The 144179-nt window shown below is 38.3% G+C and overlaps 6 protein-coding genes across 12 annotated transcripts in view; 2 read left to right on the top strand and 4 right to left on the bottom strand.

Moving 5' to 3' along the window:
* LOC121316826 (potassium voltage-gated channel subfamily KQT member 5-like) overlaps positions 1 to 5991 on the top strand; it is a 169463-nt gene extending 163472 nt beyond the window's left edge. For both annotated transcript variants that reach the window (XM_041252052.1, XM_041252053.1), the window contains 2 exons: positions 902 to 1028; positions 3388 to 5991. In XM_041252052.1, the coding sequence (XP_041107986.1) occupies positions 902 to 1028; positions 3388 to 4242 (982 nt within the window). In that variant the 3' untranslated portion in view covers positions 4243 to 5991. The remainder of the gene's footprint in view (positions 1 to 901; positions 1029 to 3387) is intronic.
* A 2024-nt stretch (positions 5992 to 8015) lies between these two features.
* ddx43 (DEAD (Asp-Glu-Ala-Asp) box polypeptide 43) lies at positions 8016 to 24660 on the top strand. The gene is made up of 16 exons (XM_041252051.1): positions 8016 to 8404; positions 9070 to 9125; positions 9843 to 9957; positions 10317 to 10457; positions 11135 to 11216; positions 12821 to 12977; positions 16706 to 16824; positions 17337 to 17447; positions 17866 to 18007; positions 18361 to 18461; positions 18559 to 18646; positions 20120 to 20247; positions 22620 to 22729; positions 23097 to 23235; positions 23390 to 23477; positions 23803 to 24660. The coding sequence occupies exons 1-16, from the start codon at positions 8053 to 8055 to the stop codon at positions 23959 to 23961; spliced, it is 2088 nt and encodes a 695-aa protein (XP_041107985.1). The 5' UTR covers positions 8016 to 8052; the 3' UTR covers positions 23962 to 24660.
* Positions 24661 to 43923: 19263 nt separating this feature from the next.
* cgasa (cyclic GMP-AMP synthase a) lies at positions 43924 to 53675 on the bottom strand. The gene is made up of 5 exons (XM_041252049.1): positions 52948 to 53675; positions 46810 to 47029; positions 46129 to 46377; positions 45089 to 45188; positions 43924 to 44691 (listed from the first exon to the last, which is right to left on the bottom strand). The coding sequence occupies exons 1-5, from the start codon at positions 53479 to 53481 to the stop codon at positions 44355 to 44357; spliced, it is 1440 nt and encodes a 479-aa protein (XP_041107983.1). The 5' UTR covers positions 53482 to 53675; the 3' UTR covers positions 43924 to 44354.
* A 2042-nt stretch (positions 53676 to 55717) lies between these two features.
* On the bottom strand, positions 55718 to 61762 carry eef1a1a (eukaryotic translation elongation factor 1 alpha 1a). Of its 2 annotated transcripts, none has more exons than XM_041252047.1 (8): positions 61447 to 61762; positions 59885 to 60060; positions 59323 to 59502; positions 58943 to 59239; positions 58675 to 58825; positions 57742 to 57998; positions 56980 to 57214; positions 55718 to 56514 (listed from the first exon to the last, which is right to left on the bottom strand). In XM_041252047.1, exons 2-8 carry the CDS (start codon positions 60026 to 60028, stop codon positions 56390 to 56392), a joined length of 1389 nt encoding a protein of 462 aa, XP_041107981.1. In that variant the 5' UTR covers positions 60029 to 60060; positions 61447 to 61762; the 3' UTR covers positions 55718 to 56389. The 2 variants fall into 2 exon arrangements, with proteins under 2 accessions (XP_041107981.1, XP_041107982.1); XM_041252048.1 differs by lacking the exon at positions 61447 to 61762 and adding an exon at positions 61366 to 61421.
* A 712-nt stretch (positions 61763 to 62474) lies between these two features.
* Positions 62475 to 76226, bottom strand: slc17a5 (solute carrier family 17 member 5). 3 transcript variants are annotated; one of them, XM_041252044.1, is made up of 11 exons: positions 76102 to 76226; positions 73545 to 73732; positions 70429 to 70662; positions 69724 to 69811; positions 69436 to 69522; positions 69228 to 69346; positions 68447 to 68608; positions 66230 to 66362; positions 65908 to 66055; positions 64501 to 64591; positions 62475 to 64307 (listed from the first exon to the last, which is right to left on the bottom strand). In XM_041252044.1, exons 1-11 carry the CDS (start codon positions 76184 to 76186, stop codon positions 64170 to 64172), a joined length of 1473 nt encoding a protein of 490 aa, XP_041107978.1. In that variant the 5' UTR covers positions 76187 to 76226; the 3' UTR covers positions 62475 to 64169. The 3 variants fall into 3 exon arrangements, with proteins under 3 accessions (XP_041107978.1, XP_041107979.1, XP_041107980.1); XM_041252045.1 differs by lacking the exon at positions 76102 to 76226 and adding an exon at positions 75115 to 75287; XM_041252046.1 differs by lacking the exon at positions 70429 to 70662 and having other exon boundaries at positions 76102 to 76223.
* Positions 76227 to 85248: 9022 nt separating this feature from the next.
* On the bottom strand, positions 85249 to 143545 carry LOC121316820 (ras and Rab interactor 2-like). 3 transcript variants are annotated; one of them, XM_041252043.1, is made up of 12 exons: positions 143021 to 143545; positions 119213 to 119312; positions 111564 to 111649; positions 105206 to 105404; positions 103052 to 103163; positions 101233 to 101305; positions 99920 to 100011; positions 94104 to 95198; positions 90399 to 90704; positions 89895 to 90026; positions 87711 to 87874; positions 85249 to 87383 (listed from the first exon to the last, which is right to left on the bottom strand). In XM_041252043.1, the coding sequence occupies exons 2-12, from the start codon at positions 119267 to 119269 to the stop codon at positions 87063 to 87065; spliced, it is 2637 nt and encodes an 878-aa protein (XP_041107977.1). In that variant the 5' UTR covers positions 119270 to 119312; positions 143021 to 143545; the 3' UTR covers positions 85249 to 87062. The 3 variants fall into 3 exon arrangements, with proteins under 3 accessions (XP_041107977.1, XP_041107975.1, XP_041107976.1); XM_041252041.1 differs by lacking the exon at positions 143021 to 143545 and adding an exon at positions 128792 to 128883; XM_041252042.1 differs by lacking the exon at positions 143021 to 143545 and adding an exon at positions 128792 to 128883 and having other exon boundaries at positions 105206 to 105401.
* Between the last annotated feature and the right edge of the window lie 634 nt (positions 143546 to 144179).

Below are 144179 nucleotides of genomic sequence, written 5' to 3'. Positions count from 1 at the left end.
CTACTCAGCTGTAATCACTTACAAGTAATAAAACATGACCCGTCTGCTTTGGAGGCAGGGGAATTACCTCTTGTGTTATAGCAAATTGAAACAATTTGACCAGACTATTGTAAAGATGATATTTTGAAACTGCAAGGATTTTGACTTCCTGATGTCCTAGTTTCTAAATGTGTTCTAATCATGGGGACCGTTTTCTCTTATGTGATATCTTCTCTCTAACAGCTGTGTGTTACTCTGTAAAGCAAATGTTTTATAAAAACACGTACCATTTAAAAAGGGGAGATTAGGGCTCCCATGTGGCGCATCCGGTAAAGGCACTCCGCCCGGAGTGCAGAGTGAGCCCTATAGCCTGGAGATCGAATCAAAGCTATGCCACTGTCAACAGTGGAAGGGAGTTCCCAGGAGGTGGTGCACAATTGGCCAAGTGCTGCCCAGGTGGGGTAGGGAGTAGGCTGCTGGGGAGTCCTTGGCTCACTGCACACCAGTGGCTACCTGGGAGCCTGCAGGCCAGCCTGAACGCATATAAAGAACTGAATGGTCCTCCGACACTGTAAGTTCTGGATATGGCTGCAAGGTGGGCTTGGAGAGCGAAAAAAGTGAATGGCTGACGGCACTCGTTTCGGAGGACGCGAGTGCTCGTCTTCGTCTCTCCCGACTTAGTTCGGGGGTTGCAGTGGTGAGCAGGTTTGAATAATAATTGGACATTGCAAATTGGGAGATAATTGGAAAATTAATAAAAATAATTGTTCAAAAAAAAGGGGGGGGGGGGGGGGGGGGTGTTAAGATTAGCAGTCGTAAAGCCGAAAATGACCAATTTGAATTCAAGTTTTTAAGTCTCTGTAGTCTTTTTAAATAGCTGTAGGATATTTAACTGGTTTCATTTCTTCATTTCCTTTCACAGAGTCGACCAAATTCTTGGCAAAGGACAAATACCAGGAGATAAGAAATCCAGAGAAAAGATTCTGCCAGAGAGTGAGGCGATCGAAGACCTAAGCATGCTGGGACGAGTGTGTAAAGTGGAAAAACAGGTGAGGTTTTGTAAATTTCTGGAATTTGAATAGATTTGTTTTTTACAGCTCCCTTACTATTTCTGATGTGTGCAATATTTCAGAGTGGTTCTGGGTTATGTGGCTCCAATATTGAATTAGTACATGTTTTCTCTATATCTCTCTTTACCTAGCTTGGAGCTTGCTTATTCCATTCAAGTCATACTGTTAGGATGTGGAAGCAATTATAATATTTTCACTTTTAATTAGTCTATGTTATTAATGATACTTGACAACAGTGAGTAAAGTCAACTTATTTATTAAAGGTTACATTATTCAAGGATTAGCATTCAAAGATTATTTAAAGAAATACTCAGTGATTGCAGTTATACCTCTAGGCACGATACTCTGGTCAGCTAGTTTTAAACAGCATACAGGGTAATTCCGATATTACCTGAAGGTGGAGGTTATTCTTTTAGGAACAGCAGTGAAGGTCATCTCAGATCTCCCAAATAGCCAAATTAATGTATCTAGCTTCAGTGTGTTTATATGCTACGGCTCCAACTCTAGGGTGAAGCCACTAAGTGTAATTGATTACATTTCTATTTGTGTTGAGCATTGATTGGTTATAAACAGGGATCCTTTTCCGCAATAAAAAAAAATCAAATTCTCATAAAAAAAGAAATCTGCATTATTCCACAAGTAAAATAAAAGGTTAAAAAGGAGTTTTCCCTGCCACAATATGACACACACAAACAGTACTATTGGGTAAAAGTTAACACGTACAGTATTTATTGTTGTTCTTGTTACATTTGTTATGTATCTTTATATTGTATTTTAGTTTATAACTAATTATCGCTTTGGATAAATGTGCCTGCTAAATAAATAAATACAATAAAAATGGTTACACTTTCAAATTCTAAGCAAGTTACAAGCTTACCAGCCCCATTAATCAATAAAACAAACAAACATACTTTTTTTTTTTTTTTTACTTCAAATATTACAAATAGTTCCCTGTTGTAAAAAAAATAAATATTCATGTTAGTTAAACTCCAAGTTAGTCATCATCAAAATACAGCTGCAGCATTCCAGCTACAATTGGTCTGACTTTGGAATGGCACCACCTCCCTAATGTGCTTGCTGAAGAATTCTCAAACTGCCGGTTGATCCACTTTGTACAGAGGAATGTCGGCTTTTACACACATTTTGACAAAATCTGAAACAACAATTTCACGCTGCTCTTTGGCAGTTGTAAGATGCTGAAATGATCCAAACACAGTGGTCTGTTTCAGTGTTTTCGATGGCCCTTGTACATGTTTCCTTGCATTCAATTTATGTTTAGCGCTTCTGCCTATGGGTGGTCTGCCTACAAGTATAATCTACAGCCTTGCTGCATGATGTACAAAACAGCAAATTACCATCAACGTGAAATCTGTCCTTGCCAAACTGATCCAATCTTTAGGGGTGATTTTTTTATTGGTTTTCGGCAACTTTATGAACAGCTCTGAATACTAAAGTAAACTGAACTTGAATACCGGAAGCAGTTTTATTAGACAGGTTTATGTAAATTTAAAGCAAAGTTGTCTGTGTTAATATTTATATATTATATGTGTATTGATTTGGTTATTATCAAACAAATAAGAAAAGCCTTGCATGTTTTTTGCCCCTTCCCAAGTGTAAAAATAAAAAATCTTCGAAAAAATTATTTTTCCGTGTTATCATGGAAAATCTGCATTTTTCCATGTTATTCCGCAGCAAACAGATTCCTAAGATCCATGGTTATAAAACAGTCACTATCAACCCATGGTTATGTAACAGATATGATGCCAAGTTATCTCTATCACTCAACCTTGTACTGTTCACTCAGCCATTTAAACAACCGTGATAGAACTGGTTTTAGCAAGACCAGTGGCTTGTTATTGTGAACCTCCATAACCCTATTTCAAACATACAATTAACCCTTCAATATGACAATCTGATCTTTTAATGCTGCCAGCCCCACCGACTCTATATGTACATAAAAGGTAGTAGAGAGGCTTGCAGAGATCAAAGGTTATATAGTAATAGGACTGAAATACAATGAGGAAGGCTGTTCACTCCAGGCACTTTCAGTTGGATCTTCAGTCATGCTCAAAGCAGCCTTCAAACAAAGCAAAAGCAGATTTAGAGAATTCAATATTGGAGCAACAGAACCACAATCTTAAAATAGTAAGAGCAATATAAATCTATTCCAATGATATTTGAAGATACTTGCTCTTTAAGAATGTACCGTACTAGTGGATTAACTCAATTCAATGGGTTTAGGGCTGTACTGTTATGTCATCAGTGTGATAACATCTTCAAGCAAACAAAAAAGCGCCACCTACATCCTAAATCCCTTCAATTATTTTTCACCTTCCAGGTACAGTCCATAGAATCCAAGCTGGACTCCCTCTTGGAAATCTACAAACAGGCTTTACGAAAAGGATCGGCCTCAGCGCTGACCCTCGCCTCGCTGCAGATGCCCCTGTTCGAGTTTGAACCCACCTCTGACTACCAGAGCCCCTTGGACAGCAAAGACGTCTCCAGCTCAGCGCAGTACAGCAGCGGTGTGTCCAGATCTGCCAGTGCCAACATTCCCCGGGGATTGCAAATGATATTGACACCAAACGAGCTGAACAATTCAGCCTACTATTCTTACTCGCCAACTATGCATGGCTTAGCCACGCAGGTGCCAATGAGCCAGAGTGAGGGGACTATACCTGTTGTGACACCCAATAACTTGTCAAGCCAAATGGCTCAACCATTCAAGCCAGCAGCCCCAACAACCTTGCAGATCCCCTCTCTGCCGTCCCTTAAGCATATCAACAGGCCCATAAACATTATTCCAGTCACCACACAGGAGGGTGCCTCTGATGTCACCGCCTGCCTGGTTGCTTCAACAGATAATGGACAGACTACACAGCCCAATGCAAAAGAGAAGGGCTCGTGGAGAAGGCAAATGGGCCTGGAGGGGGAAGCCTCGGTTTCAGTGCCCTCGACAACGGACAGAGTCTTGGAGAAGTCGCTCTCTGTTCAAGACCTGATGCAGTCCACAGAGACACTCCACACAAACCACTCGAGCAGTGACTCAAACGGTTCACGAGGGAGCCAGGAGATCTATCCTGATTGGAAGAACACAAAGCTCTTCATAACAGACAAGGAGTTGGACTCGGGAACCATGACAGAGGGCTTTGATTTCCTCACACGATCCACAGTGGACACAACACCCCACTGACTTTCTGAGCCTGGAACAGGAAGATCTCATCTCAAAGTATTGGAGGATCCAGGGACGACTCCCTCAGCCTGCCTCACATCCGACTAAAAAAGCACCACACAGGAGAGTTTTGTTTGTAAACTAAGTACTTCCTTTAATCATACATATCATTGCATGGACTATTCTAAAACAAAATCTGAAGAAACTTGCAAGAATCTGAACGAATCCAAAAGGCAGTTGTATGAGCCCATAATCTCCTAGCTGCATGACATGTGCATGTTTAAATGAACAGTGCATTTAATTAATAGTAGTATAAATACGTCAAGCCCTTCCATTTAGCAAGAGTACAAAGAGATTTAGCTGTAACCTTTCGAGCTAATGCAGCAGGGATCTGCCAAATCCTAATGATTGGACTTACTAAAATTAGTGCTGCTTCTCAGCTGCGCAGTCATGAGAAAAAGGAGATATCTTAGCGTTTTACATTCTGGTGGGAAAAACTAAAGAAATCCTACTGTTAGTGTGGGTAATACAGTATTTTATGTTTACAATTAAATATCTTAATTACAGCTGCTATCAAAGGTACTGAGGAAAACAGAATAGTATGGCTGCTACTTACAAAATACACATTAGGTTATTACTCTTTGGTTGAATGCTTATTTCTGTATATTTTTGGTTAATCAGTGAGTGGTGTGACAGTGACACTATCAGGGTGTTCTCAAGAACATACTTTTCATACAAAATGTACAAATACTTTTTTCAGAGGCTTTATTATTATACCGTGGTAGAAAGGAAGTCACTTCAGTCTTAATTGAGGCTTTACATGCCTTGAACTGTAAGATAAAGGACTCTGCCAAACAGTTGTAAGTTTCCCTAATTATTATTTTTTTTTTCAAACGTATTCTTGGATGTTACCCACAGCTTTGCGACATGAAAGTTAATGACATACTGTAGAATGTATATATCATTATGTTAATATGTGTATGAGATGTCAGATGGGTAGCAGTGTACTATAGTTTATGCTCTAACAAATGCCAACAGGTAGATCCAGAAGGCTGCCTTGAAGCACAATTTGCTATGAAGTGATCTGCTAAGTAATACAAAGTGCATACCGTTTATAATGTTCTGCTACAAGCTATGTATGAAAGCCATGATAACCCTGAATAAATACACAAGACTGCTTAATGCGGGAGGGCAAAGAACATTTTTCAGCATCTCAGAAACATTAACTTATTTGGCATATGCTGTACATTGCAAATGATAAAGGGTTATGATTTTTAATGAATGTCCACATTTAGCCAAACTCAGTCTCTAAAGCTGAAGTATTGTATATCATACACGCTATACAGATTTAATGGTTTATTTCCCTTCTTTGATCAAATATACTTTAACGGTGCCTTTCTTGCATACTGTTTTTCTTTTTTATTCAGACTGTTACAGGTCTCCAGTGATGGGGGCTTCTGTTCGGAAGATGATATCAATCAGACTGTTATGTATAAGAAAATGCTGTTTCCTGCTGCGCACCTGAAACATCATGGCAGTTAATTATATGTGAATATGTTTTTTTTTTGATTTTTTTAATAAAACTAATTATTTCACTGGTAATTTATTACACAGAACTGGCCTTAACTTACATGCTTGAGAATTTTAAGGTTCTGTTTTGTTTTTATCTAATTTATTTCAAGAAAATATGTGCACATAACAGAGATATTCCATAAACTCTGTAAGAAAAACAAATGCGAAATGATCCTTTTTTCTCACATTTCAATAAACCAGGACAATTTAAAATTATACTTTGTCTTATTTCAATAAAAAATAATAACTATAAATAACTATGCAATTTATATTTCAGGACATTGCATTGCAGTATCATAAAAAAGGAGATTAACATGACCTGAATCCACAGTATGTCTACATACATACATACATAGATACATACATACACCTCCATATATTCCCAGTTGTGATACTCATAATAACTAGTTGTTGTCTAGTGTTACCACAATTAGATAAGCAGGTCTACAGATGAAGTATATGCAAAAATATGTATGTACTGTAAGAATATATGAACAGACTCCTCTGTAAATTCAAAAACGTGTGCAGGAGGTAACCCACCACATTTCAGCACAATTTCATCAGTGCTTCTCCAGATAATAAAAAGTATGATACAAGATCAATTCTAAAATCAAATCAGCGCACGTTTCCATAAACCCTAAACTATAAACTTTACACCTGTCTAAACTATGACAATAATGCAAGCAGATAGATTTGTCACCACTATAAAATTTAAAAAGAAAAACAATCCGATAGACTGCTCCAGCCAGGAAAGACTTTCTTGCACTGGGTGTTTCATTCCTATTTCAGCTTCTGTTTCTGTTTCTTCTGTGTATTTAGCAACTGGCTACCATTAGGAATGCCGCAGTTGGGGGCAGTATAGATGGGCGGACTGGCAGCTACCTCCACTTATCCCCAGTATCTCATATTCCCAATAACTTTTACATTACATTTTACCTGGTAGGTGACGTAATCAGATAAGAAGACATAAGCCCGATATACGCTCCTTGCAAAGGAGCCGGCTCTAATGTACAGCTGTATCGGCGCTACGCTGGAGTGCGAGACGTCCAGAGTTCGCGCCTGCCCTCCACCTCTATGTGGATAACCTTGCCCTGTGTGTTGCGCCTGCCTGCGAACTGAGGTACGCTACATTGGTGTCAGAAGTAGACGCAGGTAGCCTGGTGGGACGGACTTGAGGCTGGCAGGGGAGATTGTAGTGTGCATGGGCAAGGCAATCCACACACAAGCAGGGGGTGGGCGCTAACCCGGGGTCTCTCGCACTCTATTATAGTGCCGTCCGTCCTCCGCCCGTGTGTGGATTGCCTCGCCCTGTGTGATGCGCCAGCATAACCGAGATCGCTACAACATCATCTCTCCAGAAGATTATAAAACAGTTAAGTTGTTATAAAACCTCTTTCCTGCTGCAAAACGAATACATCGTGTCAGTTAATTATAACTGAGTGTTAAAAAATAATAACAAAATACAGGTATAATGAATTAAGATGGCTGCCGGTTTAACGTCAGAAAATGATATGCTGGCAATGCTGTGATTGACTGCTGCACAAGTCACCACGAACAAGACAAACTTTAGTTCACCCACAAAATCGTACGTTTGCAATTTTAGATAACCAAGTGTCTTGCGCATCAGTTAAAGTCACAAACATCTACAGAATTGTGAATATACATATATAAATATATATATATATATATATATATATATATATATATATATATATATATATATAAGAACTTTGAGGGCCAAATTTAGTACAACCTACCCCTTTTCTGATCTAAAATCGTTTGCGCATACCTGGCCAAGCGCAGTACACCTGGTAACACATTTTAACGGGTACCACAAAATAACACCACACGGTACTTCTATAAACCAGGCAAAATTTCACGCTATTTTAGTTCCTCGTGTCGCTTCTCACAAAAAAAAAAAAGATACCATTCATGCAGCTGTGGAACTGCAAACAGTCACGCACTCATAAATAACTGGGTACTGATTCATTTATTGCAGTAATTAAATTAACGACATTGTGGTCATATCATCATTACAACAGTGAAATGGCGGTTGGGTGTGATATTAAAGAATTGCATAAATAAACGCTCTTCAATAGAGAAATACGCTGCCACACCAACAACAGTCGGTAGGGGGCGTAGGAGTCGCTTAGCACTATCCGTAGGAAAAAAAAATGGTAATCACTGCGGTCAGCGCTATTGTCGAACCAGTTTGAGGAGAGTCGGTCCCGTCATTTACTCACCGTTTGTTTGACTGTAATGTCGGATTGGGAAGCAGATAACGACGAGGACCCGCCTCAGACAAATCCCTCAGCGGTGCAGCGGGAGTGGGTGCCAACGGTGTCTTGGAAAAGCAGCCTTTCGGGGGGAGAAAGGAACTGGGGGACAAAACCTCGTGTGACAGCAGATCGAGGAGGCCCTCAGTGGGAGAACTGGAGGGAGACCGACAGGAGGGGCGATAACTGGGGAAGGGCACCAGCGAGGGGTGGCGAACGTGAACGATTTTGCGGGGGAAGAGGAGGCCTAACGTGGAGAAGCGGCGATAGGGATGCGGGATCTACTTCACCCCTCTCGTTTAACGTCGACAGCTCCATGGTTGGAGCTGTAATAGGTATGAGACGCACGTTGTTTAAGCTAACAGAGTGCTTTAGAACTTCTCTCGTCATCTGCAGTTTGTTACCCAGTGAAATATAACCGTAATTTCTCAACTTGTCTAACTCAGGGTTTGTATTTCCTCAGAAATTCCAAGTGATTTATATGCTTGTTGTGCTATACGCTGGGTTCCTTGGTGGTGTTACCAGTGTCAAAGTGTTCAAAGTCTTATTTGTATGTTTCGTTTATTTTGTTTTGTTTTTCAAATTTGATTACGACTAGAGAACCATGAAAACACCATTTTTTTAGGAAGTCGATTTTGGACTGTCTGACCGTGACAGTGGACACCCATGGACAATAATTGTATAATGTTCAAATGTATTTATTTAACCCTGATAAGAGATGCATTTTAAAGCTGGTCCTGGCATTCTGTCTGTAAAGATCGTATTTGCTTTTTTTTTTTTTTTTTTTTTTTTTTGATTAGTTATGCAAGTATGAAGTTGACCTAAATTATTTGTGTGGGCGCTTGTTTGTACTAAATAACGTTGCGTTATTATGCCATCAAATTAGCCAAACTGGTGGAAGTTGAAGTTTATGTACTGTTTAAATAATACACCTGCTTGCAGATACCTTATTAAAACTATTCAAAATATTTTGAAGCTGCTTGGTTTTTATTTGAAACAGGTCGTGGCGGTGCTAAAATCCGCGAACTTGAAGAAAACACAGGAGCGAGAATCAAGGTAACTTTGCACTTCGGATGACATGCTTTTTATTAAGAGGTTTGTTGTGTTTTTTTTTTTTTTTTTTTTTTTCTAGAGCCTAATTCACTAATGCAATCTAATGGGCCAAATGTATAAAGGCGTTTACTCCAAAATGCAATTTGACCATTTGTGTAAAAGTAAAATGAGAACTGTCGATGTTGCAAACCAAGTAATGAAGTATTGGGAAGGTTTATTTCAGGAAGCACAAGTGTGCTGAGTTTGTAACATAAAATGTTACTTTCATAAACAAATGTTGACCACTTCATTTTGGTGTCCAAGATATTTATAAATCGGGCCATAGTTTCCAGAAATACCCCTTTCACCCAGGTTGGGGATTTTTAAAGACTTTTTAAATAAGAACTTGGAGTTTTTTTAAGGAATTTGTGGTGAATTTCATAACCGTACAGTAGGGTACTATTTGACCACAAAGCGGCCATGACTTCTGTTAAAAATCACACTGATCAAAGGATGTTGACTACTAGCAGAATATCAGCCAAGTCTGCTGTGTGCACCATATTCATAAAGTAGGCTACACTTTAATGGCATACCAGCAAGTGTACTGATTATATGAATGTAATACTCCAGGAGACAATAAAAGCAACATGACAAGTGAATTCCCATAGGTGGTGCCAAAAACAAAAAAAAATGGTTTAGTAGAATGTATTCCAGACTGTGTTCTGTTTGTTTTTTGCAAAGATAAAGCGAGGGAACTATGAAGGTGAAGTGAAAATCTTTGGAAGTAGTGAAGCCCAAATCAAAGCCAAAGAGCTGATTGATGAACTCATTGAAAGGAATTCAGAAAGCGGCCGGAGCTACAACAGAAATGAACAAGGTAGAAAACTGACATAGCGGAGAAATTTCTGAAAAGTACCTTTCTTCAGGAATTTGAGTTTTAATATTATTAGTATTTAAGTTATCTGCATGTTTTCTAAATTAATATGGGTTGAGAACATACCAGTTAGTATGTTCACAAAGTCGTGTTCAGATCCAGTAGCTGATTTTGAAATCGGGTTTAGTTATGGCATATTAATCGAATCTGAGGACCTGCACGTGAGAGATCTGAGGTCAGTTTCAGGTCATTATCTTTCAGGAGTTGTTTTAGCAGAAATAGTCAGTTTGCTGAAGCCAGATGGAGCCAGAAGCTTAATATTGCATTTTTCTTTGGGTTAGTCTCTAGGAGCACGTTTGGTGATGGCAAAAGGAATGGATCCTGCTGGGGCGCTCCAGTCCAGAGTACAGAACCACTACTTCCTATTGACTGGGCCGCCATACGAGAGAACCGTACCAAGTATGCCACTATGAAGTGGGAAGGTGAGCATTTAATACTGGCATTGTAGAGATACATTAACAGTTGTATGCTCTATTGCTTATCCTCCAATGTACAGGGGAAATAATGCTCCAGTTGAGCAGTGAAAAGTCACCTCCACTGTGAAACTGTACATGTCCACAGAAACACTGCGCCATGGTAAGTGGAATCAGTATATTTAAGACTGAATACATGAGATGTGCAGTTAATCTCTAGCTTGATATAAATAACGCTACCGCTTCGTACCCGAGGCAGTCAGTCTTGACTTCATGTTTATTACATTTCTGTCATAAATCACTGGCAGCCGAGAAGCATGTTTTTTATATAATGAACGTGCTCATGTAAGATTCGTGGGGTTCGCTATGTCGTGTTGCCATTGCCGGTACTTACCAAGTCTGCTGTGTGGGCACTTTGTGGTAGAATGCAATACTCATTCAAGTTACCTCAAATTGAATAAAAAAAAAAAAAAAAAAAAAAAACTTTTCTAAATAAGCAGTCATAGGTGATTTAGCTTGTTGGGGACCCTCAATGAAATTGGGTCCCTTCATTTGAAATTGGAATGTTTGTTGAATCAAAACACATCTGAGAAATCCTTTTCATTATGAAAAGGGGAAGTAGCAGAAAACTGTAATGTGAACAGAATTGCTGGCAAGTAGTTTGTCTTCCTTCCATTTTTTTAAAGATCTCCCACCAATTAATAAAGAATTGTACACAGAGGTGAAGAGTGTGGCTAATTTGACTCCGGGGGAAGTGGCCACATGGAGGTAATTTTGAGTTTACTTCAGGTTTTGTTTAGAGCACCTAAAAAGGGCCATTGTGTGGACTTTTTCAAAACACACACCAAAAAAAGTCCAGGTTTTAGTTGAAATAAACAAGTATGGACTCCTAAATGTACCTCATTTTATTTCACAATGTGTTGAGTAGCATTTAATATTGTAGCTTAGGTGCAAGTGATGCGAAAGTTTTGCACAGAAGAAAAGCATCTGTGCTCAGTATTGGCCAACAGGTGGCAGTACACTGTCGATGTACAATTTGTTTCTTTTTGTTTGTTTTTTGAGGAATTTACTGAGATTACATTTCAATTACCAATTGAAATAATCTAATTCTATTGTGTAAATGTATGGATTTTCATTTATAATTTAACACAACTGTTTTATAACAGTTAAGGTAAGTTTGTATTGCTGTTTAGCAGAGCATGTGGGGTTGAATCATAATTCAGTCCAGGTTAATAAAACTTGTGTTTAATTTAGGGCATTGATTTGATACATGTGTGGGTGGATGCACATTCTTTTGCTGAAAATCTTCTGATAGTTAGTATACATGGTCTATAGTTCATTTGTTTTAACCAGTGGCAGGAATGGCAGTTATTGCTGCTTTTTTTTTTTTTTTTTTTTAAAAACACACACTAGGTCTTGGCGGGAATTTTAGTTTTGGTGAAAGGCATTGCCGGTAGAGGGGATTTCCAGTGATCTGGGTAAGGGCCACGAGTCACACAGATTAGGCAGTACTAGCAAATTGCATTACAGTACTTTGTAATCATGTAAGCAAAATGTATGGCTGCCATTTTGCAGTACCTGTTTAAATGTGGTTCACTCTTTACATTTTGGTCATTAAGCTGTGGGTGTTTGCTATGTTTTGTTCTTTGTCAATACATACTACTCCTGGTGCAGTAAGCATTATTGGTTGTGAAAAGTAACGCAGCAGTAATACTGTACTGTGAGTAAGAAACAACTTGGGTCAACTATAGTCTTTTAAATTTACCTTGTGAGTTTGTTCTCCCTAGAATAGATTTCCTTCCAAATTAGCAATACACTACTTGTTACTTTTCAGTACACAACATAATATTTCCCTGCATGCATAGAAAGTCACCTCACCAGGCAGGAAGAGATATCCACTAAAAGATGTGCAGAGATTTAGGAACTTAGACACACTGCAAAAGCACACAGTGTGTATTGCATATATTTGGTGGTTTACTTTTAATAAATTCCTTTCTGCATGCTCAAAAAAACTTTCATGTAATCCAAACAGAGTTTAAGAATTTTTTTTTTTGTCAAATGGCATAAAATGCAGTGTTTCCAAACTACATTAAGGAAAACTGCAGTTTACCAACTGTGAAATGAGTCTCATAACCACGCATAAATCGGTATACATATATACATACACAACCATACATTGATATCTTCTACACTTCCACAGTCAGTATTTGTTAAAGTGGTTCATTTAAGAGGGGGACGACATTACAGCATTGTTTAATTGAAGTAATGTATCCTAGGTTTTGCTCTAAAAGCTGGTTGCTGTTATACTTGGTATGAAGTGGCTGTTTGGCTGACACAGAAGATCTTCAGTGTGTTGCCTTATCTCTTAACAGAAAAGAAAACAATAATATTATTGTTGATGACTTGAAGGAAGGTGACAAGAGGCCCATTCCAAACCCAGTGCGTACGTTTGAGGAAGCCTTTCAGCAGTACCCCCGAATCATGGATAACATCATTAGAGTGGGTTTTCAGAGACCAACGCCCATTCAGGTACTGGCAGTCTCTTACTGGTTAAGGTATTTTTGTCATTTCTAGCAAATATGAACATCTGATTTTTGTATCTGAATACATTAAAAATATATATTTGTTTGAATAGTCAGATTTGTCCCAACACTAAGAACGGTAGCATGTTTCTCATTCATTGTGTGAACTTGCTGCATACAGTACTTTGAATCTGAGTCAGAAAATTAATTGGCCAACGGTATGCAGATTTGTAATTTCTTTTTAAAAGCTATGCAAACACACCCCATTCTGTTCCTGTGGAAGCAGATCCCAATAGGACATTTCTCAGCCTTGTAGAGTTTAGCATGTCCAGGCTCCTACAGTGGAGAAGGAAAACATGAAAGGGATTTTTGGGGGATTTCTTTGTTTTGGCTGTTCCCTGCATCAGTTGTATTTTCCCAGGGTTCTACCAGTGGTTGCTCTTAGTGGGACTGTCTTAAAGTTGACAGTGCTCAGTTTTAAAAAAAAAAAAAAAAAAAAATGTAGTGTTGGTGTATATTTTATGTTTCATAGCTATTCTACCATAACACTTCTCCTATCTTGCACACTAGGTATTCAGTGTGTATTTATTTTGAAGCATTACAACCCTTATGGTACCAACTCCCCCCCCCCCCTGTTTTTTGGCATAATACTCTGATCCAGTACATGGCAACGGCACTATGAAGAGGTGCTACATAGAATGATTTGGTAGTGGATTTTAACTAGGGCTGGGACAATGGATCGAATCGTTGGAATAACCGTTGATGATTGGGGGGGAAAAAAAAAATAAAAAACATCTATCAGTTCATTAATGACTTTTTTTATTAGGACCAGCAAAATTTAAATTAACACTTATTCCTTTTGGTTCCTTTTAAATAATAAAAACAACTCCCCGTCCACTACATAGCACGTATGTTTTCAGAGTGAGCGTGACAATAAAAACAAAGCCTAGAGAAGACTAGAGGTAGGCCGCATTTGAGGATCAGATTTTGCTTTTTAAATTGTCGATTTAATTTTAAATAATGCTGTCAGACATTTGGAAGTTTTTTACAAAATGTAAAGGTAAACACTGGAGTTTTAATCAGCTTGTGGCAATACCGCCAACCTGCAGGATCATTTAGTAAGACAACACCCAACAAAACACGACAGCAGGAACACAAGTAAAAAAATTAAAGGAAGCAACCCCTTCAGTGACAGCTTAGTTTGGAAAGAAAGTTGATCCAAAAAACATCAGAGCAAAAGAAATAACAGGCCTGATAGTGGATGCTGTTACACAAGATATCAGACCTGTTAGTATAGTAGAGGGAGCTGCATTTAAAAATCTGACTCTGAATCTTGCTCAGGGCTATGAAATACCCTGTCAAAAGATCATCTCTTAATTCATTACTCTGGATCACAAATGTGTAAAGGAAAAGCTTTGACAGGATTTGTCAAGTCAGGAGTGTAATTCAGTGTCCATCACTACCAACATATGGACAAGCATGGCATAAGAAGCATTTTTAATGCCATTACATTAAGCAAAACGGGGAACTCGAGTAAAAAATATTAGCAACACGAAAATTACACTAGACACACAGCTGTGAATTTATTAGGTAAACACAGTGTTTGAAGTGTCTACGAAAGTAATAGCTTGTGTTCATGACAACGTGTGCAGAGCAATGTCTTTGCTTTCTGCAGGCAAGCGTCCTGTGTTACTTTTTGGTAGCATGGCAAGTGTGAGCTGTGCAGGGCACAATATAAATCTCAGCATTCAGAAAAGCTTGGAGGATGTACGACAAGTCCATACGTTAGTTGCAGCAGCAAGGAGACTGGTTTCTCATTTTAAAGAGAGTGAGATGGCAATAAGTACTTTAAATAGGAAGCAAACAGAAATGCTGAACACAAAGCACAACTCAAGTTAATACAAGACATACAAACAAGGTGGAACCCAGATTTGACCAAAAAGTCTGACAGGTACTTTTAGGTCTCACGACTAAGCAGTGGAAGCTAATGGCTGATACTACCTCTACTACAGCAGTTCTAACTAGCTACAGTACTTTTGAATGCAGATAAATATTACAGCTAGTTCTTTGTACCCACTTGCAACAGGGATAAAACAGACTGACTGAAGTTCTTTATGAAGGGGAGACGCGCTTTTTAAAATTCAACCGATTTGCTTATTCCAGTTGCACAGAGTTTGAGAGCTAAGCTAGTGCTTAATTTGTCTCGGCGATTTTGTTTACATCAGCTCAATGACCCAAGCAATGAGGTTATGCCACTGCTTTTTGCATCATTTCTTGACCCTGTCCGAACAGGCCAAAGCCTTTGTGTCTGAAGCACTGTCTTCCAAACTAGTGAGGCTCAAATGACGGAAATTGTTTCTGTACAAGTGAGTACAGCACAGCGGACTTACCTGTTAAAAAGAAAACGAAGACCGAACAAGCAATGAAATTGTTACCTCGTGGACGGCAACAAACACGCTATTTCCATGGAAACCTTAATCCAACAAGAGATGACAATTTGTGCTTCTGAAACTGCATTAAACATCAGCGAAGATCCACTGATTTGGTGGAAAAATAACTAGACGCTCTTTCCCAACCTAGCTGCCTTGGCAAAGAGCATGTTAAGTATCCCTGCAACATCGGTCCCGAGCGAGCGTGTGTTCAGCATAGCAGGGATGCTTTTGAACAAACTCCATTGTTTGAAACAAGAGAATGTGGATGTCGTCATTTTTCTGAATAAAAACTGAAAATAAGCTCTGGAGAGAGCACAGACTTTGTTACGTTGGACTTGTAAATAATTATTCTTGTGTTCCCGTTGGGAGTTTTTTCTCTAATCCGGTTGCTGTCAATACAGCTAAGATAAGACAGTAATATTTGTTATGTTTTATTCCCTTTTTGTAGGGAACCTCGTTGAGAGTGTGACTAGATGTAAATAAATAGAAGTGTGTAGTTAAGTTCAGCTGGAGAAATGTTTACTTTTCGTGATTAGATTTATAAAATTACACGTTTCTTTTGAGTTCTGAAAAAACTGTGCATCGGGTCTTTATGAAAACAATGCATCGATAGTAAAAAAAAAAAAAAAAAAAAAAAAAAAAAAAAAAAAAAAAAAACAAATACACTATCATCCCATCCCTAATTTTAAAGAACCACTTTTGTCGACTTTATAGGAATTCTACAAATCAAAAGATTGAAATTTACATGCAAATGATTTTATAGTATTCATACATTGTCAAACTTTCTTTTAAGAGAGGAAAAAAAAAGATCAAACATCTGACATTGAGTGAATGCTGCCTGACGAACCTTTGAATTTCGGAAAGCTACCAAGATTTTGAACACAGCCTTAAATGCTGCATCGTAAAATTTGCTTGCAGTTCTCTGTGTAGCCATTTGAATATACTGGTACTGTATGGAGTAATCCTGTAGTAGGCATCACTGTGTACAGTAACTCTCGTTCAAGGGCGCCACAATAATGTTAATTGGTCCCCTTACTGAAAACCTGAATCCAAGTCCCGTCCCGTCCCGTCCCCCAAATTTGAACTTCTGCCAATTACATTTTGTTCTCATTTTGTATTTAATTTTTTTGTGTGTGTGGTCTCCTGTAAAGTAAGTAATGTCCTTTTGTTTTTTCTTAAACCTGGTCTCGGGACCTGAGCGGGTACATTTTTAATTTGAGATGGATTGCAAGTGGACTGTATTCTTGTCCTTGACATCGTTTTGTTTTAAAATATAAGTGTGCCATAGTTGTTTCTGTCTCAGTCACAGGCCTGGCCAATTGTGCTTCAGGGATTTGATCTAATTGGCATAGCCCAGACTGGTACTGGAAAAACCTTGGCCTATCTTTTACCCGGCTTTATTCATTTGGATTCGCAGCCCATGTAAGTAGCATTGTTTCAGAAAAAAAAGAACAAACTGTACACTACATTTGACAAGTGTTCATCTGTTACTAAGGCACAATTCTGCTAAGGGATACATTGTTCTTATAACTATGAAAAAAACTTAGTCAGTGCCTACTATTTCTAAGTGACTGTATTACACATTTTTTGAAGACACTTGTAAGGCCAGTCAAGTTCTGTATGTACTGTAGGTCATCCATTCTACAAATTATTCAAAACCATTACATACGGTAGCAAATGTTTGGTACAAAAAAATTGAGCAGTGACTAGTGACACTTCTGGATGTAACTGATCAGTTATATCGAGTTTCTAAATGTGTACCCGAAAATCAGAAATTTATTTCTGTATAAAGAAAAAAACAATTAGCTAGTAAAAACAATGCTGTCTCTTAGAGATGCTGTTGCAATTGTTTATGAGATTCTAAGTGATCCATTCTGATCCATGCTATAAAAAACATTATACATGCAGCAGTGTGCCATTTTGTTGTATTTAAGTCCAAGGGAAAAACGAGAAGGTCCAGGGATGCTGGTCCTTACTCCAACTAGGGAGCTGGCTCTCCAGATAGAGGCGGAGTGCAGCAAGTACAGTTACAAAGGAATTACAAGGTATGGTTGCTGTATTGGAATGAAGACTTGAACATCTGATGCAATATAAAATTACAGCGTGAATGTATAATTATATGTTCTCTCATCCTTTATTATTTATTATTATTGTTATTATTCACTGCTTTAATACTTAACCTTAAAGTTCTGTTTTAGATTGTTTGCTTGAACATTTGCCATAAAACAGAGGTCACAACAGCATGACCTGTACTTGCATGTGGAGTGACACCTGATTTTAGATGTGGTATTGAAAGCTATTGTCTACTTTTTTGTACCTTTTGGGTTAACTGTTTGCTGTTCATATTCTCAAATGTAAACTTTACAAATCATATTAATCCTCTTTGTTATAGTATGTAAATGCATTTTTTTTATTTCTTTTGCATGTAAATTAAATTGATGTCCCTTTTTAATTATATAACAGCATTTGTATTTATGGAGGAGGAGACCGTCAGTCACAGATAAAAGTGGTTACAAAAGGAGTTGACATTGTTATTGCAACTCCTGGAAGACTCCATGACCTTCAGATGAATGGGTTTGTGAATCTGAGGAGCATCACTTACTTGGTAAGAATTTACCCAAGAGAAATATTTTGTTTCTTAAATATTGAGATTTTTATGTTCCAATTACAGCAGTGTAATAGTTGTCAGTGTTACTGAAGTATTTCAAACATTTATTGTGAAAGAGAAATATTTTTTAGATGTTTGCTGCATTTCCTGCTGAATGTCCATGGCCGTTAACACCAGCTACAGCTGTTTTTATATAGTGGATTAAGTGTTTTAGACATTAAGCTCAATTTAGTTTTAATTTTACTAATGTGGTTTTTATTACAATAAAATTTTAGTATCTGAGGAATTTAGCACGGCCATACCCAACTGTCTCTGAAAACACATTTTCTGATCTTATCTGGTTGCCTTAGGTATTAGATGAGGCAGACAGGATGTTGGACATGGGATTTGAACCTCAGATAATGAAGATAATCCTTGATATACGGCCAGACAGACAGACAGTGATGACCAGGTGAAGATGCATTATACCGAAAGTTTGAATTTCTCTGCTTATGCAGCCTGCAAAACTAAAGAACTAATCTACTTTTTTTTTTTTTCTGTTGTATTAGTGCAACTTGGCCTCCTGGTGTTCGTCGCCTTTCAAAGTCTTACCTCAAGGACCCGATGATGGTGTATGTAGGAACTCTGGATTTAGCGGTGCGTGCAGTTACTTGCATTATTACTGCAGCGGTGGATGACAGAATCGCAGGCATTGCATTGTATGAGCTCTTTCATATCCAAATAGACATCCTCAAGTGTGGTGTCTTGTTACTAAACCATTTGGATTAGTTTTATTATGATCTTAATGGATCATCTCAGCCAATCGGTTTCAGGGTTGACAGCCCTCTAACCAAAGTAACTTTTAAAATCTTGGAACTTCTACTGTTCAAACAAGTGGTTACCTTGGTTAAACATTTTGTTGAAATGTGTCCATCTATAGCTTTGATGTATTGATTATTTGGATAATTAACACATTCAACCTATCTAGTAGGCTTTTTTAAATTAAGTTTTAGAAGTTCTTTTGATTGGTTAAAACCTTACCAAAATTAAACAAATTTCCTAAGCTTGATTACTTATAATGTGGAAAGAAGGAATCCAGCACTGACATTTTCTGAAAAAAAACAGAAACGATCCAGATAAATGTGGAACACAAAATCCAGGTTACTTATTCAGGTTCAAGTTTTCAAAAACCGGCAACTGGAGGTGCCGGTATCAATCTCTGCCTATACAGTAAATTTTTTAAAATAAATAAATATTGTATTCAATGTTTAGACTACATACAACACAAAACTGCGAGGTCTCCATTTTGATTTAAAAAAAAAAAAAAAAAAAAAACAGCGCAAGAAGCAATTCAGCCTATGTATTTGTTGTGTGTAAATATACCCTTCAAGTTTAAAACTTAAGCATGAATAAATAAAATAATTAATCTGTTTTAGGTTTTTAAAAAAAAAAAAAAAAAAAAACCTTTACGGAAAACATTTTTAAAATCTAATTTGTAACAATCGCTCAGATTGAGCTCCGGCCCTCTTCAGTTCCTTAAACCTGGTCTTAAACCACAATCCTCAGTACCATACTAAAGCCCAACTTCTGTTCTGCTTCTTTTTGCGTTGCAATTAGCACAAAGTTAGTATGCAGCTGGGGATCCCGAGATAGTACCGTACTAGCTGGTACGCAGCTTCAGTACGCAGCTCCATACTAACTCTGCAAGCTCACTGCAGTTGACCCCTAGTGACTAATGTAAATGGAAGTTCTGGGTTTTTTTTTTTTTTTTTTAACACAGGGATAAGACATTACTAAATTTATTAGAGCATTATACAGCATCAGGAAATCCTCCTGGGTTGCATCAGCCTTGGAGGTCGAATCCAGAGATTTCCCCAGTGCTGTAAAATGCTCCAATGAAATCCAGCTGTGGTTCATCCCGACGTAGTTTAAGTATATCAAATCAACCCCTAATGAATGTATTTTATTGTACATGTAGTTTTTGAGTGTCTGGGTACTCCAACCCGCCCCTGCTAATTATACTATAGTTGTCCCAAGTGTAATTTTTCCTTGATCAGACTACCAGGGGATTCAGAATAGTCAGATTTTAAATTGTTGTATGACTGTTTCTTTTGTTTGTTTGTTTTATAGGCTGTGAACACAGTTGAACAGGGTGTTTTGGTTATTGCCCAGGAGGAGAAGAAAGCTTTTACACTTGAGTTTGTTCAGAATATGATGCCAGAAGATAAAGTCTTAATTTTTGTTGGGAAAAAGATTGTGTAAGATTTCTGTTTAGTTTACTTTTTTCTGTATTGCGTTATGACAGTGGCGATTACATTTGTTATTGTTTTTTAAAAAATGTACGCAACTTATTCCATGCAGGTAAACAAACAAAATCAAGTATGGACACAAATGAAACTAAACAACTTTTGATCCTTTAGCTATTTTCTGTGGTTTGGACTGGAGCCAGCTTCAACTCGGAATTTCCTGTAAACCAAAGAAAACAAAACCTAAGTATCTCATTTTACATAAATGAAACTTAAGCACTGTGATACTGCATTTTGTTTCTTTTTTAGAGCTCATTAAAAGCTTTTCCATTCACTTTAAATTGGGCCAAATATGTGCTTTGTTTTGTTTGTTCGTTATCTACAGAACATATTATCTATAGAACCGATGGTTATGAAACTTCCTGAGGAGATTTATTTGCACAGTCTCTTAAGTATATGCAGTATATGGAGGCTGTATGCGAATGTAACTAGACATCTGCTAGTGTCTCCTTTTTTTTTTTTTTAAACCATTAATCCTGGCTTTTAGCACTATTTTAAATAATGCACTACTCTCTCTATGTAAAGAAAACGGCTTTCAGAAAACAAAGACATTGCTACTGACCAATCATCCTACTTAATAGAATACCGTTGTTTGTGACTTGTGACTGGGGTGCACTGAAAAACTACAACTCTGTAGTGTGATAGATATGTGGATGGTAATGTGGCGTAAAACAAAGTCTGTTACTTCTCAATTCTCGGATTCAAAATGCAGGGCCTGAATTAGTAATGTGGCTATCCTTACTTCAACACAGTAAGTTAACCTTTGTATACAGCTATGGCCAAAATTGTCCTATAAAATTAACTAATTTTGCTGAATGTTTTGTTGCCGCTTTGTAGGTTTCCATATCCATATAAAAACTGATATTACGGCTTCTCATTTTGTAGTTTATTTGATTTACGTGATGATATAAGATCTGAATGATTTTTTTTTTTTTAAATTGAAGGTGATGCAAAACCTTTGGCCACAGTTGTGTTTTGTTAAATGTTTGTTTCGGTGCTGTTGTCATTTCCCAGAAGGAGGAAGAAAAAAAAAAAGTAGCATTTAAAGCTCTACAGAAATAGAAGTACACTGCAGATAGGTGGATTCCACCCACAAGAAACATGTGCAAGTACAAGCAAAAAAAGTTGTGTGCCACGCATAGAAAAGAAAACAAGTTTAGTTTAAATAACAGATTCATATCTCTGACAAGTTGGAGCATAAGTGTCTGGTACATGTCAATTAAATCACCATGTTGGAAGGAGGAGTTGCCTTGTGACCTACAGCTAAAAAACAAACAGTAACTTTGATAGTTAAATATCAAGGCTATTTACTTGTTATATGTTGTCGTTATACACTGGCTCATTCCAGCTCAAATGGACAAAAGAAGGTTATTGAACCTTTTGTGTTGTAAAGCCATGGAAACTTGGTTTAAAAGCATGAGTTAAGCTGCATCCACACTGGATGCGAGCGAATAATTTAGAATTTAGTCACTGCAGTCAAATGGGAGTATCCAGTCCAGCAGCAAGCGATGTCGCTTTGAGAACAAAAATAGAACCAGTTTATATTTATTTTTCGTCGTTCGACTTGAATGAAACTGACCAATCAGTAGCAAGGTTAACATACTTGAAACATCTCAAACACACGCCTCAAAACAAGTTAATCATGGACGACAGTTAATTTGAAGTGCCGCAGTCTCCATTATTCTAAGATTGCAAATTTGAACGACTACAAAGACATCCAGAAAGACAACTGCTTGCAGGTGGTGCATTGAGCAGCACCTAAAAATTTTCTTTCCGATTTATGCAAGTTGCATAAAAATAGGTTTGTTAATAAGCAAAAATAAACCAGAGCATGCATGCAGACTACTATTGGTACCATGATAAAAAAAAAATACAACTGTACAATTACTACTAATAATAACAATAAAACTGTTGTGTATGTATATATAGGTATGATCAATAATTCTGATTTATAGATTTTACATCCTGTATTTCACAGTGGAGTTGCCGGAGGTCAGGGTGGTAACCTTTTATTAAAACAAGACCTGTTTTGTAATTGGAAAGCCCATCTCTACTGTGTCCAATAGGAATGCATGAGCGGGGTCATGTGTTTGTTTCAAGTCGTGTCTAGTGTGGACTGACATTCATGACTTTGCTTGCTTCCAGTGTAAATGCTGCTTTAGCCAGCTCTTTCTTTCTTATGCACACTACACTGACCCATAGTCATGTGGTTTATTTATTAAAACTCGCAGAAACCCATCCTGTGATTTGTCAACTTGAACTGTCACGACCCTACAGAATTTAGTTTTTTGTAATATTGGTATATTTTACACATTTTATTCCAGTGTCGATGACCTATCTAGTGATTTCTGTCTACAAGGCATCCCAGTACAGTCCCTGCATGGAGACAGGGAGCAGTGTGACCGGGAGCAAGCGCTAGATGACTTTAAAAAAGGTAACTATCAGGCTAAACTCATGAAAAACAATCGCATGTTTCAGTTCTTGGGTTTGTTTATTAGTCTCACACTGCATTAGTACTGTGGCACATTTTAAGGATTTGCTATTATTCTGAGAAGGAATCATGTCAGTAGTTGTCAGTTATTGGAAGAAATCTTTTATACAGACTGCATGTAACAAACTTTGGAGCACCGGTTGGAGCTGACCATTGATGTACTACATTGTAATGTGGTGGATTCTTTCTTTGTTCTTTTTCTGCACAGATCATTGTTACCAGCCGGGTAGTGGTCTGTTTTTAAGATTAGTTATCTATTCTTCAGAAGCCTGTTGTATATATCTCTGCAAGAAGTCCTTTCTTTTTTCAGGTAAGGTGAGAATACTGATAGCTACTGATCTGGCATCCCGAGGACTTGATGTGCACGACATCAGCCATGTTTTCAATTATGATTTCCCAAGAAACATTGAGGAGTATGTCCACAGAGTGGGGCGCACCGGAAGGGCAGGGTAAGAAGTGAAATCTGTCTCTTGCTTTTTCACTGCTACACATGTGCAGTTCTTCACCAGTTTTAAGCAGTTGATTTGGTAATGTGTGCTCTTCAAGAGATGACAACATGTTTTAAAGTCAATTGGAAAATATTTATATGCTTTTTGCTTTCAGTCGCTCGGGTGTTTCACTGACTCTTGTGACCAGAAACGACTGGAAGGTGGCTTCTGAGCTCATTAGTATTCTGGAACGGGCAAATCAGGTACACCTTTTCATGTTCCCAGTTTTTATATGAATGTTAGTTTTGCAGCCTATTGAGTTTGTTCAGTAGTGTCAGTCTGATTCCACCCCTGAACAAAAAAATCATAAAACAAATAAAGGAAGATTTAGGATCCCTTTACATTACATTAAACCATTCCTCCTACTTTAAATTCTATATATTCATCAGTAGCAGTCTTAAAGGAGTGGCTGGAAATCAAACCACATACTGTGCTACTATGCACAGAACTAAATTAGATTCTCATGCATATATAACAGCATGTTGTTCAGAAGCATAATTTGGTGTTACTTCTCTCCTGAACATGCAGGTTGTCCCTGAAGAATTGGTGCTGATGGCAGACCGATATGAGAAGCATCGACTGGAGAAGCAGAGAGAGCGGGAGCTGGTGGAACCTCGTGGGGGAGGCGGTGGCAGGAGGGGGAAAGATGGAGACGGATATGGGGGTCGCTCCAACAGGAGGTTCTGACCTGGTAAGAAAATGAAGGAAAGTTGGCACCCATTTATTGTTATTGTTCAGCTGTAAATGTCATTCAGGGTACTTGACGTTGTTACCATTGTCAAGTGCTTTGAATCTTTTTTTTGTTGTTTTTTCCCCTGTAAAAACAAAGGCCTAAAATGTAATTCAATAACTTTCCGTCAGGGATTTCCCTAAACTTGTTTCTTGAACCAAGTTAAATGAAGTTTTGATTTAAGTTCAACGTGTTATACATCCAGTTCAAGGTTGATTTGAACTTGGCTCTGTATAAAGAAATGAGTTAACAGATGCCCAGTTAAATGGGAATTCCTTTCTAGACCTACATTTGAAAAACACAATGTAAACACTGTTACATGGAATGTCTAAGCATTTACATATTGGACATCAGGACAACATTGTACTGTGGAAAAGTGGTGGGGACCGCTATGGTTTCCATGTTCCTAGTTCTGACAATTTTCAGATGCCGACCTTATTTGTAACTTGAACACGAACCTGATGTACCCTCACCATGTCACCCTAAATTCTCTTTCTCTTTTATTAACCCTCATTCTCTTCTAATTATGGTTGATGGCTTCTTTATATACTTCGTGCCTTTCCTTGTGTAATAGTTACAGGGCTCTCCCCAGGTCTTTTCAGCCAGCAAAGTGACTGAAAAAAACCTCCTGGCTGAAAAAAACCTGATTCGCCCGTCTTGCAGATGCTACTGTGCCTTTAATAATAAGGATTGATTGCGCTTCTAGCAGATTAGATCACTTGAGCATTGCTGAGTGAAAACAAAAATCTTGGAACCACCTGACAGCTGTGTTAAAACGTTAAAAATGACTGCCAAGGGGCTCCTGAGTGGCGTATCCGGTATAGGCACTCTGCATGGAGTGTAGGATGTGCCCTATAGCCTGGAGGTTGCCAGTTCGAGTCCAGGCTATTCCACTGCCGACCATGGACGGGAGCTCCCAGGGGGAGGCGCACAATTGGCCGAGCACCGCACAGGGGGTGGGAGAGCTCAAGTTGGCAAGGGTGTCCTTGACTTGCTGTGCACCAGCGACCCCTGTAGACTGGCCAGGTGCCTGCGGGCTTGCCTGTAAGCTGCCCAGAGCTGTACTCCAAATCTGTAGCCCTGGGTTGGCTGCATGGTGGGCCTGTGGAGTGAAAAATGGTTGTTGGCTGACGGCACAAACTTCATAGGACATTGGGTGCTCATCTTTGTCACTCCCGAGTCAGCAAAGGGGTGGTAGCGGTGAGCTGAGCCTAAAAATACAATTGGACATTTCAAAATTGGGAGAAAAACGGGGTAAAATTAATTGCCGATTTACTAAATAAAAAAATAACCAATTATTTTCTAAGCAAAAAGTGACAATGAATGCAAGGTTTTCAAAATAAGCCTGCGGTCGGCGGAATCCACCACCTAGTGCTGTATTTGCGCCGGCTACTTTATTAAAAAAAATTAAGATTATTTTCGGGTGTTATTGTCCTTTTTTGTCCTGTTGTACTGTAAGGTATAATAGCTGTATATATGCACCAAAAAAATAATCCTTTTGTTGTGATATCATAAAAATATGTACCCAGGTGTTTGGGTGATATTGGGGTTTCATGTACGCATTTTAAGAAGATAGGCGTGATGGGATATCAGCTGATCACTTGTCAGCTGACATACAAATGCTTAAAGGTAGAGATGCTGGATTATTGCACTCTGGTCACCACCATAACTGTTGCATGAAACAAAACATGTGAGTACTGTTGTGTAAAAGACAAAATGCCCTGAAAACTTAACATGAAGAAAACCATTTCAGTGAAGCAATAAGCTGAATAAGTAAGCTAAAAAGGAAGTGAAAAGGCTCCCCTTTTTTATGAACTTTGAATACCTAAATAAGCACAATATTTTACCATAATAAAAATCAGTAATGAAAATGTAGAACAAAGTGCAGCAAGATATAATCAACGAAAGACAACACATTATTCAACTTTGTCGTAGTTATATATTTAAGGTACGGCAAGTTTATTTTTCCATTAAGTGCTGCTGGCTATAATGTTCTGCTGCCCGGCTGTACAGAATTCCTCGGGAGAACCCTGAGTTAGTTACTTTTGGAAATCTCTTGCTAATAGAGGTTGATTCAATATTCTGATATGTTTTCAACATTGCTTAACCTTTATGATTGAAGCATTAAGTAAGGGACTAAATGTTTTGATTTCCTCCCAACAGAACTTGATATCTGCAAACGAGAGGACCAGTGTTTTCTATAAAGAATTTACTACTCTTTTTTTTTTTTTTTTTTTTTTTTAATTTATTTTGTTGTATTTCTATATATATTTAACAAAATGTATAGCTTAGCAGTTCTCTAATGTATTGTGCTTTTTTTTTTTTTTTTTTTTTTTTTTTTTTGTGGGGGGTGTCACTACAACATGTCCTGTCCTGGTTTCATTTGACAAACTTCAGTTTAGCTTTCTTTGTTTTAGCATCACAGAGGCACAGAACCTGATTCTTAAGGTCCTTTGCCAAAGGAAGTTTTGTTTTAATTATTTTATCCTTTCAGTAATTCCTGTGGTGTGTTTGTTTTTTTTAAACATGTCATTTCTACATGGCAAGATTCTTATCAAGCCCAAAGGCACTATATTTCGCACACACATTTTGGGTATTTCAGTTTTGAGACATGTGCATCAATCTGTTGTAGAAGCAGCAGTTTGTTTCAGATAGAGCAATAACGGTTAATTCCTCAGGTAATGTTGGCTTGAAGTATTGAGTACACAGGAATTCGGTAGAGAAGTGCATTATTCGATTGGGGGAGGGGGGTTATGGGAAGTTAATACTGGAATTTATTCCATTGCTAAGGTTGTGAGAAAAGCTGTCAGATGCTTTAGAATTGTACCAAATGCATATATTTGTCATGGTAGAGGTGTACAAAACTGATGGTCGCTGAAAGTTTATAATATGCAATATATGGGTATGTAAATGAATAATGTATGATTAAGTTTGTAAACACAATTGCTTAGTTAAAATTGTAGTTTTTTTTTTTTTTTTTTTTTTTTTTTTTTTTTTTTTTTTAACTTTGTCTATCTGTTTTATTTAGTAGATTTGTTATCGCTGGGTTTATTTTATGGATTCTTCAATATTGTGTATTTCTGTATCATTTATTTAAGGGTTATATTTAGGTTATTGTTATCCAAGTGTGGACTCTGCACTCACTCACTCAGTAAGTTTAATTTCAGAAATCTTTATCGGAGTCCATTTGCCAAATCTCCTATAAAGTGTGTGGTGTTCTTGAATGATCTTTAACTGTAACAAAGTATTTATTTGAAACTGTTCTGACCTAGAGTTCATTAAACCTGCTTCTAAAATCGCATTGTCGTCATTACTTCCGCTTATGAAAAAATGAAAAGCTGTGTGCATTTATTTTGTGCATCGTTATGGTCTTGGGTTGTGGACCTGTGATGATAGAGGTCATGTTTTATCATTCTCATTAGCTGGTATCGTTGCCGATGCTTCTCATATCGGTCTGCCATCAGCACGAACTCTTCAGATATCAGTGTGTGTCGTTTTGTGTTTGTAACCCACAGTATATAGTGTAAATGTATCTGTGGTTCCCAAACGATAAAGGAAGGGTTGGCTGATTTTAAATTAATTTGATTTAAATTATGATTTTAAATCACTAAAGAAAATAAATATTATATTTCATCAAGGAAAAGACATGAAAGGTATGTTTTAAACATTTTATTAACGTAAAACTTACTGTCTGAACTAAAATGTGTCCCGAAGTTTATATTAAGGCCTAATTTAATTTCAGTTATTAAACACTTGTAGTTCTCTTATCAAGTAATTTAAAGTGAATACTTTAGTACAGTTTTGCATGTTACCCCTGTCTGCTAAGGATCTTTCTGGAAACTAACAAATATTGTGGCACTATTCCTATGGACTAGTACCTTTTGAAACTTACTAGTCCTTATGTGAACTTCCTGAGTTGGAATCAACAGCTGTTGGGGTCTCTAAAATATTAGGCTTCAATAATTTTCCTAAAATTTACTTGGTGTTTTTTTTAGAATTTTGTATTTAAAAAAAAAAAAAAAAAAAATGCTGCTTCCCAGATACATTGATTGGGTTTCTGCATCTGCCTTCCCCACATTCCAAACCCCAGTAAAGTCTGTGTTGATAACACCGTTGACAGCGTACTTCATATATCACTGCCTCGGTAATGGAACTATCTGTAGAACCATCAGAGATAACTGACAAATTGCCATTCTGGTTTACAGAGCTGGACGATGGGTCCTGGCAATAGTATGTATACACTCCTGTGCCTGTTTAGAATTTCTATAGGTTTTCCACACCTTTTAATCCTTTTGCCAGGTCACACATCCATTTAAAAATCAGAATACGGTTGTGCATGCTTCACAACTGTGTGAGCTGTTCTGAAAAGCACTTTTAGCTTTAAAATCAGAGGTGTTTATGGTGTGTAGTAATTGTTGCGCTTTGTGCCTTGTTTGGCAGTCTTTGCCTTCATCAGTTTTGCCATTATAATGATTACTTGATTTTTACTTGAAATGGACAGGACTTGAAACTTCATGATGACTAGGATGAGAGGTGGGATTTTTCACTGGCATACTCCATCGCTAAATTTCTCTTCAGAACTTCACGGTCACTTTGTTCCCTGTCAGTTGCTTCAGTTCTTTCCAAATGTGTGCTGCTTCTGCAATCATGCAGAAGCAGTAGACATTGGCTCAAGTCGGAGAAGCAACTCTTCTGCTGGCCTCTTCAAGGCGAGGTTTGACACCTTGTTTGCGACAGTAGCATCAATCTTCTCCCAGTGAACCTCGCATATTTTCATCAGGATGGGCCACTTCGTGATGTACACTTTAAGGCAGTCTGACATGATATTCTATCTTGTGTCCTGTGGCATGACAAGGCACTGTCCACCTTCCTTGCGGTATTGAGCTGAAGCAAAGTGATACTTTCTGAAGTGTTTCACCACATGAAAAACATGCTCCTTCACACTGGCCATTTCCAAGTCTTGGGTGAGAAGGTTTAGGATGTGTGCAGAGCATTGTCACGTCTGCTGCGTTCACAGATTTTTACGTACTCTTTTTATTTACTCTGCACGCACTCTTAACTTCAGGGGAGACGTTAGGAGGACAGAGATGATATAAACTCCTAGTGGTTTATGTTCGAGCACTGGACGAGCTTGTATGTATGTATGTCCATATAACCCCTTTTTAATCAAGAAAAAACACTCAAGACTCATTCATCTGAAGTTTTATGAATCAGAGCAATGCTCCTTCGCTTTAGTAAAATGCTTTTAATATTGGAAAGGCAGTTTGCGAACACAACCACCAAAATCCATAAACATGCAATAACAATTAGCGTTTCTAAGTTAGTTGCAAGTTCAGCATTAATACTTCAATTGGCATGATACATCTCCGTGTATCAGTGTAGCCACCGGGCCAGCTATACACGCGGTCTAAAAGCACCCACTTCTATATTTCGGTTCATTCAATATAACACTCTCAAAAACTAAAACATAGTTTCAATACCTTATAGCAATGCAACCAATACATGCGAGATATAATATTGTAGATAATATGCTTACCTCCTATTATAAGGAAAAGTAGCGTGAACAAAGGAATCAGAATTGTCTTGTGGAGATCTGCAAATGATGGACCACGTCACTCTCCCAAGCTGAGTCTTGATTGTGGTACCTCATTGTAAAAGACATGAGGTTTTATAGGTTTTTGTCTCCATTGAAATACATGGAGAGACTTAGACACTTCTTATCTTTCTTTGGTACGCATCAGCCTAAAAATTTAGAGCCATATGTCAACAACTTTTCAAGATATGACACCTGTTCCAAACACTTGACCATGATCTCATCCGCTCATTTCTCGACCCCTCCTTTATCTAAAAAGTTAGGTGAAATATAGTTCACTATTCCTTTATTCTTTTTGTATACACATATAAAATAATGTTACTTTGAGTATATGAGTGTTGTTTAAAATATATACAACACTATCAGTTATAATTATATTTGATTATGTGTATTTGGTGCCTAAGTACATATTCCTTATGCCATTCTGTTTTTCAAATTAGTTTTCCTTCTCTATTTGCAGGCGTGTGCTTAACAGATATTATAGTATAGAGTTTCTCTTCATGGATAATCTACTTGTTTTTTATTTAAGTGTAAGACGAATGATGTCTCTGTCCTATGAGTTTCTTAACAGCATGAACTCAGCTGAACTGCGGACGACCTCCTATTTTGTTCAGTAGCACACAAACCAGCTAAAACTGGTTCGCTAGTGGTATACCACTCTTCCTAATTTCCAGCGATGAGCAGTGTTCCCCCTTCTTCTAGGGTGAGAAGATAATTTCCTTAGTTAAATTTTAACCTTGATGCTATAATCTTCTTGATAAAAGAATTCTCGCTCTGCGTGCCAACTATGCCCCCCTTCACCAGGCATGGCTTTCTCTAAAAAACAGGCTCACAGAAAATTTGGGAAGAAAGTTCACATGAAGTTTACCTTTTTCAAAACCTATCCTCTACTTTTAAAATTACTTTTTATTATTTGTTTAAGCTTCTTATTTTATATTTCAAACAACATCTCTTTATGTTGCATCATCTTTTAACTGTGTCAAACCAAACAGTTTATTCCCTATGGCACACAATTACTAACTATTTTAAATGTAAACTTATCTTGATGAGAAACAATTTCATGTATATTATTATAACAGGCAGTGGTAAGCATATGGTCTTACACGCACATTGTTTTTTTTTTAATAAAAAGCAAGCATATTAAACCTTATTTCAACATTTAACAACATTTTCTTAGGCTAAAAAGGGTGCTGTAGAAACTAAGCATTCAATTCTGGGAATAAAGCCCATCTTGATAAGGAACTGCCTAAAAACTGGCCACTTGTATCAAACTATACCAGCTTCTACTGCATGATTTTATATAAAGAGAATACATAAGTTTCACAATTACTGATTAAGACAGCATTAAGCGTTGCTTTTAAGCGTTACGAAAGATTATACAAACACTACAAAGGATTATAACACACATTATTGCATTAATACATTTCATTTTAAATCATCCCGCCCATTTCCAGGGTTTCAGCTCGCTCCGAGCAGGACTCCACTTAGGTCTCAGGTTCAGCTCAGGTTGGCTCAGTGAACACATCAATAGGCCCTAAAATCCATCGTCTCGCATCACAGGTGTGAGTCACCATGGCCTTGACTTTGTACCTACAAGACACTTGTACACGCTTAGCAGGGACACCTTCCTCACATTCTAATTTTCCCAGATGCACCCATTTTACTAAGTGACCCTTTCACAACTCATGCATTCAATCCTCTTAATATCTTTTTGGGTTTACATTTAAATGAGAGAAAGAAACTCTTACAGAATCATTGCATTCAAACAAGATTCTACAGTGTTTAGCCAAATGACTGCATGCCAGACAAAGTCTGGGCCCAGTCGCTGATGACTTGCTTTGGCACATATTACATGCACAATTAACAAGAGGATTATGTTTTAATTTATATGTCAGGGTTACTTCTGCACCATGTACAATAGTTCTGGATCTGTACACATTGTTACTATACATTTCTTTCTGTTCACATAGACACTTTAGAAGGGATGCCATTCATCCAGAATACAGTGGGGGGCCAAAACTCGCTGCTTTTCATATCAGCAGGCACCCAACTTGTAGTTTGTTTATCATCATCAGTTGGCAGACATAATAGAACTGAATCTGAATCAGTTGATGAACCATGAGCCTTAGCTACTGAAATTCTCCATACAAAGCAATTCAATGTTTTACTGACCAGCCTAGCTGATTCAGCGTTACTTGCGACAGCATCCATATGTTAAAAGGTTGGAGCTTCTTTTCTCCTCCAGTTTCTCTACATCTTGACCACGTTGGCTCCATTATCCGTCACGATTCTGCTATGGTGGCAGCTGAACTCTTTTTGATTTAAAGATTTAACAAGTTCTTCAAGGTATTCAGCATTGTGTGATTTTCCAGAAGTGTCTACTGTGTAAACCTGGCCGTCATCTGTCATCACAATAACACATATTGAGGCTCCAAAGCAAGGTACACACTTTTCTCCTGCAATTCATCAGCACACTTGCATTATTGTTATATACGGTGGTCAGGAATTTGTGCAACATTCCTCTGATCTTTTGGAAGTGGGGATGATTCACCAAAAATGAAAGGGGAATTGGTAACAAATACCATCGTAGCACCTTGCTCCACCTTTTGCATTGAAGTAGTTTTCACTACAAAAGTCTAAAGCTAACTACTTCTTGGTGCTTGTGGGGTCTGATGGTCTCTTAAAAGATGCAAATGAGGTTGAAAGCCTTGTTGAACCCGATGGACCTGGCAGATCAGATGTGGTTGATGCTGAAGAAGCGCGATTTGTCTCTGAAATGATAAAGATACAGCATCTAATTTGGTGTAGAAAAAAATCGTAAATAGTCCAGCTTTGTTTTCCTTGTCAATTAAGAACTTATGGTAGCACAAAATTTAAGATCTTGAATTCGTACTGTAGTTTATTTCCAAATACTTTACAATTTGTGTGTGTGTATATATAAACAGTAATTCTCAAATAAAAATCAAACATCAAAATGTTTGCCATTATTGACTTGCTCTGTGCCATTTATTGAAATGCTTAATACAACAGAACCCGGGGTTGCCTTTGCAACCACTGCACATTTTTCTTGTGTCCTTTTCATTTTCGTAGCAGACTCTGCACCTTTTTTGCGGTCTCTGCTTCCCTTGTGTTGGAGGGATAGTCACAAATGCATATACAGGGCTACTTTGCACAGACATTGTGATGGATCTGGCTGCTGCAGACACCTGCTTTATTGCCTTGTACCCAGTACTGTGTTTTGATAGTATTTCTTCACAGCACTGCCATTTTAAACCAAACCGCTTCTTGTTTGCAGCTGGCTTACCTGTAAAGTAGCTGCATGCTCTTTTGTTTGTACAGTCACACAGGTAAGTGTTTAGCTTTTCGGGAACAAAAGCCAAAAAGCATTCCAATGGAGAACCTAAACTCTCAAGTTCCACGGCGGGGTGCACATCTGTATAAACAGGAGGACTGGCATCATCACAGGGATCAGTAATAAACACCCAGTCCCCTGCTGTTCTTGGCTCCACATCGTCTATCATCTGAATGATAAGTCAGCATCACTGTCGCTAATATTGAAATCTTCCAAACCAACTTTAAAACCTCCATCACTCCCGTTGTCGCGCTCCACGTACATTGTCATTTTTAGCATTCGCTAAAAACTATATAAACTACAACTAAACAAGTAAAAGTCATAATAAAACAAAAATATATACTATATATACACTTGTAAAAGTTGAATGGCTTCCCACAGTATCAGTCTTCTATGCCCACAGGTGGATTGAAATCGCTACATGACACGCAATTGGATACAAATGTCACCTGACCCTCCCCCGACATTCATTGCACATTCCACTGAACTAGTACTGCCTTAGAGAATGAAACCTGAAACGCTAGACAGAGAAACTTCTCATAGAATAGAATGGGAAACTTGATGTACACAGGTACGGCATAGTACTGTAAGTGGGTTTTCATTTGATGTACGTCATGGTGTTGAAGTGGTTAAATTCAAATACATGCTTGCCTTCCAGTATATGGAAGTGTAGTGTAGGATAGCAGAGCAGAGACTTGACTTTGACCAAACAGCAGTTTCTTTTTTCAAAGATCTTCAGAGCATGGACCACATAACTTGTAGTTAGCAAGTCCAGCGATACTTGACTGGGGTTTTACCTTGTTTTTTTAACCTCAATTGAATACATCAGGAGTCCCAATTAAATCTGATCATCAGTCTGTCTTGACAGTTCTTATCTTTTGAGTTAATGATATATTCTAGAAGGATCCAGGCAATTCCTTTTTTAAAACTAATTGTAGTTAAATAACAACCTTCGAAATGAGTTGTATATAATTCCTTTCCAAAAATATTGGAATGTGATCTTGTAGCATCTCTTTTTTTCAACCCCTCCTTTTTTCTAAAAAGTCAGGTGAATTGGAGTTCACGGGGTCATTGCTACCAAGTACAATACAAGTATATGTGTGTGTATATAGGAGAGATGTTTTTAATATGTAACACCAGATCTATTTAATTTATATTAAGCTGGGTCAAAAAAATCTATGTCCCTCTTAGCAGCATATTATGTTACCTTTTCAGTGTGTTGTTGTTGCAAGCAACGCTGAATCAGCTAGGCTGGTCAGTAAAACATTGAATCCCTTTGCATGGAGGATCTCAGTAGCTAAGGCTCATGGTTCATCAACTGATTCAGATTCAGTTGTATTGTGTCTGCCAACTGATGATGTGAGGCAGAACAGTAATTGGATACCAGAAAATATGAATAAGAGAGAGTTTTGGCCTTCTTCAGTATTCTGGATGGAAGGCATACCTTGCAAAGTGACCTTGTGTGAACAGAAAGACATGTATAGTAACAATGTGTACAGATCCAGAACTATTGTATATGGTGCAGAAGTAACCCTGACACATACATTAAAACATAATCCTCGTGTTAATTGTGCATGTAATATGTGCCAAAGCAAGTCATCAGTGACTGGGCCCAGATTTTGTCCGGCCTGCAGTCATTTGGCTAAACACTGTAGAATCTTGTTTGAATGCAATGATTCTACAGGAGTTTCTTTCTGTCATTTAAATGTGAACCCAAAAGATATTAAGAGGATTGAGTGCATGAGTTGTGAAGGAGGTCACTTAGTGAAATGGGCACATCTAGGTAAATTGGAGTGTGTAGAAGGTGTCCAAGCTAAGCATGTCTGAGTATCTTGTAGGTACGAAGTGAGGAAGATGGCGTCTCACACCTGTGATGCTAAACAGAGCTGAACCCGGCACAGAAGTTGAATCCTGCTGGGAACGTGGGGATATGCTGGACATGAACTAGGCAATTTCAAATATGGAATGAACTTTGATATAAAAATGAAGTGTTAGAGGCTTTTTGGAAGGAGGGATAAAGAGGGAGTATCCTTGTACGACTAGTAGATGGCTCTTTTGTTCCATGAAATAGGTCAGTCTACACGTGTTTTTAATTAAGTACTTAGTAAAATGGGAATCTCTAAGAAAATATATAATGAACGATTTACCACTTGTATATCTTTAGAAAGCATGACGCTTGATAAAAAGCATCATTTCGGCTAAAAAGTGAACGTTAATCTACAAATTTATGTTCCAACAAAATAAGATAAGAAAGGGATTCTTTACCACAATAAATTAATATTAATCCTTGAACAACCAAAGTCTTAAGAAAAAACCTGTCTCGGCTGGATTTTGTATGAACAAAGAACAGGGTCAAGCCTAGTTCAGTCATTATAAAAATATAAGGATCGAATGCAGTTATACTTAGAGGGAATAACCAAAGAAATAAAGTGATATTATAAATTCTAGGAACAACTGTTAAACTGAAGTAAATTAATTGAAAGATTATCTTATAATGAAACAGGTTCAGTGCTAATTGATACTGTTTATAGTTCATAATAGTTAAAGAAAAGTAATTAGACACAAAGGTATTATGAATTAATAAAATAAATGATTAACCTTTTTTAGACAGTATGATATTTGAAACTAAAAATAATTATTTGATTTCATAAGATTAATATGTTTTAAATATTTGCTATAATAGAAAACATATTTAAAATCTGATAAGTATTATTGCTTCTTCATGACTTTAGTGATAAGAAGATTAAAAGCTGGAGCAGTATTTGATTTAATTAAGTGGGAAAATGATACAGTTTTCTTTCTCCTTCTATTGAACAAGACCTCTAGACATTGATATCTGTTGAATTACAGAATAAAAAAGGTGTTTAGTTATGTTTTTGTGTTAAGTTTGTAATGATATACTATAATGTACCTTGTTGTTAATCCACTAAACTATTGTCTAATGAGGGTAAAAGGAGTCCTTATAATGTGGTTCTTTGAAACTGCTGCATTGAAAAAGGGGGCCTCTCTCCTTATCCAAAAAAGGAGGAATGTCCTTGGGTTCCACTTCAGCGAAGCTGCAAGTCTTATAGATTTGGAATTGAGGGTTTATGGAGTTAGTGGTTTAGCACAGATAAGAATATAACTAGAAATAATATGCAAGAATTATGGCTTAACAGACATTCATAGGTCATAAATCTAAAAAGTGTTTGCATAGAGACTGGCTTTGTAAAAAGAAGGAAACTGGAAAACTACTTGGAATAGCAAATTCAAAAGTCATGGAACAGGTCAGAGCCTGGTTAGTACAATTTTTAAGGGATAAATAATTCTAATGAAAACCATTACCACTTAAACTTAGTGAAACTAATTGACTTAAACAATCTTTTGTCAAATACCCTGTTAGACATTGGTATATGGAATTGAGACTGACTCATTAGTAAAATGATGAAACAATATGAGGTTAAAAGAAACACATACCTTTAATTTAGTAAAATATAATCAATTAGAAGATGATGTCACATATTAAGAACATCTCTCATATATAACACATATAAAAATAGTGTTTTGCATGCACATATAACAGTAGTGTTTTTATATTATATTATAAACCAAGATCCTGCGAACATCGGTTCACTTAACTTCTCAGATAAAGGAGGGGCTCGGAGGAAAACAAGAAATGAGATCATAAGAGTTGAAACAAATGTGAAGTTTTAAATTTATTTGAGTACATGACACCTATTAATTCTGAAAAGTTAGTCTGGATCTTTTGAAAAACTATTATTTGTAAAATGGATAAGAACTGTCTCACTGATTAATGATTGGATTTAATTGAGGCGTCCCATGTATTCCAATGGGATGAAAAACCTATATAACTCCTAGGTAAATTACAATAGACTACCACACTTATCACAGACAGGGTAAGGTGGTCCATCTTCTGCAAACCAAAACACAGTTGAACAGAATGAACTCAGTTTAATTTGCCTGGTGAAGACAGTCCTATCCTTTTACGATCTATATTCAAGGGTAAGCATTAATCAATTATTATTTAATCTCACATGTATTGCATGTATTGCTATAAGGGACTCACGCTATGTTTTAGATATTGGAGAGTGATTTGTTGAATGTGCTGAAATAGACCATTGGGTACTTTAAGTGACATGTTCTTGGCCTGCTTGTCGGCCTTGAATACATGCATATATACATGTATTAAAGTGTTAACGTTGATATCTGTTAAGACTCTGGACTGCCCAGTGTGTCTGTCAGCTGGGGATACGAAGTAGCCTGTAACTACTGTTGAAATGAAATGATGCGCCGCCGGTTTAATACAAAATAAAAGGTTTAACAAACACGAAAAACACAGGACACGGCACTCTACGCCAAAATAAAATAGACAAACGAAAACAGACTAAACTTAACGAAACGGTGCACGGACAGACACTGACAAACACGGTGAGCGGATACTTTCTCCTCTTATTATACTACTACTGCTTATTTCCTCCGTCTCCAATCCCGTTCTCCGACCGAACACCCAACCACTGACAACGTGCATCTATATATACTATTGTGCTGGGATTCAATTACCAATTAATTATTCACTTGAATCCCAGCACGTGAATTAATAAAGTGCAATTCCCCGTGCTCACATAAATTTTACTTGCACGTGAAGTGCTGTGCAATCCTCGTGCCTAAATACACATATACATTTTTAAACACTCGTGTTACAGACCCGTTTATATCCCGTGTACCAATGTCTATACACCAACATTTAAACACACCACACGCAACACATAACAGATAATATACACAGGGGCGGGCACTTTGTTACATATACCCCCTCCTGTGCAAAGCACACATGGCCTCAATGGCCACCTCCCCCCTTAAAAGCCCAAAAGTCCCGCCCAAAGTCCTTGGCCAGGACCAGAGGCTTCCAGGGGCCCACCGGTCGTAATGCTGTCAGCGGGGCAGCATTCTCCTGCCAGGGTAGTCCTAGCAGCGGAAAGGCTGCTTGGGGTGTGGTCTCCCGACCTTCCCCCTTCTTCGGCGCCGGCAGCTCCCCTTGGTGGGGCTTCAACCACCGTTCTTCCTGCAGGGAAGAAACTGCAGAGGGAGCAGGTCTCCGGACCTCCCCCACGATCTCCGGCGGAGAAACTGCTGCTGGGGTTGGCGGTCTCCAGACCTCCTCCCCCTCCTCCGGCAGCGAAACTGCTGCTGGGGTTGGCGGTCTCCAGACCTCCTCCCCCTCCTCCGGCAGCGAAACTGCTGCTGGGGTTGGCGGTCTCCAGACCTCCTCCCCCTTCTCCGGCAGCGAAACTGCTGCTGGGGTTGGCTGTCTCCAGACCTCCTCCCCCTTCTCCGGCAGCGAAACTGCTGCTGGGGTTGGCGGTCTCCAGACCTCCTCCCCCTTCTTCAGCGAAACTGCTGCTGGGGTTGGCGGTCTCCAGCCTCCCCCCCTTCTTCGTGGCCGGCAGCTCCCCTTCGTGGGGTTCCGGCCACAGTACTTCCGGCTGTGATGCGGAGCGGCGGGCAACCCCAGGCGATGCAGAGCGGCGGGCAACCCCAGGCGATGCAGAGCGGCGGGCAACCCCAGGCGATGCAGAGCGGCGGGCAACCCCAGGCGATGCAGAGCGGCGGGCAACCCCAGGCGATGCAGAGCGGCGGGCAACCCCAGGCGATGCAGAGCGGCGGGCAACCCCAGGCGATGAAGATCCTTGGGCGAAGCGAGAGGCATCCTTGGGCGATCGAGGCTGGCATCCTTGGGCGAAGCGAGGCTGGCATCCTTGGGCGAAGCGAGGCTGGCATCCTTGGGCGAAGCGAGGCTGGCATCCTTGGGCGAAGCGAGGCTGGCATCCTTGGGCGAAGCGAGGCTGGCAGTCAGGACAAGCTGGGGTGCGGGTGTTGGCCCTCTTTTCGGCCACTGCAGCCGGGAGGTTCTTCCCCGTGCTTCCCTCAGCAGCCTATGCAAGGGCTGCTGAGGACCGCCAGCATCTAGTCCTGGTCCTTCTGGTGCAGGGAGAGGCAGCTCCTGCTCCTCTCCCCCTGATGGAGGTGGAGGCAGAGGAAGCTCCAGCTCCTCTCCTCGTGATGGTGGGGGAAGTGATACCAGCAGGCATTCACCCTCTGCTGGTGGGGGAAGTGATACCAGCAGGCATTCACCCTCTGCTGGTGGGGGAAGTGATACCAGCAGGCATTCACCCTCTGCTGGTGGACAGGGACCCAGCAGGCATTCACCCTCTGCTGGTGGAAGCGAAATGGAAAGAGCAGGCATACCCTCTGCTGGTGGAAGGGGACCCAGCAGGCAACCCTCTGCTGGTGGACAGGGACCCAGCAGGCCCTCAGAGGCAGCTCCTGCTGCTCTCCCCCTGCCGGTGGAGGTGGCGGAGGCAGACTCTGGCGGAGGCAGAGGCAGCTCCTGCTGCTCTGCTCCTGCCGGTGGAGGTGGCGGAGGCAGAGGCAGCTCCTGCTGCTCTCCCCCTGCCGGTGGAGGTGGCAGAGGCTGCTGGAGGGCAGAGGCAGCCCTGCTGCTGCTACTTCCTGCTGCTGCCCGAAGGTGGAGGAGGCAGAGGCAGCTCCTGCTGCTCTGGCCGGTGGAGGTGGCGGAGGCAGGCAGCTCCTGCTGCTCTCCCCTGCCGGTGGAGGTGGCGGAGGCAGAGGCAGCTCTGCTGCTCTGCGCCTGGAGGTAGGAGCGGCGTGTAGTCTCCTGGTGGTGGAGGTGGGAGCGGTGTGTAGTCTCCCCTTGATACAGGGGACTGGTGCGGCTCTCCCTCACTTGCAGGGGACTGACTGGTGCGGCTGTGGAGACAGTGGTGGGACCTCTGCCTTCCTCTTCCCCTTTCCCCTTCTCTGCCACCTCCTCACCTTCCTCTCCTGCGGCAGTTCCTCCTCTCCTTCCTGGTAGGGGCAGCGCACCACCGGGTGCCCAAACTCCCCACAGGCAAGGCACCAGCCCTGGTCCTCCAGACCACCGAGGAACTCCTCCAGGTCCTGGCAGCCATCTCTCCAGTCCCAGCCTTCCATGTTTTATTTTTTTTTTTTTTTTTGCTGTTTTTTTTTGGTTTTTTTTTTTTTTTTTTTTTGACAAAACACCTCTCCTGGTCTGACGCTTGGAGGCGCTGTTAAATCCCACGCAGGACACCACGTGTCACAGAGACGGCCGAAGTGGGCGGCGTCAGAACCAGGAAAGGTAATGAAATACACAAAACACAGGACGGATGAAATGAAGTGATGAAGACGCCTGTTGGCGCCGGTTTAATACAAAATAAAAGGTTTAAACAAACACGAAAAACACAGGACACGGCACTCTACGCCATAAATAGACAAACGAAAACAGACTAAACTTAACAAAACGGTGCACGGACAGACACTGACAAACACGGTGAGCGGATACTTTCTCCTCTTATTATACTACTACTGTAATCCCGTTCTCCGCTCACCGAACACCCAACCCCCAGTATGTGAATCTATATATACTATTGTGCTGGGAAATTACTTAATTATTCACTTGAATCCCAGCACGTGAATTAATAAAGTGCAATTCCCTGTGCTCAATATTACTACATTTTACTTGCACGTGAAGTGCTGTGCAATCCTCGTGCCTAAATACACATATACATTTTTAAACACTCGTGTTACACAGACCCGTTTATATCCCATGTACCAATGTCTATACACCAACATTTAAACACACCACACGCAACACATAACAGATAATATACACAGGGGCGGGCACTTTGTTACACTACTCTATCCAATATTTAACCGTTAATAAACCAAAGGAGTACTGATCATACTCCGATTCGTAAAAAACTTTAAATACATTAGTCTGTCAATTTCTTAAATGCTATATTAGTAATCTGGATATATTGCGGGTCCAGTGCAGAACAATATCCCACTAGGAGTAGTATCAACTCTGTCCTCCTAATGTCTCCCCTGAGATAAGAGTATATGCTGAGCGAAATGGAAAGAGTACGTAAAGAAATCTGAACCCGCGGATTTCGTGACATTGTGAATGTGTCAGTTTAACTTCATATACAAATGGTTGTTAAAGTATTTGACAAAGAGTGTAGAGGGTTATCATAAGCCTTTGAATAAGACCACTAAGCATACAGTGGCAAGTCCAGTTATTTTCATTTAAATTCAGGCTATAGTAAACATGTTAAATATAATAGCCTTGCATTAACTTGTATCATGCTTGGACTAAACCTGACCTCCCTTTCTCTCTCTGTTTCTAAAAATTTGGCTGCACAAGTAGATTTCAGACACCCTGTTTACATGCCAAGACTAGTGTTTTAATTAATATGAAACACCACTGTAAGCACTTTAACAAATGCGCTGCATGAAGTCTCTTGAAATCGGCCAAAAGATAACACCTGGAGAGGAATCTTTTCAGACAATGAAAACAGAAGCTTGCATCCTAATTTTTTAAACTCGGCTCTCATTATTTTCTCAATATGTAAGACAGATTGAACTATGTGACTTACTGATTAGGGGACCGGCGCCTGAACTGGATTAGGCTGATCGGACAGTTGAATTATGTACAGATAATACACGTGCAACAACAATCGTTTTGACGCAAGGAAGACCTAAATTAGCGATGTCCCAGTGGAAAAGGACATTAAAACATCAAAGGACTGAGAGTTAGAGAGGTAAGGTACCCAAATGACCTCATGAAAGTAGCTAGAGTGAAAGACTATAAATATCTAAGTGAAATTGAACGTATTGCGCTCCACATCAAATGCTAAACAAGTTGCTGTCACTGCTATGCAAAGCTGCCACTATGGGACTCTGCATGAAAAAGAAGACCCAAGACGAGGAAGCAAGCTGCAAGCGAGTCAACGACCAACGCCTGGCTGAAGGACTGCCATAAACTTAGACTTCTCAGACTCAGGTTTGCTGTACACCTAAAACCACGCTATCCAAAAGAAACTGCTACCTGTGTAGCTAAAAAATTTGGCAGGGATAGACGGGCGCTGTTGTGGATCCTATGCCGAGGACTGAAGACTTTGTTGCAACTGTTTGATTCTGTCGAGAACTGAAAGCTTTGTTGCCAAGTTTGATTGAAGTATTGAAGACTTCGTTGCAGAGAGGAGAGTTTTGTACATGGCGCCCCCGGGAAAGAGTCGAGCTAGTTTTCAGCACGAATGCAAGGGAAATACAGTCAACTCCAAAGCTTTTTTCTATCAACATGCTCAGCTGAACAAAGAGGTTCTTACCATAATGGTTTGAGAAGGAAAAAGAGAAATGGCTTCCTCACAATGATGGTTTTAATCCCTCGGTGGGCGGGACTGAGTGCTTCAATCCAGGAAGGGGCCTACCAGCAGCTTTGATATAGAGAGCCCAGCGATACCTACCCAATGGGCAGGCATATCCCATACATAATGTCATTGGTGGTCATCTTCGAATTGAAAGGGAACCCTTTCTCATTTGAAAATAATTGTCAAGGCATGAAATCTCATCTTGCAGTGAACATGTACTAAAAAAATTGTTCGAATTTGGCGGCGTCAAACAATTTAAAGGAGAAATTTGGAAATAACAATATTGAGATAAACCTTTAAAGGGGAAATAGGCACCGGGCTATCGTTAATTTCAAGCCCTGTAACAGCTGTTTATTAATTTCAGAATAATTCAGATGTGGTTTAATTATTGCATGACTTTTTAAATGACAAAGAGCATACCGGATTCATCTGACTTGATTTAAGTCAGATTTGTTGGATTGTAAAATGTAAAAGAACATTCTCATTAATCGGAAAATTACCAGTTTTGGTTTGTGCCAGTCATTCACCATCCTGAGCAACACATTTCTCCCTGTGAGTCTTGAGCCGTGCAACTAGACCTTGCAGTTCAAACTGGCATTTTCCCGTATACCCCTATGCCTGCCCATACCATAACCCCACCGCCACCATGGGGCACTCTGTTCACAACATTGACATCAGTGGTCTGGTGTCACACATGGTCTGTGGGTGGGAGGCCGGTTGGACGTACAGCCAAATTCTCTAAAACAACGTTGGAGGCAGTTTTTGGTAGAGAAATGAACATTCAATTCTCTGGCAACAGCTCTGGGGGACATTCCTGCAGTCAGCATGCCAATTGCACGCTCCCTCAAAACTTGAGACATCTGTGGCATTGTGTTGTGTGACAAAACTGCACATTTTAGAGTGGCCTTTTATTGTCCCCAGCACAAGGTGCACCTGTGTAATGATCATGCTGTTTAATCAGCTTCTTGATATGCCACACCTGTCAGGTGCATGGATTATCTTGGCAAAGGAGAAATGCTCACTAACAGGGATGCAAACAAATTTGTACAAAAAGTTTCAGAGAAATAAGCTTTTTGTGCATATGGACAATTTCTGGGATCTTTTATTTCACCTCATGAAAAATGGGACCAACACTTTACAAGTTGCGTTTTATATTTTTGGTGTGTGTGTGTGTGTGTGTGTGTGTATATATATATATATATATATATATATATATATATATATATATATATATATATATATATATATAAAATCCCTGCCACTGAAAAGGCTGTTAAAGGATGTATCTATCATTCTCAGTGTAAATGAAAAGACTGAGCTGATGCAATAACTAGTTTATTGAAAGGCAAAACATTATAGTTCATATTTAGAGGATGCCACAATGATAAATATGTATTCATTTAAGATTGAGTAATTAGGTTTGGTATGTAACTGTTCACAAACCACCATTTGCAACATATAAAAATATTACATTTGCAGTATTTGGAGGTAGAGCTGCAACTACGGTACTAGCTCATCTATTTTTTTTTTTTATTTTATTTAAATAAAACAGATTTTTTTATATTTTTTTAAATAAATAAAAAGTCGCCAACCCTGATCATGTGACTTTGGTCTTGCATGATCCACTTATTGACCAAAAAAATCCTCTGTAGCCATTACATATAGTGGTTTACATCACTACCCCCGGAGTGTCCCAAACCCCACTTTTGAGAATAGTATTATAGCAATGATACAACCACCAATATTTAATCACTGGACATAACTTTTATTAGAATATGTTAATGAAAACAAGGTTAAATCTTAAATCTGCTCAGTTTATCTATAATGGTCTACAGCATAGGGTGTGATTTAGATGCCAGTACTGTGCTGAAAAAAAATCTAAAGGTCCTCGGTATATTAACAACTGACAATGCGTCTATACTTCAATGTTTATTTCACAATAAAAAACTTTTTCTCAAAAAGTTACATGCAAATGAAGACACATTTCTTACACTGATATATAACTGAAAATGTTTTCTATAGTTTGTAAATATAAAATAATGAATCAATAAACTACTCACTTTAACAGTAATACTTTCCAACAAACTTTGTTTAAATGTAGCAATTTTTAATTGTTTTTTTTTTTTATTATTTTTCTTTGAAGTCAGAACCAGACTTAATATAGTCTGGTCATACTTACTTAAAGATTGGAAACATGTTGTTCCTTTCAGAATCAATACAGTTTATTAGGAACTCTTGCTTTTTTGAATCAGAGCAGGACTCTAAAAGATTGTAAGTGGGTACAAAAAAATGAGGAAGGCTCCCTGTTTTTAGATGCTTAATGAAATCATCCAAAAGCTGCTGAAAACAGTCATCAAGATGAGCCAACTCCCACTGGCTGTCCTTCGGTCTCTTGACACAGCCGTGCAGCAAAACTGTCTTTGCTTGATAGGAGAAGAACTTGGACAGTTCCTTGGGGTGCTTCTTTTTCAGCTCGTTTAGTAAGTGCTTCAGAAGTTTGAGACATTGTTTCCTGTGAGAGCAAACAAAAAGATTACAACTAAGAACGAGTAATGCACAATTACACACATGCAGTAACTGTTGCGAGTCTAGATAATCGGACCTCTGAATGGTTTCATTATCAAATACGTGCTTTTCCAGCAGCCTAGTGCTCACTGCAACAAGTCACGCATTCAGCTGTATTACAGAACAGTGTGGCAACTAATAATTATGTTGTTATCAAAAGCAGCCAACTGTGACTTAAAAGCTGTGTCACATATCAGCAATATAAAGGAACACGATTACAATACAGACATATCATGACACTAAAATTCCAATGTTGGAGTGAAATTCAAAAGAACTGCAAAAGGCACAACACGAGTCTATAAAGGATTAAAAAGAGCAGTGCTTCAGGGCACTATGCAATATACCTGCAACACTTTGAACCCCCGGACTCACAGCAGGTCTTTGTACTGCCATGATTCCTCAGAATTGCCTTCTCAATGTGGGAGAATGAAATACGCCATACATCTGAAAACAAAATTATATTAAGGAAAGATTTAATTTTACACATGTTCTGAATAATCGGAAATGCAGGGAGCACTCCAGTCAGAAACTCTCTCTGGTGTCAGTTAACATCAGATGGAAGTAAGATATGTAGGACCCTGTGATTCATTTTTTTTGTTTTTTGCTTATGCGTGACAATGTACTGCATGCCAGTTTCCTATCAAATTTGCTGACAAGCATTATGAAACTTACAGTTCCCCAAAACGTCCACGTGAAAGTACATTTTCTCATTGTTAAGCTGACGTAGGTTATTCATTTCCCCCCCTACTGATGAAAAATAAAGCCAGATATCTTTTTTTTTTTTTTTTTTGTCCTTTAAAAAGAATTATAGTCCCAATTATTTTACCCCGTTTTTCTTCCCAATTTCAGAATGACTAACTATATTCCCTCACCACAGCAGTTCCCCACAACAGCTCTGGAGAACTGAAATGGGTCAGTGGGTGTCTTCTGATTCCACGATGAAGCCAATTGCCTCTACGCCAAGGAAAGTTTGGATTGTTTGGGTAGTGGGGTACATTCTCAAAGCATTGACTGCCATCTTTAATTCCCTTCGAGTTACTATATTTATTCAAATAATGACTTAAAAATAACTTTCAAACTGTTATCCTTTCTAAAACTAGACTACTTAAAGACAACTAATACTTTAAAAATACACACTATTGTAAAATGAGTATCGTGATACATGACTAAAAGCACTACAGTACATACTGCTGCTACAGCAGCATAGTGTCTCCTTTTAACAAAATAGGTCAGCATTAATGCACACAAAGTATGCATATTAGTATCACACCTAATACAAACTGAGGACAAGACTAGTGCTGTGTGGCAGAATTGGGCCAAACACCTGCTTTTCTGATCGAACTCACGGCTGGCATAACTGGTATGAAAAAAAGAGACACGCTACCCCTTGCGTAGATTCCTTCCTTTTCATCCCATCCTTTGCCAACATATTTTGGCACAAGGTAGAAAGGTTTTAACTTAAAGTCCTTTTTCACTTTGGTCCCCAGCCAGTCAACAATGTTGAAGCCATCTTTCGTCATTGGTGGCCAGCTCATTGAATGGACTTCCAGCCCCAGGACGATATCCACTGAGATTTCCTTGACCTGTAAGGTAACAGCAGGGCACCCCTTTCTCTTCCTCTCAACCTGTACATCTTTTATAAAGGAGAGAGAATGGGATGCTGTCGGTGGATGGCACTTTCAGCTAACACATTTCTTTTACATACCCTTTCACCCTCTAATGGTAAATTGTATTTGTACCCATGCATATTACATACTTTTCTTTCAATAACAAGAAGCCTATGGAAACCATGTACACTGTGTTTGAACAATGAACACATCAAGTTTCTCCAAGACAGCAAATGGCACTGGTCTGTCTGTCTGGAGCGTGAAATGAAGGCCCTATCAAACCATTTATTTAGAAATAATAGTTTCTTAATCGTGTAGCAAAGAACAGTTTAATAACCAATTCTGCCACAGGCTGTAAGACTACTGATGTGTTGAATTACAGATACTGATTTGCTGGATTTTTTCAATGTGGAGATCGGATATAGCCTGTTTCTTGTTAACATTATGAAACTACCAACCTTTCTGTGATTTTGTCGCTTCTTTTACATGCTTCCTGAATTCGAAGAGCATGTTGTGTGCAGACAGCGTCCCATCCTTCAATAAGAAGTGCTCCAGAGGACTTCTGGGATTTCTTTTAAACGACACACTGTAGAAAGCGCCCCCTGAATCAAATTGTTCCAATTGCACTCTATGGACAGGTATAGTCAGCATAATGTCAAATTCATCTGGTTCAGAAATCTGTGAAAAAATAATACATACACACACACACACACACACACACACACACACACACATATATATATATATATATATATATATATATATATATATATATATATATATATATATATATATATATATATATATACACACACACACAGCTCTGGAAAAAATTAAGAGACCACTGCAAAATTATCAGTTTCTCTGGTTTTACTATTTATAGGTATGTGTTTGGGTAAAATTAACATTTTTGTTTTATTCTATAAACTACTGACAACATTTCTCCCAAATTCCAAATAAAAATATTGTTATTTAGAGCATTTATTTGCAGAAAATGACAACTGGTCAAAATAACAAAAAAGATGCAGTGTTGTCAGACCTCGAATAATGCAAAGAAAATAAGTTCATATTCATTTTAAAACAACACAATACTAATGTTTTAGGAAGAGTTCAGAAATCAATATTTGGTGGAATAACCCGGATTTTCAATCACAGCTTTCATGCGTCTTGGCATGCTCTCCACCAGTCTTTCACATTGATGTTGGGTGACTTTATGCCACTCCTGGCACACAAATTCAAACAGCTCGGCTTTGTTTGATGGATTGTGACCATCCATCTTCCTCTTGATCACATTCCAGAGGTTTTCAATGGGGTTCAGGTCTGGAGATTGGGCTGGCCATGACAGGGTCTTGATCTGGTGGTCCTCCATCCACACCTTGATTGACCTGGCTGTGTGGCATGGAGCATTGTCCTGCTGGAAAAACCAATCCTCAGAGTTGGGGAACATTGTCAGAGCAGAAGGAAGCAAGTTTTCTTCCAGGACAACCTTGTACTTGGCTTGATTCTTGCGTCCTTCACAAACACAAATCTGCCCGATTCCAGCCTTGCTGAAGCACCCCCAGATCATCACCGATCCTCCACCACATTTCACAGTGGGTGCGAGACACTGTGGCTTGTAGGCCTCTCCAGGTCTCCGTCTAACCATTAGACAACCAGGTGTTGGGCAAAGCTGAAAATTGGACTCATCAGAGAAGATGACCTTACTCCAGTCCTCTACGGTCCAATTCTTATGGTCTTTTGCAAACCTCAGCCTGGCTCTTCTTTGCTTCTCATTGATGAAGGGCTTTTTTCTAGCTTTGCACGACTTCAGCCCTGCCCCTAGGAGCCTGTTTCGAACCGTCCTCGCCGTGCACTTCACCCCAGCTGCCGTTTGCCATTCTTTTTGTAGGTCACTTGATGTCATCCTACGGTTGCTGAGTGACATTCGAATGAGTTGGCGGTCATCCCGGTCAGTGGAGAGTCGTTTTCGCCCTCTGCCGGTCTGTAGCTTTGTTGTCCCCAATGTGTGCTGCTTGACCTTGTTCTTATGAACCGCCGTCTTTGAAATTTTAAGGATGCAAACAACCCGACGCTCACTGTATCCCTCTGCCAGTAAAGCCAGAATTTAACCCTTCTTTTCCTCACTCAAAACTTTCCTTTTCAACTCTTTGGGCATGGTCAATAGTTATTTTTTGATTCCAATTACTTTTGAGGTACTACTAGCACTGTTTTGCCATCCAGCTGGTCCTATTGCAAGAGGATAGTGATGACCACAGGAGTGGTTTTTATACTTTTCCTCATTAAATAAGATTTGGTTCAGGTGATCCCCTAATCAGTACCTCATTCAGTAGAATGAGGTGTGCCTGTGTTGGAATTCAACAGACACTGGAATGGAATGGCTGCCATACATCTAGAGATGCTGATTTAAGAAAAATTTGCAGTGGTGTGTGTGTGTGTGTGTGTGTGTATATGTGTATGTATGTGTGTATATATATATATATATATATATATATATATATATATATATATATATATATATATATATATATATATATAGATAGATAGATAGATAGACACACACACACACACACACACACACACTGCCTATAGTAAGTATTCACCCCCCTTGGACGTTTTCGCAGTTTGTTGTGTTACAACCTGAAATCTTGATGAATTTAAATGTTTTTTTTTCCTTTGACTTACACAACCTACAACACTTTGAAGAGGCAAGAGATTTATTGTGAAACAGTTAATGAAAATTTAAAAAAAAAAAAAACTGAAATGTCTTGGTTAGATAGGTATTCACCCCCCCTGAGTCAATACTTGGTAGAACCACATTTGGCAGCAATCACAGCTGTGAGTCTTTTGGGGTAAGTCTCTACCAGGTTTGCACATCTGGACTGTGCAATATTCACCCATTCTTCTTGGCAAAATTGTTCAAGCTCTGTCAAGTTGATCAGGGATCGTTGGTGGACAGCAATTTTCCAAGTCTTGCCACAGATTCTCAATCGGATTCAAGTCCGGGCTTTGAATGGACCACTCTAGGACATTCACTTTCTTGTTTTTAAGCCACTCCAATGTTGCTTTGGCTGTATGCTTGGGGTCATTGTCCTGCTAAAAGGTGAATCTCCGACCTAGTCTTAGGTCTTTTGCAGACTGAAGCAGGTTTTCCTCAAGGATTTGCCTGTATTTAGCTCCATCCATTTTGCCCTGTACCCTGACAAGCTTCCCAGTCCCCGACGATGAAAAGCATCCCCATAGCATGATGCTGCCACCACCATGCTTCACAGTAGGGATGGTGTTACCTGGGTGATGTGCTGTGTTGGGGTGGGTTGGGTTTGTGCCAGACATAACGCTTTGCATTTAAGCCAAATTGTTCAATTTTTGCCTTTTTTGCAAATTCCAAGCAGGATTTTACATGGGCTTTTTTCAGAAATGGCTTCCTTCTTGCCACTCTTCCATACAGGAATACCTCAGCTACTGTTGACACATGGACAGTTTCTGCCATCTCAGCCGTGGAACGCTGTAGGTCTTTCAGAGTTGTCATTGGCCTCTTGGTGGCTTCTCCGACCAATGCCCTTCTTACCAAGCTACTCAGTTTGGGAGGACGGCCTGCTCTAAGCAGATTCTGGGTGGTGCCATATACCTTCTACTTCTTAATGATTGACTTGACTGTGCTCCAAGGGATATTCAATGTTAAATGATTTAATGAATATGCTTCTTTTTGTTTTATTAAATATATTGCAATGTGTGTATTAAATTAATACAATAAAAGTATTGCATTTTCCTCAACATGTATTACTGTATTTTTTTGCAAAACTATATAACGAGATAGTGGCGCACATGTATGTAGTTGGGGGTACTGTATGATCTGGATATTCATAATCTGTCCTTCTATTAAGCACCCATATTTAATAGCTTATAAACAAAATAATGTATCAATTAGAATCCAAAAATTAACCACAAAATATATACCTTAACTTCACTTTACACAAAATACAGTATATTATGTAATTTACTGTTTAATTGTAATAACCTAACATATGTGGATATATATATATATATATATATATATATATATATATATATATATATATATATATATATATATAAAATTTAAAAGATTGTTAAACACGGTTTTAACTTAATTCCAATGTTAAGAATAATAAATACACTCACCACCCTCTCTTTCCTACACACAGATGGACTTGCATCGTTTCTTTAGAGCGATGTTTCTGCTCATGCGCCGCGGAACCGGACCGTGCTCAGAAAATAGCATTTTTCATAATAATGATATATTCTCATAATTTGCTAATGCTGCTGTTTTCTTTGAAAGGCCTTGGTCAAATGTGAAATCTACTTCAAAAGTTGTACGCATTTTTAAACATGGCGAAAACCAGCACAAACCAGTAAAATTTTTTATGCCTCCATTGACTCTCCATGGAAAAAAGCTCTCTACTTGTGTTAGGGAAAACACTACACTTTATGTAGCGGGTTACACTTACGTTCTTATGAAGCGTAAACACCCCAGTGCAGCTTCAAATCGAATTGGCAACCTCTAAACAAAGGTGCCCATAATATTAAACGTACTGTTTTATAACGTATCAGTGCATTTCATTATCTGATTTATCTGTAACGCTTTACAGTGAAGTTTTAACATGTTCACTGCGTTTAAGAATGTAATGTCAAAATATAAGTAACGTAATTCATTTGCAGAGTGAGTGTGATACCTCGAAAAAAATTAAGAACCGTATAAAACACAAGTGTGGTTGTACAGGAGTTCAAAAGGAACATTGCAGTTAAATGTGTAATCATTTGTATTTATTATAGTACGTTTGTCTGTCCGGATTTGAACCGCCGATCCTCTACAATACACTGAAGGCCGACACGATATACAGTTTCGGTAAAGGTGAAATCCTCCAGGGCTCGTTCATTACAAATGGAAGTCTATTTTGTAATGCCTACCCCATTACCATTAAAGATTGTACAGCGTTTATCGAGAGAACTCAGAGTGACTTCAAGGTAATGTTGCATTTTACCCCGTGAAAATACATTTTATTCTCTCAATATTAAAATTAGAGGGTACCTTTACTACCAGACTCAAAATCTTACCTGGAGCTAGGGTTGCCACCTGGCCCCATAATTCCAGAACACTTTGGGACGGGACATGGTTTTTAAGTTGCCCTTAAACTGAAAGCAATAAACACGTAAATTGAACACTAAGCACTTGCTTAATTTATGCTGCTTCTTAATTATCCGAATCATTGTGATAATACAAATCTTACAAAATAAAAAAAGCATCTTGAATAAACATGTGTAGGTTTATTCAAGATATTTATTTGTATTTTGTACAAAATGATATTTCAGTTCTCAATATTTAAAAGATGCTATTTATATCCTATTATTTGTAATATATAGCCCTAATTTACATTGACTCTCCCAATTAAATAGCAACACTGATCCAGTGTTCACGCTGTCTGGTGTCAGGAATAGTGAACAGCTGCTCAGTATTAATGATTTCAGTGGGAGAAGGTGATATACTATTAGAAACTATAAAGAAACTTTAAAATATATATTTTTAAAACTATTAATAAAATAAATAAATATTGATGATGTTCTTATTTATTTATTTCATTTGTTAAAAGCTATTATTGTATTGTCATGCTGCCTCAAGATAATTAATCACCAGAATCAATTTAGAAAAGGTTTAGGACTCAGTTCACATGTTGATTTCCTTCCGTTTAAAGGCAACTTCAAAATCCTGTTCTGTCTCGCAGTGTTCCGGAATTATGGGGCCAGGTGGCAACCGCACCTGGAGCGCTAGGTACACGTATTTATTTTGTCTGTTCAGTTCTAGGCTATTGTGTTGTGTGTGTGTGTATATATATATATATATATATATATATATATATATATATATATATATATATATATATATATATAAACACCTGTCTGAAGTCTATTGGTAGTTATTATAAGAAGGTTTTGTAAACCATTCACATCTTAAATGTAACTGCTTTATTGAAAACAGCATTGTTTATTGTATAATGATTTCTTGGAAGATTCAACTATCACGTACAGACATGCACAAAATCCTTTAATAATAATAATAATAACCACTTTAACCACACTGCCACTCATGAACACAACTAGCATTATACATGAAAAAAACAATTGGGACATTAAATCTATACAATAAAATTTACAGTGTTATTCCTAACTCGATAATTAAGCAACACGAAGTAGTTTTAATGTTTGACTGATGTGTCTGGGGTATGGAGAGGAGGTTATAACAATGGGCTAGAACGCCTTGAGTAAATAAATCCTTCCCGCTTTAATCAGCTCCTCAGTTCTAAAAATACGCTCCAGCTAAATGGACATCGCAGACAGCTTTCGATGATTAGTAGTAGACCTACTTAAAATACTACAGTGAACTGCAATTGAACGGCGTGGACCCAGAGACTTCTTTTTTTTTTTTTTTTTAATCGATGTAGTAGGATAGGGATAACATGTCCAGTGAGAGCGAGGAAAACGTAAACTTGAATTATTGCAATCGCAGCAGGCAGATGTCCTTTACTGATATGTTACCAAATAATTGTTATTTTTGATTAACTTACCTTGACATTCTCATAGTAACTACCAGTAGGAAGTTTTGCGATGTCTTGGAAGTATTCGCTGGATGTTTTAACGTGTTTAACAATGGAGTCAATCACATCATTAACTTTATCTGTCGCCTTAGACCTCGATTGCTTGCTGATCTTCAAGCTTTCCAAGACTCCCAACAGATCTTTGTTTCCAGAAGTGACTTTCTTAAATCCGGCACCACCCTTCTTCACGGGACCACTCGGGCTGTCGGTTGCTAATGCTCGGCAGGCCCTCTTTTCAGGACCCTCTGATCTCTTGTCCGGTCTGGTTTTCGGAGCTGGGTGACGGGTAGACTTTGGAGAAGTTCCAGTCTGTTTAGCAGTCGGCTCTTTTGGGTGCGGACGGGTTTTAGTTTCGAGACTTGCAGTCGGTTTGTGTGTGGACGGAGCAGGGTCTTTTGTTAGTGGGGTGGATGCAATCGGGCTTTTCACTCTCGGAAGAGTTCGGGGTTTTGCGCTGCTAGGAGGTGGATTTTTAGCTCGTCCGCCGTTAGACTTCGGCATCATCTTAAAATTAAATGGAACCCTATAAAGAGAAATTTGTCGGCAGCGTTTCTCCTAGTTGACTGACGAGAAGAAATGTGCCGAAAGCAAGGGACTATGCCTGTTAAATATTAACCTACGTAATTGGTCCTGTGCCAAGTGCGTTAAATTCTGAGTAAATCTGCCCCCTCCTTAGAGTTAAAAACGTGTGGCGCACAATCTTTTAGTAACCCATCGCTATGATTATTATACATTTATAATGGTAGTCGTTTGGCTCCATGGCAGATTGTGCTGCATATATCTCACTACTATAGTGTAGTACACATGATAACATTCGCTTTATTCTGATTTGGACTACCATATTAAAAATCATATCTCTCATTAAAAAAAAAAAATCCACTTTACTGCAAAATGTATTGTAGTATTGCTCACAAAACATTGAGGAACTGGCCAGTGAGAACGAAAGCAAAGAATTTTAACCTTTCATGAATACGTTTTGTATATACTGCACATTATCAGCTTTGTTTATTGCCATTTAGGGTCTATTTTCTTTCTTTTTTCTTTAATGGGGACACTATAGCCTTAAAGTATCAGAAAGGTACAATCTCCTTTAATATCGCCATGTTTTGTGTAACTTTGCTCGCAAGCTTTAGTTAGCACTGCATCACGAAAATTGTGAAATATAACACTGCAATGAAAAGTTGGACACACTGAACTCATTTACGGTAAATCCTTTTAGCGGGATTGGAATTTCCATACAGTACTTAAACTAGGTACATTTCGAAGTATGTCAGATAGTATTCATGTTTTAAATCGGCTGCTTACACTGTGTAGTCTTGAGTACTGTGATGATGTGATTTACGTTGCTGTTTCATTTGTTTAAAATGTGACGTTTTGTATTAATTACTGGAATTGTACTTTGGGCACACCCTTTGGTTTATTATTACTATTAGTTGTAGTAGTCATAGTGGTAGTATTTGTGTTTAGCCTTTTTCCTTTCACCTTGCTACAGCTACAACATTTCCCCACTAGAGAGTGCTGTGTACCCAAGTAAATAAAATGCCATGGCGGGTAGGTACTGTGAAAAGAAGTGTACTCTGTGAAGTGAAATAAAGGGTTAGTGAGAATAATACAAGACATAATATTTCACTTTGATTTGATTAGCCACATGATTGTGGCACTTACAGTATAAGACTACAATCTGCTTCTATTTTCTACAGTTTGGTTCATCAGCCCAGATAACACTATGCAACACAATTTTTGTTCCTGGGTAGTAAGTATTATTTCCTAATTGCTTATGCCTCAAAAGTATAGAAAATGGCTATTATTTCCCACAAACTTTGCTTTTGTGACCAGGACAGTGATATTTTGAAATATCATTATTTCCAATGGGAAAACGGGCAAATGTGTGTCTTTTAGTTCACATAAAGTCAGAAAAAAACAACATATGAATCCAAATTAACATGTATTTATACTAAAGTAATACAAAAATGACTACAAAAGATTTAGAAGCGAGTTTTTCAAGATTTACCATTATATTGTATTTACAGTATAATCGTAAATCTCGAAAAACTACTCACTTCTAAATCTTTTTTGTAGTCAAAAGCACCCGTTTTCCCATTGGAAATAGTGATATTTTGAAATATCACTGTCCTGGTCACAAAAGCAAAGTTTGTGGGGAATAATAGCCATTTTCTATACTTTTGAGGCATAAGCAATTAGGAAATAACACTTACTACCCAGGAACAAAAAAAAAATAAAATTGTTACACGGTGTAATAGATTTTGTGTGCGTGTGTGTAACAGGAAAAGCTTCTGAAGAGGTGAACTGTGTTTCGGGCTTATCGAAAATGAATAGCTCTCACTGTCAGATCAGTAGATAGGCAGGTTTAAATATGCAAATATTGTAGGTAGGTAATGGTTTCTAATCTAAGACAGAAACCCACCAAATTAACATATCAGAGAAGCCTGTGATGCATCGTCAATGTTCTTGTCATTTGAGAGTGGAATCATTGCTATTTATCTGGAGTAGGTATATGCACTAGAAGTTAGATTAGTGGCATAAGGCATGAGGGAACAATTTAGTCTGCATGCTCACCCATTCCATAGGATAGCCTTGCCCAGTGCTAAATAGTGTCTTCCTTTTGTGGTGTGAACTACTGACCACTGGTGGCATAGTTGGAACTAACAAAATTCTTTTAATTGCACAACTGACCAACTACAAGTTAAAAGTGCATTTAAAAAATACATGAAAACTGATATAATTTGAAACATTTTAATGTGGATTGTTGAAAGGCTCTTGTTCACAGAAATTGAATAAGGTGCACATAGTAGATGCCAATCAAATTTTAAGTGCAAAAGTGCCAGATAGCTTATTTCAACAAAATACAGAGCACATTATGGGATGTTTACATGCCCTCTCAATTATACAAGTGAAACATAACTTAACAATATTATTTCAACAAAATACAGAGCACATTATGGGATGTTTACATGCCCTCTCAATTATACAAGGGAAACATAACTTAACAATGTAGAAACATCCAATTTGTACTTAAAAAAATGTACTGCAAAATCAGGAGAATTAGTACCTGCTACTTGCAAAAACACTAAAGCACAATCTTGGGACAACTAATTGTCAACACACGTAGGTTTACGTTTTATGTTTTTAAATGGTCTCAACTTTCACTACAGACTTACTGGTCATTGTGCTGTTCCCACTGAAAAGTACAATTAAAACTAGTAACTTCAAAAATTAACTGCCACTATACAAATGTCCACAAAACATTTTTTTTTTTCCTTCTGATACTTTTACGATGCATTATAACAATTAACCAGTCTTTGACTATTGAACTTAAATTGCCAATTGAATGAAACAGTTCAGAGACCATTCTGCCATTGATTACTGAGGTGGCAGGTAATGAACACAGAATTCATTTTGCCTTTTGAGCCTTCTGGGCAGACTTTGTGATCTTCCCCGAGGTGGGAGCCTTCTTCTCCACAGCCTTGATGACTCCAACAGCCACAGTCTGCCTCATGTCACGCACAGCGAAGCGCCCTGGAAACAGTGGAAGAGAGAGAAGACAAAACAGTTAAAATTTGAAATAATACTATGAGCACAAGCCAGGCATTTACATTTTTAAAACAGGGCCATTCCTGTCATACAGTACGCTCATTGACACAACATAAAGGTACACTGTTAGAGATGTTCAAAGTATTGCCACCGTACACCTAGGTTTTAAATTAGTTCACCTTTATAACTAGAACATTTTCTCAACACCAGATCATTTTTGACAAACTATGGGATCCAAATATGGAACTCGAGATATAAAATCTGAAGTTGTCACATTTCCAGATGTGTATCAGTTAAACAACTGCTTATAACTCACCCACACATGAAGCAAGCACAGCTGACAATGCGCTCTGAGAACAGTGTAAACAAAGTGCTGTATAACACAGCAACACCCCAAAAGCTATTCTTCTAATTTCAACTAATCAGATTCCAAATGGCAGATTTGCTCACCCAGAGGAGGATAGTCAGAGAAGCTCTCAACACACATAGGTTTGCCTGGGACCATGTCAACGATGGCAGCATCACCAGATTTCAGGGACTTGGGGTTGTCTTCCAGTTTCTTGCCAGAACGACGATCAATCTTCTCCTTCAGCTCAGCGAATTTGCAGGCAATGTGAGCAGTGTGGCAATCCAGCACAGGAGCATAGCCAGCACTGATCTGACCTGGGTGGTTCAGGATGATGACCTAAAGGTTATAGAAGCGTTTACATTTTACTGAGGTCCCTGGTAGTTACATCATTTAGACATTGGATGTGAATGACCTTCATTTTTTTAATAATAAAAAATTTGAGTATTGACTCGGAAGTGATAGGTCTTTATCTGTAAACCAAAAAGTCCACAACTGGGCAGCTTTTTTAGTTCAGAAGTCAAGTTAAGGGTACTGGTGGGTTTTGACAGGAGTTTCTACAACACTGAAAATATCAACTTGGCATCTCAAATGGTTTATGAGATATTTGAATTTGAAGATCCTGCGTATTTACAAAAACATAAGCCCATCATTATAAACATTTGGACTAATTTTGAGTGATTCACAATGTAACCACTGTCACACTGCAACTGCAAAATTGCAGCACCTTGTTAAAATTTACAGGAGTAAATGACTATTGAGTATTTCTTTATGTCAAATATCTTCAGTCCATTTACTGTAAATAAAATACTTTACTGTAAACCATTTAGGCAGCCAATGTTGCACCTGTTTGAAGACAACCCCACCTGTGCAGTGAAGTTAGCAGCCTCCTGTGGAGGGTCGTTCTTGCTGTCTCCGGCAACGTTTCCACGGCGGATGTCTTTCACTGACACATTCTTGACATTGAAGCCAACATTGTCTCCAGGATTTGCCTCTGACAGAGCCTCATGGTGCATTTCAACAGATTTGACTTCAGTGGTGATGTTGACAGGAGCGAAGGTAACCACCACACCAGGTTTCAGGACACCAGTTTCAACACGGCCTACTGGCACAGTACCGATACCTTTCAAAAGGATGCAGACTTTTATTGGATCAGCAAACCACTACAAAGCGATGGAAGACTCATGAAACCAATACACTGCCATTTTTAAAAAAAGTGTGACAATATGTTTAGCAAATAGGGATGTGCTTGTGGTACATTTTTATGAACGTTTCAATGCTATGCAGTGTCAGCGTTGAAACCATATCCACACACACTCTTTTTATATGACACTAATGTATCCTGACAGCCCTGGTTAGTATTTTCCAAGCAAAGAACCCCTAAATAAGTAAATAACATTTTAACATCGCAAATACTTAACTACAAAGTAAAAAAACAAAACAAACAACAAAAAAAAACACACTCGATTTACATTTTTGATGACTTAACTTATGGGCATTAGTTGATTAAATCGGTAGATTCACCCATGCACATCTTTACTAAAGGTAACGATCTTATAGCGGCTGCCCTTATTATTTTTATCTTAGTAAATGCCTCTGTATTTGTAATGCACTATTGAGATGTACCTGCGCTGGCCCTGTGGGCACAAAGTGAAGAAACTAAACTTTTCTCGTACATTATATTATATTCAAAGAAATTTGTCACGTGACCGACAATCGTCTAGCATATGAGTCAACGTTTAACCACTTCTTTAGAGTTTATATGTTTAAAATTCCCATCTCTACCAAACAAGCCTTACCTCCAATTTTGTAGACATCCTGAAGAGGAAGACGCAGGGGTTTATCAGTGGGACGAGATGGTGGCTGGATTGCATCCAATGCTTCCAGAAGGGTAGTACCAGCAGCACTGCCATCTTTGCGGGTGACCTTCCAGCCCTTGAACCAGGTCATCTTAAATTGAAGAGGTGAGGTGAGAAATCACTTTAGATATTTCATACACAATGCCTTTATGTCACATAGAACTTACATCACTCCAGTCCTGCAACCTGTTGAGTTCAGATTACTTACGTTAGTGCTGGGCTCCAACATATTGTCACCGTTCCAGCCAGAGATTGGCACGAAAGCCACGGTGTCTGGGTTGTAGCCGATCTTCTTGATGTAAGTGCTGACTTCCTTGACAATTTCTTCGTATCTCTTCTGGTTGTAAGGTGGCTCAGTGGAGTCCATCTTGTTAACGCCGACAATCAGCTGCTTGACCCCCAGGGTGTAGGCCAGCAGTGCATGCTCGCGAGTCTGCCCGTTCTTGGAGATGCCAGCTTCAAACTCTCCAACGCCCGCGGCGACAATCAGGACGGCACAGTCAGCCTACATGTACACCAAACACGGTCACCTCCTGGGCTTTGTTTCTTTTCTGGGTTTTAGATTAAAATGCAAGTTATTACACATACCTGGGAGGTACCAGTGATCATGTTCTTGATGAAATCCCTGTGCCCCGGGGCATCAATGATGGTAACATAGTACTTGCTGGTTTCAAACTTCCACAGGGAGATGTCAATGGTGATACCACGCTCACGTTCAGCTTTCAGTTTGTCCAACACCCAGGCGTATTTAAAGGAGCCCTTGCCCATCTATACATACAGGAAGTCAGTGAAACAGACAAGCAAATTAACAGATGTCCTGCTACAAGAAGGATCTTGTCCAACGCTGCCAGAAGCAGATGGGAGTTTTAAATGCCACATATCATACTGTCATTATAACAACTTGGCACAAAATCCTTACATCTAGTATCATTATGTGCCTATTCCAAAACACAGCAGCTTCCTAATCACCAAGCAGGTGATTAACTACCTTATTATATAACCTTGCAGGCAACATTTCACGTATAATTTAAAGTTCAACTGTATTAAGCTTCCTGTGTTAAGCCCTCATTTATATGCTTGCCGATTGCTGATCCGAATGTATTTCAATACAGCCTATGTATTCTATAAATCTTTTAATGCGATACTATACCTCAGCAGCTTCCTTCTCAAATTTCTCAATAGTTCTCTTGTCAATGCCTCCGCATTTGTAGATTAGATGACCTGTAGTGGTGGACTTGCCAGAATCCACATGTCCAATAACTACAATGTTGATGTGAATCTTTTCCTTGCCCATTATGGATGTTTTAATATACTGCACAATCAAACCTAAAATAGAAAAATAAAACAAAAAAAAAAACAACTTGTTATATAAATTAGGAATATATGTCGCTCTTTTTTAAAAGAAACCTTCCAAATCAGCACTGTGACTGTAAGAACTGCGTACTGTAAAAAAATGATCTGCCAGTAATTGAATATCATAAAAACACAGGCAACAAGTTGGTTGGCATTATATTGCATCAGACAGAACTCCACCCAATCAGCAATCCATGTGGACTTCTATGCCAACCTTAATCACAATACCAGTTACACAGGCCTAAGCAGGACCAGGGAGTAAAATGTGTTTATTTGAATTACATGATCTATTTTTACACTTTAATGGCGTTAACAGCCATGAATCCTATTCTAAATTCACTATAATCTCACTCAAAGTGACATTATGACCTTGGCATCTGTGTAAGTAAAAGAAAACGTAATTGTTTTACTTATTTACTTTATTTTCTGTGTAAGAAGGATCATACTATGAACATGTTAATTAGCCCTCCATTTTGTAGAACATATCCACCACCACACATCAGCCATTACAGCAAAACATACAGATAACTTAATGAATTAGATAAAATACACATTACAACACAACACAAACATAAAATATAATTACATGGTACCGTTCTTATGCATTTTTTAAAAGGTACTTTTAAGGTTTCACGTTTTAATAAATAATTTGCTCTGTAAAAAGGAGGCGTTTCTTTAAGAAATTGCACTGAATTAAAAAAAAAAAAAAAAAAAAAGCTACGCATTATTGCGCTGACCCTTTCTTTAAACATGACCTATATGATATGTTGCTTTAACTATAAATCATCTGTTGTTATTTTTGCTTATTATCTCGGTTAATACCAAAAACCTGTGCAATTTTTTTGTTAAATGTATTTGTATTCTACAAAAAATAACCTTAGTAAACTTCAGGAGCCCCAGATACATTCAATTTTATAAATGTGCAAAGTTTATATTAAAGCTACACTAAAGCTGACAATCGACTAAGTAAAGCAAAAATACACCTTCAGGTTAAGAAATACTGTCGCTATTGATGATATAGCCGATTAGATAATAGTCACACACAAACTAAATGGTTATCCTCGGCTCCGTGAAGGACAGACGTCTGTTTCAATAGAGATGTCTCTGGGATTACACCCTCCCCCATACCCTTGCTCGTATTCCGCTCTTAACCACAGTGCAATTCACAATAACAGAATTCAGTTTTTTACAAATTGTTTAAATAAGGAAACAAACTTCCGCCAGTCTTGTAAACACCACAGCCCCATTGCTACGCCAGCTTCATTCCGCCGCACTTACCAACAGCAGACGGATGCAAAATCTCAATAATGTTAGAAAACAGATGTAGATGTTGCTAAAAATAGATCAGTTATCTCCTACCTGGCTCCGTCTCAGACTTCGTTGCAGAAAAGACACACAACGCCGCCGCTGATGCGTTTATAGCTGTTGTTGGGAGGGGGTACCGTTATTGTCGTCAGGCGACATTACGAGTCCCCGCTCTAGGCGGTTTAGGGATATTAGAGAAAGCACGACAGGCACATGAAAGGTGGCCAGTGCAAACGAGCTCACGCAACACTTTCTAAAGCTCTAAAGTGCGCTGTCCTTGCTTGGTGGTTCTGAAAGCTTTCAGACTTGAACCGACTCTAAAATTATCTCGAAATGCTATGCTACCTTATTGTAATGGTTTAATATAGATTTAACTTGAGTTTTCAAGTTAAAACAAAATTATTTATACTGGTAAAATATCTATTCATAGTACAGAAAATAAATGTAAAAAAATAAGATGTAATATTAATATAACTGATAAGGCCTTTCTGAACGACTCCTGTCTTCATCTGACTTTCGGGTCTGTAATACTAGTCAGCTAGTACAGGAACAGCTAGCTCAAATGAAAAGAAAATAGGTGTTGCTGTACATTTTTTTTGTCTTATTAAACGCTTCCCCACCAAAATATTTGAGCAATTGTTTGTTTGTGCCACTGCAATTTAGCACGTTATTAGGCTAGCCTTTCTGCTAGAAAGGACCCGTTGATTTAAGTACACATATACATTATATCAAACACGTTTATGTGGAATTGCGAAAAAGGAATGTTAATTAAAAGGCAGTCATAGTTGCCATTGCTAAGTGCTGTACAGCAGGTTACAAGTAGTTTATTCTAACAACCTGTCCTCCATCTTCACGTTCTGAAACAACTGCCCCCTCGTTCGATCTGATTCATGAAAATGCCGATCAAGGAGTAAGAAAATGAATGTTGTGGACACACAGTAGTCAGTATAATACAGACCGTGTCTTTCAGTTTTTAGCATTTATCTTATGCCAGGCCAGACACAACGATATTATAAAAGCGCTCGGCAGGGACACCGGGCTGCCACTTCAGTACATGCAAATCAATAAAGTCAAAACAAGGATCACAATTATTAAACCACATTTATTTTTGCAGGTTACAAAGCACATATAAATACTTCCCATAATTAAATTACAACCATAACATACAGAAGAGACATTGACACGAAAAAAAAAAAAAATAGAGATGGGCTTGGCAAACAAAGACCCCCCCCATCTCCTATTCTTGTGTATATTTTTCCTGTAATTCATACAACCGTGTGTTTTTTGCAGTATCACACATTTTTGCCAGAATATATCAAACCAATGCAGTGAAACCTGTATTAAAATATCAGCTGTAATTATAGAATGACCAGGTATCTGCAGTGCCCAATACAATGGACCTTCATGAACATACAATATATAACCTGGTAATAAAAGACCAGGTCTAGACAGACTGGACGGCATTCATTTACAAAGAATAAGAGCTTCATCCCCTTATTCTATCAATAGCAAATGTAAACACAAGTCAACTTGATTGTTCAACACTTTCTAGTTGACTATAGACATATGGTCTGTTTGTGCAAGGCTTGAAGACCCCTTTTGTAATGCCTTCAACTTTGGGTGTTTATTTTTTAATGATATGTGTTTTTTGTTTGTTTGTTTTTTAAACCAAAAGTTTCCAAGGCTTTAGCTACATTTGTTTTAACTTGTGGAACTCAGAGAAAAGGCACAGATTAAATCAATTTAGAAACATACATGTATTTATTTTTAATTCAAAGCTGTATTTATATATTCTCCTATTCTTATGTATATATTTACCTCTAATTCATACAACCATGTGCTTTTTTTCTGTATTCATTTAAACTAAATTGGATTTAATCCCACACAGAGAATAAAGGAAGATCTCTGACACGCTGGAGACCCTGTGGTTTATTTCGGTCACAGTCATTCATTTCATTAACATGGTGTATTTGGCATAGAAGGTGCTGTATTAATGTTCACTGTTCTTATTGTTTAGATACAAAACAGTTGTACTGACCCGTTTAATTCCTAAATTCTGCATACAAACATGGTTGTAAACCTTGATCTAAACCAACTGAAAAAAGTTCTAACCAAGGCTTTACTATTACACTTTCTTACCGCTTATTGGCACTACCAGTCTCATCACTGGCCCCATTTATCTTAGATCACTGATTGTTTATTTCCATGATTGTTTGTGCCCATTATTAAATAAAAAAAACAAAAAACAATGGATTATAAATTGCTATTGCTTCTTGCTACTCTGACATTTCCTGTGCTGTAGGTTAGATTTACTCTTTTTAATATAGTTTTATGTAAGGATGCCTTTACAGACAGAGGGGTGTTTCTTTAAGCAAGCACAAAGCAATAGCAAAACTAAGAACTAAGTAAGTTTCAAAATTTACCAGATTGCTTCAACAAAAAAATTACTTGGTACACAATCATTTAAAGATTTTAAAAATCAAAAGCTACCTTACCTTTATTCTAAATGTTTTTATAATTTAAATATTTGGAAAATAGTTTGCTTTATTTAAAAATATGTAAATTTCTTGACTAATTAAGAACTCATACAGACCTGTTTAGGCTGTACACTGAAAAACAACATCTGGCCAATTGCACCTGGAAAAAGAAAATAAAGCAGCCTGAAAGGACACAGTAGGCTGCAACAGAATTACAGCACACATATTTTGCAGCCAGGTCTCATGAGCCAAGTACAAAATACATCAGTCTGCAGATACAGTGTAGGGCTCTGAGAACTCTCAGTTTCCATGAGAGTGAAAGCCTGGGACTGCCCAGTCCTGAACAACTCCTTTACCAAATATTGTGAATATCACAGTACCAAACACATCAATAGCAGCAGAAATGTAAAAGACAGTTTGCCATTCTTCAATAGTGTTCTGCAAAAACAAAGGACATAAAAGTAAATTCGGTGCAGTAGGTATATAGGAAATGTTCATGTTCCTTTGTAATAATGGGAGTCCTTCATTTAAATATAGACTTGGTTCCATTATTACCTCGTTACACACCACTGCAATGCCATTATCAATTATGTATAAAAACACATAGCTGCATCCAACAAATGATACTTACAGAACGAGTTAGGGTTTTAGCAATAACTGGTCCCACCATTCCAGGAATAGTAGCAGCAGAGTTGGTAATTCCAAGTAAAATTCCAGCATAACTAAGAAAAAAAAATATATAAAAAAAAATATATATATATTTTCTTGTGGTTTTCTTAAATACTAAATAAACACTATATTTCAGTTATAAGGATCTTTAAAAGAAAAAAGCCTGAATTCGTTTTTCAATAATGTTGTAAACAGTAATATGTAACAATATACTAATATGCTGATGAATGTGCTGACCTAAGTTCTTTTTTTAGTGTCATAGCACATGTACAATAGTTTTTTTTTTTTGAACCACAAAATGTATCTGTTGAACAGTATTTAACAACCATCATGTTTTTAAATGCACACTTCAGCATTCTTCTGAACAATGCATGCCACTAACGAATGACAATCTGGCAATGCACTGAAAAAAAGAACTATCAAGCAGCCATTCATTCACTCAAGAGCTTGTCTGCAGCAGATCATGCACCATGAGCCATTAAAAACAGATTTTTGCTATGTTTTTGTTACTTAAGTGTTCTGCAAGTATTACCTCCAAAAACCAGTGCTGGGACGAACACAGGATTTATGTTCGGATATTCGCTCATAATTTAAATATTCGTTTGTTTTCAAAAAGTAATAAAAGCCATTATATTGCTCTGAGCGCAGGCAGAGACAGCATAGCAGCAGGGGCAGGGGGGCACTGTATTTAATGTGTTAAAGTAGAAAAGTATCAGGAGTAAAGAATATGTTGTGTAGCCCTTGTATTACCACAGTGAATTTTAAACACTTCAAATAAAACGAAAATGTGATAAATGATGTAAAATTAAGGGGGGAAAAAAATCACCGTTTTGGTTCTCGTTTATTACATTCCACATAACACAGTCGCAACAAAAAATATATATTATATAAAATCTATATAAAAATCACTACACAACATTTCCAGCAAGTTGTGTACTGTTTAAGTAAGGCATTTCTCAATGATGTGCTTGCCTTTTTTCTGTCCCATAATATTCTGACTCACAGCTTTCCACAGAGATCAGAGATATGCGTGCATGCGCATAATCTGGTTTGTTTACTTTTTGCTGTCAAAAACTTTTAAATAGAGGCTCAAGAGCTGCTGTGCTGATCCTGTTTAGCAAAAATTCCAAATTTTTAAATTCCAATTCCTTTTTAAAATCAATTCCAAGTCAAACTTGGAATTGCAATTGGAATTGATTAAAATGGAATTGGATTTGGGAACTGGTTTTAAAAAGGAACTGGAATTTAAAAAAGGGAATTGACCCCAACCTTGATTATACCAAAATAGAGTTACTGGAGATAAATTAACAATTGAAAGATTCCCCAACCCCGGCTTGCAAAACTGAAAAAGTCAAAGCGATTTGCTTACGATGGGGCGATATCCAAGTGATTGATGTTAAAGCCGGACATAGAGAACCCTCCCAGTGCAGAGGAGATGGTCAGAAAAGCTATAGCTAGGCTGTAATTACAGCCTGTATAGCCTGCAGCTACCAGAAACACAGCAGGACCAACCATTCCTGTAAAAAAAAAAAAAAGCATCTGGAAAATAAATGGCAAGAAAAATATTTGCAAATCAAATGCATCAGTCATGCGAGAGCACAGGCGATTTAAACATAAGTATGTGTGACATATTGTAGGTGTTTTTTTGTTTTTTTTTGTCGAACTGCACTTTATACTGCTGTATAACTTACCTATTGCTGTGCACAACTTACGCACTGCAACTGTGCTGTACAACCAAGTCTCCCTCATGTAATCCGCTATCTGACCACCTAAGAGCATCACCATCCAACAGCCCAAATACGGCAGTGCAGACAAAAAGCCATTCTGAAAAAAAGAAAACAACACATTGTAACTAGGCCAGCGTTTACCCACCAGTTTAAAGTAATTATAGCTACCAATCCCTCGCCTTTAAGATGTTAGCAATCATATCATTCTGAATGATTACAGGTTCTTCTGTGCTACTGTACTAGATTATTATCATTGTTCTCCACTTCTTTCTTGGACTGGAGAGATAATGTGATATTGTGACATTGATTCTATGTTGACCACTTGTTTCATGGTAAATAATGAAGCAGGCCAACAAGTTGAATAGTCACAACACCGTATGATTACTCAAATCCAGAAATAAAACAAGCCAACACGAGAAAAACCAGACAGGCTTGCAAGCAAGATGGCAGACAGATAAGATACAATGTATAATAAATCATGTATAAAATAATCAAAGCAATATTAGAACAGAACCTGGTACCATTCAGAAACTGGATGAATACACAGACACACACATACACACATACATACATACATAGTAGTATTGCAGAAGTATTCACCCCTACCAATAATGTCACATGCTGAATTACAAATAATTTATGCACAGTTCTTCAAACAAACTTTTTTTATTCAAAGCTGTACTGGTTAAACTGAACACTGTTATATGAGGTGGAGGTTAAATGTCAACAAAACTTGCAAAGAAAATGTACAAAATGAAATTTACTGGTTTCATAAGTATTCAGCCCCTTAAGTCTTTTTGGATCAGCCTCTACTAGCTTTGCACAGTAAGATAGTGAAATTTTTGCCCATTCAACACAGGGAAAATTGCTCCAGCTCCAATAAGTTTGTTGAGGATCATTGATGGACTGCAATCTTCAAGTCTCGCTATATATTTTTGATTGGATTCAAGTCAGGACTTTGACTGGGCCACTCAACATTAATTCTCTTCTTGATCAACCACTCCAGTGTGGTTCTGGCTTTGTGCTTCAGGTCGATGTCCTTCTGAAATGTGAATTTCCTCCCAATTTCAAAGGCTTGGCTGACTCAAACAGGTTTTCCTCAAGGATTCGCCTGTACTTTGCACTATCCATTCTCCCCTCTACCCTGACAAGCGTCCCAGTCCTTGCTGAAGAGAAGCAGCCCCATAACATGAAGCTGCCACCACCATGCTTGACAGCTGGGATGGTGTTAACTGGGTGATGTGCAGTGTTGGGCTTGCGCCAGACATAACGCTTGGAATTTTAATTTTTGTTTCGTCTGACCACAAAACCTTTTTCCACATGTCTGCAGTATCATCTACATGCCTTTTCACAAACTCCATATGTGCTTTAAGGTGAGGCTTTTTGAGTAATGGCTTCTTTCTCGCCACCGTCCATACAGGCCAGCTTTGTGTAGGGACAGGCTTATTGTTGATGTGTGAACACTGACTCCCATCTCAGACACAGAACTTTGCAGATCACTCAAGATCATTGTTGGTTTCAGAGTGGCATCCCAAGCCAGTTTCCTGCTTGCCCGGCTGAACTGGGTAGTGTCTGGGCGGAATGATTCATCTTCCAATTCTTAATGATGGACTTCACTGTGCTGAGAGGGATAATCAGCACCTTTGAAAGACTCTCCTGCTCTGTGCCTCTCTACCACTTTATCCCTGACTTGTTTCAAAAGCTCCTTGGTGTTCATGGTTGCTTTGTTGGATCGCTATGTGAGTTGCAGCTTGGAAGTCTTTATATATCTGAGGGAAATTATCTATAAGTTAAACCACTTTGAGTACTCACAGGCTGACACCGCTTCACAAATTTTGTGACCTTTCAAATAAATCATTTGCACCTGAGCTGACTTAGGGCTGCAGTAGCAAAGGGGTTGAATACTTATGCAACTGAGATTAATCTGTTTTTCTCTGTAAATCTTACTTATTTATATTATATATGCATTTTTTTACTTTATCAATGTGGAGTAGTTTGTGTAGATTCTACACTTTATATCCAAAACTTACTATAGAAGTCATAAAACACTGTCTACTTTTAACACAAACTCACTGTATTAAACAATTGATTGTAAGTAAGTTTCTCATTTTTAAATCCACTTTTATGTATTTTTCTCAAGCCGCAGTAAACATGTAAAATGTTCTACTTATTTGAGAATACCTGTTGTATGTTGAATCCTAGAACGGTGTCCATAAAGGTGGGTAATAAGGTAAGCAAAGTGTAAAAAGTCCAATTGTATGAAAAATGGGCCACCACAATAGCCCAAACTGGAAAAGATTTCAGCATAGACCCCCAGGGAATGTTTTTGTTTGAAGAATTTAGCTGTGGATTAAAAAAAATAGAGACATTACAGGGTCCAGGGATTGCACTGCCTTATACAGTGCTAGAATAAACATTGGAGGAAGTGGCTAATTATGCCATATCTATATCCTAATCTATATTACACAGAACTTTACTTTCCAGTGAAGTTAATCCAAGTACATTTCCATTGGGTCACTACTGCTCTTCTGCCATATATTCCTTATTAGGACTTGTCTTTTGTAATGGCTGGAAGTTGCCCTGTCCTGCTCCGTGTCTCTTCCTTTACTCTTACAGTGTATCTTCATTAGTCTCAATGATTCCACTTTGAAGACAGGCAAACTTCTGGCATGCATTCCCACACCAGGTCTAGATTACTGCAGGGATTCCCAAAAGTTCCTACACCTCCAATCCACCCCACCCCACCCCATGATAGATTAAGCACCTCGACTAAGGACCCCTGCTCCACCCAATGAATTCATGTGAAACTTTGTTATTTTTACAAAAACAAATTTGCTGCTGTATTCACCTACTTTATCTCATATCCTTGACTGCTCCGTTTTATTTTTTATTTTTTTTATTTCTCAGCCAAAGATGCATATGGTAAAGTAAAATGTTGAAATTATTATTAATAAATGCCTACCTGATCTTTCAAAGACGACACTATGTACTCCTTTTCTTGAATAGATATATTTCTGTGGGTTTCTGGCGTGTCGCTAACTAGAAATGCCCACAGAATGAACCACCCCACTCCAACTGCACCTAAAGAAGTAAAGCAAACAAAAGTGAATAACCTGCTATAGTGCAGGCACAGCCTCCAGAAGAGTAACCTGATGTCAGACTCCACTTACCGAATATGTAGAACACATACGTCCAGTCCATATAAAAGCAAATTAAACCAGATGCCGGGAGAGCAACTACCGTACCCAGTTGTGCACCTGGATTAGAGATGAGGAAAATCAAAGAGAACTGAGCTCAGTCCATCATAGTTGAGAAACGTTTGTATAAAAAAAAAAAAAAAAAAAAAGAAAAAAAAAGTGTGCATTTATCTAAATTTAGAATTGCTTTTAGATTTTTAAATGTGACAGGGATGAAAACTTGGCCTGCATGTTTAACGTTTTAGTTGAAGTAGAACTCACCTGCATATGAAATAGAAAGCAGCTTACTGCGTTCCATTGGAGGGGCCCATGCGGACCACATTGTATGCATGGCAGGAAATGTTACTCCCTAGTTGGTACAACAAAACAAACATACATTATCATGTTGTATACATTGTCGATAAACATATAGACTTACAGTATTCCTTTTCTAATGGACTAGCAAACTATTTCTTTCTCTGTGCTGTTTACACAGTAAAACCTTAACAGAAGTACAATTCCAGATCTGTGAATCTGCATCACTATCTGGCAGAAGGTTAGAACGGGTTCTTCCAACTTTATAATTAGCACAACTCGCCACTAACACTTGTAGCCACTTATTCAAGACGCTTGTCTCGTTCACTCGTATTACATCTCTTCTGGGTTTTACATCTTGGTAAAAACAGATTCATGTCTGAAGGATTTTTTTTTTGTTTTTGTAACACTGCAATAGGATCAGGAGTCTACAGTATTGTCAAAATGAGAAGCAGGTTTCAATAGAGCTTTATTTGTGTCGTTCTGGGTGTAACTACTTTTAGAGAAGGTAAAACAAGGAAGCATGCCTACTCACAGCTGCACAGGAGGAGTATGAACTGTACCAAACTGACATCAGTTAATCCCAGTTTAGTATAAACTTAAAACAACTGATGGACATTACAGCCTTACCATTCTCATTTAAACTAATATAAACAGACATTTGTAGCACACCTCTCCAATGCCTATCAAAACTCGAATTCCAATGACGTATCCAGGTCCCAGTTCTGCAGCAACTGGTGTAAGCAGTGTCAGTGTTGCTGTCCCCAGAATCCCGAGACCTAGGAACCACTTTCCTCCAAACTTTCTGGCCAGATATGCACCAGGAATCTGAGTGAATAGGTATCCATAGAAGAAAGAGCCGAGGATCCAACCTTGAGTGTCCGAATCCCAGTTATACACACTGGCCTGCCATGAAATTACAAAGACTATTTTCAAGAGTTTGATCTACACATTACGTATTATATAACAATATATTTTAATGATCAGAGCACCAGTGAATCTAAAACCAATCACCTTTATTTTTTATTTATTTATTGCTGAACAGATATACAGTATTACAGAACAAGTGAAATCTGGCATTCACTTTCATTGGGATTCCAAGTCCTGTTATCCTACAACAACATAACACTGTGCAGTTTGGTAAACTAACATCATAGACGGTCCCATTTACAGCACAGCATTATGGAGAATTACTTACTTCATTAACGTCAGACTTGGATAGGAAGCAAAACTCACAGAAGCTGACTGACCATAAATAAAGAAATGTTCACAGCACTTGTAATATGACAGCTACCAAATGTACCGGGAAACAACCATATACTGTACCAAGGATGTGCAATTCATATCGCATGGGGCAACAAGTTTTACCGTTACACTTTGCCCGTTGGACAAGTACTTCTTATTTACTTATTTTTCCTATATGTGTTCTGTTGCTAGGAAAAACATTCTGCTTATATATTTCTAGAAAGCCACACAAGTTTCTGAAAACTAAATTGTGGAAGTCTAGCACCAGCTGTACACACAGACATTTTAAGGCAAGTTTATATCTATCACTTCTGATTGGCTAGCTGTGGAACAAGCTGATCATCTCTTGGTTACAAAGAAATAGAGAGAGCCTGACAACACACAGACTAATCTTTTAAGGTATTATGTATGTATTCTGTAAATTAACAAAAGGGTAATACTGCTTCCTTAATACACAAACCTGACATTTAAAAGCAGCAATCTAGTAAACTTACAAAAAAAAAAAAAAAAAAAAACACCATATTTGCTAGGCTTGTAACAATAATAATCAAATTATTTACAGATTGAGGACCCCACAATAACAAATCGATAATATTTTAATGCAATTGAATATTCCATGAAACGTGTATAATTTACTGTCAAGAAAGTAATCTGTGTTGTTGCTTCTAAAAGTTACTGAGAATATGCGTCTGTGAACAAACAGGGTGACGATGCAGAGATCAAAAGTAACAGCTTCGCTAATGTATTTTACACATATTTTGATTTAAAACAGTCCTAACTGTAGCCATCTGTCTTGAGTGAAACTAATAATATTTAACATTACGACACTGTCACACGCCGCTGTTTCAGAAGTTTTTTTTTTTTTTTTTTTTTTTTTAACCTTTTCGTTATGAAGCAATGCACTATACGCAACCTTTTTCATTTTTGATTGTCATCTATCTAAATGCCGCTGGATCGACATATGTGATCCAATAAAACATTGCAGGGTGTACAAAATAGTTTGCCACCAGTAGGATGCAAAATTATTGTACGTGATCCGCTACAGTAATTACTGTATTTTATTTTTTTCCCCATTTTGGGCAAAATGTTCACTAGCTTAACAATATCAGTTGAGATCTCCTAGGATACTAAACCCTCCCCATATGCCCATATTTACCCATCAGTGAGGTGAGCCCAGGGTGGTTATCTGTTGCTGTTAAGTGTCAATCAATAAATCCTGTTCAGTTTTCTTTTTGAAATTGAAACAAGCTTGCAAGCAGGAACCTGGACAATACACATAACTTAAATGGATTTAAAAAGTTTAAGTGCAGGTTGAAAGTACACAAAATATACAGTTTCCATTGCAAGAAAGGGTAGGCTACCTCTAATGAACTGTTTGAAAAAATTACGATACAGTTGTATTCACTGAAGATAACGCAAATCTAAGTGGCTATGCAAATTCATGGAAAGTTTTGATTAAAATATGACAGCCAAATGTGAACTGCATCTCTGCAGCCATCGCACACTGGATACATGAATTGTAACCAACAACAAATAAAAAAAAAAAAAATTAGAGATTGAATTATTTCCATGTGAATAAGCCATAATGTTAATGTAGTTTTCAAATCTTGTTTTTTTATCTCCTTTGGACAGTGGGGTTGTTTTTTTTTTTTACATTTACCATTATGTTTACACTGGCAAAAAGCTAGTGACAGCAGGAATATGAAAATTGGAGAGTGCTATATTTAAATATTTATCAAAACGTGTCTTAAAACATTGGGATTTGTTTGAATGAGTTTTTTTTTTTTAAACCATGCTCTATAAAGTGGTCTTATTGTTACTTTAAACTGTTACTGTGAGAAGGGGTTTTTTTGTTTGTTTTTTTTTAAGCATTTTAACTCAGTGATCGATAATCGCCGTTAGAATTTGCACGATAATCTATGTCAACGTCAGGGTTCGCTTTACAAGACTAATAGTTGCGAAGGTATTAGCGGATTAGAAAAAATTGTGTTGTGTAAATTACACAATTATTTATGAGCCCCTAATTTATGGTCAAGCATGTACCTGTTGGGATGTTTAAAAAAATAAAAACCTAAAGTTTACTGTTTAGAAGCATTTCAGACTAACTTTCCCTGTAAAGAAATCTTCTGTATCTTGAAGAATTTAGTGAACCAGTTACTCTTCAAGGCTAGATCTGCCCGTGTTAATTACTGATTGATTTTGTTCACTGTTAAATAAAAGCAAAATCCTACAAGTTATATTCTTCTTTTTTGTGTGTGTTTTGTGCAACGAGGAAGGGGCAAGTACATTTATAAGAAGGGCAAGCAGATTTTTCTAGCTTTTTGTCCTTTGGACAACATGTTTTCCTGTAATATATCAAATGTATAAAATCACCTATTGGACGTGTGATTTTTTACAAGAAGACTATCTTACCTCTTCATACTTTTGACGTGACCTGTAACTATCATCTCAACTGGAGTTTTTCTTCCTGGTTGCCATAACCCTCCCCTGCCCCTGGAAGTATTAAATCAGTTTGAGATGCAAAAAAAAGTGAAATCTCTTACAGTCGTGTTGTGCTGCACACCAGGGGAATCTGAATGTGGGCACACGGAGGAACTTGAATTGCTGCTCACTTTGGTCTTCACCATCTCCACCAGGGCAACACTCAGGTTCACGCGCAATGCGTACACCATGAAGAATCCAAAAAAAGACAGTGTGGCCAGACCGTAGCGAGCTGAGCAGCATGCTGGTGCTGAAAAGACAGAACTGAAATCATCTACTGCAAGGAATTAAGAAAAACAGTACAGCAAATTGGTTCTCAAAATGTTCTGGAAATAAATGCTCTACAAATAAAACAGAAATCAGGTGTATCGTCTTTTTATGCCCCAAACTGTGTTTTTGTTACATCAACAACATTCTCCAGGAAATACCTACAGTGCTAATAATTGGAACTACAGTGAGGCCACTGCGATTCACATTATGTAAAACATAACTTAAAAAATATATATATTTATTTAAACCATATAGTACACTAAATTAAAAATTAAACTATTCTTCCAGTGACTGACACAGACATGGTGTAGAACCCCATTATTTAAGGCGGATGTTTTTCTAAATTTTATAATTGAAGCTGACACGTGTACAATTACAATTGTTGTCTGTCACGGTACTTATCTCAATCGGAATGCTTTGCCATTACTGCATCACTGTTATTAACTTTTTTTTCATATGAAAGGGCAGAACAATGGTTTCCTTCATGCAGCTTAAGTCAAATAACACACTTTTCAATCCAGGAACAGCTTAGTCACTTCCATGGAAATGCCACAGCCGCATCATTATCTATGATGGTCATGCTCCTAGATCTGATAATGATCACATGACACAGGACAAGCAGGACACAACGATATGCTCCAGTCACTCTGGGCTGCGATGTTTAAAGGCATAATATAATGTTTGGTACTTTGACATTTTGGACAGGTTGGTTTCGAATTTTTTTTTTTTTTTTTTTTTAAAAAAGCCCTTTATGCAGTTTCACCCGCTTTAAAACAAAGTTTATTGGAAACTTCTTGGTGTGAACATTTTGTGAACCAAGGTATACTATTGTCTAGGAAAGCTTGTGTATTTGAGCTGTACAGTCTTTTACTGTAAAACGGCGGTTCAAATGCATTCCTGCTGTTGTGGTTAGAAACTCACACCATTCCTGCATCCAGTCCTGTATTTCAGAGCTCCTTTTGTTTAGGCACATTACAAACTTAACCCGGTTTATAATCTGTAGGAGATATTTGGACAGCTAGTATAAGTGAAGCACACTTTATTTTAAAAGGGGTTCATTGCTCAAGCTTGTGTATCCTGGTAACGATAATTTAAATCATTTACTACTAAACTGCAGCGGTAGTAGTTCTGAAACCCAGGACAAAGACGGAAAAATAAAAACCGCGATCAAAAACACGATTTTCTGGACTTAAGAAAACAAAACAAAAAAAACACTCTGTGTAATATGCAATTTGATTTAGAATTGTTTTTAGCCTTTGGCCTGAAAATACTTCCAGAAAAACTGCAAACAGTGATGTACAACAATTTAACCAGTCCTGAAACTTGAAAAATTACTCGGAACATAAAATAATATTCTCTCACCTTTATTAACTTTAGCAAACGACCTGCTGTGCAACAATGGGTACTCATTGTCGTCGGTTTCACTGTCCGATCCAGAATACATGCTGACTGTTGACTGCAACTGTAATTCAGCTGAACCACAGGACGAGAAAACAACAACTCATTTCCTCTGACTGGAAGACACTCCAGTACCAGGAAGTGAAAACAGACACGCTGCACTTCACAAATTCACCAGTCGCGAGCACGCAACGCAGCGTTTGTGAGTGGATTTCAAAAAAAAAAAAAAAACAGGACACGCACTTGTAATGTTTGTAAATTGAGTGAACCGTATTGGGATAGTATATACACATAAAGACGTGTAACATAAACAAGTATAATCGTGGGATTGGTTTGAAACACGGCTCCAGACTCGGAATCTTACTAAAAACCGTGTTTTTAAAATACTTTTCTGTGTTTTTTTAATATTATTTTCACCAGCCCTGTCTTGCTAATCTGAAACATGTTCAATGTCATGATCCTTCACGTAAGGACCATGTATATTTATAGTAGTTAGTTTTGACAATTGAGTGGCCAAAAGGTATTTGTTACACTTAATTGTTTTGCACTCAAATTTCAGTTACCCTAAAACAAATGTTTGGTGTTCATGAAAAGAGAAAGAAAATGGAATGGAATTATCTGAAGCTGCACATTAGTTCTGCAGCCAACCGCCCGTTCAACCTTGAACCTGCCAAATTGGATTTAATTGAATGAATGTCTCTCTGACACAGACAGCCAAACTAATTTACTTGCTACCAAATGTAAACTTAGGACTTCACATGTGAAATGCATGAGAAACCAAGTAATTGGCGAGTGGAAATTAGAATAACACTTAAACAAAGTTCAGCAGTAATAAAATGCAACAGTTAAGTAGACACTATGTGCATTTTAGCAAGTAAAAGTACTTCACTTGCCACACACAATTTGATCACATGACGAATACAGAGAAATATGCACAAAAAAAAAACTCACCTTCTTTTAGTTTTGGAATAATAAAGTGTTTTTCACAAACAGAACTGTAACAGTCTTCACACAATTCAGTCATATTCTTTTTCATTTTTTTATTTGGGGGATCTCATCCAAAAACACCTGTGCTGTATTCTTTGTATCTGAGGACAGGGCAATGATCTCAAAGTTATTATAACCAGTAATACACCACTCCCTTTAAAGAAGCAGTACTTATAAGAAGTTACATGCCCTGTGAGAATCCTTTGTAAAACCACATCAAAACGTAATAAAACAGTAAAAACATAAATACTATATTACAAGCTTGGTAGGGGGGCCTACAGTATTTTGATGTAAAGGGTGCAATATAAAACATGGGAAAGTTATTCCAAGCTGACTGCACTGTAAACTCAGAAAAATAAGAATTTTATGGTACAGTGACATCAAAACCAAAATCAATTTTGCCATCAGTTTTTTTTTTTTTTTCTGTGTGTATTTGTGTGAGTATTAAAAAAAAAAAAAAAAACAAACAAAAAAAACCATTACAATTTATTCAACCACCGCCCCATTTCACTGGATATATAATTGGCCATTAGGGGGCAATCTGATCCTACTGCTGTGTTTGACTGTGTGTGTCTGAGTCTAGTGCTCATAGGCGTAATTTACACGGGCGACATGCCCCCCTCACATTGCAGGAGTACTAAAACTAGTAAGTATAGAAGTCAATGGGAAGAAAAATGGGACCGGATCCGGGATCACGAGCCGGATCATGAGATTGTGTTTTCTAAGAGGCCCTGGATCAGGAGCTGGAGCTGCATACACCTCAACTAGGAAACAACAGAAGCGTACTAGTGCCGAGTACAAAACAGAAAGAAAAAAAAAAGTAGGAGAGATATAAAGATATAGAGTTCTATATAAAGTCCCACGTGTGTGTGTGTGTGTATATATATATATATATATATATATATATATATATATATATATATATATATATATATATATATATATATAATTGACACTTGGACGCTTCTGTATGAAACTGACCAATGAGAAGTGAACATACGTGGCACCTAAAAGACATCGGCTGACAACAAGAGTGAGATCACAATAACGTTGCAGAAAAATGGCAAAGGGGTGGAGAAAGACACGTTGATGTATCCAAAACACTGGAACATTGTGTTTGCAATAATCCATATGTTAAGTACTGATGTCATCACACTGAGGTTTCTGTGTACTTGAGGCTGTGTGTTCCTGTGGTTAAAAAACGGGCTTGTAACCAGTAACAAGTAGTTCATACACCCTAATCTCGTATCTTGTAAAGCGCTTTGTGATGGTGGACCACTATGAAAGATTACTTACAGTTTGACTTTTCATTTTAAATTGAAACTGTAAACTCAAAACAGCAAAATGGCCTTTGTCCAAATAAATATAGATATCAATAAAAACTTAATACATTACCAAGAACTTGTTACACAATTATTATACCAAATTAATCAAAATACATTACGATCCAGTGACTTGCCCGATTGAGACGATATTAACCTTCTTACACCTGTTTGACGCAGGAATCAGCGTCCACTTTGAAGGGATATCTGGCAGCAATATCAGTGTGCCATGACAAAACTGACTTGGTGCTCCCTGGGGCACATTTCCTGGCAGTGCAATTTCTTAAAAGGGGGTCGGAGGCTTTGTCCACCCATGAAAAGTATGGTCCCCAAGTGAGATCTAGAACTGGTACTGTGGGCCCTTATGGGTTCCACATTTGAGCCCATGGTGTAAGCAGAACTGCGCCCTGTTTCATTAAAAGTGGCATTTTTAATAGCCATTACGTCTGCCAGACGAGTAAGTGTGTCCATCAATGACACATGTATGGCTTTCATTGGAAGTGACTGGCGGGTAACATTAAGAACAAATCTATCCTTTTTGCCAAAGGTGGTATCCTCATTCCATATTAACCAATAAGTGGTTTTGGAATCTTTCAGACCTCCCCCACACGAGTCAGAGGAGGACCGTAGACCGCACACGCTATTCCCAGTTCGGGCTCTGCGCTGTTATTTGGATAGGACGGTGTCCTGGAGACTGTCCAACCAGCTGTTTGTCTGCTACAGGTCCATCTCTAAAGGTCAGGCCCTACCGAAGCAATGTCTAGCGTACTGGGTGACAGATGCGATACGCTTCGAGTATGAACAGACGGACTCCCCGTTACCAGGGGACATTACAGCCCATTGTACCAGGGGCCAGGAAACTTCGTGGGCTTTCCTTCATGGCGCCTCTTTAGATGAGTTATGCAATGCTGCTACATGGACAAGTAGTCAGACATTTGTGCGTTTTTACCGCCTTGATGTGACAAACTGAACGAGACCCTCTCTGGGCTCTAGAGTTTTGCAGGCGGCATGCCCTTAGGTGTCACATGGGCTCTGTTGCTATCGCCGTGGGGCTGTACTGTCGGTAATCTGGAGCTGCGACAGCTTTGGTACAGCTTTCCCATTCGGTAATGGTTGTCATTCGAATTGAAAGGGAACACTGGGTTATTACCATAACCCTGGTTCCCTGAAAAGAGAATGACAACCATTACCCTTTGAGGTCGTGTTCCCAGCTGACCTCTGTTTTCGAAAGAAAATGGCGATGTGCTACTGTGAGGACGTCCCTCTTCAGCAGAAGGTGGGCGGGACTTCCCCCTCACAGCAGGGCTCTTATAGGACAGCTTTTGTATATTTGCTCAGAGATTTACGGTCAGAGAGGCTCTTCCTATTCGTTAATGGTTGTAATAACCTAACGTTCTCTGTCTGTCCGTGTCAGTCGTGCTGCGGGTGGTCTGTGTCTTCCCTGTGGTTGATCCCGTCTGTCAGTCACTGTGTGTTCCGTATGTTCCCATTGCTCCGAAGTGTGTGGCTGAGGACCAATGGGATGTGTGAGATTGGAATAAAGGGGCGGAGCTAGGGTTATAAGAGGCACTGTGACGCCTTTTTGTTTTTTGGGGTGTTCTGATTGAGATGAGAAAACCGTCGTAAGAGGTTCGATTAATTCTAAAAAGAAAAGTATTAATCTTCTTCAGCTAAAGTCAATCAGAAATAGATTATTCAGGAATCAAAATGCAAGCAGGAACAAAGCAAATCAAAGGTGATAAATCAGTGATCTCAAGTCTCAGTTGATGGTGTTCTGAGCTGGCATCAGTGAAGATGTTATTTTCTTCTGAGCTGAGCTGAGCTTGGATGGCATCGCACAGAGATGTTAATTTCTGAGCTGGCATCAGTGTAGATGATAGTTTCTGAGCTGAGCCAAGAAGTGACTTTGTACAGCACAGATATACAGCTAGAGAACCTGACCAAATTTGGTCTTATTTTCCTAGCATGATGCATGGTGTGAGACAAAGCACATTAAAAGTTACATTGGCATTTCTTCACTTTAACAATGTCTGCAGAAACAAGAAGTTACATTTAAGAACAATGAGTTTTGCTCAGTTCTGTCAGGCAGCAGAGCGCTTTACCCACGCATCACAAGGTCGAACGACAGGGCTGGTGATTGCAAACTACTGATGTGCCCCAGCTATGCACAGCTTGATTTTAAGAATTTATTAACTCCGAGTTGATTCAGAGCTCACATTAAACACAGGAAAATCACACAACGTTTACAGACAGTTTCAATGATTTCTTTACCATTTAGATGAGAAGCATAATGAAAAGGAACAACGGCTGAAAAAACAGTAAGAGCTTGTGCCATTTAACTGCAACAGTGTGTACACTGCCCCACACAAGGTGCGTCTTTACAAGCAAAAGCCTACGTGTTCCAATTGTGTGTTACTATGCGTTCTGTGACACTTAACTAAAGTTATAGCATGTCACTTTTAACAAAAGCAAATTAGAACCAGTTTTAATTGGTTTAGTTATGGTTTGTACGTAGGCTCAAAAAAGCTTATTAAGCACAAAGGTTTTATCATCCCTCCGAGGTCACAGCTGCACTCTGAGTTATGAAAAGCCAGTTACTGGGTGTATTTTGGGCCAAGTGCCATGTACCAAGCTACAAAGTCAATTCCTTAAACCCGGGGATGGCAACCTTACGTAACCAGGGGCCTCTGTTGTGGCCCACAAAACGGCTTGTGGGCCGCCACCAACAAAATTTAAATATTTTTAACTCAACTGTCAGGTTGTAATACCTACACAATACCAACGTACTTACAGAAACACACTGGGCAAAGCACAGAGTACAATTATACTGTATTTATTTTAATAAATGAAAATCTTTGAACAAAGACATTACCGCTATAACTCTGCTATTGTCTCTCCAGTCAACAATCTTAAACCACCCAGAATTCACAATGTAAAACCACACAGAATTCACAATGTAAAACCACCCAGAATTCACAATGTAAAACCACACAGAATTCACAATGTAAAACCACACAGAATTCACAATGTAAAACCACACAGAATTCAAACAGTGCTTATCTGTGCAACAGCAAAGATAAATAACTGTTTAAATGGGTTTCATTTACATTTACTAGCTGCCCGTTGTTTTTAGTGTTTCTCAAAGAAAAAAAAAAAAAAAACTCCAATGAAAAATAAGTGCGCAAATAGTATTTTGAAGGTACTTGAATTTCACCAAAAGCAGCCATAACACACAAATGCAGGTTTAATCTATTCCCATTTAACATTACATGTGGTTATTAAATTGAACATTTTGCTCCCAGCAAAAGAAAAAAAATATCTAAATTAAAACAAACAATTTATTTAATTTGGCCAGCTTCACCTCTGTGTTACTGTATAAGCATTGATTACGTACTTCCACGTGATGTTGACTGTGTGCCTTGGAACTGTTGCCTAGCAACCACTGACATCCTGCGTGCAGTGTGAGAAAATCACTTCAGCAACAACAACATAGAAGCTGGCTGTGCAAGTGCCAAGGCAGCGGATCTAATTAATGTTTTTTTAAAATGTAATACATTGATAAAGAAACACAGAGGGGCCACCACCAAACCTCAAATGGGCTGCCACTTGCCAATCTCTGCCTTACACAGTGTCTCTCCTGTTTGTTTTCTGACTGCTCCGGCTGAAATTCTACAATGTAGCTGTTTGCCACATTCATCACTCATGACAATGTATTGTTTTGAATGTTTTGTTATACTTGTCTGCAACATATTTTATTATTTCAGATAAAATAATCTTCATGTAGCCCCAGCTACAGAAACTGCCCCAGAAATTGTAATATTAAGGTGTCACAAGTTCAAACAGTCAGTATGGCTGGGGTTAAAGTCATGTCAGGACAGGAAGAGAATCACAGTGGAACATGAAGAAATCCCTTTGACCGATGCAGCAGTCTGGGGCTAGAAACAACATTCAGTCTAAGGGCAAACTGCAACCATTTCTGTCACGCTGTAAAGCACCTGACTTTGTGGTTTCCTTTGAAATTGGAATAGATTTCAACGAATGACAACCACTTTCCCCGGTGATATTCAGAAATAGTGGTGCTTTAAGCAAATGGTATATAGGCCTACTATAGTAAGTAAGCATTTTTTTCTGCTTTTACTGCTGGCAAAAGAGAGACCAGCACGTCATTATTTGACTCATTTTACATTGTGCCTCCGGCCTGTTACATCTGCAATGGACAAACTTACAAAAATAACACTATCAACGTGGTTGAAAAGTAAATGTTTCTTACAAAGATAATTAAGACGGCACAACCGCATAAAAAGCTTGACATGTGAATATAGTAAGCGATGTGAAGTGGTCTGACAGCAGAAAGCAACGGCTAGTTTAACACTAGATTTGGAATATGATGGCTGCGAAGTGTCAAGTTAAACACACACAGAAACTACCAAGAATTTGAAACAAATTACAGAGAATTTGAAACAGGTCTTAAATCGCCTTACTGGTGCACACCAGATATTTTCTCACATTACAGCTGAATATACACTGTAAGCCTATATTTGAGAAAGTACCCTGGATAGTGTCACAGTGTTATTTGCCCCATAGTTGGCAGGGTGTAGTGCTGGGGGGTCGCCAGGGAGTGCCTCCCCCCCACTTCTCTTGGGCAGGGAAAGCAACGCTTCACGTGTATAATATTGAACTGTTTTTCTCGTGTTGTTAATATATGGAGATATTCATGTGTATACAATCCATACAAATAAGCAAAGAATACCCTTGAGAAACAAATAATGAAACAAGTTTGAATATAGCATGCCTGGTCTGGAACAACAGGTGTGAATAACGTGTAGGGAGAGGTGAAGGGAACCTGTGTTGACGCTGAGCTGAGGTGTCAGCATTTTACAATTGGGTGTAATAATTGGAGCAGTTCTTATTTTTCGACCCATATTTCAGAAATCAAGTAGATAAAATAAGCTAAACATTTATTTAAAAGATAAAACTCAATCGCAACAAACAAATAAAGGGTACTGTACTTGTGGCTTTAGACATCTTTTTTTTTTTTTTTTTTTTGCAAACAGATGCTCTTCTGATTCAAAACCTCACTCTCATTATTCGCTCTTAAGCGGCTGCAATAAGACAGTGAGACGAGCTGATTCTGGATCAAACCGTTCAATATACGAGAAGGGGGGGTGGGTGTTATGCATATTGTAGCGTGCACGGGGGAAGGCAGCAGCAGGGCTGATAGGTGACGTAATCACATATAAAGACATAAGCCCTATATACGCTCCTTGTAAAGGAGCTGGCTCTTTTGTACAGCGGTATCGGCACTATGCTTCAGTGCGAGAGGTCTTAGGTTCGCGCCCGCCCTCCCCCTGTGTGTGGATTGCCTCGCCCTGTGTGAGGCGCCTGCCTGCAGGAACCGGGATCGCTACTTTGGTGTCATCAGTGGGATGCAGGTACCCTGCGACGCACTCGTCGGATTGTAGCTTGGTAAGCAAGTCCAGGGCGGACTTGAGGCTGGCAGGAGAGACTGTAGCGTGTACGGGGGAAGGCAGCAGCAGGGCTGGTAGGTGACATAATCACATACAAAGACATAAGCCTGATATACGCTTCTTTCAAAGGAGCCAGCTCTTTTGTACAGTGGTATCGGTGCTGTGCTGGAGTGCAGGAGGTCTCAGGTTCGCGCCCGCCCTCTGCCTTAGTGTGGATTGCCTCGCTCTGTGTGAGGTGCCTGCCTGCGGGAACTGAGATCGCTACAATATGATTAATAAGAATAATGACAGCGTTTTAATAATCATGTATGTATTAGTATATGAAACTGGTTGTGAAAATATGCACAGTATTTATTTATATTGTAGAGAAATAGGTTAACACAGGCAGGCGCATCACAGAGGCATAGGCGCAGATGGGGTGGGCTGGGTGGGACAGGATAGGGGGGGTCAAGTCCCACCCACGCTTTCCGTCACAAACACACTTTTACGACCCCTTAAAAATATTTTTAAACGGTTTTATGATTCAGAATTGTTAACTTGTTTTGTTGTGAATGTAACGCACCAGATTCTCCACATCCTCCTTATTTTACACAATGAACTAATCTGAGCCTGTCAACTTGACACGCCTCGTTGCTTGCACACGTGTCATTGATGAAGCTGATGCGTACAATAATGTTTTTTATTTAGAAATGGAAATTCGATTTTGTTTTAGGAATCTACCTGCAAAACAAACAAACAAACATATCAATAGCGTGCAACAACTCGATGGTAGCAGTGAAAAACTGACAGAAGTTAGTGAGGTAGGATATATATATATATATATATATATATATATATATATATATATATATATATATATATATATATATATATATAAAAGGGCTAAAAAGGGCTAATCTTACACACAAATGATTTTGGGAAACTTAATGCAGCTTCTGTTATTTACCGAAAACGCTTTGATATGAGTATGTTTAATTAAGGGGACAGGTGAAAAAACGCGAAGTAAAAACAAAATTGAGATAGAAAAATGTCGGGCTTATGTCTTTGTATGTGATTACGTCACCTACCAGCCCTGCTGCTGCCTTCCCCATGCATGCTACAATAAGTTTAAAGGGACATCACGTGAACAAAAATACAACCCGAAAAGTAGTCCTATTTCTATTTTATTTCCACTGAATTTTAAAGGTCTTGGAATTAATTTTGCAGTGCACTCATACTGAAATACAAGAAATATTCTGCATTAGATACAATTTTACTATCAATACATTTCGTGCCAGTGTAAAAGGATTTAATATACAGTAGTTTCTAAAGCATTAAAGTAAAATGCTCTGCTATGTTGTTCTACGCTCTGTGTGAAAGCTGCCTTGGACAGGTATTTTATAAACCAGTTTATAGGAAATAAAAAAATGGACTGAATCTCCATTAGTGTGGGAACAAGGAAAACAGCACCACAAACTTATGGAAAAAAATACTGTAGTACTGGACCCATGCCATGGTGGCCAACGCCTTTGAAACACTTTCTTTGTTGATGGCTGAGATGACTTTCTCAGGCTGCATTACCTAAACAGAACTTGAAGCCTGATATGTTGTGATCCTGGGCTGGGGGGTGGGGTGGGGGGGATCAGTATAGTGTAAATAGTATGTGTGCATGCTAGCGGGGGTTGCATTGTGTGTGTGCATGCGTGCAGGGGTTGCATTGTGTGTGTGTGTGTGTGTGTGTGTGTGTGTGTGTGTGTGTGTGTGTGTGTGTGTGTGTGTGTGTGTGTGTGTGTGTGTGTGTGTGCGTGCGTGCAGGGGTTGCATGGTGTGTGTGTGTGCATGCGTGCAGGGGTTGCATGGTGTGTGTGTGTGCATGCGTGCAGGGGTTGCATGGTGTGTGTGTGTGTGTGTGTGTGTGCAGGGGTTGCATAGTTTATTTATGGTATCTGATTTTGACAATTTCTGGAATGTTTTTAGCATCAGGAATATTCTTGACCATGACAAAAGCTGGGGGGAACCTCATGGTCCCCAACCATGTATCTTTATAACTGCTGTACAAAGCAGTCTGAGTAGTTTTCTCAGTTATTAATAGCACATACAGTACATCCTATTACCTTTTCTTACCAGCAGGGGCCAACATTGTCCATAATGGGAGTGCATCACCTAACAGGACACAACATGTTGCACAAGCTCACAGCTGAAATGCTTAGTCTCATTGGTTTTGGTGCAAGAAAAGATAGCAATAGAATTACAGTAAAAGTCATAAAAAGTGTGGTGTAACATTTTGTCAGTATTCATTCACAAGCAATGCATGGAAATTGAAATGGTCAGTTTCTCTCCTGTAATTTAATTTAGCTTTATTACTTACAAGATTTGGAATAACACAACATTGTTTTCACTGAAAATCCCTTCCTAAGACATTGCCTTCTCAGTTTAATTACAATGCACCTTTTTGAGTATAAGGAAGAACAGATTTAAAATGGTGACAAAAGAAAGTGGGCTTTTTGGGTCGTGGTCAAGGTGTTATCCACCATCAAAGCCAAAAAACTTGTCCTTCCAAGTTGAACTTCCACAGATGCAGAACGAATTTGCAAATAAGCTATTTTGTCAGAGTTGGGTTGAAAGACAGTTTGTAATATAGTACTGCTTTAATGATAGTAATTAGGCCCACAGAACTATGGCTACTCACTGTTACTGCCACAGTGTTCAAATGCTGAGGCAAAACCACAAGGAGCTAATACCTTCATCTCTGATACTTTAGCATTTGCGATCAAGTGTTTAAAACAATGGATTATGGACCCTGCTGATAATCACCTGGTGACCAGCAAGAACTGGTACAATTCCAGGAACATCTAAGAGGCCAGTGTCTTATACAAGAGGATATATAGGTTCTGCACAGTGAAGATACAGTTCCTTCAAGAACCCTGTACCTGGAAACTCTCAATCCCAATGCACTGAGGTGTACAATACTACATATGTATGCTCTAAGACCAGCAAGAGATTTCTGCTTAACCCTATAAAAACCAGATTTTAGTTTGATTAAGTCTACACTCATGGTATAACTACAGTACGTGATTACTGGTTGACTTGTATATGCTTTAGACTGGGGGGGTGCTTCACATGCTCTGCAGAGCACACTTATGTGGATTTCCTTATGCTACTTTTGTTACAATATTCACTGTATTAGATTTTTCAAAATACTGTTTGTGAGAGACGAATAATAAAAACCATGATCTGTAGTAAACATTAATCTGCATTTTGTGCCTGGTCTTTAAGGGGTTACAGATTTGAGAAATGTTACAAGTTACATGCAAATTATTATTCAATACTTAATATTTAAAAATAACTTTTAACATTAAAAGTCTATAACCAAGGCAGTTTACCAGCAACTGCAATCATTTCTAAAAACTTTACAATAATAAAAACTTGGTATTTCCTATAAAAAAAATTTAAAAATGTCATCGTATTTACAGTCTTGAAGAATGGAACCCATCCAGAAATGCAAATGGCCTGACACACTGCATCAGGAATTTCTTCCACTTGTGGAAAATGTGGGCTACAAGCAAATAGGATATATCAGATAGTAGCAGTATAAGGCATAATATTTCATGGAGCTTGAACAGTGCTATTATTGTTCTTCTCTTAAGATACACAATCCTGTTTCCCACCACATCAGAACAGTACAACTAAACCTAATGTCGAGGGTTCTTGTTCTAGAAACAGAAAATAAAGCAATGCTTTGGTGTCCTGATACAGAATGCTTCACTCAATCCAATGTCTGTATCCCGCCAGCAAGTCACACAAACATTTAGGCAAGAAGCAAAATTAAGGCACATCTCTTAACACCTTCTACAGCCACGTTCTAAGGTCTAGTTTGTGATCCTGACACTCTGTAGCAGCCCAGGCTTTCTCATCCTAGAACCAGAATTATCCATTTTAAAGAAACGCTCTCTGGGTGCCACCAAGTGCAAAAAATCAGTTCCTAAATTAAAAAGAATTACAAAAAAAAAAAAAAAACAGCCCAAAGATATTCTCTGGCTTGCCAATACACCACCCCAATTCCTCTGCCTGCAGAAAATTGAGAATTATTTTGTGTTACGGAACAAAAGATGTAGCTTGTGCAATGCTGGCTGTGCTTGAACAGTTTGGCTCCTTGTTAGCGGAAAGTGTTGAAGTTCTCTTTATCAGGGGGGATGCATATTTTAAGGTCTGTGGGACGTCTGTAGACAAAATGGAAGGGGAGTGGTTGGGGTCTGCTGTGTATCTCGGCTTTGATTTTCTGAGGGTATGTGTCCGGAGCTAGCTGCTGGCTGGTCTCCTCCATGACAAGGAAAAGGGCGTAGGTACTGGGTTCCTGAACTTCGAACTTGTCAGCACACAGCTCGCACAGCTCCTCGGTGGTCATATACGGTTTCACCACCAGGGTCTTGGCTGTACAGCCGTTGTTTACTTCTTGGTAGGCCACCCGCAAGTAGTTCTGTGGACAGCGAAAAGAAAATGTGTGTAAGCAGAGCAGAACAGTCAACACCATTGTACTGCACACTGCATTATCTGTCTCCCGATGAGTACAAGAGTGATCTCAAAACCCAAAAATCCAGATTCATCGGGCCATGTAAAATAATACATCTTAAGAAAAAAAGGCAAAACACATGCAGCTGAAAAACAAAAATTAGATAAGAATAAATGTATCCTTAAGGCTTTGCATATCCACTTCCCACTAGGAACTGGAAGACCTGCAGCTCAATGCAAAATGCACAGCTGACTGCTTAAAAAAAAGCCTTTGTCATGGAAATCAGGGAGATACCTGGAAGTCGTCCACAGTAGGGATGCTCCGGTTGGTGGTCCTCCTGCGGTGCCACTGGTGCAGGGTGTTCCTGGTCTCAGAGCTCAGCAGCCTGGCTGCCTGCTCCTCCTGGAAGTTTTTGATCAGTGACATGGCTCCAAAGGCACTGGTCAGGTAATATCCACCTGGAAGAGAAATCACAATGGATGGGTATACAGTATATCCTTTAGAATTTTTAATAGCCACATGCAAATTCAATAGATTTCATAGCTCAAAACTTTAACTCACCCTTTATTGTTTGTAAACTTTCTCCAAAGTTTAGTGTTAACACGAAATGCACTTACAAAGGCTTCTCGTTGAAACATCTGTCCAATTTCATAACAAATACCTTTTTCATTCTATGTAAATCTTAGAACTGAGTCTTTTGAGAATTTTAAAACACAAGAATAAACTTTGTGCAATGACAGATTGGGGACAAATTGAGGGTAAAAGTTCTTGTGAATAAGGCACATGTTGGTTCCAAATGATGAACAGAAGGTAACATTGTTCCACTCGCTATTTTAGGCTATGATCGTTGTTCTGCTCTCCTCTATATTTAGGACAGCAAACTTTTCTTTATAATTCCAACAGCTGGACTGGTATTGTTACTTTATTTATTTTCTGCATTACCACTTTGCATTGTGCAACTTGTTTGGAATGTTTCTAGGAGGTTTCTGCTAAACACAAAGCAATATTGAATTTAAAATGGTGCTAAACTATTAAAAACAGGAACTGCAATCTATTTGTTTTCACATTGCTGCAGCAGGGAAGACAACAAAAAAACTTTTTTAAAATCACTATTTCTAATACTAAGGTCAGCATTCGACATCTTTCCTTCATCTTTTTCTATCAGCACCCTTTGATTCACTCCCCATCAGGAACAGACATTAAAAAAAAAAAATACTGTTTGTATTCTAGTTATAATAGAACTTTTTTCACCTACTTCTGCTTGGGAAACTAACAGAACAGTGCATACAATAGAAACACCCTACTTTTGTGGCATTGCTCTCATGGTCTGCTCAGTGACAAATCAGGTAACTAAATACCTATTAATCACCAAAAGCCATGGCTGGGCAACCTCTTTAACGAACCACAGAACAATCTACAGACAGTGCTTTTAAATAGTGCACAGTGAGGTGCATGGATTTGTATTGGGCAAGCATGAGTGTCAAATACCAATGGCTGCTATTATCAGTGTGACAACTATGGTACTTCTACAGAGAAGTCAGCTTCCTGTAACCCAGGGAGTGTTTTTTGTGACACTCATTGGAACATCCCCCAGCAGCAAAGTGGCAAATATTTCAAGAAGTCGAGCCATACTCCCAGCACCACTATGCCGTTTTTCAAGACCAATGAGTAACACGATGGGTACATTGACAGGAATAAAGTGACTTGTTATTAAGCCTGAGCTGTGATATACATCTCGTTATCTTGGTTATTGCTGCAGGGGACTCTATTGTTCTCAAGTCCCAAGTACAGTACATATTGTTCCTCGAGGAAACCTTTGATAAATGAGAGATAAAGCCCAGGAAGGTAAGGGGTTTAAATTCTGCTTAAACAATCTTCCAAGTTCCAAACATTCACAAAATGTAATAACATCTGTTCTGTCTGAAAAGACTTCCCTCAAAATCATTAAAATATGTCAATCTTCCCATGGAAAAAACAATGTCATTTCCCTTTAAGTTTGGTTGCCTGCCACTGAATAACTCACGGAGCAGTGCCATGTTACTTCATTGCAAGTTGAATGATTTAATTCAGTTTAACCATATCCCTGCTGATCCTACTTCCACTACTTACAATCAGTCTTGATATTGGTAATAACACCACAACAGTTTATAAACCACTGGAGTGCCTCAAAATGGAAGTTTACTCCATTGTTCAAGCTGACATGTCTTTGAAATGTAACTTTAAAACAAAAAAACTTTAACGTTAGTTCCTTTTGTTAATCCGACTCCCTTTTCTGGAATTATTATAATTTTTAAACAAAGAAAATATTTTTTGCATATCTACAGTATCAGTTGTAGCTTTTTACTTTTGCAGATCATGACCATGTACTTATCATACCTGGCTTTAAAAAGTAATTCATCTTTTAACCAGAACAAAGGAAGTCTGTCCCCGTTTTGATAGATAAACACTCCCAAAACTCAATGCAATTCTTTCCCATACCTTCCCCATGCAGCAGTGAGGGGTCCAGGAGCTCCATCATGTACTCAATCTCAGTGTCTAGCTCAGGCATGTCACACTGAGCCAGCACATAGGTCAACATGGGAAGGAAGTCGTCAGCTCCATACATCCTCCCTGTGAACACAAACACAATCAATGGCCCCATCCCAAACCCATTTGCACACCACCCTGTTTCTGAGAAATACACTAAAAAACACTATCGTCAAATTACCACCTTTACGGCTAAGGCTGTGTGTTTTAATTATTTCAAATTAATTATGCTGGAAAGTCAGATGCACCATCTCTGTGGTTGACTTTAATATAGTTTTACAGCTGAGTAGTTCACAGTACATAAGTATACATTTCCATAAGTGGCAAATCAATGTGTTTGCCCAGCTCCCCATCTTCCTATACTGTAAGACTGGCATCCAAGCGTGTTTTCATGACTAGCAGAGTGTTAACCCCATGTACACCTCCTTCATGCAGAAAAGAGGCAGTGGCTCCTACCTGAGTTGTTCTCCATGACTGTGTAGATGAGCTTACAGACCCCCAGCAGCAGGGTCACCTTCTTCTCAGGTGAGTACATCTTCTGCATGGTGACAAACTTCTGGCGGATCTTCTCGATGGTGCTTGAGTCCGGAGCACTCGCATCCACCCCAAGCTCCTGGGGCTTTTTCTGCTTGGCCAGCTCCAGGTTCTCCTCCAGTTGCTTCCAGGAGCCACTGGCTTTTTGGAAGTCCTTCAAGCTGGCTTCGATGTGGCTCTTCAGGGGCTTCAGGATGCACTTATGCATGGCCTTCTCCAGGACCACGTCTGCATAAAGAGGAGAAGGACATGGAATGAGGTTTACTTTCAAAGGACCAGGCATTTTATGGGCTATCACTTTTATTAATAATGCATGGTAGACTGCTGAAGTTTGAAAGCCCTACTGTTCTCCTACCTCAAATCAATCCATTCATTAATGTGTTGGAGTAGCAATCAATGGCAATTCGTTGAGTTTTTTAAAAGCACACTTTCCTCTCACCCGGAGTGCTGGCATTTTTACTGCCGTACCGAGGATGTAAACTATACCTTCTGGTATCTGGAGTCAGCAGCATTAAAGAGCAGAAGTGCTGTGACTCTCTAAAGGGGACGGAGATTGTAAACACAATATAATAATATGTCACATACATAATCCACAAAACCCATTTTCACATGCCTATGGGAGGTTTTAATGTCGAGGTCTTCACACCAAAGGGCTACTTGCAGCATGTTTTGTGAGAGGAAAATACAATGTTGCAAATTAGTAACAAAGGCATATTTTAGCTTGTTACTAGTTTTGCATCACTGGCAGTTTTATTTGTCTTGCACATTCAGTTGTGTAAATTGTTTTGTAATGACCTTGATAAATCTGTCTTCTTCTCGGTTTTCATTCTTTCTGCCACTCTTTCCAGTCCTTCCTGGCTGATTTCCAGCTGTCTGGACAAGTCTAAAGGATTTAACTAATTGAAGCATTTTTTTTTGGTTTTTCTTAAGTTTACTTAAGTGAAAGCAGCCATTGTGTCTGCCATCTGGTGCGTGTGCTGAGATCAGCGTTATTTTTATTTATGGCAGCTCCCTGTGGTATTCTGAGGGCTCAATAAGTGGTAATGTAAAATGACTATTCTGCTTTCCCTTTTGGACAATTATTTGAGGGTATGAAGAAAATAGTGTATGTGACTTCATAAACAGATAGTGGTTCTTAAAGTCAGATAACATATCTAAAAGCCGTAGTAGTGGAAACTAGACTGATACTGCTGGGAAATTAAGGAACGACAAACATCCCAGAATTACGGATCAGCGGATCGTGCTGCACGTCCTGTGTTTACCTGCTCTTATGAAACATATTTTTAAACTTACAGTAACTCAGCATTCATTATTCAAAATGTAAGTCTTTACACGATGCACTCTGTACCGCCAACAGCCCCAACATCGCACTACAAGTATTAATGACACACCCTTGAGAGCTTGTGCTTCTTTTAATGCTGAATAAACCAAACAAAATCCAATCCAATCAACAAACATACAGCATTAGAACAATCACTGTGTGTGTCTGTGTGTCTATATGTATATATATATATAAATAATTTTTTTTCTAAGTATACAGAAAGTTGGGTGACTCAGTATACTGCCAAAGGTGTCCAATGCTTTATTAGTGTTGAGGTGTAAATTTCTTTGCCATGTCTTGTACTTGCACTCATCCTCAGCCAAAGGGCAGCTAACTGTAAATCAGCAAAGTATACTTACATTATACCCTGATCAATGAAATACATTATAACCTGACCAATCAAATACGTTATACCCTGACCAATCAAATGCGTTATACCCTGACCAATCAAATGCGTTATACCCTGACCAATCAAATACATTATACCCTGACCAATCAAATACATTATACCCTGACCAATCAAATACATTATACCCTGACCAATCAAATACATTATACCCTGACCAATCAAATGTATTATACCCTGACCAATCAAATACATTATACCCTGACCAATCAAATATGTTATACCCTGACCAATCAAATATGAGACACTAAAAGGAGTATGTGCAGCTCACTGAAAACTGCTGAATGTAGACCATGCTACAATTTCCACATTTACACAATACTGTGCTCACAATGTACAAGGGAGGTCCAAAGACAAGTTACAGTACTCATCACAAACAAATGTAAGGATAAATATAATATAAACTTTACCGAAACTCAGCAATGAAAAAGCTGATATTGTTTCACTAGTGAAAGCATTTGCTAGTATTCCAGTTGTCTAGATGACCTGCAGTCTTGTTTAAAATGTCTAGGTCCACGCTCTCAGTTAAAGTGATGTGACGTAATAATCTTTTGTCTGGGATTACAAAAAGGCAAATGTTGTTGGGGTTTGGGAGAAGAGGGTTACACAATGCTGATTTACTACAGTACACTGCACAAAGACTATTTCTTTGCCTGCTCTCCTACAACACTGTTTAACTTGCTGGTTGTGGAAGAATAATGTATTACTGTGCTGAACTTGGCAGAAAGAATTCAAATTTCTTGACCCAGGATTTTCCATCCCATGAATAAATATTATGTAGGCGCACTCTGTCTAAGCAGTGGAAACTGGCAAGAACATAACTAATAAGAGACTGAAATCAAGACTTTGAAAATAAAAGTCTACTCCGAGTTTTTAATTTCTCATCAGGGAGACTGTTTAAATTTAAAATCTGTTAATATACGATTTGCGTGCATGAAACTATTCCAATTTAATAGTGTACTCTGTTGGATTCTATACGTAATGGAAGTTTATGTATGATAAGATCTGATAGGATATGATATGACAGGAGTTCAGTCCAGTGCCAATTGAGGCTGTGTCATTCTAGTGTTACAGTATGAACAACCAAGATGAAATTCAATATTACATTTACTAAAAAAAAAAAAAAAGTGATTATACTGTATAATGTAAAACAGTCAGGTACAGTTTGATACAAGTATAAACTAAACAGACCTCAGAGCATTACTTTAAAATTGCATATATATAACAGCATCCCATCTGCCTTGTTTTGTGCAAATAAACCTTGAACTGTTTTGCAACTTCTAATGCTCCAACATTAAATATTTTAGGAAAAGCTGCAGTAAGAGTTTCAAAACAATGACCTCATACCTTCATACTGTACACGAATCCCCATACATCGAAGAATAAACTAGTAACAAAACTGTATTAGCAGCTAAGGAGGGTGAAGGTCACAGAACAAAAAAAAATAAAAAAAATAAGAACCAACATAAAAGTCCTGGTTAGAAAAACATTAATAAAAATCCACCAACAAAAGTACAGGAATGGTAATCACTACAGAAGCCAGGGGCTGCAAGGTCATGAAGACCAGGTGAGGTGCAGTGTGGGAATCCAGCTTGGGCACTGCACCTGCTTGGTGCTTAGAGAACTCTGGTATCCGATTCCATCAAAATGTTTTGAAAGCTATGCTTATGCCTTTATATAGTACCAATATAGTTCATCTTTAATTTCTTTATTCTCCACTGTATTAATCGTTTTCAGAGGAAATCTAACAAATTAAGATTTAAAATTTGAAACAATTTCACACAGATCCAGCAAGAAAGGACAAGGCATATAAAACAAACATAAAAACCATTCTGCATTGTTAAGTTTTCAGTACAATTAGAAAACCATTGCTAAGCAATTGATTAAATAACTGACTTACCGATTTTTTCTTCTGGGATGAGTGACTCAATGGGTGGGTCAAGCTCCGAGCTCTGTGCCAGGTAGTTCTTCACCTGCGTCATGAACTGGCGGATGGTCTGCAGCATATCTGCTCCAGAGATGTGGCAGCCCTTGTTCTCCTGCAGAAAGCTGATGTAATCCTGCACCAGGCAGCCGAAGTAGGTGCGCTTGTCCTGCGAGATCTCGGTTATCTTCTTCACCATCCTCTTCTCGGGGGTCATGAAGGAGTTAAACACCTCGCTGACTTTCTGGAACTGGGTCTTTACGATGCGGGGCATGAAGAAGGAGCTTCTGTGCTTTTCCTTGGGCTTCAGTGGCGGGGCCATGCTCTCCGGGTCACTATCGGCCCTGTAATCGTAGCTGTTGTCATAATCCAGCGAGTCTGAGGAGGACGTTGAAAGGCTCATGTCGCTCAGTCTCTCCTGTAAGCAGGGGGCCAGACAGTTCACGCTCGCATTGTGGCTGCTTGTCAGAACTGGCTCCACACCAGGACCTCTGCCAAGGTTCCTGGCTACCACAGCCCAGAGTTTTTCAGATGAGATATCAGAGTCTCCCATTTCAGATTTTTTGTTGCCCTCGACCTCCGAGAAGCTCATGTATTTCTTAAGACGGGGTGGAGGGATTGGGGTGGCATTTTTGATGGGACCAACACCCAAGTTGTCCACCTCTATTTGTTGCTGCTTGATCCAGCTGACGGTTTCTGGCATGCTAACTTGCTTGCTGTCTTTACTGAGGGGGTGGGCTTTCCTAGGTGGCGTGGGTCTCGGTGGTCTCGAGCGGAACCAATCCGGGGAAATGGGGTCTCGGTTCTTGAGTCGTTTAAGCGAGCTGCCACTGCTGTTGCCTGCGTCCTGATGGTGCACTTCTAGGAACAGGGGGTTAACGAAGCACAAAGCCCCTTTGGTCTGGCTGCAGTCCAGCTCCGAAGGCGCACGTGTCCACAGGGAATGCAAGCCCTTGGTAGGGGGGACCTGCTGCTGCCTCTGTAGCCTGCAAACACTGTCTGAAGGCAGGGGATGAGCAGGACGAACGGGGGGTCTCTGCTGTTTGTTGTAAAGAGGAGAGTCCCAGAATTCTGTTAAAGAAAAGGAAAAGCCAGGAGAAAAATAATAATAATAATAAAAATTTAAATCAAACAGTATAAACTCTCCCAGCTCCTGACAAGTGCACACTCTCAATAGACTGTCTGAACAAGATAAGCAGCTCTGCTCTGGAGTCTCTGCACTAAACTGAAGCACAAGTGCATCTCACACCCTTACTTCTAGGGTGACTCAGGCTAGAAACAGCAGTGGGCGGACCACAAATGTCTGTGTGTGTGTGTGTGTCTGTGTGTGTCTGTGTGTGTGTGTGTGTGTGTGTGTGTGTGTGTGTGTGTGTTTTCTCTCTGGTCTCTCCTCAGCATTTTCCTGTTATGTAGAAGCAGTGAAAACTATTGAAAAAAATATTTTGAACAGCTCTTACCATGTTTTTTTCTAAACTTTTAAAAATGTTTTTAGTCATAGTGATCATCACCTATACAATAGGTCTGTATGTCGCCTGGGTTAGATATTTCCATAAAGAAAAAAAAAAAAACACATCTGCTACAGTACAAAAACATTTGTTGCAGAATTCAAATAAAAAAAAATATGTCCTGTTATATAACTTGATCTGGTAAGAAAACAAAACAGGAACCAAGATATCAGGCAACCAGAAATGTGTGCATTACAATAGCATGAAAATTCCATTCAGGAGATAAGTGGGCTTCCACTAAAATGTCTGTGTTATTCTGGGGGCAAGAAGTCACTGGGCGACAAATATTGGGTTTGCACAAAACATATGTAACACAGACATTACACTACAAGAGTAAGCATTACATAACCCTGACAATGAAGAAGGGAATACAGAATTAAAACCGAATTACTACAGGCAGTACTGCCCTTGAAGTACGAATCCATCCCTTTTCTATTTATAGCTGTATTCGCTACCAAAAATATGTATGGACTGTGAAGGTCTTGCCAGAGTCATGAAATCTGACTTGTACAGTTAACACTTCAAGTGCCACAGCTGGTCTTTATCTGTGTTCTTGGGATCACTTGTGACTGCATATCTAATTGGAAAAATGTTATAATTTGACGCCCATTGTCTTTATGGACAGCAGAGTGGGTGAAAGTTCCCAGTGTGCGGGAACAGTCACTCCTTTACAGTGCCAGTCCACATAATTAAATTAACAGCATTGTTGGACACTGTGGGATAATGCACTGGCATGTATACTGTATATGCCCTGATCCTGGCCAGGACACAACCTCATTTATGCTATTTTATCTGACATAATTGCATTGTTTGATCATAAATATATTTCCCTCAGATAACATCCTCAACAATGTAATATCCATATGACATGTGTGTCTCATAATTCCAGTAATATTGTCCTGCTCACACACATAACTGAATAGGACAACCTGCACAATGTATAGTTTATACACAATGTTTAGACAGTGATATCAAATCATATCCACTTTTGTTAAAAGCCTATATCCTTCCTGTAGCCCGCCTCCCCTAAACAATGTGTATTTATTACATTAGTAATTACCATCACCCTTTCGCTATATTAATTTTGACCAAAATCAAATGTATGACCCTGTGTGCACTGACAAGAGTCTTGAATGATTAGGATACCTCAGCAAGTGGCTCAGTACCTAATAAGGGTCATCTTTCATTTTAGGAAAGTATAGAACTATATGGGTTGACACTATAGCAATCCAGTGAGTAGTGTATATTAACTTTTAGAGAGAGAAAAAATAAATAAAAAATAAAAGGTAAAAACTGTAATAGACAGAACATAAATAAATACATAACTTAGATCAATAAATACACACAACAAAATGGTACCAAACTGTAAATTAAAAAAGCCACGTGTGTTCTCATGCCTGTACATGCCAGTACAGTCACTGCCTTCAATTATTAATGTAATAGTTAATCAATTCAGTTGCAAGTAGAAATAGTTACTATGCAATCATATATATATATATATATATATATATATATATATATAGAATCACTAGTAACACATTTGCCTGCCTGAACAAGTGTTTCAGTTGTGAACTATCCCAACAATTAAGGTAAATCCTTTTATAATTATGAACTTTCAAAGCTTTTCATTTCAGTATGGAAAGCATAGATATGTATTTAGAGTTGTCACATACGGATACATGTAAAATAAAAGTTTCACCCATAGCTAAAAACCACAAAAGTTTTTACCCAAAGTATTTCTCAAAAACACATGAAAGATTTCTTGTAATATATTTTTATACGTTTTTTTTTTCAAATAGAATTTTATGGTTTGATTTCTCACAGTAAGATACTGTATTTTTTTTTCTGCCATGTAAGCAGCTGTACCAATAAAAAAAAAAGTAACACATGTTTCGGATTTTTCAAACTATTGGCTTCAAATCATGCAACCTGATTTCACTGATTTGAATGTATTGTGTGGTTACACACCCGCCCAAAACACTCGTTTCAGGATTTAGTGATGATCTAATCCAGCAAAATGGTCCAAGGTGTTAATTTCTGCAGACATTGACTTTGGCTTCACTGCACCCCAGGAGTGCAATTAAGAAATAATTTATGAGATCCCTCACTGCTCATGATGAACTATAAAGAAAAGTGTAGCACCTCTTAGTGAGTCACTAAACTCTTAATTAACCCCATTTATACAGTGGCTTGCGAAAGTATTGACCTCCCCCCTTGGCATTTTTCCTATTTTGTTGCCTTAAAACCTGGAATTAAAATTGATTTTTATTTGGATTTCATGTAATGGACAAACACAAAATAGTCCAAATTGGTGAAGTGAAATGAAAAAAATAACTTGTTTAAAAAAATTCTAAAAAATAAATAACGGAAAAGTGGTGCGTGCATATGTATTCACCCCCTTTGCTATTAAGCCTCTAAATAAGATCTGGTGCAACCAATTACCTTCAGAAGTCACATAATTAGTTAAATAAAGTCCACCTGTGTACAATCTAAGTGTCACATGATCTGTCACATGATCTCAGTATATATACACCTGTTCTGAAATGCCCCAGAGTCTGCAACACCACTAAGCAAGGGGCACCACAAAGCAAGCGGCACCATGAAGACCAAGGAGCTCTCCAAACAGGTCAGGGACAAAGTTATGGAGAAGTACAGATCAGGATTGGGTTATAAAAAAATATCCGAAACTTTGAACATCCCACGGAGCACCATTAAAGCCATTATTAAAAAATGGAAAGAATATGGCACCACAACAAACCTGGCAAGAGAGGGCCGCCCACTAAAACTCACAGACCAGGCAAGGAGGGCATTAATCAGAGAGGCAACAAAGAGACCAAAGTTAACCCTGAAGGAGCTGCAAAGCTCCACAGCGGAGATTGGAGTATCTGTCCATAGGACCACTTTAAGCCGTACACTCCACAGAGCTGGGCTTTACGGAAGAGTGGCCAGAAAAAAGCCATTGCTTAAAGAAAAAAATAAGCAAACACGTTTGGTGTTCGCAAAAAGGCATGTGGGAGACTCCCCAAACATATGGAAGAAGGTACTCTGGTCAGATGAGACTAAAATTGAGCTTTTTGGCCATCAAGGAAAACGCTATGTCTGGCGCAAACCCAACACCTCTCATCACCCCGAGAACACCATCCCCACAGTGAAGCATGGTGTTGGCAGCATCATGCTGTGGGGATGTTTTTCATCAGCAGGGACTGGGAAACTGGTCAGAATTGAAGGAATGATTGAGGGCGCTAAATACCGGGAAATTCTTGAGGGAAACCTGTTTCAGTCTTCCAGAGATTTGAGACTGGGACGGAGGTTCACCTTCCAGCAGGACAATGACCCTAAGCGTACTGCTAAAGCAACACTCGAGTGGTTTAAGGGGAAACATTTAAATGTCTTGGAATGGCCTAGTCAAAGCCCAGACCTCAATCCAATTGAGAATCTGTGGTATGACTTAAAGATTGCTGTACACCAGCGGAACCCATCCAACTTGAAGGAGCTGGAGCAGTTTTGCCTTGAAGAATGGGCAAAAATCCCAGTGGCTAGATGTGTCAAGCTTATAGATACATACCCCAAGAGACTTGCAGCTATAATTGCTGCAAAAGGTGGCTCTGCAAAGTATTGACTTTGGGGGGGTGAATACTTATGCACGCTCAAGTTTTCTGTTTTTTTGTTTTATTTCTTGTTTGTTTCACAATAAAAAATATTGTGCATCTTCAAAGTGGTAGGCATGTTGTGTAAACCAAATGATACAAACCCCCAAAAAATCCATTTTAATTCCAGGTTGTAAGGCAACAATAGGAAAAATGCCAAGGGGGGTCAATACTTTCGCAAGCCACTGTAGATAACTGCTAATTAATGTGACTGAATCATGTAGAAATAAATCACCATTACCTGCACGTAAGATTCCTACATGCCTCCATATACCACTACCCAGAGATTCAGATGCTCTCATTAAGATAAAGCTAAAGAATGTTCCATTACAACTGGCCGAGTAGTTATCTAGATATGTAAGACTCTAAAACAACAAACTGTAGGTGCGTATGTATGAGACTGTAATTAGATTTATTTACAAAAAAAACAATCCTTAAATATATCTAGACAGTTAGTTCCTATTCGTTATATCTTAATATGAGTATTAGTTTTGCCTTTATAATTCAAGATGTTAAAACGCAGATTATACATACTTCAACACAGTACAACACTAACAAACAGATTAATTTGAATGTATACAGCTTGAAAGGTCTGAAATCTATTTTCCATTCTACAGCAAAGCAAGAAAGGTGTGCTTACCAACTCCCAGCTGAGCAATCTCTTCGAGGTCTGCCTGTGTCATCGCTGCTGCGATCGCCTCTGGTAACCTCAAGGTGAAGGGTAGGACGTCCCTTCCAAAAGAAGGAGTGGCAGTTAGTATGGTTGTCTCAGAAAGGGAAGAGCTATACATTGCCTGGCAGGATGCCATTTACTCAAAGTTGCACTGAAATGAAAAACAGCTTAGGGGAAGGGTTTTAAACTTGAGGTTTGATTGCTTTTGACTGCTTTCTGAAGATCCATGTCCAGGCAATGTGTGCCTTTTTTTTTGTTTGGTGTGTGTAAAGAGAAGAGATATAAATCAAATAGATAAAACTCTTTGTGTCTGTTTTACTTTTCTTTTTTAGTTTCCAACACAGTTAAGCTAAAAATGCATACACTTTTCCCCTCAAGCAATATAGGTCATATTTTACTTATACAGAATTATGGCAAGGGAACAAAGTTGTTGGGGTGTTCTTTTTCAGAAGGGGAATTAGTTGAATGTACAAGACCCATGGGAGGGATTGTATAATACAGTATTTGTAACACACTGGGGGTAAAAGTTTCTTTCCATTTTAGCCTTGCTTTCTAGCTGCCAGTGATGCATCAATACATTTTAGTTCAAAAGCGTTTGGAGCTGAGCTGATTAGAAAAAAAAAAATGACAAAGAGCACAACTGTGCGTGCAGTTCTGCATTCGAACAATAGCGAGCAAAAAAGATTTCATGCCTGCTTCCAGGCAGAACCTTGCTCCAAGAAAACCACAACAATTTTGCTTCCTAAGTTCTAGTCTCCTTACATCAGTGCATGTGCAGAGATAGAAACAGCTGTTTAAAACATGATTAATTGCTGTAGTAATAGTAGCGTGAATCCTATGTTAACCCACAATAGCTTTCTCAAATCTGTACCATTATCAAACAATTGGATGAAACCAAACTTGCCAATCATCATAGCCAGGCAGTGTGGGGACAGTGCTAGAATTAATGTGAAATGTTCCATAACGGATTTAAAAATAAAGCACTTATACACTTTGAATTATGTACCTCGGATTCATAATGCTTACTGTACCACTAAACCACACTGCTGAAAAAAATAAAGTAGTACTTGAAAGTATCCCTTTGCACTTGGAATGCATGGGGTTGATACCATGCTGTGGTACATTGAGAGCTAATATAAACACAAAGTGCATCTTGGGCTGGCTGACTTCATTCACATAGTTTTGTAGTTCTAATACAGGTAAATGCATAAGATCCACGTATATCACAATTCTGCATTTATATTTAAATTTTCATCACCAACTTTGTTTCTCTGTCTTACCTGCTGATGCAGTAGAAAGCAATGAGTCTAAACAAATCCGCAAAACTGATACCAGATCCTTCCAGAGAAAAGGCTACAGAAAGAAAAGCAACAAAAGAAAAAGTCAACATAAATAAATACAATTGGTATTGCAAAAGTCCAATGGAGCTCTTGCTGCAATGGAACTGACCTATTTCAGTGGAAACGAAAAGCTTGTTTTTGTAACATACAAGAAGTAAAAGGCTCCTTCATAATGAAAAACATCTGGGCAGACTGCATGTTGAGAGCAAAAATAGCACAGGTAGAGGAATTGGTAATCTGTTAGCAATGCCTGCTGGAATAAAATTAATGTTTTAAACAAAAAGTAAAACATTAACTCACACCCAAAAATAAAACACTGCTCGGCTGACAAAAAAAAAAATTAAAAAAATTAAAGAGAGCAAATTCAGTTCTAGGAGACAAGCATTGATTCTGCTAAGCTCATGTATCACAAGTACTGTACCGTACTGCTGTGGCAATGTATGCATCCCCATACCTCAAGCTTCACCTGAATGGAAAACCCTCTTAATGAGTTTAAAGTGTCAATTTTGTTTCCAGTCTGCATCCAAGTTTTGCCACACACATAGAACAATGGGGGACCGTATCACTCAGTCAACTGGAGTGTTGTGGTTTCTTTGCTGCTTTAGATTTGAAGGATTCCTGCTAATATGGTCAGTAGTAACCGCTACTAACCCTTTTATCTCATCATTCATAAAAAAAAAATTTAAAAAAACTCTTAGGTAAGCTTCTCTCTGGACATTCTGCAGGCAGAAGTTCTAAAAGAGACCAAGGCATGTGTGTTGACAATAGTCTAGCACGTCAAAGACTAGAATAATGAGCCACTCAGAATGTCCAGAAAATGGAAGTGAATGTTGTTTACAACTGGCAGTACAAGGTTAGTATCCGATATATTTTGCTATTCAGGATATGAGGTGCATAGCTATTGAATGTAAAGGATATTTAATAGCTGACAGGTCCTAAAACATGAATATTCTTTGTAATCAAGTGTTTCCCACTGCAGGATATATTGATTTATGAATCCAGTTGGGTTTTATTGCAAAACACAGTGCTGGTTGTAAGCCAAAACACAGTGTACAGACTGTGACATACTGTGTCCCAATAAAACATGTTTTAAAAAATGTGCGATCCTTGGATCAATAACTTTCCAGACAGGGGGAGGGAATAAATCTGTTATCAACTACTGGGGGCCTTTTCCTATGTCATAAGAAACAGGGTCAACTTTTACTAATCACCTGCTGAAGCTTTAATTTTGTTAACAATTTTTCAATTTCTGAAGGATATTATTTATGACAGAACATGCCTTGCAATTTTTCAGTTGCTACTTTCCTTTTGGCGAAGTACGACTATACAGTAGAGAAAGGTTTTTGGTAAGGAATTCAACAGTTTGACCACACTAGACTACAGCCACAAGTCTTGATGCACCAGCTGTGTGGTGTTAAAATACTGTAAAGGTGAGGTGTTGTTAACAAATCAATTCAGGTATGGATAGTTGAATAGATGGAGTTGTATCCAGTACGTGTTCAGTTGAGGGGGTAATATAAAGATTGGATTATTTTAAATGTTAAATGGTATCTGTAAGTTCATTCTATGGTTTCATCTACAATCTGTAGGTATCTTGTATACATGTTTAATTCCTAAACACAATCACTTTAAAACTGTTACAACAGTTGTAACAGTTCCAATTGAATACCAAACCACTAATACATTTTAAAAGTGCCATCAATACACACAACATAAGTGAATGTGCGTATGTAGCTAGTGTACTAGAGGGCATACTCACTGCACTGACTCTCCTTTATTGGGAAGTCTCTGATGGAGGGTCCGAATTCCGTGCCAAGGCACAGGGATATAACCTTCTTTTGCAGATTAGCTGATTTCCTCACCAGGAAGATCTAACAGGAGAAGGACAATGAGGTGCAACAGCTCCATCAGAACTACTGCCTGCCCATTCGTTTAGCAGAAGCTTCTGCAGGATATAATAGATCTCACTGAGTTTCCTCCACTTAAAAGTCTACACTTACTAGGTGGTACTGTGGTTATTCCACATTTTTCTGATCTTGATTACTTCAGAAGGTATACGGAACAGAAATAGTCTAAGGTGGCCCACTATGGAATGTTTACTTTAACTATCCCTTGCCTAAAGCTATGGATGACACAATCTGTCTCTGTGCTAGAGGTATGCCCAGTTGTCTTTTTTCATATCCTGTGCCAGAGGCAAGAATAGGATTTATGACAGGTAGGGGTGGAGTGATACAGGACAGGCCCTGATGATACTGCATAAAAAATCCCCTTTGTGTCTAAAAATAAATAAGAAAATTCCCTTAAAACAAGAGACGAAAACTGACAATTAGAATTGCCACCAATTCTGCAGTAAATACCAATTAATGATTTGATAATCTTCGCCTTTTACATATTTCAAATGTTTGTACATAATAAGCATATCCTGTTTTCACAGATTTTGTGTCTTTGATCCACCTGTGTATATCTGTAACACCCCTTCCTTATTTAATTTTATTTTATTTTTTTACATATTCCTGTCCTTTTATCTTAGTTTCCAAGTTATTTCTTTTCTTGTTAATTATTGTGGTTAACAGTTTACATATTTTTGGTTTCTTAAACATCCTGGGCTGGTATTTTTCCCTTGTTTAATAGCCTCTGTTAGACCTTTATATGATAATATTGTATTATAATTAACATTTTCTTCTCCTTGACTTTATGAAACTCCTTTATTTGTGCCAAAAATTCTAAAGCATAATTTTTATTAATTTTTTCAAATTCCACTAAATCTGCTTTGCATGGTCCAGTGGTTAAAGAAAAGGGCTTGTAACAAGGAAGTCCACAGTTCAAATCTCAGCTCACTCACTGACTCATTGTGTGACCCTGAGAAAGTCACTTAACCTCCTTGTGCTCTGTCTTTCGGGTGAGACGTTGTTGTAAGTGACTCTGCAGTGTATGCATTGTTCACACCCCCTAGTCTCGGTAAATCATCTTGGATAAAGGTGTCTGCTAAATAAACAAATAATATCTTCATTCTTAAGACATTATATAACTAACAGCTTGGGGTCAAGATGACCACTTTTACACAGCCACACGTTAGTGTTTAATTGATAAATTGCTTTATTAGTTCATTGGAAAAGTGTGGAATGTGGTCAGGTGGAAATTGAATTAATGAAGTCAATTTTCCCTGGCCACACCCTATAAAAGAACAAAGGACATGTTTGCTTAGAGAGGTGGTTCACTAAAGGCAGTAGGCCTAGCCTGAGTGGGAGAGCATGTAGGAGAGGTTGTTTTATAATAGTAGACACTGCCAGGAAACGGATTATGGTGTGGGTTTTGAAGAACATAAACTTAAGACAAAAGAAAGGTATTTTCAAGATATGTGTTTGGTTTTACCTGCCTTACGTTTGTTTAAAGACAAATTGTGTTAGTTAGTGCTCCAAAAAGGAGCTGGGATTTTGTTTTGGTTTTGTTGTATATAAGTGCGTAAACTACGGTAAAATATATACACTGACGCTGAGACTTTCTTGACCCACACACACAAAAGAGGCAATACAGCCCCGTGCCATATCATCTCTAAGCAAACATGTCCTTTGTTCTTTTATAGAGTGTGGCCAGGGCAAATTGACTTCAATAATTCAATTCCCACCTGACCACATTCCACACTTTTCTAATGAACAAATAAATAATAAAATGTTTAAAAATAAATAGAAATACACCAATCTCACTGATGCAAGAAGCAGGGGTGGAAACAAGACTCCTATTTAATCACAGTTTCATCCATTCCAGGTTTTACTACAAGCTTAATTAGTCACAGTGTATAGGCAACAAGCTCAGGTGTGTCTTAAACTCATAATAAAACCAGGAATAGATCAACCCGCTAAGCAATGGGATTCTTCTTTCCATCCCTGTGAAGTGTGTTAAATACTTGTCTCACCCCAGGCTGCTGTTGCTGCAGGATTCGGTGTGCCTCGTCGTCACTCAAAGTGAGCAGCAACCACACTGGATGGGCCTGGATGAGCCGATCCAGGATGCTGAGTTTCCTCTTCAGAGAGTCGTAGCCTGAGTCTCGGGCACTGTTCACAGTGTCCTTCTCCTGCTGGTACAGGCTGCTGACATGTTTTACGCTGCTGCTGCTATGAGAGATCAAGCAGAGCGTATTATAATCAGGGCTGTCTATTAGAAAAGGCAAGATCGGCATAGATTCATAACAAGCTGTAGTCCGCTCTGTCAACAAACTTGCTGTATTATTTGTTTAACGTTTGCATAACCAAAATAAAAGTTACACATAAATCAAAATGCAATATTTCAATATTGCCATGTTTTACTTTCTTGTCTGTGCTTAACTAGATAAAAGCAAGAGTCAATTCAAGATTCTGTGGAACACAACCTATATAAATATCTAAGCTTTTGGTAAAGTAGTGGAAATGACTCGGTACTATTAAAAAAACAATGCAATCATTTTATAATAAAGGAGGGAAACAGTTAGTGCCATAATTTAAAGTCAAGCACTTTTGTACACGTGTTATTTATTTAATACAAACAAGATATTAATACAATAAGTTCTGGTAAAAGCATGTGTCAAAGCAAAAGAGTTGCCTCAGGACTGTTGTTTGTAGCATTTTTACTCAAACCAGCCATGTTTATGCTAATCTGAATGTTCATAGCAAACACTTTGGAGAAAAATAACAATTTAGTCATTTCTGTCTTCCCCCTCATGTATTTCATGTAAACGCTGTTTTTATAGCTGACTCTCTGTTGATCAAGAAACACCCATTGCTCTTTCTCTTTGTGTTTTTTTTTTCCTGCTGGGCAAATATGATGCAATTTTCTGTATTGTGCAAGTCAAGCTCAGTTACCAATCCAGATAGTTCCTCTTGGGGGGGGGGGGTGGGAGTACTACAAATCATTTTCTGCGTATGTTTATGTGAGTGTGTAAGTGGGAAGCACACGCAAAAAAATGGCTGTACTGACGTATCTCCCTTTAAGTTTGTTTACTTGCAGCTTCCTTTTAATAACCTGCCATGTAGTGAACTGAAGAAATCTTAACCACATTTATGCCGCTTTTCATATGAACTGTGGCATGTGAAACCAAGAGGAGGAAATTAGTTTTTATAAATGTTAAATAGTGTATGGGAAAGGAAACAAAATGAGAATGACATGCCTTGGCAATGCTGTTTTGGAATTGACATTTAACTGAAAGCTGTACGTCACATTAACCACCTTCTGACTCAACCTTTAGACTTCAGTTTTTTTCAGGTGGAACGAGTTATTGTTTCAAGGTTTAATGATATAAAGTTTATTGCTATGCACTCAGCTATGTTTGTTTGTCTGCAACGTTTATATTTCATCATTCCCCACCCACTCCTTTTATTATTTATGTTTAACATACAGTCACGTCAGCAATAAGTTACGCTCCTTCAATGGTTTAGTGTTAGCAGAACTGAAGAATTCAACAGCAGACAAATGAAACTTGACATGCACAGAGAAACATCTGAACGCAGTAGGGATTCAAATGCATGCACATAAATTAAGGAGTGGGTAACATGTAGAAAACAGTATTAGGTCCTCTGCTATTCCTAATCTACATTAATGCTTAGATTCTGGTATAGTAAGCAAACTTGTTAAAATTGCAGACGACACAAAAATAGGTGTGGCAAACACCGTTGCAGCAGCAAAGGTCATTCAAAATTATCTAGACAAGATTCAGAACTGGGCAGACACACGGCAAATGACATTTAATACAGAAAAATGTAAGGTACTGCCCGCAAATAAAAATGTGCATTATAAATACCATATGGGAGATACTTAAATTGTAGAAGGAATCTATGAAAAAGATCTAGGAGTTTATGCTGACTCAGAAATGTCTTCATCTAGACAATGTGGAGAAGCTATAAAAAGGGCCAACAAGATGCTCGGATATATAGTGAAAAGTGTTGAATTTAAATCAAAGGATGTAATGTTAAAACTTTACAATGCATTAGTAAGACCTCATCTAGAATATTGTGTTCAGTTCTGGTCACCTTGCTACAAAAAGGATATTGCTGCTCTAGAAAGAGTGCAAAGAAGAGTGACCAGAATTATTCCGGGTTTAAAAGGCATGTCATATGCAGACAGGCTAAAATAATTGAATCTATTCAGTCTTGAACAAAGAAGACTACGCAGCGATCTGATTCAAGCATTCAAAATTCTAAAAGAATTGACAATGTCGATCCAAGGGACTTTTTCGACCTATAAAAAGAAACAAGGACCAGGAGACACAAATGGAGATTTGATAAAGGGGCATTCAGAACAGAAAATAGGAGGCACTTTTTTACACAGATAATTGTGAGGGTCTGGAATCAACTCCCCAGTAGTGTTGTTGAAACTGACACACTGGGGTCCTTCAAGAAGCTGCTTGATGAGATTCTGGGATCAACCAACTGCACCAACTGCATGCAAGTAATTCATAGACTGCTCTAAATGTACATTGTAATCTTCCTTCAAGTCCAAAGGTATCTAATCTACACTATCCCTACCTCATACTCTGGGCTCTGAATCATACAGCACATTGACGAGTGTAAGTAAAGGGAATTATTTATTTATTTATTTATTTATTTTTTACCAGTCAGTGAGATTATGATATTTAAGGTCTACATTTTAGGGTTCTCTAGATCATGGAAATGTTTTATTCCAAAACTATGGTGTATAATGTTATCCCAAATCTATCCTTTTAACACTGCTTTGATAGTACAGAAAAAGCACCATCAACTTCTGGAATATGCAACTTGAAGGAGAAGCAACAGCAACATTTTCTTTTGTACCCAAATTACAGTAGCTTTCAGGATGCAGACAGCATTCACTGTATTTTCTTAGAAAAAAGGGCGAGGTAAATAAACTGTAATGAGTTTGTATACATTGCATTGTTTTATAATTTTCAAAAGACAAAAATAAATAAATAAAAACAGCAAGTCTATTCACTTAGATTATTTAAAGATGGAGAAGCAGTGTTTGTAGGCTACTTTCAATTTGGAATTATGAAATACAGAAAGAATGTTTATTTACACCTTTCAAACCTGGCGTGATGTCTTTATCTTCTGCCCTTATTTTGGCACTGTCTGAAACACACTGTAGAAGTTATTACAGCGGGCATTTCCCCTGCAAGACTTTCTGATTAAATTTGTACGCGCAATTAGTCTGTGTCGGCATGTTTCCAGAAAGTTACATTGTCTGGAGTTCTGGGATGACTTGATAAGCAACATTCCCAGACAAGAACGGGGAAGGACCTCATTATTCTGGCAGTCTGTCCACATTCTCCAAGATCAAAGCAGAGCATGTCACTGAGGTCAGGGAACTCACAAATTGAGAGAGAAACATCTGGTTAATTACTTCAAAAGGTATACTGAACAAGAAATAGTCTATGAGGAGGCCCACTTCATTTATCCTTTACCTAAAGCTATGGATGATAAATTATGCCACGTACAAAGCAATGCTGCCCTCTATCAAACCAAAAATATATGTCCTTCGTTGTTTCTCAAAAGCATACTGTACTTTGTCTGACCACTTTGCCTTTTTGCTTCAGGTAACAGAATGTACACATTGTTTTGTTTTGCCTTGTAAGCTTATCAATCTTATCTTACCAATATTTTAAAAAGACTACCCTCTTATGAGAAATATTTGCATTTCCTGAATTAACAAACAAAAAAAAACAACACGTGTAAGATCAAAGATATACAGAATATTAAAAGATGGAGCGCTCCTAGCCAAACATAAGATCATTTACGTATAAATGGAGCAAACACTTAGATAAACAATACATGCATTATAAAATTTAAAGTCGTAAATAAAACACAAAAACAAATCCTTAAATGATAACCAGCAAGGCATTAGAATCATAACAAGCAATGAAATACCAGCTGTGATTCTTGGCAAGCCTGTAATGCTACAAAATGCTGCAAGGCTAGGCACTAACAGGACAAAACATGCAACACATTCCACAGGCTGCAGGCAACACCAAGGAAGGATTTGGGGATTATTTAACTAAGAAAGAAGCCAAAGATGCCCTCATCTCCACTGTAGCCAGATAAGTATTGTGGTAATCACACTGAAATATACTGAATCAAAAAGGAGGGGCAAGGTGTGGGGGGGTTAAACCCATGATCTTAGTCCTACTCATTCCTATCTATCTATCTCATACATAAACATACTGTAGCTGCATCTCCCTGTTCAGTCACAATAAATAAGAGAACAAAGCCAACAGCACTTGGCTTGTAGGTGCAAACACTGCTAACACCATTGAAGAAATTGTCAAGGATGGTCAAGGATCAAACAACGGCAGTTAGGAAACTACAGCAAAATCACCTGACTGCATTCACAGGCAGTTTTAAATCCAACTCGCCAACATTAAATACGGTTCAGAGTATGGAAACAGGGTTGATGTTGTCAAGAATTTTATCTCCTCTTAGTTTCCTCTTTCACCTCCTCCCCTCCTCCTGGTTGTTTGTGCGAAACCGCAGGATTTCAGAAGATTTTTTTTTTTCACTCAAAGTAATATGATTACTTCTACTCAGCAAATATTTTGCTCTTATTAAAGAAATGCTATTTTGGGCTTGAGATCATGTGCACATTTTCAGTAGCTCATATGGGAGTAAGAAAAACAAAAAGAAATAAACATGCATTTAAATTCTGCAATCTCCTCACTAGTGCATATAAAAAGCCCATGCTACCCAAGTCTACACTATTGGGGATAAGCAGTATTTAGAAATGCTACGTATTTAAGAGAAGTACAACTGCAACCATCCACAATATTCATATATAGCATTTATATTTGGAAAACAGGCCAATTGCTACAAAACAGACTCATAATTTGTGTCTCGTGTGAGTGTTGGATAATGTACGAATGTTCAGTTCATTTCTGCTGAGGCTGCCCAGAGGTTTCCTTTTCCTTAATTCACAAGTTTCATTTTGTGGTCAACAAATGCACACTTCAGCATGAAGTAGTTTCTTTCAGCACATAATCGTGCAAATGTAAAGAAATAAGGATCTACAGCACTTAATCAGGGTACTTCACTAACTGAAACCTGACTGGGGTTGACCAGGATGACTTCTCAGTAACATTCAGACATTAAGACATTCCAGCTTCAATTGACCTTGTCATAGAGCAGACAGCTGCTTATTCAGAATACGTTATTCATGGCATGTATGACATGGAATCCTCTTTTTTCTTTTAAAATCAACAGCCTGATTAGAAACTGTAATTAAACTTTTGTCATGCTCGCAAAATATCAGTATCAAATATCAATTAAACATGCTCGCAAAATATCAGTGTAAAATGACAGCTGATAACAGTTCCGGACCCGTCCCATTCAAGAACACAGTTAATAATACGTAAGTGAATTAAGTAAAGGTCTATTCAAGCCACAGGAATCCCAAGTACTGTACTGGTATTATTCTGTATAAATATGGATTTAATAACAGGGCTACCAGAGATGTATTTCAATTTAGCAGACCATTCAAACCATAGTAAAACCTTTAGCCTTGATCTTGTTTATTTATTTACTTGTGCCACGCTGGGAGGGTAAATAGCACGTCATTCTCACAGGTCAACAAATGAACCATTTTCTCAAAGCATTTTCTGCTTTTTAATTACCAAGCAAAAAGAAAAGCCTTTTGGTGACTGTTGGTGAGGGGAAAGAGCAAGGTCCGGAGTCGTCAGATTCAGCACTTATCAAATACACAGTTAAACTTTGTTGTTAATTGATACGAAAAAAAAGCTTTTATTTTACTAAGCCCATGACTTGTGCAACATCCAGCTTATCCACGGTTGTTTATTCATGTACATTTTATGCAAGGTCTAGTAGTGTATGGGGCTCTGTTTAAATTTAACCCAAATCATTATAAGCAAGCATTAACCAAAGGACTGTTTGATAATGTATATCTTAGACAGATAATTAAAATAAATATTTAATTTGTATTATTTTATTTAAGGAAGTCAGCCATTCAAGATGGACATCGTTTTTGGTACATGCCTAAAAACAGATCCATGCTGACTATCTAGAGCTGTAGCTAGCTTATAACGGCTAACACTCTTGTCTGCAGTAGCAAGAACTGCTCTAGACCTGTAGACACTGCAAAGCTCAAGTCAATAAAACCACGGGAACCAACCTGTTAGCATGTAAAAATCTTTCACGTAAATAACACGCTCCGCACCCCACAGCACACCAGCCTGTTTCCCATGCGGATGGGAAGCTGATTCTGCGTGGGTTAGGTGTCCTGCTGTTTGCCTGCAGAGATGAAATGGAAGAAATGTGACCTACCTCTGCATGTCGGCATTTTCAGGGGGCCCTGTCTGCACCATCTCCTGCTGCAGCTCTCCAATCTCCGAGGCAAAGGTATTGATCAGCTGCTTGAACACAAAGCACACAGCAATGTAATGAGCAAGGGTGCACTGGAATCAGAAGTTAGGACATTTCTAGGAACTTAGCGATTGCAAACATCCTGAGATAGTCGTCAGCAAGGACTTCCCGTTTGTTTGAAAAAAAGGGGGAAAAAAAAAACTGCAAGGCCCAGGGCTCTAATTTAAACCCTGGTATAAAAGTGGTGTGCTGCTCACCGGCTGGCTTTTATCTCCCACTGTATACAGGCATTGTAAACACTGGTTAATCACTCTAAATAATATTCAAGAAACACAAAACACTTACACTAACATGCTTCAAGCAACACAAAAGCTCCTTAACTCTAAAATGTATCCATACCACTTGAATATAACCTTAATAGCTTAGCAAGGAGTTGAATGTGTTTTTTTTTATTAATTTGCAAAGTGTAAGTGTTGACTCGTGTGGTTCTAAGATGCTAGGTAAATGTGAATGTGTATAAATGATAACACATAGAAGCCACCCTCTTAAACTGTAATTGATGTGTAATGTTAAGCCAGAAAAGCTTTCCAGCTGTTGTTCTCCATCAGTCCAAACAGAAAGCTGTTTTCTGTTTATTTTATTCACCGGTATGAATTTACTGTTAAACATTTCCTTGACAAACAGTCCTGGTTATAGCAGCAGATGCAAAGTAAACCTTATTCATATACAGTATCATCACTGCATGCCCCATGGAACACTGAACCGACATAGAAAAGAGGAAAAAAAACTTTAGCACTATGTTTACTACACTTTATCAATGCCAGAAATAAACTTTTGTTGGTTCAACATACTGGAACTGGTAAATCTAGCTTTCCTTTATGTATTTTCAAACAATCTTTATAAATATGAATCTGGATTATTAATGTTAGTTCTTTGTCAGTAAGCACCAAAGCTTCCAGGTCTCGTTCCATTGTTGAGTTAAGGTCATTACACCCACAAAAATGTACACTTTGAACAACTCAGACAATCTGCCAGCCAGTTATTTATTTAAACAGGTGGTCCCATTTAAAATCTGACAGAAAAAAGGTCTAGACAGGTTTTCTTTTTTTTTTTTTTTAGCACTGTATTTCTAAGGACTTTTCTCTGATTAATCACCTTCCTCATTATACAGTTCTGAGAACAAGGTATAAAAGATTTCTAACAATAATAATAATTAGTCATGTGTTTTGCGGGACCCATCTTTGGTTCTTTATAAATAGGGTTCTTAACATTCAAAGTACTGGTGCAGTTAACTATCACAAAGGGGTTTTCCATCAGACAATTCACACCCTGGAGCCCACCATTGCTCTGCCTACAGCCTACTTTAGACAGTGTCAGACAAACTGCACACTTCTATATACAGCTCCAAACTGATTAGGTCATATTTCAGCTTGTGTTCCTCATACATGTATGTTAAACAGTAATTGACATTGTAAGCAGTTAATTACATGACTATACCCTTGTACAGTTATGTAATTAAACCACTGTATTCATGCAGCCTTCAAAGTGATTTTGCTGCTACATTCCTGTGTTATATGTCTACTCTCAGTGTTTTACAATGTTGTTGTAGTACTGGCAGCACATCGTAGGTGGCAGCGGTTATCTGTAATTTTGGGGAGAAACAGTTTCACAATGAGAACTCCACAGCTTATCCTTAACAAATGTTTCCCATAGTAAAATCATAGCAGAGTGTAACAAGAAGAAAGCGTCTAATGGTTCTTTTTTTAACCATCATACTACATTGTCAGAATTATTATTATTATTATTATTATTATTATTATTATTATTATTATTATTCAGGTCAATTTTTATTTTATTTTATGTATTCATGTTGTACCCAGTGTTTGTTGGAAAGAAGAGCAAAGCATTTTGGCATATTTGCTACCTGTACATCCCAATGGTGTACATGTTTATATCTGAACCCTCAAATGAGAACATCTTATGTCTGTGGCTAGATGAAGGACTTCAGCTTGATACAGTACTATACACAAGCTGCCTTTGCCAATACACGTGACAGCCCAAAACACCCGATCTGCGATCGAAGTTTGTAAACTACATGGTGTCACATGCTTCTATCATTACTTCAGTGAAGCTGGAGTCATAACACGTACGTGCACAGGTATTTATTATGAAGATATGTCATCAGAGATCAATGCACATAGGTAGGGTGCTTGCCAGTAAAGGCTTAGGTGGATTACGCTAATTAGGCAATCACTGTAATCTGGGAAAAAAATACATTTGCATTAATACTTGACATTTCCTGGAACCAGAGGGCAGTTCTGTGTTATCTAATATTGTGGTCCTGATTAGGAGATCTTATTTCTATCATGATATTCGGGATATTTTTACAGCTACTACCCTGTGTTTAATGAATATGTGGATGGGATAGTTAGAGTGTGGAGGGATAATTAGAGCAGCTCTATATATTACAGCTGCGGAAAACTAAGGGGAGAGAGTGTTATAAAACCACATTGCAAGACAAGTTTCAGTTAGCAGAGCATGCTACAAGCAGCCAAAAGCTGATTTCCTCTGGGTTAATAATAATGATGATTATAATATAAAGTGTGTATAGTTTTTCAAAAGTTATTAAACTAGAAAAAAAAAACAAATCTAATTTTTTTTATACTTGAATGTTTTCTTGAGGAACTGTGACAAAGTGCCCGTCCCTGTGTATATTATCTGTTATATGTTGCGTGTGGTGTGTTAAATGTTGGTGTATAGGCATTGGTACACGGGATATAAACGGGTCTGTGTTTCACAAGTGTTTAAAATGTATATTTGTATTTAGGTAATATTTAAGTAATAATATGTGAGCACGGGGAATTGTACTTTATTAATTCACGTGCAGTTGTACCGAGACTCCAATTGAAGGACTGATTAGCAATCGAGTCTTGCACAGCTGTATAAAAGCAGCATGTTTTCACTGACTCGGGGTTGGGTGTTTGGTGAGTGGAGAACGGGATTGGAGACAGGTAAAGAGAATAATAATAATAATAATAATCGTAAAATATCTGCTCACTGTGTTTTGTTTAGTCCGTTTTGTTTGTCCGTTTATTTTGGCAACTGTGCCGTGTCCTTGTGTTTCTGTTTGTTACCACCGTTTATTTTCTGTTCTATTTATTTATTAAATGCTGAGCGAAAGCATTCGCTCAGCTCCACCAAACTCCACCTCTCTCTCTGTTTATTTTCCTGTTTCTGGTCTGACGCCACCCACTGTGGCCGTCTTTGTGACAGGAACACTAAGTGATCTCCGGTTAGCTGCTGGCACGTTTCACAGAAACACCCTGAACAAAATGATTGGCTGGTGAGGCTGCTGGAGTACATGCTAATAAATACTTCTCTAATTATTCATGTAGACATGATTAAATGTATTCTTACTGTATGTTAACAGATCAATTTACTTTAATAAAAACATTGTATCAATACAGGGGTCACTATCGATAATCGTATCGCCAAGAAAAATATCACGGTACCATTATATTTTGGAGAGCATTGAAACAAATGGGTTGAAGTGAAGAAATAATGCATAGTGGTAGACAGCCTTTTAATGTTGTTTTGCATTTCGCATGATGAATATTTTGAATGCCATTTTTGCAATACTTGTTACTCATGCAATATTGCATAATAGCCCTTAAATAGTACAGATTTTAGAGGCCTTGGAATCACTTAGGGACAGCTGGAGTGAGCTGTCATGCCTGGGGGTTGAAGGTGTGGCTGGTTTATGTTTCTCTTCTGAACGTTAAAAGGTACAAATCAGATTTAATATCTTTTTTTTTTTACCAATTTTTTTTTTCCACCAGACCACATCTTTACAATTGGCATGGAACAGAAACACAAAATATGTTTACTAATGTTTGTTCATCTTTTATACAGTAATATTAATACAGTTTGGGTTTATGAATCAATTCACACATTTGGTGCCACTATCAAATTAGGCCATGTGTACTTTTTTTGTTAGGTGCAAATGAGCATGCTGTTTAGTATTATAAAATGTGTTGGGTTAGCACAGATTTCTGATTGGCTGAACAAGATTCCAGGCAGTGCAACAGTGTACAGTGTCTTCTGGAATGGGCCATTTTATAAAGAAACATGATGGGCTTCATTCTGAAATTATCCCACAGCTTTGTCTTGTGTGTGACGTATTGTATAAATAATTTTTAGTGCTAATGTCATGACATGTACTATAATATTCAATAAGTAAGCTTTTTTATATGCGTTTGTTTGTTGACTATTTCTTATCTCTTTCAAAATCATTCAATGCAACTTTAACATTATTTGAGACACAAACTGTATATTTGAAAGCATGGTCTGACAAAGAAGTATAGGATAAAAAAAAAGTCTTACAAGAGCCCCAGTATAATACTCTACTGTTACTGTAACTCTGTATATTTCTTGGAAGTTGCTGAGAAGCAAGAATTACAAAGCACCATTGTCTTATAAGGACCTCTTAGATCTGCAGGAAATAATCTGAATGAAACAGTCATGTGAAAGTTTACAAACATTACAAATTCAAAACTGAGTCGCCTGCCCATGGCACTTATCAAATAATCTCCCCTCGTCTGAGAGGTAACAGCTGTCCCTGAAGTATAAATCAGACTGGTTTGTTTGGTTATTTTCTTTTTTGTAGACCTTAAAGTTAAAATTGTATAAAGATCACAGTTAACCGCTTATCCAATATCTCCATTCTCCACCCCTCACAGAAGATTCTCAAACACCAACAATGTAGTGACATGAAACTACCACGTGCAGAGTGTTATCTTCGATAAATTTCACTGTTATGCTACACTAGTTGCGAGGACATGCATTTAACAAAAGAAAAGAAATTAAGAAATAGACTTTCTTTAATTTGTATTCATTGCTTTTTGCTATTTTAAAAAAGTCACTGGTTTGTAGATTATTAAAATAAACCCAATAATGAACGTTTTTCTACCGTGGTGTGATCTACTCAAACAAGACAGGCCTCATGAATAACAAGTTACTGTAAGTACCATGACATAGATATATATATATATAAGAACTCAAAACTCCTGTTGTGTCTCCAGAACAAAGGGATTAACTGGCTTCCACAAGCAAAGCACATTCCAGTCTGCTTACTAAAATTGTGGCAGAAAAAAAAAAAAAAAACTCTTTGCAATGAAGAGTGTAACAAAGCAAAGCCCTGTTTAAAAGTTGTTAGAAATAAAACAAAATAAAAAAATAAATGAACACTCTTATAAGAAAAGATTCAGAACCGCTCCAGGTTTGTTGCCCAGGTTTAGTCTGCAGGTGGCAGAACAAAAATAAATAAATACAAAAATATAAATCTGAAAAGTGAACCAAAGATTCACATCCGGAGGTCAGGGAGTCTCTAAATGGGGTCGACTAAGTCAGGTCTAATACAGCTATGGCTAAAAGTTTAGCATCATCCTATAGAATTAACTAATTATGCTTCATAAAGTAGAATAAAACCTGCTGAATAATGTTACCTTAACATATTTAATTACATACCGCTTTGTAGTTTTCCATATACTTAATGAAAAACTGACAATTGAAAAATGTGACATTTCAAAATCTAACACAAAAATACTGTACTACTATTATGGCTTCCGGTAGACATTTGCAATATCATTTTGTAGTTTCTTTCATTACATGATGTTAAATAAAAGATCTAAAATTATGTTCATATAGTTTTTTTTTTTTTTTTTGATGTCTCAATCCTAGAATTCTAGGTGATGAAAAACTTTTGGCCATATCTGTAGAAGGTCCCTTAGACATGCCGGGAGTTTAGTAAAATTATCCATGGTTAGAAAAAAAATCACATTATGACCAATCCCATTGCACCTGTTGGGATAAAGATTGGCCCAGCCAGCTGTATAGACTTAGCATGCAATATGTGATCCCACCAGTTATTGTGAAAACAGGCAGAGTGAAACAAGGCACGGGATCTGGTATTAACACCTCTGTATAGACCACTGTTTAACCTAAACAAACTCTCAGCAAACCCTCAGTTATGTCTAGCTGTTTAAAATAAATTAAATATGTATTTTTATATTGCAGGACAGCTAAAACAGCTGTGCATTAAGTTGTTTTAACAAAACAAACAAAAAAAAACACCATCCTCACTAAGGCATGTAGAGTATTTTACCTCGCAGAAATCCACACCACAAAAATCAAACTATAATATGTGTTATTTCTGGACAATTAATTTCTAAAGGTGCAAATGTTTGCATATTAGTACCAGTAATACCCTCTCATTAGCAACCCCCTCTTTAGGGTCCCCTTTTCTCGCAATATGTGACATTTTCTAATCTGCGCATTTCAAGGGCGGAATCATATTGGTCGCAAATTATTTGACTTGGGTGACCTTGTGCCACCCAAAACAACTTGGTTACCCCTGCAGCGCACACTGTCGCTGGGCCTGTGCTATGCTATCCACACACTTTTATCATGGTGATGCATTTTAAAACTACCAGGACGATAGTTTTAAGTGTGTAGTCTACACTTTGGTTCAGCCCAGTCTCTAAATCCAACGGACGTGAAGCTTCAAAGGGTGTCAATTGAACTTTAATGCACGCTTTTTATTCTAGTTATTTACTTCGAATTAGAGAAGGGTGTGGGATGGAGCAAAAAAGATCCCTAGTTTGTCTTTGTTTGCAGCTGAAAATCTAATCATTGGCAACACTAGTCACAGTAGGAAAGCCACACACCAGCAATAGTAGCCGAAGTGGAAAGCAGTATTACACAATCCTAGCTTCAATTAGCAAGGACAGACCCGGTAGGAACAAGGTCTGGACTGGAACGGGTTGAAGCTGGTATAGAGGGTTTCATGTTTCAGAAAGATCAATCTCTCACAGTTAGAAGCTGTGGTGGAGCAGCTTACAGTACATCGGGATCAGTTGTGGTTTGCCCAGCAAGTATTGCTTTATATGTTATTCATATTTCACGTGTTTGTTTTACAAAAAAGGCGGCAATGGTATAACTATATTCTAACCTATTATTGTGGTCCTGCCAATAGTTTTAAACCAAAAACAAGCCAAGCCACATATCCAGTAACCAACCCGTGCACAGTAGTTAAATGCTCTATTTTGGGAAAATTAAAAAAAAATGACAAATAATAAATAAAAAAACACAAATACATGGTATTTAAACACTTATACCATTATATTAAAAACATTTTAAACTTAACATTCCTGTTAAAAAAACCCAAACAAACAGGAGAATGCTTTTATTAAAAAAAAAAAACTAAACAACAACAATCTTTAACTTAAAATAATTATAATGACACCAAGTACAACTTTCCCCTGTACTACTCATATATATCCAATACCAAAACAGAACTAAAAAGCTCCAGGATGCTATCCTTTCAGAACTTCCATCGCTTGCTGTTTGTTTTTTTTTCTGTGTTGGCTGAGACCCCAGCAACTTCTCAGCAGCTGGCATTGTACTGAATTAGTTTCTGATAAGCACTGTTTGCTAGGAAGTGAGGAGTGAGAGAGAAAGGCTATCAGTGAGAGAAAGGAAAACAGTTATCAGCCAGTTCAGGAAAAAAAAAAAAAAAACTGAAACATCCCCCCCAAAGAAAGTCACAATACCTTGAAGAAGCTGCCTGTCCTGTCTAGCTGGCAGGGCTCGATCAGTGTGCTCGACATCCACCCAGTCTGTGTTTGTAAAGGCCGCCTAGCCCCTGAAGTCCTGAAAGTAGAGACATTTAATCGTTAGTCCAGGCTGTAGGAAATTCCATTGTGAGCCACAAGAAGAGTCACAACATCAGCTCTGCCAAAGTTTTGTCCTTTTCCGTCAACAGCAGCCTTGTGCTTAATCCCCCACCGCCAAGACATCGGCTCCTGCTTGCGTGCTCTGGAAACAGTTATGGTTAAGCCTACGGGGTTCACTTTGTTTAGGTTTGCCCATAACCTCCTATCCACCTCCCAACCCCACCCCACTCCACTCTCTTGACCTGTTAATGCAAGCCTTACAAAATGCTATCTCAGACAGTCTACTATGCACTCCCGTGGGTATAGGGGTGCTGTCATGGATTAAAAGTGCCGGCTTCTCCAGACCATGTTGAAGTGATTAAAAGCCCTCTAGTGTTGGCAGGTGACAAAGCAAGGGTGCACTTCAGCCAAACTCAAGGGGGAGAAAAAACAAAACTCAATAATGCCAACAGTCCGGTTTCCATAGTGCAGAACAACATTTCAATCTCATTGCTTCCTTTCAGTGGGAGTAAACAGATCACTGTACTGTAGATTCTGCTCTCCTTGGATCTCAGTAACTAAACAAGGTGAGGGCATTACCAGGAACAGAGACTTAGAAGACAAGCAGCTGGTTTCAGACACTCTTCTCCATTGTCCCAGCCTGGTGTTAGGAAAAACAGTGGTGTTGAAAGTGTCTTTTTGGATAAGGTGTCAAAGGCCAGTCTATAGGATCCCACAGCTTTTGAAGAGCAATCAAAACGTGTTAATCCTGGAATCCTAGCTATATTCCAATAACCATGTCTAAATTCCCCCCCCCCGGTATAGTGCTCCTATTACTTTGAAGATCTACACCAACAAAGTAAATGTGGCGCAATTTTAATTTTTAATTTTTAATTTTTAATTCATTTGAATGTGCAGGTGTTCATCTATGTGTATATATAAATGAGAACTGCAGTTGTTAACTTGTTCGACAGTAATTAACTAAACTAGTATGTTGGTAACATGCATCCCCACTGTGCATGTAAAAAAGCGTGACATACTGTAAACAATCTGCCAGAATGATCATTCTCTTTCCCAGTATGCAGCATTCCCTGTATACTGTACCACAGAGAGACAGACAGCCTCAACTACCCACTCAGATTCATGTCTTAGTTGAACTCTCACCAAAAGCTGAGCCCACAATTTCTCAATGCAAAGGCGCCAAAGCTAACCACCGAATCTCTGAACTTGTATGACTAAAACAGCTGTGTCCCTGTCTAATCCTGGTGCCCCTGTACCATGAGACATCCAAGACTGCATGATAATGCACACAGTATGACTAGCACTGGAGTCACTGTAATTAAAAAGCCAGATAACCAGCGGCTGCATAAAGCAAGTACAGTAGATCTCGCACAAACACACACTTCCCAAAACAATGCAGACTCACCAGTCCTGACTGCAAGCAGCTTTGAAAATCGCAATGAAGCAGTATCCGTGGCTGGGTAGCTACAAGAAGCTCGGCAATTCAATTAAAAGAAACTGTGCAGTGTTATTCTGTATATTCTGTGTGGTTGCTTTCTCCCTAAGCGATGCAGGCTTTTCATTTGGTGTCTTGGAGACAAGCACACTAGATAAGATAGCATGGTGCACAAAGAACAGTTCTGAAAACCCCCTGCCGCTAATAAAACAAATTAGATCACTGTGACCTACAGTACTGTGCAACAGCCACTGCATGCACACGTTAATGTACGTTTGTCATACAGACACACGTCTCAGTGGTGAAAATAAGACTTTCAATCCATATCAGTTTGATCCATTCTGTTTTACTATGCATTTAATAAGACACACATTAACTTGTTATCTATACACTGGGGCTTATAAGGCTCATTTTAAATCCTGGAATGGGGGAAACTGCTATGCCATAGGAGTCTTATTTCCATCTGTGTATCTCCATATATCCAGAGATATATCTGATACTATCACCACTGCCCTAACCACATTTTAGAATGGAAGACTCCCAGACAGTCTCCACATCTGGTACTCCAGATTACTATGAACAAAAATGTGTAAAACAGTACTAACTAAATTTATAGACATGTCTACATTGTGCAATTTACATTAGTTCTTAACAACTAATTGCAATTGCACAATGTAGACATGTCTGTAAATTACTAAATGACTTGAGTATAATTGAATTATATAATTGAATTGGTATGTGTATATAACTACAGCTGTAATTGAAATTACTGTGAACCTGACAAAGACCTGTTGTGTCGAATCGTGTAGTTCTACTACCTTTTTGTTTGTTTGCTCGGTTTATTAAAAAAATGTTTTAACTAATGAAGACAATCTTTAAAAGACTACAGTAAATCTTGCCCTGATTTTGAATATTCGACCAATTGGTCTTTTAGACTTCAATCTATAAACTAAGGTTAGTGGATTGATTTGAGAAGTGAGCGTAAGCCCAAACAGACTTGTTGTTTTAATATACAATTACCTTATATGGTCGGCACCTCAATGGGGTTAAGAATTGCAGTGCACACATGTCCTTTTTTTAAATATATATAACATTTATTCAACACGACTTTAGTCTTCTTCGGGTTCATTTTCAAACCCACTTTGATGCTAGCCTCGTGTAGTCTTTTAATTCTTCTGTTTGTAATTCTTCTGGGCATGTTGTAAATATGAGGATGTTGTCAGCAAATCGTAGGTGATTCAAGTAGGCTCCATTGATCTTCAGCTCCTTATTTTCCCAATCAAGTGTTTTGAAAATTTCTTCTAGGGTGGCCGTGAAGAGCTTCGGGGAAATAGTATCTCCTTGACAAACTCCTTTTTTAATCTTGATTTTTTAAAAAATGTTTTTATGGAGTCTTACTGTGGATGTTATGGCAGTGGGCCAGACATGCAGTAAGAACACACCATCGCTGGACCATGGAGCCACTAGACTGGATCCCAAGAGATATAAAGCGACCAAGAAGAAGACTTGCAGGAAGATGGCAAGATGAAATTAGGAAACACGCCAGAGTAATGTGGATGAGGGACGCAGGAGAAATGCTTTTGTGAAAGAATCTCAGGGAGGCCTTCATTCAACAGTGGATTGAAAAAGGCTGAAGACGATATATATATATATAAACAACCATCTTCATTATCATGCCTTTAAATTTTAGCTGATAAATCGGTCGCCAAAGAGATAAGACTTTTTGCTACTTTGGTGACTTGGGAAGGAAATAATTGGTTTATATCCAGGCCCTCTGTTGATACAAATACTTATAACAAAAGGCTGGAGGTGGCGCCTGCCAGGAGTATGGATCATCATGCAAGACAAATTACTCAGCTGCTTAGCTACTTACTACAGGTCACTGCTTAGTTAAATATGCCTCTCTTTCACTTGTTTTGAGAAAAGAAAATGTGTTCTGGTTAACACAGGTATTACTATAGTTTTCTGAGCTCTTGAATGGCTAACAGCAGGCCATTACATCATTACAGTACGAACATTTTGTGGGGAGAAAAAGATACCCAACTGTCACAAAGACGGCTGGAGTGGGTGGCGTCGGACCAGAGCCAGGAAATAAACAACAAGAGAGGTGGAGCTTGGTGGAACTGAGCGAATGGTATCGCTCAGCATTTAATACATGAACAGACAGCCAGAAAAACGGTTGTAAGACAAACAAAAACACAGGACAGGGCACTGGTAGCCAAAATAAACAGACAAACAAAACGGACTATACAGACAAAACATGGTGAGCTTCTTTTTAGCAATTATTATTCTTCTCTTTACCTCCGTCTCCAATCCCGTTCTCCACTCACCGAACACACAACCCCGAGTGGGTGAAAACATGCAGCTGTACCGAGACTCGACTTCTAACACCGTGTAACAATTTTTTTTTTTTTTTTTTTTTTTTTTTGTTCCTGGGTAGTAAGTGTTATTTCCTAATTGCCTATGCCTCAAAATTATACTGTAAATACAGTGTAATCGTAAATCTTGAAAAACTACTCGGTTCTAAATCTTTTGTAGTCATTTTTGTATTACACTACTACATAGTATAAATACATGTTAATTTGGATTCAAATGTTGTTTTTTTCTGACTTTATGTGAACGAAAAGACACACTTTTGCCCGTTTTCCCATTGGAAATAGTGATATTTTGAAATATCACTGTCCTGGTCACAAAAGCAAAGTTTGTAGGGAATAATAGCCATTTTCTATACTTTTGAGGCATAAGCAATTAGGAAATAACACTTACTACCCAGGAACAAAAATTGTGTTACACGATGTAATCAATCATTCAATTGGAGTCTCGGTACAACTGCACGTGAATTAATAAAGTGCAATTCCCCGTGCTCACATATTACATTTTACTTGCACGTGAAGTGCTGTGCAATCCTCTTGCCTAAATATAAATATACATTTTAAACACTCATGTTACACAGACCCGTTTATATCCCGTGTACCAATGACTATACACCAACATTAACACGCAACACAAAATACACACGGGGCGGGCACTTTGCCACACCAATTCAAAACACTGAATACAGAGACAGCTAGTAGATTACTGTGCAAACACCTTTTAGTGTCAGAAATGAGTGTATTTTCAGCTGGGTGCTGAACCAGGGGTCTCAACATCAGGAAAACAATGAAATAAAAATTAAGGCTAGCTGGAGTTTTTTTTCAGTAAATAACTGTTGGGTAGGATCAAAAACATCTAGACTTGCAACAGGAATTTCATGAAAGTAAGCCATCAGCATTAATGTTTTTTATGGTGTGCGTTTTTTTTTTTTTGGCTCCTTTCAATGGATGAATACCCCTAAGCACAAAGAGACCTTTTGTCCTTACACCACTGATGTCTAAGTTAAAGCACTGGTGTTGTGTTATTCTTTGTTTTTAACAGTGTGGAGCTTTATCATCGTCCCAAATGACCTCCGAAAGGGAGGAGCAGTAGGGAGAACACGTCCGAGCCTGTAGTCTCTGTGTTGGTGAAAAAACAGCAAGCAGCACGCATGGGCACATAGAACTGGATTATCTTTCACGGTTCATTTCCTATTTTCTGTATTTTATTTTGTTGCAATACAACCTTGAACACAGTGTACAGCAGGGTAATACATGTATAGGTTAAGGGGTACATCAGTAACACAACTGCATTTGATAACGACTCCAAAAATCACACATTGTGTGTGCATTATAAATCTTAGACAAACTTCAAACACATGGGCAATTAGAAAAGTACTTGAACTGATGGTCTAAAAACAGATTTGAGGATGACATGAAATAGAGACAAGTGAAGAAGACTTTTTTAGGTCCCATTAGAATCAACCCTGCCCCTACGATGTCATTACCTATGGGCTGTATCAAACCCACAGTCATAAGTCAGCCACATATTGAATGATTTTCCTTAGCATAGGAAGTAGAGATCTGTCCAAACACAGTCAGACACGCTGTAGTGAGACTATGAAGAAACTGGGACAAGTGGTTCCTATTATCCACAGCTTTTATTAATAACAGGATTTGCTGGACTCTATTGGGAATTAGATGGGGGTGATTTAGATTGAGGCTGCTCAACACAAGCTGGAAGACAAAATAAAACCCTTTAAAGGGAAATAACTGCATTCAAAGCACTAGTGATTTAACTGGAATGATGTAAATCACTTTGAACCCTGATCTTACATCAATTGAGACCTACCTCCCTTTAAATCACATATCGAAATGCAAAAACAGGAAAATCTGCAGTATTATCACTCTGAAGGAGTGCTGAAATAACATTAGAGCAGTTTTCAAAAACCCTATTAAAATGAAAATATAAGAGGCACTGCATCCTAAATTAAAGACTTGTTATATTTAAAGGATTCGTAATACACTTTTCTGGCTAGAAAAGATAATTCCATAAGAAAATGAAGAACATATACAAGGATTCAGTTAGTAATGCTTGGAAGTTTTGTTTAGTGTCTGCTGTTGCTCTGATCCATTTTGTAACATTCTGTCTCCAGGTAATACTTGTTTATTAAAGTCAGCCATGCAATCTAGTCTTTATTTCAAAGCTAGAACTTAACGCACACTTGCATCCTGCACATAGTTATACTCTGGGGACATTTTAGGTTCTAATGTATGTACCTTCTGCACAAGAAGAGCACTGGAATTAAAAAAAGTGAATGTAAAGTCTGTAAAATGAAGAGACAATATTAAGGGACTTGTAGTATGTGGAAATGTTCTTTTGCTATGGTAAGAGGTCAAGCTAAGAAGCTGTTTTTAAAACCGTTGGCTGTTTCATCTTAGCTCCAGCACAGGACGGTACACTTAACTACGCTGTCAGTTTTGTCCTTGAAAGAGAAGTGGATTGCAAGATGAGGGGAGGGGGTTTTCCACTTCGCACGCTGAGAAAGAAATGGCTTCACCAAAGCTGGAAATCCTGAACAAGAGAATTAGACAACCTCACAGTACAGTACTGTATGTATCTCACATTACCTCTTTTGAGGATGGGCCATTTTCCAAATATTTATCCAAGGGACTAACATTTGCTTAATGGGTGTTGCCTGTCAAAATAAAGAAATCACTTGTCACACAAAACAATTACTTAGCAGACATGATGCATGTTGCTTACTGAAAACTGGAAGCTCAGAGGTTAAAGGTCAGGTCATTTAAAAGAAAAAGAACACTTGCCAAAATAGTAAACGACAAAATAAGACCTCTAAGAAGAAATCAAATCCAATTCTGCAAGGGTAGCGTGTTTATCTCTGTAGAATCAATTGCACTTGAACACCGTCTGCAGACACTCACATGAGATGCATCTCTAGTCAAGCACTGTGTTTGACATTACGTATCATTTCAAGTGTCTGGAAGTTCACAAGTTTGTCTGTTTGAGAACAAATAATAGAAAGATACTTTCTCTTTTTGGCAAAAGACTTGTAAATATCAGTAAAAAAAAAACAAAACAAACAAAAAAAAAAAAACAGTTGTCCCTATGAATAGAAAATAATAGGCTAACACCAGTGGGAAATTGCACCCAGTGTTCAACATTTTTTTAGTTTGTATTCACATGACATTCTGACTGAGCTCAGTTGCAGTGTCAGGGGAAGTTCAAGTTATTTTTGAAGTGCACACATAAAACACATTAGCCTGTAGGGAATTCTGATTTATTTTATAAGAAATGTCGTTGTAAGAGGGCAAGCAAGGATAGGGAAAGAGACAGGTTGAGATACATAACTGGCGACCTATCCTGCATTTGATTTTATTCCAGGGGGAAGTCTGTACTAAGCAGTTTATGTGGTGTTTTTAGGGTCTATATGAAATCAATTCTGGTCTCAGAGTAGTTTATTGTGGATAAGCATCCACATCAAAAACAGAGACAAGCCCAGAACCAAGTGGACCCCTACAGCAGGGTAAAAGCATATTGGTGGGACAGGCTGGGGAAGATCATGCTTGCTGTACTTAAAAAAGAAAGACTTCATGCTACCGTCAATTTCCCATTACTCATCAGCAGAAAATGAATCACAATTTTAAAATATACCACTTGGATCAGTGTATCTATGTGTGCAAACAAGCAAACAGGACAGCTTAAAAGTTAGTTAAGAAAATTATACAGTATATTTGTGCATAGGACAATATCAGTTCCGTGCCAACTACAGTATAGAATCAGTAAGTGATGAGTTATTGTTTTCACATTTGTATCTGATGAGTTGAACACTGTAATTGGATCAATGCAAGACATGTGATATTGACGTTAGTTTCAAGGGTACAGATTAGATATATGGGGGGTGGGGGGTGAGGCCTGTTACAATGGTAATACGATGCTCCTCATGTTTCTATATATGTGCATGCAGTGTTTCTCCACCTTTATTATGGGAAGCAAACAATCCCTCACTATTACTGTACTTTGAACCCCTAAGGATTGTGGATATCTATATGAAACTGAACATATATATTTTTTTAAATATTGTGTTTCACTGAAAAGTTATTTAAAAGGTAAGTGAGCCAAACGGTTATATGAGAACTAGTATGGAGTCGGACACAAAAAAAGAAAACATTTGAAAGTATAGTCAAGTACTCAATTAAACTGCCTGGGAATGCACTCAATAGTGACATATGTTAAAATCTCCCCTACTCGCCAACCTCCAATAATGTACCTGGCTGAGCAAGCCAAAGGCAACTTGTGATTAATATTTAATTTTTTCGTAAAGACAGCCTTTACACACACACTGTCAAACTGAACAACTCCTACCCTAAGTACCTGCTAGTGGAATTTACTGCAGATGGAATGTTCTAGGGATTGGCTTTCTACTAAAATAAACTCTGCGTGCCCTATTTACAAAAGGGAAGGGTATTTTCTTTCTGAGAGGAATAAAATAATTGTCTTCCACTAAAAAAAAATTCCTTGCACATTTTTACAGCAGAATAAATCATTTAAGTTTAGGAAGAAACTACTCAAAACAACCATTTAACTATACAGAAAGCATATATGAAGAACTAAAGGGAGGGGGTTTTAAAAAATAGAAGAATTTGAGTCAGCTAACCAGCAAAAAACAATACAGTAATTTTAAATGTAGGATGAAACAAACAAATGGCGTATGTCTGCAAGATTAACAAGAAGCAACTACTGAATGTGCAAGTCGACTTGCATACCTGTACCTAATCAAACTGTGTTATCCTTTCTACAGTATACCACAGTAGCATGTTAATCGGGGTCAAAAATATGGTTTCAAAGTCTGTTTTTCATGTTTTCTTTACTCCAGTCTTCAACTGTTTTTTTTTCTTTAAAACGGGCAAAAGGGAAATGAACTTGTTCTCGTTTTGCAAACACTGAAAAAGACTTTGAATCGAAATGCCTGTAATTGAATTTTAGTTTCTTTTAATGTGGTCAATATTCTGTACCTCACAATAACCCTTCTTTAAAACAGACTGATTTTTAAAATTTGTTAATAGCCGGACCTTGTACTACATTCATTCAGAACCTAAACATTTAGAATAAAAAGCAGTGCTGTACTGTTCGTCACTAAAATACTTCAGACTGAATAAACACAGGAGTAGGACAATGTTCACAGCAGATGCAGAAATCCCACACTTCTCTGTATACAGAGATTACAAATCAAAAAGGGCTAAAATAAATACATTTTTAAAATACAGCACACTTTAGCCGACACTTCACATCATTAATTAGCACACCACTAGATTAATTAATTGCTGTCACCTTTTATGTGTAATCAATGGTTAAAATGATTTTTATACACACTGAATATGGTAAATAATTGTGATTTAAGGTGCATAATCCCACACTGAAGGTCATTAAAAAATTTTTTAAAAAAGACAGACAAACCACATTGGCTCTAGATTGACCAATTGACATTTTGAAAATAGGCAGCGTTTAAACATTTTTCCAGATGTCTTATCAGTACTACTCCACTACATGAATCTACCGTATTTGGCAAAGTAACTACTATACAAGGAATCCAGAATCCCAGACTGACATTTGCAGAACACACATTCTCTGATATATCATGTCCTACTCACCTCAATATTTGATGCATGAGATATTCCTCCCTTGTGCTTTACTGTATGTCTATTGAACTATTGAGAAATCTAGCTTCCAGTCTAAAGCAGTTTCATAACTTGTGCCTGCCTCTGGATTGGTCAAATGAGGTGATTATTTTCTTTTCAGGCCCATAAACTTAACCTTAGAAAATGCTTATGTAAATCAACGGGAGGGGACTAAATTCACTACTAGCTAGGGTAAAGTTCAACCTCTTAAGCTCATTTACAGTAGTTTAACCAGAGATTTTGTAAAGACACGCAAGACATGCCTGGCCAGTTGTGAAGGTATGCACTGTCCAAACCTCAGTTGCTAGAATGTAACTATCAACATTCACAACACATAAACATTGGCTGGGCTTCCATGGAGAAAGAAAAATAAGTCTCACCTTTTCTCTCATGCGGGTAGTATGGGTTTCCACGTAAAACGTGGTTATATATACTGTACATATTGTGAACTGGGTTCACTCTCGGCAGCTCATTGCCCCTTCAAAGTAGACCCAGGACACAGGAACTTATTTTCAAAAGAGCAGATATACTGTTTTTAATAAAATCAAAACTAAAATAAATAAAAACAAACACCTCGCCCTACTCGAGCAATAACTAAAACACAGGAACCTAAACTATAAAACAGGGCAGCTAAGATGTTTATCTGTTAAACAAAACAAACAAACAAACAAAAACACAGTTTTTTAACAAACCAAAAGGTTTGTAATTCTCAGTTTTTGGTTCAGTCCCCTTAAATCCTATGGTTATACCACATTAAAGAAGTCACAGCAAAAGATAATAAAAATAGCCTACTTTACAGTATACCACTGTGACAGGGTGAAGGGCCTTGTCCCTCTAAAACACTTCTTCCGGGATTCCACTTACTGGATGTATGAGAGCTGAGTGTGGATAAATTCCTTGCTCTGTACATTTCCTTCTAGCAAGCTTGTTATGCTGATTGATTGATCAGTGCTGGAATGCAAGCTCAAGTGAGTCATGCAGAGCTACAGTAAGTGATCTTGGATTCGTTCGGGGGACAGTTGGTTTTTCACTGACAAACTGAGAAGTACTGGGTAAGTCACAGATCCTTTGCCTGTGGAGACTAAAACCTTGTTGTTCGGGCTGTTCTCCCTTTTTTGAACCGTCTAAATAACCTGCTTGTGGATTTGATTTCCTGTAACTGTGCACCCCATTAATCAGCATTATTCAGGCTCACAAGTCCTAGCACCTGTAAGTATTGCCACAATGTTTCTTGTTTGCTACCAAGTCCCAGTTGGCAGGATTTCTTTTCTGTTGGCCTCCTTCAATATGACATGATTGGACACAACATTAATTACTCTGAATCAGAGTGAGAGACTTGGACCAAAGCCCCTTTTGAGGACTTTAAAAGGCACAGTTGCTCTCAGTTTCTATTCACTTTTTTTTTTTTTGTCCCAGCAAGTGAAATATGACATGCTTAAAGACAGTTTGAGAACAAAATACTGATGTGTGATTGTGTGGGATAAGTTGGTTGGTTAGCCAATGGTCTGTACAGTTTGCAGAATCACTTAACCATGAAGAAAAGTTGAAACAACTACAATAATAACTCTAACTAAGTTTGAGAAAAGTACTAGATTAGCAAAGTTCCATTTTCTGAGAACAGCCTAGTGTTATACAATGTGAATCAGCAGTTAAATCACTGTAATGAGGAGAGCTTAGAAACTAACATTTAGGAATTAAATTAAAACAAAAAAATTAAAACTGCCTGGGGTGGTTAGGTGCTGCCATAACAGGGTTCCAAATATAGCCAACATCACAGAGTGCTGACAGCTTTATTAGGTGTCTACTGATTCCAACTGCAGTCAAACAAGTTACAGTAGACTCTACAGAAAGCATGCAACATGCATATAACATTACAGCAAATAAATAAATACACAGTAAATGCATGCAGGGAAAAATATATTATATATGGCTGCATGACCAAACGGTAATACCGAGTCTGACCTCATCCTATGATTTCAATTCTGGCCTGAAGATTGAGGGCGTTACCCTGGAAACCAAGTCTCCTGGCACTGCCGAGATATGTCTATGCCAAAATCAATCCTAGAACAGAAAACAAATGTCCCATGCATCCGGGGCATTCAGAACAGAAAATAGGAGGCACTTTTTTACACAGAGAATCGTGAGGGTCTGGAATCAACTCACCGGTAATGTTGTTGAAGCTGACACCCTGGGATCCTTCAAGAAGCTGCCTGATGAGATTCTGGGATCAATAAGCTACTAACAACCAAACGAGCAAGATGGGCCGAATGGCCTCCTCTCATTTGAGAGCTTTCTTATGTCTTTATGTTCTAAATCTGTTTGTTTTGTTGTTTTTGTTTTTTACATATGCATATATTTTTAACCTTCTTAATAGATTTTATTCACAAATAAATATTTTAAAATAATACAAAATAATATAACAATAGATGTTCTGTGAAGCCACAAGTTTAACTGATATATTCCTTATTGTTTTGTTTGTTTTAAGACAGCACAGAACAGTATATTTACCATATGTGATTTGATGTGGATTATCTGCATCATTGTGTTCATAATTCCTTTATTCAGAAACTCTGACTTACAGAAGAACAGTCACCCAGGTATGACACAAAATATTTGGGAATATGGTTCGATATGAATTTGAATTTTACAACGCATATTGATATGCTCTCAAAACAACTAAAATTAAAATTAGATTACTTTTATCGATACAAATCCTGTTTTTCAGATCAAACTAGAAAACCTAATCTTGAGTACATTTTTACCTTTGACTATAGTGACATTATAGAGTAACTATTACCATAGTCTTAAGAAAATGTTTCTGTTGTACCACTCTGCATTAAAGTTTATAACCAAGCTGGGTTAATTTGTTTATTCACACAAAAAAATGACATTTACAGAGCAGGGACATACTTTTGTATTGGCCGCTGCTCCTAAATTGTTTCTTGCAATTTAATTAACTTGTTTGAATTGGCTGTGCTCATTTGAATTTGTGTGTGTGGGGGACGGGGGGGATTCTGTATTAAAAGCCACTTTCTTGACAAGGTGTCACTTGAAAAAGATTTAAATCTCACTGAGACTTTCCTGATTAAATAAAGGTTAAATAAATCAATAAATAAATGCAGGTGTGATACCAGTTTGAGCGCACTAATTCCCCCCAAAGAAATGTAATTCTCAGTTTTTGGTTCAGTCCCCTTAAATCCTATGGTTATACCACATTAAAGAAGTCACAGCAAAAGATAATAAAAATAGCCTACTTTACAGTATACCACTGTGACAGGGTGAAGGGCCTTGTCCCTCTAAAACACTTCTTCCGGGATTCCACTTACTGGATGTATGAGAGCTGAGTGTGGATAAATTCTTTGCTCTGTACATTTCCTTCTAGCAAGCTTGTTATGCTGATTGATTGATCAGTGCTGGAATGCAAGCTCAAGTGAGTCATGCAGAGCTACAGTAAGTGATCTTGGATTCGTTCGGGGGACAGTTGGTTTTTCACTGACAAACTGAGAAGTACTGGGTAAGTCACAGATCCTTTGCCTGTGGAGACTAATACCTTGTTGTTCGGGCTGTTCTCCCTTTTGCAAAACCAGTTTTCAGCCCAAACTTTTGCAGGTATTTTCTGTTTAAAATGTTTGGTTTTTTGAACCGTGTAAATAACCTGCTTGTGGATTTGATTTCCTGTAACTGTGCACCCCATTAATCAGCACAGTGAATTATTCAGGCTCACAAGTCCTAGCACCTGTAAGTATTGCCACAATGTTTCTTGTTTGCTACCAAGTCCCAGTTGGCAGGATTTCTTTTCTGTTGGCCTCCTTTAATATGGCATGATTGGACACACCATTAACTGCTCTGAACCAGAGTGAGAGACTTGGACCAAAAAAGGCACAGTTGCTCTCAGTTTCTATTCCCTTTTTTTACATTTTTTTTTTGTCCCAGCAAGCAAAATATGAAATGCTTAAAGACAGTTTGAGAACAAAATACTGATGTGTGGTTGTGTGGGATAAGTTAGTTGGTTAGTCAATGGTCTGTACAGTTTGCAGAATCACTTATCCATCAAGAAAAGTTGAAACAACAGATTAAAACTCAGAACACATGTTAGCTTGCTCTGCAGTTGTGGTTTTATGCTGTGAAGAAAAAACACAGTTCAAGTGGAAGGCTCTGAGAAGGAAATACAGAATTAGAATAAAGACTTCAAACACGGTGGGAGGAGTGCTGGAGACAAGAATTTCCCTTTTAATGAGTAAGTAGTGTCTGGGTACTTTTTGAGATTTATTTTGATTTAATCTACATACAATAAGCAATATTTATAAATACTGTAATTCAAAACCAACCCAAGGTTCAGCAATGGTAAACCTCCTGCTGATTTCTACCACTGTTCTGTAGGCTTAATCCTTTTTGTCTCTTATCATCAGCCTTTTAAACAAAGACATTTCCACTTTCCTCTTTGAACTCCCACACACTTTATTTCATGGGTAGCTAATTCGTCTGTCTCCAAATGGATCATTATTATGATGACTGCCAATGCTCCAACTGCCTGAGCCATCCTTTAGCTTGTGTTGAAAGTGCCTTACTGTAATTAACTTTTTGACAGACGGAAAGACAACTTTAATGTTTAAAAATAAAAAATAAACTTCCTCAGGGGTCTTATAATCCCTTCTTGGGAGTGTGAATATACTCCAAGATGTTGGTACTAGGGGTGTGCCAATACTATATAAAATTGGCATGTATTAAATAAGTCTATTCATTAACCCATTGCGGTCCTGTCAGACCATGTCCGACATTACAATTCTCCCTTTCCTGTCCGACATCATCAATAAGACGTAAAGCACAGGTCTCTAGTCATTTTTTCTCAAGAAAAAGCCGAGAAAACCTTTCAATGTCCGAGTGAGACCGATAGAAGCTGAATAAAGCCGGAAAAAAAGGGTGTATCTGATAGCCCCATGCACTAAAGAGATAACACGGACATAAACAAAGGAGATAGCTGCTTCTGCATCCAGCGCTCAAAGAATATCACAGACATTTGCAGAGCTTTTTGAGAGTTTATAGTAACAAAATAATGACTTGGACCGCATTATTGAGGAGTTTGGTGATAAAACGAGTGATCAGGAGAGGATTTATCAGTATGCACGTCTATAAAGAGTTATGTGAAAAATACAGCGAACAAGGGGTGGGGCTTGGCTGGAGATACAGTATTGAGTGTCCTTTTGCGATTCAGTGTCTTTTAAACCTGTTTTACTCTGAAAAAATATATAAACAGCGCTTGTGAAAATAAATTGGACCTGATGCGCCTGACATGTGCTGAATAAATGGACTGCAAAGGGTTAATGTGCTGATTTTTTAAAAAAAAAGAAGCTCTCCTTCCCTCACCTTTTCAATTGAGTGCCAATCAATGGAAATTCACTTTTCCTCTTATCCAGGGTGCTGACGCTTTCACCTGCGTATCAAGGAAACTGCAGAATGCGGAAGTTAGCTGCCACTGTTTGAAAAGGTGAGGGAAGGACAGCTTTTGAAATCAACACAATGAATGGATTTATTTAATATCTGCAGAAAATACTTCTTAAAGACAATTACGAGTATGGATAGTAGCATACCCCTATTGGGTACCAGCAGACCTTTGCTCTGCACACTAATTATTAAATGCAGCAGATCACACCCATTAAATCAGCTAGGGTATGTGCTACAAAACCAAGAAACAAAGAACCCTTTTCCATATCACATTTAAACACAGATTGCCAGGTGAGGTTAGCTGGAGCGTTTTATTCGATAATGGGACTTGCTGAAGCATCTTCTAGAGCTACGACCTCGAGGCTCACAGGCCCTCTGCTTTCCCTTAAAGCCATTTACTCCAGATCTTCATCAGCATGATTTTTTCACAAAGGAAAAAACTCAAACAGTGAAATTACCAAACCATAAACAAACAACAATTGATCCATAAAACTGTTACTTATTTGTTTTAGAACTGCATCAGTATGGAGAAAAAAGCTTAGAAAATCTGTCCTGAAATCCCTTTTATTCCAGTGTCAAAAACATGTTACAAAATAGAAATAAACAACTTAGAGTCCTAGACTCAAAGTCATTTTAATGCCAACTACTGTATGTACATTACAGCAAACTGCTCCAGGTCTTATATTCTGTTATGTGGTTCAGCTACAGTACATAACACTTTTTTTTCTGATGTCTTTACTTCTCGCTAAGAAAAAGTCATGATAAAATGTTGTTTTAATAAACAAGTGTGTTGCTGCATTGCACTACTATTCACAGCCCAACAGGAAAACTCCTGCAACAGAACTGTTCTGCAGTAGAACATTCTAAATTCTTTGGAATTGGTCTTGTTAGATGCTTTTGAAGTAGCATGTAAGCCACTGTACCAGGTGTGATTTGTAATGATCAATGGAAATAGAAAAAAAAAAAAAAAAGTTTAGCAGTGGAACCTGACTTGAGGTTTACACAAGTATGTTCTACAAAAGAGAAACACCACCAAAAACACTCACAAAATAAAATGGTTGCTTCTGTTTATTGAGGTTAAGTGAAACAAAGCTAAGGACACAGCCCAGTAAAACAGCAAATCAACAAAACCTGTAGTTGAATTGACCTTAAGACCACTGCTTTAGGCAAACCCATGATAACAATTTCATATTTACTCTCTAGTGTAAATGGATATTTTCCTCGTGTTTATAATTCCTATTGTACTGTGTACTTCTACATCCCGAATACAGTCAATAGAAATAATTAAGTAGTTAAATGGATGTGGCTCTGTTTTAGCCTCAGAACTTCAGCTTGTCCAAGTAAGGCTACTACTGTAGATATGGTACTGTTTTATGACTATTTTAGGCTACCATACCATTAGGCTACCAATACAGTGCTGCTTTAAGATGGATGGCAGTTTAAATTACACTATTCTGACTATCCGTTTAGAAAGTGTGCATGGTCACATCTGGCTCTGTTATTAGAAACATTTAGGGAATCACTAAAAAAAGATAATGATATGATTTAATATAAGCTCCATCTTTGCCACTACTTTCCAGATAATCTAATCCACTCCTAGGGGTAGACAGTTAGGGTTTTTTTTTTTTGGCAAAATAAATGATCTTACGAATGGCTTTGACATGCACAGAAACAATATTACAATATTAACATCTGAATGCCCACATTTATTTACATATGTACAGTAGTTATTTAATTCAATCTGATGGGTTTAAAAAAATAAGAATCAGTTGCAGATTCCTTTTTTATATTAAGTTTAGCGCTACCCTTCATATCAGTGAAATCATGGGGCAAGTACAGCATGGAAGAGGAGGCCTTGGTCTCAGTTCAGCTCCTCCTACATGGCACAAAGCAGCCCCAGTTCAACGGAGGAAACTGGCTGTCAATGAGGTGCAAAAGCAGGAGGAGAGGATGAGGTATGTGGAGGCAGTTTCCCAGACCAAGCAGAGAGAATGGATGAGATGGGAGAGTGTGGAACGCAAGATCAGCTGGTGAGATCTGTGGTCCATGGAACAGCACAGGATCAGTTTCTTCATCAGGCCAAGATAAGATGTTCTCCCATCACCAAAGAACCTTAATCTATGGGTAGGAGAGGATCCATGGTGTCCTCTGTGTTCATCGCCAGCTACACTAACAAATTTTGACAGGATGTCTTAGCCAAGGACGGTTTACTTGGCGTCATGACCAGGTGCTGCGATGTTTGTCCTTAGCATCGGAAGGCAAGCGCAGCATGACCAACATGTTGCCACCAATGCCAGAAACATATGACACACAAAGAACAACATTCCTCCATCCAGGGGAGCAACCACCAAGAAAAGGTATTAAAACCAAAACTCATCTAGGACAAATGGAAGCTGCTGGAGACTGGAAAATGCTGGCAGATGTTGGACAATGTCTTATTTTCCCACCTGAGATTGCCACCACTAACCTTTGACGTGATATTGTCTTGTGGTCTGGTGCAGCAGAGAGAACAGGCAACTCACTATGGTTGAGACGAAAAGATTCTGGTTGTGGACCTCAAGCACAGTAAAAAAGGCAACTCACTATGGTTGAGACGAAAAGATTCTGGTTGTGGACCTCAAGCACAGTAGAAAGAAAGCATCGTCAATGGAAAGGAAGGTAAGTAAGCTGGGCTTAGCTGAGTGGGGGGATGGAGAGGGTGATGCTGGGACGCCAATTGAGTCCAATATCAACATGAAGTTTTAACACCTACTCTCATGTAATGGAAATCATACAGACATTTTGAAAAGATTTCAGGTCATAAATTGCTTAACATTTGCAAAAAGCCATAAAAATCGTGGTTACCACATGTAAATATGTATTTATGTCAGTTCCTTCACCTAATACATTACCTACAGTAGTGCTCCCAATAAACATTTCCATGCCATACCATGGAGGCATGGCCTATTTAAAAACGAGAAAGCAGTGACTGAAAGACCATTCTACAGTGATCTATCCATACTGGATAAATAAATACCAATTCATCTCAAGTAACAATGTAACTTGACACTTAAGATTGCATTTACTGTAGGCGTATTTACTTTTTCCAAAAAGATAGACTGCACAATTGTAAAGGTCTAAAGAAAAGACTAGATTTTCCAGTTTAAGGAACAGTTGTCCACTTTGCATTTGTAACAGATCACATCATAATGAATGCTACACAGTACCAATCCACATTCATTATTAGGCCTTGTAACACGGTCTTGCTTGTGGGTGTGTGCATTCGCTGCTGAATGACAGGCAGATAAAGACAGGGGTTTAAGCTGACACGCTGGCACAGGCACGCAGGATATTAACCAACAGAAAACCAAAGTAAATAAAGGTGGTCATGTGATGTTACGCAAACTCCAGACGTGCTTTCAGATGGTACTTTTTGAGTAACGGCTTCCTTCTTGCCACCCTCCCATACAGGCCAGTGTTATGCAGAGCTCTTGATATGGTTGACTGGTGCACCATTACTCCACTCCCAGCCACTGAACTCTGTAGCTCCTTCAAAGTGATTGTTGGCCTCTCTGTGGCTTCTCTCACAAGTCTCCTTCTTGTTTGAGCGTGGAGTTTTGAGGGACGGCCTTTTCTTGGCAGTGCCTGGGTGGTGTGATGCAGCTTCCACTTCCTGATTATTGATCCAACTGTGCTCACTGGGATATGCAAACACTTGGATATTATTTTTTACCCTTTCCCTAATCTAAGCATTTGTATTACTTTATCTCGAACTTCTGTATAATGCTCTTTGGTCTTCATTTTCCTTCAGATTCACAGCCTTACCAATGATCCTTCAACAGTGGGGTTTTTATCCAGAAAATGTGGACGCAACTTTAATGGTTCACAGGTGGAGGCCAATGGTAAGGTAATTGTGTCCTCATTAGGGCAATTTCTTTCATCGGTGCAAACTGGGAGCTTAAACAGCACAGGGGTTGAATACTTATGCAAGCAAGATATTTCAGTTTTTTATTTTTCTTAAAAATATTTCCCAACATAAAACCAATGTCACCTTACAATAATTGATTCTGAGTTTCAGTGTTTAAAAATAAAATATCAAACAGAACGAAATTTCAATGTACCATTTGTAATTCGGTAATATGAGAGAATTGGTCAGGGGTCTGAATACTTTTGCAAGGCACCGTATTTTTTTTTCTATATGCCTGTACAGTGTACAATAATAATACCTTACATATATATTAATAACACCAGGATATTTACAAACACCAAATACAGATTCCAGAGGTACTAAAATAAGTCAAACACAGCAGCAGCAGACAGGAAACATCATTTAAAGGCATACTGCCTCCCAAGACATTTAACAAGACAATACTTTAAGAATCTTAATCCGCATAACATACAGAGTTTTGAGTAGGCCAAAAAAATTGTGCAGAACCATACTGGCATGTCAAAACATGATCGCACCAAAAGCAAGGGAGTCTCCTAGGGAGCCAGTGTTTTGGCAAGTCAAAACCTTGTAGAAATGATATGGACATGTAGCATCTATTAATCACTGTGAGCTACATTAACACTTAATTGTTACTGCTGGAATCTGTGCTTTTAAGAAGTGCTTAATAATGAACTGGCAGACAGCACCCTCTTCTTAAATTCCAATCCTCTGACACTGCCTCAACAAACTCATTTTATATATGCCCTGTAAACATTTTCTAATTCAGGTCTTTTAACCCGGTCCCCCTGGGGCCTTTCAATCTTTCACCCTCTATTAACTTACTGTGTCTAATCAACAGTAAATCTTTTATAAACATGTACCAACATTTCAGGGGTCAAACTCACTGTGTTGTTTGACGGCCAGCCAGCCAAGCTGCTGTCACTTATGAGATTTAGTATGATGTGTTACAGCACATGGGCACTGTGCAGTTGGGTCATCCATCCATCCATCCATCCATTAACCACTTAATCCTTTACAGGGTCGCGGTGAACAGGAGCCTAACCCGGCAGACTGAGGGCAATTTAGAATAACCAATCAACCTGAATAGCATGTCTTTGGACTGTGAGAGGAAACCGCAGTACTTGGAGAAAACTCACGCAGACACGGCGAGAACATGCAAACTCCACACAGACAGACCCCTAGGCCGGAATCGAACCCATATAGATATATATTGTAGGACACTTGCTGTCCACCTGTTTTCTAGTACTGTAGATGTTAGTAAAGCATTGGTTATAACGCTTTACAATCCCTTTAATAATATAAAATGTTCAAAAATGATAAACATCTGCCATAAAACAATTAATTGGCAGAGGATTGACACTGACAGCAAGTCTGCAAAGGGTTTAAAGTTCTATATATTTCTACTTATAACACTGTATAAGCCAACACCCCCTTTCCATTGCATTCAAATGCAGGGCAAAGCTGTTTAATTGTTTAAAAAGCAAACATCTGTTGGACCGCTTTGTTAAGCAGCCACCAATAAGAGACATCTACTGTACTGTTTGTCACACATACCCGTACCTTTTCAAGCAGATTTAGCACGTTATTAATAGAGACCAGTGACCATCTTACAATCCTTGACCATGTTTGGGAAAACTATTCCCAATGATTGACACTGTAATTATGTGGATTCCATTCCACCTGTTTCAGAAGGACACATGTCCAATGCCTTTTCCCCTCCCATCGCAGATTCCTGAGCCTCAACCATGATGCCTCTGCTGGGCCAACACAACCAGCTGAGCAGAGCAGAATTTAACTGTCTGCCTCTGTTTAAATGTATAAGCACACATCTCCATCAAGGAGTCTGTTAAAGCTGATTATTCATCTCAATGCAACTCACCTGGTTTGAAACCCCATTCCCCTTCATTGGAGTATTGACAGTAATACTCATTTATTTAATTACATTTTTTTACTGCAGCACAGACAAACTTTATCTTATCTTGCTACACTTGGTAAAGCAGCATCTGTCCCACAAATACTGGCTGTTTTCTCTGTGAAAGCATAGAAAGCCATCACAATATACAAGAAATTATCTCTGTTGACTACAGACATGCTGAAGGCGTTATGAGCACTGCAACTAAATGGACATTTTATTTCCATCCCTGTAGTACTGCTGGGCACTGAGGATCACCCTGAGCAACGTCTGGCAGGAATTCAGACAGCACTGGCAAAACCATGGGCTCCAGGGGGTTGAGGGGTAAGTAAAACTGGGGTTAAAAATAGGAAGTTCGTCTGCGCTAGTCATTCAAAAAAATATCTTAGGCATTTTAATTAAAGGGGGGGGGGTACTTGAATATGTTTCAGTGCCCTCGTAATTAAAGCAAACAGCATACTGAGAAACTTTGCCGTTTACTCCTATTCTTTTGTTCCTACCTCGGGTGGTTTTACATGAATGTTACATAGGATGGCGTCACTAAGTATAATAACAGTTTTCAGCAGCCAGGGAGGCTTAAATCTTTGCTAAATTACTATAACACTGATCACTGGCTGCCAATTACTTTATACGAGGTGCCTGTTATAGTTGGTGTATGTGTCACTATTCATACAGTACTGTACAGAATCATCTGTAACATATTACTGTTGAAATTATTGCTCCCCCTGCTGCTTACATGGACAATATAGTTCAGCAGGCTACATAAAAACGCATTGCCAAACACATACGCAATGTTTTGATTAAACAATAAATCTAAAAAGTTGTCCTAGTAAACCACTGCAGGATTTCATCAAAATCATAACACTGTAAAACTATCACAGCGCACTTTCAAGACTTTCACCTGAATACACATGGTGTGCCAGTCAAAAATATCTATTCATATTTGCTGGCATATGCAGGTGCTGTGTGGCTGCTGGAATCTGCAGAAAGCCTTAATATCCCTAAATTGCTGCTTGTATAAATGAATACTAGTTTGCTTAAACCATGGTGTGTTTTGACTTTTATTTATTTATTACTAGTGTTTTTTTTTTACTGACTGTGAAGATCAAATGGCTGAAACACAGATTTCCAAAACAGTGATTAAAGTATTATTTTTGAGGGAACACTCTCAAAATGTTAAATGGGCGCTGACGCGGTATACAAACATTTTCTTTGAGATATTATTTCACCAGTAACAAGGTACTGTACAGCTGTCATGTCAATGTATGCTACCTATCAAATTGTCATACTCTGCATACTATGCATGCCCAGGCTGTTTTCCCCTTGTACTGCGCATGACCAGATTATTTTTTCCTTGCAGACCGAGGACACGCTTATTAAAAAACAAATGCCCAGTCTTGAACAAATAAGACTATGTGACGATCTGATTCAAGCATTCAAAATTCTGAAAGGTACTGACAATGTTGACCCAAGGGACCTTTTCGACCTGAAAAAAGAAACAAGGACCAGGGGTCACTAATGGAGATTAGATTAAGGGGCATTCAGAACAGAACATAGGAGGCACTTTTTTACACAGAGAATTGTGAGGGTCTGGAACCAACTCCCCAGTAATGTTGTTGAAGCTGATTCCCATCAAGAAGTTGCTTGACGAGATTCTGGGATCAATAAGCTACTAACAACCAAACAAGCAAGATGGGCCGAACGGAAACTGCAAACTGAGGTTCTCTGACTCAGGCCTGCTGTTCATACCCAAGCAAAAGTGCACCACACTCGGACAGCGCTCTTTTAGCTTCATGGCCCCGACTCTCTGGAACTCTCTCCCAGCTTTAGTGCTTACAGCTCTCACAGTCGCTCGCTTCAAATCAACTCTCAAGACCCACTTGTTCTCTCAAAGAATGCTCTTTAAGTCTGGTATCTGTTATTAGCTGTTGTCTAAATTGATATTTCAGGTTTTTTACTCCATCTTATCTGTATGATTCTGCTTGACACACGCATCCACAATGTTTAGAATTCACATCCTAGCCTTTTATTTAATGTAATATGCTTGTATTTAATGTGTTTGCATTTCTTTTTTTTACTGTGTGTATTTAATGTACTATGCCCTGTATTTTACTGCATTTAATGTATTATGCATTGTTCCTCACTATCTTGTAAAGCGCTTTGTGATGGTGGTCCACTACAAAAGGCGCTATATAAAATAAATACTGATTGATTGACTGATTGATTGAAAAGCATACTGCTCCTGCTCACCCATGTCTAAACAACTTCCGCTAGGAAAGCAGGGAAGCGCCCAATCAAATCTGGTACATTATGCTGTTTGTGGTCTTTTGCATCTTTTTTTAATTGAATGCATCATATTTTCCCGTCTTTTACATCGTTGTTAATGTAATTTATCATATTTATTCTTGTACATTTTTTTACTTTGTACAACTTTGTGGTAGAATTGTTTTGTCTTTTTAGAGAAATGTGTTGTCTGTTTCCAGTTTAAGTTTAAATTATGTATAATTAATGGTAAATGTACCTCTGTTTGACAATAGGAAAAAAACCATCATATCGCAATTGACTGCACATGTACTAAAATCTAACAGCGTACTACTTTTTGACAATACACTGGTCAAGTTTTGGTACATGAACCACATCCTAACACTACACTAGTTGCAAACATTGACGTTACATCGGTACAGTATAAAAATATGTAGATGACCCTAACGTCTGTTACTGAACACTGCTCTAGAAGCAGTCTTCCTTACAACTTCCTAGTAGTCATTCTACAAATGTATAATCAAAACGTCCCAATCTAAACACATCGTGGAAATTCAAATAAGAGTGTCCTTAAATCTCTGCTACGTGAAATTTTAAAGGCAGAAAAGTTATTAGTGTCGTGTTAATATGAACACAGATCGTAAATGTTTAAGCCTACCTTACTGGTGCTTTATCGTTTACTTCAATTAAAATGCTTCTAGGTTTCCGATTAGTTATTTACAGATGTACTTCTGTGTACTCTATTTTTCTGGAATGCTTCATTCTTAGTTCTAAAAAGCTGAGGTCTGCGTCGCATCCTCGCGCATGTGTGATCTCATCAGCAGCAACAACAACAACAACAAACTTCAGAGAACAAATTAAAGCAGCGTCTTTAACTCTGTGCAAGTGGCTCCGCTGGATTTTCTTGGGTCCGTTTGCTATCCACTTTAAAAACACGGTCTGTTATTTTGATGCTTCCTCAGTCTATATGTTTTATAGTCTGACATTTTTAACGCTGTTAAGAACAATTATTTTCGGAGGGACTCGGAAAAAAAACCACTGGAGAGACAATGACAAAAAGAAAATTGGCGAGATGATCGATAAAGAACAGCACTGTTACTTAATAAGATTTTTTTTAAAAAACGGTTTAACTCTACAATAACTTGTTGGTTTACACAAAGGTACTGGCAATGTAATTGCAGAGGTTTACTCAAACGCAATAGGCAAATTCTTCTCATTTCTTATTAAAAGAAGTTGGCGCATGCCAGCTAATAGCAGACGATGAGCGCCCTCTATCACCCATCCATAATATGATTCTAGATACACCACCTTTTTCCAGTAGTCTGAATATGTTCTATTATATGTTTTTCTTTTTCCCTTTTTGCTTTTCCCTCCTTCAATAAGCAATGTATTCATTTATTATCCACCTCTAATGCATTCAACTGATTATGTGTTGTTTGAATTTACTACATTCCAAAATATAATGTTGTACAGTTTCCATACTTTGACAATCTTCACATAATCCATCTACATGTTTCCCTATTTTAAAAAGATGCAAACTCAATACTGTATGTCCAGTTCTCCATCTATTTCTTATAGATTTTTCCACCCTGTTCAATGCTTCTCTAAAGGTTTCACTCCCTCATCTAACCTTTGGCTGTATATAATGCATTTGTGTTCCCATTGATTTAGCCATAATTTCATGATTTTATGTTTAGTTACTGCATTTATGTTTGCCTGGCACAGAGGGAGTACCATATCCATTTCTTTTCTGAATAGCCCATTTTCTGCCATAAAATCCACCTGTTCATTACCAAGCACCCCAGAATGACTTGGTG

This window comes from Polyodon spathula, chromosome 6, assembly GCF_017654505.1.
Source record: "Polyodon spathula isolate WHYD16114869_AA chromosome 6, ASM1765450v1, whole genome shotgun sequence".
NCBI classification, from domain to species: Eukaryota; Metazoa; Chordata; class Actinopteri; order Acipenseriformes; family Polyodontidae; genus Polyodon; species Polyodon spathula.
The sequence above is the reverse complement of the archived record's forward strand: the minus strand, read 5'-3'. Positions and strand labels throughout refer to the sequence as shown.

Excerpts from the sequence above, each read along its gene's own strand:
- ddx43 (XM_041252051.1), top strand. The coding sequence starts at position 8,053 with ATGTCGGATTGGGAAGCAGATAACGACGAGGACCCGCCTCAGACAAAT. Across the intron at positions 8,405-9,069 it reads CATGGTTGGAGCTGTAATAG|GTCGTGGCGGTGCTAAAATC; the intron begins GTATGAGACGCA and ends TATTTGAAACAG. Across the intron at positions 12,978-16,705 it reads AGAGACCAACGCCCATTCAG|TCACAGGCCTGGCCAATTGT; the intron begins GTACTGGCAGTC and ends TTTCTGTCTCAG.
- cgasa (XM_041252049.1), bottom strand. The coding sequence starts at position 53,481 with ATGATGCCGAAGTCTAACGGCGGACGAGCTAAAAATCCACCTCCTAGC. Across the intron at positions 47,030-52,947 it reads GTTACTATGAGAATGTCAAG|ATTTCTGAACCAGATGAATT; the intron begins GTAAGTTAATCA and ends ATTTTTTCACAG. Across the intron at positions 45,189-46,128 it reads GGAAGGAATCTACGCAAGGG|ATGTATGGCGTATTTCATTC; the intron begins GTAGCGTGTCTC and ends TTTTGTTTTCAG.
- eef1a1a (XM_041252047.1), bottom strand. The coding sequence starts at position 60,028 with ATGGGCAAGGAAAAGATTCACATCAACATTGTAGTTATTGGACATGTG. Across the intron at positions 59,240-59,322 it reads TGATCACTGGTACCTCCCAG|GCTGACTGTGCCGTCCTGAT; the intron begins GTATGTGTAATA and ends GTGTACATGTAG. Across the intron at positions 57,215-57,741 it reads CTGCTAACTTCACTGCACAG|GTCATCATCCTGAACCACCC; the intron begins GTGGGGTTGTCT and ends TATAACCTTTAG.
- slc17a5 (XM_041252044.1), bottom strand. The coding sequence starts at position 76,186 with ATGAAAAAGAATATGACTGAATTGTGTGAAGACTGTTACAGTTCTGTT. Across the intron at positions 73,733-76,101 it reads TATTCCAAAACTAAAAGAAG|CACCAGCATGCTGCTCAGCT; the intron begins GTGAGTTTTTTT and ends CTGTCTTTTCAG. Across the intron at positions 64,592-65,907 it reads CACTTGGATATCGCCCCATC|TTATGCTGGAATTTTACTTG; the intron begins GTAAGCAAATCG and ends TTTTTTTCTTAG.
- LOC121316820 (XM_041252041.1), bottom strand. Across the intron at positions 90,705-94,103 it reads CATCCCAGAAGAAAAAATCG|ACGTGGTCCTGGAGAAGGCC; the intron begins GTAAGTCAGTTA and ends CTCTTTATGCAG. Across the intron at positions 87,384-87,710 it reads CTACTGTGGACGACTTCCAG|AACTACTTGCGGGTGGCCTA; the intron begins GTATCTCCCTGA and ends CGCTGTCCACAG.